General features: G+C 46.7%; 1 protein-coding gene across 1 annotated transcript; it reads right to left on the reverse strand.

The window, feature by feature from the left end:
- Positions 1–255: 255 nt before the first annotated feature.
- LOC115078110 (sodium/potassium-transporting ATPase subunit alpha-2) lies at positions 256–63,818 on the reverse strand. The gene is made up of 23 exons (XM_029580759.1): positions 63,619–63,818; positions 38,658–38,762; positions 36,458–36,517; positions 35,745–35,948; positions 34,561–34,674; positions 29,624–29,758; positions 28,770–28,887; positions 23,357–23,625; positions 22,407–22,605; positions 21,926–22,035; positions 21,572–21,706; positions 18,895–19,084; positions 18,254–18,429; positions 17,414–17,550; positions 11,681–11,831; positions 9,479–9,647; positions 9,002–9,156; positions 5,796–5,919; positions 4,413–4,558; positions 3,743–3,873; positions 3,218–3,319; positions 2,587–2,678; positions 256–716 (listed from the first exon to the last, which is right to left on the reverse strand). Exons 1-23 carry the CDS (start codon positions 63,628–63,630, stop codon positions 688–690), a joined length of 3,063 nt encoding a protein of 1,020 aa, XP_029436619.1. The 5' UTR covers positions 63,631–63,818; the 3' UTR covers positions 256–687.
- Positions 63,819–143,152: the final 79,334 nt, after the last annotated feature.

The raw sequence follows: 143,152 nt of genomic DNA on the forward strand, positions 1-143,152 counted from the left end.
GGTCAGTGACCTGGAAATCTCAGATTGCCCCCCCGATCTGAGATTTCATGAACCTGCCTTTCAAAACCGGCCCGGGGTTAATCAGGTGGTGCGGTGTTCTGCCGGCCTTGTCGGTCACGGAGAAGAGCGGATTCCTTTCAGGCTGTCATGCCCCGCCGGACGGAATCAGCCGAAGAATTAGCCCAGTCTTTTGGACTTAACCCCTACGATACAGGACAGAGTCCCTGAACTAAGACAGAGAGAGAGCAGATTTGATTTTTACAAGATAAAAGCTTCGTACTTTATTTGAAAACTGGTTAAAAATATACTCTACATTTTCACCTTACTTCTAAACATAAAAAGCCGCCACTGCTGGCTTCTCCAGTGAGTGTTTTGCGGGTGTGTTATTAAGGGACCGGGGCCCTACCCAGGCATTCTCGCCTTTTCTGCGGGTAAATCCTCACAGGATCTATCTTTACGAGGCCGGACCCTCCTGTAGGGCTATTCGGCAGAGGCGACCCAACATGGAAGTATACATAAAACTGGAGATTTTTAACACTTTTTTAAAAAAAAAACAAAACCCCTCTCCATCCGTCGAGGAGATCGTCACAAGTCTGATGTCACACCTGGCAGGAAATTCCTCGGTAGGCGCATCCAGCGAGCAACCTCGTTGGGCCAACTCCAAGCAGTGTCCTCCGGGCTCCCGGCTTAATAATAACTCTCTTTTTCGACCCAACCTACCAAGGGAGGGGGGAAACCAAAGAGAAAACAAGAAAGTTAAGTTGCGAACCGAACTTTTGGAAATCATAGCCCTGGAAAAACGAGAGAAGTGGAATGGAACGAGCACAGGTTTCCGTCAAATTTTTTAATTTTTGAAAGTAAAAAGCTCTTTTGAAAAAAAAAATCCCAGGTGCCTCGAACCTGCACGCGTTTTGCTTCTCTTAAAGTCAAAATTTGTCATGGGAATGCCGGGAAGGTTCAAACCGACCAAGCGCTCTGAGAGGGGGGAAAGAAAGCATTTGACGTATATTTCCTACCGACCCCCTCGCTCTCCACCCCCAGCCCCCTAAAAAAAATATCCTGACATTTCCGTTTTTTTTTTTTTCCTCCAACCTTTATCATGTACCCAACATTTTGAAATTGTTTTTCCACCCCTCTTCTGACCAGGCCCCAAAATTTATAAGTAAGGAAAAAAAAAAAAAGAGAGAACATTTTGGAAGCCAAATTTCCAGCCTTTGGCTAAAATATTTTTCCACACGAAATGTGAAGGGAAGCTCTGGGAAAACGGTTAATTCCGCACAGCTCCGGATCAGCAGCGTTCCTCAGCTGTGTAAATATCTGGGCCATGTACTTCCTGCGGCATTTGTTTCCCTGGCCTGTGTGAGACCCTCTTCTTCTAACCTAATGAGTGCAGGTCATTTAGCTCCCCTAAGTATCAGAAGGTCAGACGAGTATAGAGGGGGCTGGGAACGGGTGCACGGATAGATATGGGGGAGGGGTTGATATTGAAATAATAAATAGCTTTGTCAACGAGAATTTGAATTTGGCAAGTTTTATGAAAATTCGTTTGTGTGAAACAAAAAAAAAAAAAAAATCATTTGGAAAAAATCTCTCTTTTGGCTTTATGAGACTAATCACCAGGATGAGGTGAAGCATCAGCTGTTCCAGCCTATTTAGGGAAGAAACTCCAAGTCTGAACTGACGCGACAGCCACAAAATCTTATTCCTGCAACAAACTTGCTGAACGTCTCTTTCGCGTTGCTTTGGAAAGCTTATACACCTAGGCGGGACCACTCTCCCACGGATCAGGGGGTTTTACATGGGACAGTGAGTGCTAGGTTTGGAAGAAGAGTTATAAAAAACAAAAAGAGCTTCAAGCAAGGCTGGAGAAGCCAATGGTAAAAGGGACTGCCAAGTATTCACTGCATGCAAGACTGCACAAATAACCTGATGCTAAACCAGTCCCTTCCACACAATGTTTTTCAGGTGTCGGGTTTGGTTTTGTTTGCCGAGGGCTACCAACTGGCTCCATTCCACCTGAACAGACTGATTCAGTCCTGGGTTTTCTCTTGCGGACAGCCATGATCCAAGGGTGCAAGGGGGTAAGGTCAGGAGCGGCCCAGCCTGTCCAGCTGACTTGGAGCCACTCAGTCACTCTGACAGCGAGAGAGGGATAGCTCTTTTTAATGCAGTGATTATTGTGCTGTTTGCACAGAGTTGGCACCTGAGAGGCAGATCCAATCCTGGTTTTGCCTCAGATACTGATGATGTATTTTGTATTTTATTTATGGTATGCGTTTTTATTGATATAGTATTTTAGGATGATTTATTTATTGTATTGTTTGTCCATTTTATTTATGGTGTTGTTTTCTGATGTGAAGCACTGTGGGTTGAATTTTATTGAAGGAAAGCACTCTATACACATCACATTTATGAACTCGTAGATCCAGTTTACACAACGGGGTGCAAAAGCAGAAGCGGATCTGTCTCTCAGGATTGACCCGCATCAGATGGCAGCCCTTTACGGGCGACACAGGGCAAAGAATATCCCGGGTCCCCGAGCGGAAACCAGAAACGGAGCATTCCCCCCCCCCCCCCGTCTCTCACCTCCTGGATCGCGACGCAGTATCAGCTTGCGGACCTCGTCATAGACAAAGATCAAAAGGCTGTAGGGGAAGGCGCAGAACCACCAGGTGACCCTGAGGAAAGGACATGCAGAGATGATGCCACCACCATCCTCATCAGACAACAGACAAAGCATCGTACCCTCCAGCTAGTCAAAGGCTTTCAAAGCTGTTGTGATACCTCCCAGCCCCCTCCTTGGAAGATGGCTCGCACCCGCTGCTCACCTGTTCCTGAGCTAGTTAATGGCCTGATTTACATAAGGCTCTGGGTGCTGGCAGGGAGTAGGGACGTGCTAAAGCATTTCACCACCCGATTTGATGAACCAGTGGAAAACCGGAGGAGGTGGAAGGCTGTACCTGTAGCAAACTCTCTGCCGGATCCTCAGAAAACCCGGTCTGGATTCCTTACATTATTTATGTAGGACGCCCTGAGGTAGGACTGCATCAGGCTTGCACTGAGGCCACTCGAGTGTGGCGCCAAAGGAGCGCCCGCTGCCCTGACAGGGTGGCACGCCGCCCGCCATTCTCGGTGGAAGGCACGGGGACTCTTTCTCCGGGTTAGAGGTGACCGTCGAGTCCGTGCAGAAACTTTGTCTTTGCCAGTGAAAACTTACTTGAGGGGGTACATTCGAAGCGCCACGTCCATGCCGGGGCAGTAGGAGAGGAAGGCAGCCAAGGCGGTTTCCTCCAGGAGGCCGAAGATCAGGATCTTGTTCCTGAGAGAAAGGGCAGTAAAAGCAGCGGACGTCACTGCACAGCTGTGTCGGAAGGGTCTCGCTGGAAGAGCGTTGTTTGCCTTTCCTCCCACTAAGGGCTGTGAGGGCCGCTCCATCAGTGGTCCGAGTTCAAGGATTCAGGTAACGCACCACGGCTGCCAGATATCCTCAGGACCACCATGGGCGAGGCCGAGCCAGGCCTGGTTTCTCCCCACCTCCCCCATGCATCCCCCGGACTTAGTTCCTGCTTTGACCGCAAGCAAAGGGACTATGGGGCTCAGCCAGACCCACCCCCACCCCCCGCCTAGTTTCCTAGAGTTGTCCGGTAACCCCCCAAGCAGCAGCCGGCAGCGCAGGGCTGCCCCCCGCTGAGAAACGGCCCCCACCCGCGTTCCGGGGGGGGGACGGACGGGACGGACGTACTTCATGCCTTGCTGGAAGACGGAGTTCCTCCGGGTCTTGCAGATGATCAGATCCGCCCACTGCACCACCACGATGCTGGCGAAGAAAGCCGTGTGACAGGTGAACTCCACCACCTTGCGCTGCTCGTACGTCTGCAAAGGCAAAGCCGCGTGACGCTTACCGTAATTCCCAGATCAGACACCTCAGCTTTCATGGCAACCTTTATTTTTGTGCATGCGTGCGTGTGTGTATATATATATATATATATATAAATATCTAAATCCATGCCTATATTCACACATCTCATAGGATCGGCTTGGGCTACCTTGTCCTTTATTTTTACGGTCGATCCGGAAGTGGGTACGACATCAACCTGTCGCACTGTGCTTACACTGCAGAGCTCCCCCGCATTCGAGGAGAGATTTACTAAAGCTCTATTAATATACCAACAGGTACCCCCCCCCCCCCCCACCTAAGTCACCCGGGATCATGGCCTATGATCTCTTTTACCCCTCAGGAGCAAACCGGAGAAGCAATGGGAGTGCCTTCGCAGGCTAAGGAGAGGGGGATTTCAGCTCCTCCACTGCTGACGTTAGGGAGCACCTCAGGGGGGGAGGGGGGGTGGGGTGCCTTTCCAACAGGGCCCTTCCTCTCTGGCCCGCCCTCCGTCACGGAGCCGCCCGGCACTCACCCACTCTTGCCCGTAACTGTCTTCCAAGTCGTTCAGGTTCCGGTCGTCCCAGTCCAGGCGGATGCCCAGCAGCCGTGAGGGCAGGAACCCGTTCTCTGCCAGGATTACGAAGTAGGTGAAAAAGCCTCCCAGAGCCTGGATCATCCCTGGGGGGGGGGGAAGGAGAGCGAGAGACCTCGTTAGGGCCTGCATGGGGAGAGGGAGGGGTAGCGGGGCGTGACCCAGGTTTTACCTACTGCTGCAGACTGGTGGTTCCCAAACCCATCCTCAGAGACATCCCCCACAGCTGGCCAGGTCTTCAGGATCCCTACGATGAATACGCACGAGATCTATCTGCATAGAGCAGAGGCAGTGCGGGCAAATGTGCCTCACACATATTCCTTCTGGAGAGCCCGAAAACTCAGCTGGCTTCTTGAGCACCTAGGGGACTTTATGACCATCTCTATTTTTAATGGAACATCTCACAAAAGTACAAAAATCCATAATCGTTAAAGACAAAGACGACACGTGGACAAGCAATGCTATTTCAGCTTCCATTTCCACAGGTCAAGCAATGGGTCAGAGACCAAGGAGATCACAAGAAGCTCAAATGTGTCCGCGTGCCCTGGAGTTCCCACTGTAGTGCTGCCCGTGGAGGGGGGATGGGTCTTCTCTTACAGGTCACCTCTGGACGCCAGTAAAAGTCCAGACTCTCCCCCCCCTTCCCCTACAGTCCCCAATAATGACTTCAGCCAACACCGTTCATCCCCTTGACATCCTCAAAGTGCAACAACCTTCAGACAAGCACATCTTCCTGACTCCAGGCGTCAGTCACCCAGATCCACAGCACCCCCTCCTCCATTTCAAAGGGAATTAAACCCAGGGCAGCTTTGCTAACCACTCCCACCCCAGAAGGGTAAAAAAAAAAAAAGCTTTGACGTATTAGGCAGCAAGGCGGGGGCAGGGGGGGAATGGGAAATTTTCAAGGAAGGGACTACTGAGCAGTAACAACAAGAAGATGCGACCAAATCCAGAAGAAGCATAAGGGAGAGCAAATTAAAAAAAAAAATGATGGGGGGAAAGCAGCAGCAGGACAAAGACCCCCCCCCAAAATAAAACCACGAAGCCGGCTGCAGGAATCGCACCTACAGAGAAGGCAGCAGGCAAGGCTCCAAACGGGCCAAGCCAAGGCGAAGATCAGAACTCGCCGAGCTTGCAGGAAGGAAAAGTCCCTTCTGCAGTTGGGACACTGCCCCCCCCCCCCCCCCCATCAGAAGGTGCAGCCTAGTGAGGAATGAAGAGACTTCTGCATGGCTGGGCCTTTCTCTGTGCTGCATTATTGTTTTAAGAAGGCCTAGTTGAGGATCATTTCGGGGAGGGGGGAGGGAGAGGGAGGCTGCTCACCGATCTGGCCGTAGGCCATGCTGATCAGGCGCTCATTCACCAGCTTGTCCGTCTTGGGGTTCCGGGGCTGCCGTTTCATGATGTCGCTCTCCGCGGCTTCGTACGCCAGAGAGATGGCGGGAACCTGCAAGGGTTTGGGAAGCGAAGGCAAACAATGTCTAGAGAATGCCTCTCGTGCAAGCTGTGTCCTCAGAGCGCCAGGGGGAGGAAAGTACGGCCAGAGGGGAAGCTCATACAGAGAGACGTTAAGTAATATAATCTACCAGCCGTGACGCAAACCCTGCCACCCCAGCGCGAGCAGCACAGGAACGTACCAAACGACAGCAGAAAAAGATCAACTGGCCGAGGCTCAGTCTGGCCAGGGTTCTGGTCCACATTGCTCAGGATCTACTCCGGCTGCCAGCCATAGAAGCTTGGCTCCTTGTAGGATATCGCTCCCTGTCCTAAGAAACTGGATCCCTATCTCCTGAGAGGATGAGCGAACGAGGCCCCGCAGTTACGCCACGCGCCAAGTCCTCTGCCCCCAAGTCTTACCACCAAGCTTTGCGGTCATCTAAAGCATCCACCGAAACTGGTGAGACTGCCGCTCAAACATCTGGTCGCCTACGTCCCCGTGGGCTTTTTTCAGGTGACGCCCAGCCACTAGCAACCTGCCGGCAACACCCCGGTCAGTTTCCGAGGTGTTGTTGCCTGCTGGGTTTTCACTCCGCTGCCCTAGTGACCTGAAGCATCACTTATTTCTTCTATCACCTCGTCCCTTGCCTCTGCTATCGAGGGAGTGAGGGACGGGTTATTTGCAGCATTACAGCTGCTCAGCCTTGCTCCTATCGCTGCCTTCTGCAAGGCCGAGTCGATAAAAGGTACGGGAGAGCCGGCACTCCGAGTTGGGTGCCCGCTCTCCTGGGCGTGCAATTCTCTATTTAAATGAGGCCACGCGCTAATAAGGAGGCACTAGGGACACTAGCGCGTCCCTGGCGCCCCCTTATTAGCGGAAGAGGCGGCTGTCAGCGGGTCCGACAACCGAGGCTTAATTTTACCTGCATCGGTTTTCGAACCTGCTGACAGCTATGGGTTAGGAAAACGGATGCCGGCAAAATTGAGCATCTGTTTTCGAACCTGCCGACCGGCGGGCAGATTTAAAGAAATGGTTTTTTTGTATTATTTTTGGTGCCTCCAACTTAATAGCGCTGGGATATTAAGTCGGAGGGTGTACAGAAAAGCAGTATTTTCTGCTTTTCTGTACACTTTCCAGCCACATTGATAGTAAATTTTGCAATGGAAATGGATAAAGAATGGATTTTAAAGTTATACTTTAAATATCGTTTAGAAAAATTTATGGGTTTACAAATAAGGATGTTTCCTGATGTATCTAAATCAACGCAGAAGAGGAGGAAGCCGTTTTTACTGCTGAGGCCTCAGATATTACAGATGGGAGCAACCTTTACATTAAGATTTCCGTGCAAATGTTTAATTAAGTTTAAGGATAAGCCTTTTCTTTTTTTTTCTACCATCTCAATTAACACAGTTTTTGTGTGATAATTCTGGAAGTCGGTGTATGTGAGCACCAGTGATTCAGTTTCTTAGCCTTGAAAATGTTTGAGTCAGTTGTAGCTTATTATTGAATTAAAGCTCCTGCCGATGTTATAAAGATTAAGGATATTTTATGAAGATTAGAATGTGATGACCTCTTGGATCTATATTGTGGACTTGTAATGCTTACATATAATTTAAGAATTTTCTTAATTTAATATTGAAAGTTATGATGTAAACATATGATTTATTGTCAAGAAAATTTATCTTGATATGTTATTTAAAAAATTAATAAAGATTAAATTAAAAAAAAAAAAAAAAAAGAACTGAAGAGTAAAATGTTCGGCTTGGCCATACATTTTACTTTCTGTATTTCAGGCGACTAACTAATAGGCTCATCAACATGCATTTGCATGTGATGAGCGCTATTAGGTGGTTTTTTTTGGGGGGGGGGGGGGTTGGTCGCGTGTTTTCCACGTGCTATTACTCCTTACAGTATACGGGGTAATAACGGGGGCTAAACGGTGCACACCGCTCTGCACGGGCCTGTATGTCTGCTCCCAGCGGGCTGGAATTCTGCCGCTGCTTGGTCCCCCGACCCCAAGCTTTGCTGGTAGGGTTATTCCAGGCATTGACTGTCCTCTCGGTAAAGAAGGATTTCCTCTGACCCTAGTCTCCCTGCAATTTCAGTTCAGGGAGGAAGGTTCAGTTGTGGTCTTTGGAATTTCCTTCTTGTGGGTTTTTTTTATGTCCCCGCGCCTAGGACGAGTGCTGCAGAGAGCCCTTGTGAGTGAGAGAGAGCAGGTAGAGGCTGTGAGCCGGTATTGCAAAGTCTGCCTCTTGGTTTGGGTTCTTGCCCTTTTTAATCCAGCAAGGTCATGGGACACTTAGAGCCCCCCCCCCCCCGGGGTAGGGAAGGAGAGGGAAGTCTCTGGCATGGCTGCGCAGCAGCACACGTTCCCAGGGAGCCAGAGCCGGTGGTGTCTCACAGCAAGACGGAAGGTCCAGCTCCACTTGAGCTGATAACGGGTAGCGTGGGTGAATGAAAGGTAGTTTAGAAAACACCAGCTCTACAGTCACTCAGGTTCTGGGCACCATCCCCCTCCTCACCACCCGTGTCAATACTGGGTAGAGTGCAGACACGAAACGGCTTCAGGGGGACTCGAATGGCAGGAGGAAAGTTAACAGACTGAGGCGGAGAAGGCTCTTCTGCAGCTTAAGGCGTCCGCGTTAGACTCCATCTCAGGAAGGGACAGGCCAACCCAGTCCTGCTCTTACTCCACTGCATGCAGGGACAGGCATAGTCCCGCTCTTTTTAGGGCAATCAGACCTGCATCTCCGTGCATGGTACAGTATAAAATCAGGACTGGATTGACTTGTCCCTTTTGAAGTAGAGCTATACGGTCACCATGCCGTAGCTACCCATCATATCCTAGTTACCAACCGGTATCTGCCGGTGCTACGAACTTTCGCCTGGTTAACCAGGCCAAGGGGTAACAGCTAAACCCAGTGTCCCTCCTGGCGCTATCTACGATCTCCCACCAGATCAATGGAGTGGCCACACCGCCATCGTGTCCCCAGGACACTAAATGATAGGATGCGGCCTACAACCACGACAGCCAGCAGAGCCACCTTTTAAGGGACCCAAATCTTTTCCAGAAGTCTGCCACCCTTACCATGTCGGTGCCAAGGTCAATGCACAAGATGGTGACAGTGCCCAGGGGCAGAGGGATGTTAGCAATGATGAAGAGGAGGAATGGCGTGATCTCTGGGATGTTGCTGGTCAGCGTGTAGGCGATGGACTTTTTCAGGTTGTCAAAAATCAGTCGGCCTGCGGGAGAGGTCAGCAAATGCAAAATTCATCGCACATGTAATGCACTCACAATATGGCAATTTGTTTTGGTTGTCCAACCCTTTAAATCTGGCCCATAGAGTCAAGATGAACCTTATCCACCTACTTTCTGTTTGTCTTACACTTTCTTGCTTACCATCAAATATTTAGAAATGCGACATGCTTTATCTTGGACGGGAGGGGAAGAGCGGCCCTGAGGCACAATGGTTACTTAAGCCTTCGAGTACCGAGCACCCTCTATATATTAGCATTTCTCCGAAGCTTTCAGCAAGAATAACCTCTTTTCGAAAATCCTACTCACCTTCCTCCACTCCTGTCACGATGGAGGCGAAGTTGTCATCCAGGAGGATCATGTCCGCTGCCTGCTTGGAGACGTCGGAGCCGGCAATGCCCATGGCGATCCCGATGTCTGCTTTCTTCAGAGCCGGGGAGTCGTTCACCCCGTCGCCCGTCACTGCCACAATGGCACCCTGAGGCATGAGCAGAGGGAGGGGGGAATCAGGACAATGGAAGGTGCTTTATCCTAAATCCTCCTCTGTATTCATAACAACCACCGTAACCTGAAGGGGTTTTTTTTTTGGGGGGGGAGGGGGGGTTGTTACCTTTCACCCCAACAGGATGCCAGTACACTTCACAAGAGTGGCACATTGGAACAAGGGGTGTAGATACCACTGGCTGGCCACAGGGATTTCTTTTGCGGTGCTTCTAGACGGCGTGAGAGAGATTTGGGCATAGGAAGGAAGGGCGTCCGGAACATTACCGAGCTTCTGAAGGGACTCGGTCAACTGGGGGTCCTTTCCAGGTGGGAGACCCGAGGGTGCTGTCCTCCAGCGCAGCACCTGCTTGACGGGTCAGCGGAGGCCAGGCATGCTGTGGAAGAGGGAGCGGGGAGGGGGCGGGAGAAGGAACGTGCACCGGTCCTTGGACAATCGTGACACCTAGAGGGCCGGGATCCAGGGGTCTGGCGAGGAACCGCCGTGAGTGCTATTGCCCCCCTGCCCCCACACAGGCGGTGTCACAGCAGAGGGAGGAAGGGGAAGAATTAAAAACGGAGGAGAAGCTTCCAAGTCTCCTGGTGCTGAAACCCAACAGAGGCAGGGTTTTTCTTTTCTAGTTTATTCTTCTTCCAGTAGGGAGGTTGGATTAGAGTTCCTTAGTGTCTGGAGAATGGTGCAGTGATAAGGATGGACTGTTTTGGGTTGGAGATGGGCTCAACAGGGACCGGTATGGATAGTGCTGTGGTACAGAGAATGAGTCAGCAGGGACCGGTATGGATGGTGCTGTGGTACAGAGAATGAGTCAGCAGGGACCGGTATGGATGGTGCTGTAGTACAGAGAATGAGTCAGCAGGGACCAGTATGGATGGTCTGTGGTACAGAGAATGAGTCAGCAGGGACCGGTATGGATGGTGCTGTGGTACAGAGAATGAGTCAGCAGGGACCGGTATGGATGGTGCTGTGGTACAGAGAATGAGTCAGCAGGGACCAGTATGGATGGTGCTGTGGTACAGAGAATGAGTCAGCAGGGACCAGTATGGATGGTGCTATGGTACAGAGAATGAGTCAGCAGGGACCAGTATGGATGGTCTGTGGTACAGAGAATGAGTCAGCAGGGACCAGTATGGATGGTGCTGTGGTACAGAGAATGAGTCAGCAGGGACCAGTATGGATGGTGCTATGGTACAGAGAATGAGTCAGCAGGGACCAGTATGGATGGTCTGTGGTACAGAGAATGAGTCAGCAGGGACCAGTATGGATGGTGCTACGCTATAGAGAATGGGGCAATAGGGAGTTGTATGGATGATGCTCTGGGTTGGCAATCAGGGCAGCAAGGACTGGTACGGATGATGCTTTAGGTTGGAGATTGGGCTATCAGGGACCGAAATGGATGGTGCTGCGCTATAGAGAACGGGGCAGTAGGGAGTATGGATCGATGATGCTTTGGGAGAGAGCCTGGGGTACCAGAGATACAGATTGAGTTAATGATCTTGTGGGCTTTACACCTAGAGGGACTGATTTTCAAAAGCATTTATGTGCATAAACCCTGGTGGGGATGGGTAGAACACACAGAAGGGATTACATGCATCTTTTTATGTGCACTAGAAAGAGTTTTTTTTGGGGGGGGGGGGGGGGGGGGGGAGTGGAGATGTGATTATCCACATAATTTCAATTTTCAAAAGTTTGCACATGAATGCACGTATGTACATTTACACCCGCTCCCTAGCAGGTATAATTGTGCACATGTACATCCCGCTAGGTTCTGTGGACTCGTGCGTTCAATTCTATGTCTGCTTTGTACACGGAGACCTTAACCCTAAGCGCGCTGTTATAAAATTACCCTCCAAGTGAATATGCACAAAACCCTAGCAACTGATTCCCAGGAGGCGGTCTCCTCTTTGCGTGCCCCGGCCGGGGATATTCTTTAACCATGACGCTTCTCGGCGCATTCCCACACTCTGGACGGAGAGGGCCACATCGTGTGGGACGACGGTGGCAGTCCTGACCTGCCTCTGGCAGCCTTCCACGATGATCAGCTTTTGCTGCGGGGAGGTGCGAGCAAACACGATTTCCGTGTGGTTTTTGAGAAGGTCATCCAGCTGCTCGGAAGTCATGTCTTTCAGGTCAGAGCCATGGACTACACAGGCCTTGGCTTCCCTGGAGCGCCACAGGCAGAAAGAAGAGAGAGAGAGAGAGACCCAGAGTGCGTTAGTCGTGGAGAATCAGGAAATTATGCCACTAACTGACCTTAACCTAGTGCCAGTGCCCTCTTTCACTTCAACGTCCGGGAGCGCATCACTTAAATCTTTCAGCAATTAACCTCTCTCTGGCTCCGCATTCCTTTCTCCCATCCCTCTTTCCTGTGCTTTTTTGTTCCTTCACATACCCTCAAACGGCAGAAAACCTGAGTCTTAAGGCAGAACACCTCATGCCAGTAGTGATGGGGAAAAGGTTTAGTAGCTTAAGATAATATAATAACAGAAGGTATATATTAATTGTTCCCTAAAATAATTAATCCCAAAAACCTAAGGAAACACTTCAGACTAAACATTTCATACTAAGCAATAATATATACGTTATTTCACACTAGTATACTTATTATTACAAATTTTTACAAAAATCAAATTGTTCTTACAAAATGACTTCTTCACAACACTTAAAATCCATACAAAAGATATGTATTTAATACCCCATATTCCATCATTCACACAATCACTCAAACCATACATACTAAAATTATCATCAGGAAAATCCAAACCCAACACGACACTGACTTTCTATGATAAATAGCGCAATATAGGTACTGGGGGAGGGGGGAGGGTCAGGGGGGCTTATACTTGACAAAGGGATATTCAACAGTCTTTTCTTACATTCCTATTGTTATGTATTTCTCATGTTTAATACCAATAAAAATGTTAACACACAAAAAAAAAAAAATCCAAACTCAACAAAACAGGATCCTCTTTCTTTCGCCTGTATCAGGCTTCCTCAGGGGACCTTCTACAGCGATCAATTTACAACTCTATTAACAATAATATTTTCCAACTGAAGAGTTGCATGGTGTGATTCTTCCCACTCCAAAATCGCTAATATTTCTTCAACTTTAATATTAAGACTGTCAAATCTTCATTCATCAATCAGTCAGTTCTTAAGAGCAGGTTCCTTCAAATTCCACAGGTGTTACTATTGCTTAAATTATTTCTAGTGGATATCACCACTCAGACCATCAGCGCTGACCATCTCCATCAATATCACAGCAGAAAAAAAGACCAAATGGCCCGTCTGGTCTTCCCAGCTATTCCTGTCCGCACTGTAAGGATATATGTCTCTCATCTGCTAGCTGTGGAGTGTGGCCATTTGTAAGATGTCACTGCTCCAGGACAAGGTTATCTTCCTGCATGCCACTGCCTTGGGTAGGATGAGCATGTCTAGTTCAAACTCAGTGGCCCTTCCTTCTCACATCAAACCACTAAGTTGTTGCTCAAACATCTGGCCTTCTAGGAACCCAGAGGAGCTTGCCAGACAGACATGAGCACCTGCATTTCTACTAGGGCTACGGGTTATTGCTTGACTTGCAGCCTGCCAAACAAACCCAGCTGCTAGTTTAATTGTTCTCTCAGTCCATTTTCATGTCCCATGCTCTTCTCCCTAATCAAGTTTCGAGACCTCCCAATGTACTCATTTTCTTCTTGACTCCATCTCTTTCATGCCAGTTTCGTTTCTCCATACTGTCATTGGGATGTTATTCAACAGACAGTTGTAGCTTGTGGGAATAAAGCTGTTACTAAGTCTTTCCTATTCTCACTATGAACTTGACTCTCTTGCAGGCCACAAGATTGTTCCCTCCTAGGTGAATCAGAATGGAATGCGAAGGGAGTGTCGCTCTTCCCTTGTATATTAAAGCTGGTATCTATTGATACCATCTCATTCATCAGATTTCCATCCAGTGCATGTATACTGCTTTTGCTGCTAATTCTAAATGCTCTCACCATCCCCTCTCCACAGCTTTCTTCTTGGTCAAAAAAATGAAGGAGTTGCCATGGAACCACATTAACTTCCTCTGGCCCTTCTGCTCTCAAACAGTACCTCACCACCACCAACCCATTGCACAAACCCGGCTGATCTTTGTAGCCTGCTGGTACAAACCCAGTTATCCCCATGGTCTATGGTCACTAGGTTGTACTTCCGCTACCAGATCACTTTTTTGCAATCAAGGATCTGCCAACGCAGAGAAAAAAACAACTCTCCAACTCAATCAACCTTTCCCCTCTAAGGCGAACAGAGAACCCAGTGTTGGATCCCCCTGAACTGGAGCCCTTTCATTAACAAAGGAACTGAAAATGCTTAGCTCCATCGGTTCAACATATTTATATGTACAAAACTCTGAATTAGACCCTAACTGCAGCCACCATAGTATTTCGCAAACAAGAGGATGGGCCTCTATGGTATTCCAGGAACAAAAATTAGCAGATAAGAAACAATTTTCCTTTCCTGTTCATAACCCAGATCAGTCCAGACAAATGTTTCCAAGCTCCCCTACATTGGGCAGGAACCTGAAAGACCTGCTCGCAATACACTTTCACCAAACGTTGCATCCTCCTGCGCTCAAACATCCAATCGGTAGTGTCTGGTGAAGGTGTGACGTGAAGACCATGTAGCAGCCCTACAAATCTTCAGAGGTGATACCAACTGACATTCCGCCCAGGAGGCTGCTTGTGCCATAGTAGATTACGCTCACAACCCTTCTGGGGCCATTCTACCCTTATAGAGATAGGCCGAAAAAATAGCCAGTGAGAAATTGTGACTTTAGACGCCTTACATCCTTTCTTTGCTCCAATGAACAAAATAAAAAGATGATCCGATTGGCGAAAAGTGTTAGTGATCTTAAGATATCGCAACAGAATCTGACAAAATTCCAAAACGTGAAGTTCCCTTGCATGCAGTTTCTCCAGAGGCAAATTCAGAAAAGCCAGAAGCTCCACCGTCTGGTTTACATGAAAAGAGGAGACGACCTTTGGTAAGAAGGAGGGAACCGTATGTAGCATCACCCCATCGTACATGACAAAGCCTGAAGCTCCGAAATCAGCCTGGCTAAACAAATGGCCACCAGAAAAACCATCTTCAAGGACACTCCCCGCAAAGGCTCAAACGGAGGATCACAAAGAACAAGCAAAACCAAGTTAAGGTTCCACTCTAGGCACAACTTGCACACAGGAGGACATAAGTGCTTGACCCCCTATATCCGGATGGAAGGCCAAAGACCTCCCCCAAACATTGCCTCTAAAGTATCCCAAGGTTGCCACTTACACGCAAACTGAGTAATAGGCCAATCCCTTTGACAGACTCTGCTGCAAAAAGGCCAAAATGTGAGGGATGTCCACACATAATGGATCCAGACCCTCCTCTAAACATCCAGACTCAAACACCCTCCACAATCTGACATATGGCAAAGACGTGGAAGGCCTCCTAGCCTGGCGTAAAGTGGCAACAACTGGCTCAGAATAACCTTTCAGACGCAAGTGCTGTTTCTCAAAAGCCATGTTATGAGACAAAAGTGATCCACCCAATCTGAAAAGATGGGTCTCTGCTGAAGCAACCCCTGTAGATGGGCTAACTTAAGAGGCCTGACCACTGCGAGATACACTAGATCTGCAAACCACGGACAACGCGGCCACTCTGGAGCCACCAGAACCACCTTCCCCGGGTGGCCCTTCTATGCGCCGCATCACGCAGCCTAAGAGAGGCCAAGGAGGAAACACATACATCGGAATCCCTCTTGGCCACGGAAGAACGGGAGTATCTATCCTCTTGGAACCGACCTCCCATCTTCGACTGAAGAATCAGGCCGCCTTGGCATTGTTGCGCAACGCCATCAGGTCCAACTGGGGGCTGCCCCACCTGGCCAAATGAGCTCCCAGGTCTTGCAGAATAAGAGGTCGCAACTCCTCTTTCCTGAACAAATGGACAACCCTCGGGTCATCTCCTTTTGTAACTGGAATCTCCTCCAGATCAAGGAAATCCTTATCGGCCTCCGTATCCATCTCCGGATCACCAGTATCTGGATCGCCATCCATGGGACCCTTATCCATTGGATCCTCCTATAGCTCATCGAGTTGGCGACATCGCTAGAATCGCCTTTGTATTGAAGACTGTCTAAGGCCCAGGCGCCTGAGCAAACCCCCAGACCCCCTAGCTGGGGCTACCTTTACCCGTTCACGGCGAAGATTAAGGCCCGGGTGCGCCGATCGCAGCACATGGGGGCCTTCCGATTTCACCACGAACGGCGCGCTGGGCCTTCATCTTCGCCGCAAACGGAGCATGTGCCGTGGGACGGGCTCCGTTCGCGGCATGCCAGGGTCTCCTCTGCTATTTTTTGCCTGTCCCGCAATGGCCGCTGTCCTTCCGGTTTTGAATAGTCTTATGGCGAGGGAGGAAATCAGCGAGGTGAGGGAGGAAATCTGCGAGAAGGAGGAATTCTGTGCAAAATCTGCATTACGCAGTAGCACTGAATTCCCCCAGGAGTACCTCTTGTAGCTGGTGTTGTGACATGGCAGCTGTACGGCATGTTTGAGCCTCTAAGGCGGCCAGGGAACCGCATGCGCCATCTATTGGCGGGCTGGGGAACATGCGCAAGCACTGACGGACACACTACCAAGCCCGATATATTATAGCGCCATCTATCGGCGGGCTGGGGAACATGTGCGAGCACTCTCGGACACACTACCAAGCCCGATATATTATAGCGCCATCTATCGGCGGGCTGGGGAACATGCGCGAGCACTGACGGACACACAACCAAGCCCGATATATTATGGATTCCCCCTCACTCTGACAACCACCTATGTCCTGCACATTACCCCCATACTCTCATCCTCCCTATAACGATTACAAATGTATCCTATACATCTGTCTTTGAAGCAGACCCTTAGATTTGGAATGTTTACCTGTATGTATGCCTGCCTTTGTAACTCATCCTTTGTCTGTGAGTGTCCGACCTGTACACCGGTGTGATCTAGTGATTCTCACATGGAATGACGGTATATAAAACACTCAAATAAATTATCTGCCTCCATCTGCTGGTAGGGATGCAAAACCCATTTGTCTGGACTGATCTGGGATGTGAACAGGAACACCTCCTTTTTTCCCGCTGGTAATGCCTGGATCCCCCTACACCCCGACATCCCTCTGGTTCTGGCCACTACTTTTTCACTGTTTCACTACCTTCTGATTGTCAGTCACTTTGATGCCAAGGTTTCTCCTGGTTTGCGTACATCAGTTTCTTATCCCCTACTGTGCACGTCTCCCTTGGAAATCTGAACTTCAAATACATGATTCTATACTTTTTTTTTTTGCATTGAATCTTAACTGCCAGGCATTCAATCACTCCTTGCGCTTTTTCAGATCACTTCTCATTCTGCCTAGTTCCTCGGGGACATCCATTCTGTTGCAGATCTCAGTGTCATCTGCAAAAAAAAGATAAATCTTTCCTCTGTAACGTCACTCATAAAGATATTGAACAGAACCGGACCCCAGGACTGATCCCCGGGGCACTCTGCTGATCACCCTTTTTTTTTTTTCCCCCTCAAGGTGAATTCCATTTACCATCACTCTCTGTCGCCTGTCATCAACCTGTTTCTAATCCAGTCCACCACCTGGGGGCCTCCAAACACAGCCTATCTTAATTGTACAACACCAATCACAACCAGAAGATCTCCCTAGGCGCTTCATGAGCATCCTACCTCGGGTTAACCTGGTTGAGAGGAATATTCAGTCGGTCAGCTATGTCCTCCACTGTTTCGTTGCCTTCTGAAATGATCCCCACTCCTTTAGCTATGGCCTTGGCTGTGATGGGATGGTCACCGGTAACCATGATCACCTTGAAAGGAATCAGAAAAAAAAATACACATCAAGCTGCCAGCTGTTCCTGAACACCTAAATTTAAGAATATGGAGAACAATAATTCACCAGCGGAAGGAACCATTTCTAATCTTGCGGAGTTGACCTAATGTCATTGCCATGTTTTGGGTGTTCAGTAAAACTTGGAAATGAGTTAATGGCTGCAGTCCTTGGGACAGAAAGGTGTCATCAACAATACTAAATTCCATCCTCATCATTTACGTCAATTAACATCCCCCCTGACCTTGTCAACGGAGAAACTAAAGAGTGAGTGAGCATGCAAAGGGGAACCTTTCTCGCCCTTCTAGAGGTGGTTCCTTCAGAGTAGGGTTCCCGTACAGCAGACGAGGGCAATATGTACAGATAAGTGGAGGACTTTCGCTTTCAGATTGGAGAAAAAAATGAACATCCCTCTTTGTTTTTAAAGCGCTGCCAATATGATAGAGGGGAGAGATGAGAGTGTAAAGCATAATGTACACACTGATTCCTGGTGAGGAGGAGAGAAAACATGCGGGGAAGAAGGCAGGAATCAGACAAAGGACGGGAGAGATGGGCAAAGGCAAAGAACGGGTGAGGGGCAGAGAGAGAGAATGAAACACGCAGGCTAGGAAGGAGAGGAAGAGCCAGGGTAAAGGGGGGGGGGGGTGGCCAAATCGACCAGGATGGCTTTTTGAGGCTCGCACCTTGATCCCCGCACTCCTGCACTTCCCCACCGCATCTGGCACAGCTGCCCGAGGGGGGTCGATCATGGACATGAGGCCGATGAAGCACAGGCTATCGACAGGGAAGTTGAGGTCATCGGTGTCAAACTTAAACCCACGGGGAAACGTGTCGTGCGGCAAATAGCTGTGACAGAAACCTAGGTGAGAAAAGAACGAGAATCAGCGGGGGGGACACCCAGGCAGGCACGGACGTCTGCAACGGTACCCAGCTTGGGAAGGAGGCTCACATGAATGTCTAAGGATCTGTTGGCAGATCCAATGGTTCATTCTGGATAATAAAATAAATGTTAGGCAGATGCTTGGCCTGGGAAATAAAGAGGCTCGCCCTAAGGTCACACAGAGAGTCAGTGGCAGAGCCAGGATAAGAACTGATGCACATGTGGCTCACTGTAAGAGAATCAGTAGCAAAGCAGCATCATAAACTCACGTCTCAGGATTTGCTTTATTCTAATAATCGAGCGATCTAAATCATGACTGAAACACAGATCTCCCTCACTGACTCCTTTCTTTTTTTTTTGTTCTTAGGGATCACAGCACAGTCAAATTTGGCAGCTCTTACACCCAAGTCCCCCATCGCTGACTCTTTCCTTAAACGGACTCACCCAGGACTCTCTCCCCGAGTCCCCCCAGCTCAAAGTAGGCGTTCTGGAAGGCCTCCCGCAGCTCCTCGTCCAGCGGCTGCTCCTGGCCCTGCAGCAGGATGGTGGAGCAGCGGTCCAGGATCCGCTCCGGCGCCCCTTTCATCACCAGGATGTGCCCCTCGGGGTCGTCCGCCCGCTCGTGGATCGACAGCTGGAAAGAGGCAGAAACGTACATTTTAGCCGCCCGCCGCCGAGAATCAGGTCGAGGCACTCGGGCAATTGCTTCGCCAAAAAATTGGGAGTTGGCTCCCCCAGCCAGGATTTCAGACGGAAATAAAAAGAAACGCACGCCAGTAACTTATGAATGCCATCCCCGCGTTCCATTAAAACGCGTCAAGCCTGGTGGATAAACGCGAGGGCTGTCTTTAATTTGGTTTGACGAGTCTGCAGCAGGTTTTTAAATTAAGTTTTAATTTGCTTTATTGGCTTCCCCCCCCGTGAGATGTTTCCTGGACCCCCCGTGACTGCACAGAGTGTTCTGGCTCCCGGCCCCCTTGGGCTTCCCAGTCGCGGTCGGGACTTTGCGCTTCTCGTAAGGCGGAAATGGCAGTAACCCACGGGGCACGACGTTTGTGCCGGCGACGTTCCCAGCAACTTCCGGAAGCTCGTCCGTCAGCTCCGCGTCTCCGTGCCAAAGTCTCCGCCCCACTCAGGGGGGGGCAAAGGGAGAGGCTCAGGATCCTCGCACGCATCCTTAGAGCTGCCGCCCCCCCGGCCCTGCCGTCGCCCTCCTGTCGCACTGCAAGGGGTTTGCGGTTCTGACCCTTCGCTGGTTTGCAGGAAGCAGGTGAGAGGCGTGAGCTGGGAAAGGGGGGGGGGGGGGAATAAAAGGCAGGACAGAATGGAGTGGACGAGGTGAGACGGTGAAGAAAAAAAACAATCTGGGGGGAGGGTGCGGGAGGTAGGGGAGGAAGGGAGCTGGAAGGCGAGGGAAGGACGGGGACGTCTGAATGTAGAAGAGGTGAGGGAGAGGGGCTAGAAGTAGTGGAATGGGAGCAGTTGGGCAGTAGAATGGGTTAAGGGGGGGGTAGAATGGGGGAGTTTGCATGCAGAAGAGGTGAGGGAGGAAGAGACAGAGATGGCGGGATGGGAGGTGGGAGACAGAGGAGAGATGGGGGCTGTCTGATAGGAGAGGGAATTGGATAATGGAGAGGGTAGGATGGGGCACTGAATGCAGGAGAGCCGCGAAGGAAGGGGTGAGATGGTGGGAGTTGGAAGAGAGAAGGGGGGTGAGAGACAGGGAGAGGAAAGCATGGAGGTGACTGAAAGTCCAAGAGGCGAGATGGGGGGGAGATGCGGGCATTTGAAGGCACAAGGGGTGAGATGTGGAGGAGAAGGAAGCGGCGAGATGGAGGGAGAAGCGGGTGAGATGTGGAGGAGAAGGAAGCGGCGAGATGGAGGGAGAAGCGGGTGGGATGCACTAGGCCACAGCTGGTTCTGAGTTCTCTGGCCATTGCTGGCCTGCAGATTTACGAGCACTGATTATTAAGAGGATCCCGTTCCAGCAGGGTCCCTTGTAAATGAATAATGATATTTCTCCGCCTTCCCTGCACTCTCGTACCTCACGCTCACCTTCCTTGCTTCCCCGGGACTGACTCACACTCGGGCCAAATGATGGAAGTGCAGCAACCAAAATGGGTCCTTGCTTAGAGGGGTGGCTCGTTTGGTCAGTATAAAACACTGGTTGAAGGCGTTTATACCTGACACATACGTGGAGATCAGAGCAATGTGCCTGCAGGTTACTTTACAGCTTTGAAACAGCATTTCTGTGGTTTTTTGGGGATGAATTTTCAAAACCGCGCCTGTGCGTAAAGGGGCTTTTTGAAAATGACCCCGGGGACTGTGTGCGTGTGTGTAAACGTTTCTCACGCACGTTCTTTTTCGCTTTACTGCAAAGAGACATTCCCAGGGGGCGGAGAAATCAGCGCCGGACCTAACTTTCGTTTTTTCGTAAACGGTGGGGGCGTTTATACCAGGCTCCTTAGCGGCTGTAAACGCGCACACGTGGTACCCCCCTAATTTTCAAAGCAGACTTAACGTGCCTGGAAGTCCCCTTTGAGAATTTGGGCTGAAGTCCTCTTGTGCTTTGCACGCGCCCACCTCAGCCCTGCGCGCGCCTTTGGGAAGCTGGGCTCCCTATTTCCTGAAAGGTGTGCAAGGGAAAATATATTCCGCAGCAAAAAAATGTCTGTGCCAAACTTTGGGTTCATGATTCCACCCTCCGGCAGGTTCTGGTTTCCAGAACTCCACCCACAGGCTAAGTCATTGCTTTTGTGACTCCACTCCCAACGTGGGCTATTGCTTTTGTGACTCCATCCCAGAAAGTTTTGTGTTTTATTGTTTTATTGTTGTATGTTTTGATTTTATGTTTTATTGATCGATGTGTTTGTTTATTTTTAATATTGCATGTGAATTTTATTCATTTATATTTATTGAGTATGTTCAATTTATAACCCGCTGCAAACCATGGAGAGAAGGGGATATATATAGTTTTAGAAACATAAATAAATAAATATTCTTTCCAAGACTTCACCCACAAGCTAAGTTACTGCTTTCGTGACTCCGTCCCAATGTGCATTAGTGCAGCCGTGGTTCTGCCTTCCCTGCCTGGGGCAGGCTGCAAGGCGGCCGTCCATACCTGGTACTTGTTGGTGGAGTTGAAGGGGATCTCGGCCACTTTGGGATTCTTCTCCCTCATCTTCTTAACCGAGCCGCAGGAGAGCTCGATGCACTTCAGCAGCGCCGACTCTGAGGCGTCCCCCGCCGTGTCCCGCTAGGGAAGAGCAACAGAACCGAAGGCCACGTATGAAATGAAACCCAAAACAGGATCACCTCTGCTCAAGGGAGGCAGGCAGAGAAGATGGAGCAGTGCAAATGACAACTGATGGGACAGAGGACTGATGAGCCAGGTCTCAGTGAAGGGCTCTGATCTTCTAATGGCCCTGCTGAGATAATGATTCTGATTTTCCAGTAATCTACAAACTTTAGGTACCTTTGAGATAGCCACTTTATCTTGTCCAACCTTGAAGACCGCACGATTGCACAAGCCAGCGATACGGGCTAGAGCAGTCCACGTGGGGGAGCGCTTATCGAAAGTTGCACCTGAGAGCCAAAATATGAACTGAGATATGATTCCTCAAACACTTAAAACCAATACAAACCACCAAGAGGACAATTCAGGTCTCTTGGATTTTGAGTTCGCTCCAAGCTAGCCACCATCCTTTATAATGACCGCAGGAGCTGTGAGCATCCCCTCCTCATACAGCCAGGGCTCCCGTACCATGCCCTACAGCACCACCTGCTGGGAGAGGCAGAGACTGCAGGAGCTGCGAGCTCTCTGAAGGTAGAACCCGCTGCACAGAAACTACAGAGAGGGGCTGCATTCGGAGAATGAACGGCTTCTTCTCGGCCGACACCGTTTTCCCATCAGAAAAAGACGGCAGCCACAAGCAGTAATGCCCTTCGCCTCTCACCTGACTGATCCTCCGTGGTGTCAGCCTCGTGAATCTGGTTATCAAACCACATGTGTGCCACGGTCATGCGGTTCTGAGTCAGAGTCCCTGTCTTGTCCGAGCAGATGGTAGAGGTGGAACCCAGCGTCTCGACAGCTTCCAGGTTTTTCACCAGACAGTTCTTGCGAGCCATTCGCTTGGCGGTGAGAGTCAGACACACCTGTGGTATAAAGGAAACATCAAATGAAGGAGGCAGTATGAGAGAAAAGGGTGGGGGCCAGAAGAGAGAGAGGAGAAGAGAGGTAGAAGCGTAGGGTGACTGCTTATGTTGGTGGTGCACAACAACAAGGTTGCCCAAACCCTGTTTTCCCATCTTGCCCCAACAACACAATAACACGTCCATGACCTACCTGCCTCACCTTGCCTCTTCCCTCAACACATTAAGGCCATCTAGACACTGATTTCACTCTGCCCCCTCACCCAATAGAACAAGAAAGGCTGCCTAGACCCCCAAATAGGTCTGGATGGGTATCTAGGCAGCAGAGAGTGCCAGGATGCAGGGGGTGAGTGTCAGAGTCTGGGTGGGCCTGTTGTGTTGTAGGGGATTAGGGATGAGGAGGATGACAGTGAGGATGAAGGAGAAAGTGAAGGTGATGCATGACACACATTTTGTTTTTTAAGTTGGTGGTACATTACTGTGTACTATTGATGTTGTACATTACTGTGTACTATTGATGTTACAAACCTGAAGAGTGACCTGGGGCAGAGCAAAGAGAAAGAAAAGAGAAGGCATGGCCAGTGGATAGAGAAGCGTGCAGCCATGCACAAAGGATAGAAAGAGAAGAGGGTGCAGGGCCAGAGAATAAAAACAAAGAGGAGTCATGAATAAGAACAGAAAGAGTTGACCTTGGCAGCACCAAAATGGCCACCGTCTATTTTATGCACCTCCCCACTCCAGGTTAGTTACGTACTGTGACTGTTGCCAACAGACCCTCAGGAACATTGGCTACTATGATGCCGATGAGGAAGATGACCCCTTCCAGCCACGAGTAGCCCAGGATGAGGGACAGGATGAAGAAGGAGATACCCAGGAAGACGGCCACACCTGTGATGATGTGGATGAAGTGTTCTATCTCCATGGCGATGGGGGTGCGGCCCACCTCCAGCCCCGAGGCCAACGTGGCAATGCGCCCCATCACCGTACGGTCCCCTGTCGCAATGACGATGCCCCGGGCTGTTCCTGCAGTGGAGGGTGAAAGAAAACAAGGAAGATGGCTTGAGGTACAGAGACGGGCAACCAAAATGATAAAGGGGATGGAACAGCTCCCCTATGAAGAAAGACTAAAGAGGTTAGGGCTGTTCATCTTGGAGAAGAGACGGCTGAGAGGGGATATGATAGAGGTGTTTAAAAACATGAGAGGTCTAGAATGGGTAAATGTGAATCGGTTATTTACTCTTTCGGAGAATAGAAGGACTAGGGGGCAATCTATGAAGTTAGCAAGTAGCACATTTAAAACTAATCGGAGAAAATTCTTTTTCACTCAGCGCACAATTAAACTCTGGAATTTGTTGCCAGGGGATGTGGTTAGTGCAGTTAGTGTAGCTGGGTTTAAAAAAGGTTTGCATACGTTCTTGGACGAGAAGTCCATTACCTGCATCAGTAGCATGAGATAGACTTAGTTTTTGGGTACTTGCCAGGTACTTATAGCCTGAATTGGCCCTGTTGGAGACGGGATCCTGGGCTTGATGGGCCCTTGGTCTGATCTAGTATGGCATGTTCTTATGTTCTTAGGTAGTGAGGTGACAGAGGCCGAGCTGCCAAGGGACCCAGGTTCAAGGAGGGAGATTTTAGGCCAGCCCTGGATTTGGGCAGACCGAGTGAGTCAAGAGGTCCTTATCTGCCGATAACCTAACAATGCGATGTTAATTCAAACTTTGAAAGCAACATAATAATAAGCAAACTGATTCCCAGGGGCACTCTCAGCTCTCAGAATCTTCTGCAAATAAACAAGCTGGAGATTACTGCAGAGGTCTGCTGCCCTGTTCCACAGGTCGTGTCAACAAGCTCCAGGTCATCAGGGGGGGGGGGCAGACAGACCTAGCCCTGCTTTTAATCTGCTGGGACTTGTGATTCTGAACTCCCTAGGAGAAGCAGGAACCACAGTGCGAGGTCCATATTCAGCGGGTCGGTCCGGTTCAGTTTGGCACCTAGCTGGGCATACACTGGGATTTAAAACTCCTGCCCCTGACAGAACTTGTTATCCAACTAAAAACTGATCTGGCTATGTCAGGGGTAGTGCGGGGCATTATGGGGGTGCTGTTATCTGGCGAAGTTAGCCGGATAATGCCGGTTTTCAGCGTTATCCGGCTAACTAAGATAGCCGGGCACATTCAGCAGCTCACTCACGCCACTGAATGTGCTAAGGCCTAGATTTATCATTTCGCTATAATTATAGCAAAATCATCGCCCGTGGGGAAAAAAGAGGGGCCGGGGGGGGGGGGGTGGATAGTGAGCAGGCAGCTGCATTGCGGCGGTGCGTTTTCGCCCGTCGCGCCCGCACACTGTCACCCCCTTAGCGCCAGTGAAATAGCTGTAGCTATTTCCGGCGCTAAATAGGGCGATAATGTCCGATACATTATCACCCGCAGCGCTACAGGCCCCTAAATTTCCCTAACCCCGCCCAAACCCCTACCCTTTCCCTATTTTGAATTTCCAAATCGCGATAACGGCCCATCGCCATTTGAAAAATGACACACACACCCCCCCCCCCCCCCCCCTCAGTTAGCTAGCTAACTTTGCCAGCCACCCAGCGGCAGAAAATGGACCCCTACAAGTCCATGCACGCTGTAGGACAAAAGCAAGACTGGATCGTTCTTGGATGAAACACATAGAGCCAGTTGGTGGGGCTCTTATTCTAGAGGGAAGGCTGGGTCTCAGCTAGGTTTTGTCACTTCGCCCTGAATCAATGGCTTGAAGAGGCCGATCCGGTCCTGGTTTTGCCCCATCACAGAACTACAATTCCCTGTATGCACTGGGATGAAAACCAGGACCGGATCGGCCCGTTTTGGGTTATTGACCCAGGTGAGGTAGCAACCTTAAGCCTTCTCCTTGCCTTAACATTTCCAGGGGGGTGGGGGGAAAACCCCTCTCCAGAACAGCAGTGCAAACATGGTTGACTTACCAAAAAGGTTCTTTTACGTTACTATATGCTTTTTTTTTTTTCTTTACGCTTACAAGGTATTATTTTCTTCTACCAAAAACCCCAAGAAACTTTACTCATTTTGGATAGCTGCCTTTGTTATCCCCCAGGCTTCTGAAAACGAGAGCCTCACCGACCTCCCTCCCTAGATCCAAACTTGGACCCGTCACGCAGAAGCCTTGGAAACGGAGCATCTGGCTGCATTCCTGAGGACGGGGCTGGTGAGGGGGGTGAGGGGCTCGGGTAACTCTGGGCCTGTGCGGGGGGGGGGGAGGAAAGCGTTTTCCTCGGGACTGACTCTGAAAGGTTCGCTTCACTCTTTGTCCCCGTTCCTTGGCTCAGCCTGCCCTCTCGTGGCCAGCAGTCGGGTCTGGTGCCGACGTTTCCCCACTCCTCCTTGTACAGAGGGATTTCACCTGTTTAAATCGCCATTCGAAAAATCAATTTCAGGAAGGCGATGTTGGCACACACCTCGACGCGCACAGTACGGGCGTTCCCGGGGCAGCGCGGGGAAAGGATTTACGCCGCACACGTTCTATTTTCGGAAGGCGTGGGCTTCTGCGTGGACGGGACGAGGGATTCCGCATGCACCCATGTATTTTCAAAACAAATGTACGCGTGAATCTGCTTCGAAAGTTCAAGCTAGAATCTGCGGTAACGTCGCACCTGCAGCCTTTAGCCCTACGCGGGCCATGAAAATTATTATCTTCATAGAGCAAATTAAATGTTAGCAAATCCCCTTCCCTCCTCCAAAAAAAAAAGGAAATGCTTTTTTATTGGACTAACTTAACACATTTCTTGATTAGCTTTTGGGACTTAACGCTTCAGTCCTCAGCTCTAAACCGAATGAGCAGACCCTACAGAAAAGGTGTCACTTTATATTAATAAGTTTTTCTTTGTTGACCTTTACTTCTGTGCAGTCACGTGGACGAACGAAGAAATCTTGAAGAAATGCTTCCATTCCAGTTCTGCTTTTTTTTTTGCAGAGCTATTAAGCAGCTCTGGGGCATTGGGCAAAGGCTTAATCGGGCCTGGTTTTCTCCCCATTGCATGTAGGGACTTGCAGTTCTGATTTCTCTATTACAAATAAAAAAATATATATATGCCAGGAACACAAGGACGCGCGGGGGGGGGGGGTAAAACCAGGCCTCCCTCAGCCTATGCAGGAGGATCTAGAGCTGAAAAAAGGTCACCACATTCACCAGAATAAGAGAAGGATGTTAAAAGTGTGATTATGACTGATCTGCTTATTGCACCTTTGATACCATAAAAGTTTTAAGTCTGAAGGGGTTTTGTAGCGAAACACGTGAACTCTCGTACTTTATTCACACCCCCGGGAATTTCTGAATCTCTCCGTCAAAAGGCAGGATACGGATTGCAAAGCATTTGCTTACGTACCAGGTACACTCTAGTTACTCCAGACACCCCGTTACACAGCGAACAAGCAGCTCAGTACTGAGCCACTGAGTTCAGTTCTGCAAAACTCCAGACCACATGTCCATGGTGGTTTTATTCTCCTGTCAGCTTGTGGGGGGAGGGGAGGGAAGGGGAGAGGGAGCTGTGGATATCGGGCCCTTGCCTCTGGACACTCACTCTCCCCTGCACACACAACGCAGGCTCTGCCGCACCGAGGGTCCATCCCAGCTGCGGGGGGGTGCGTGTCCAGCAAGGCCGCCCTTCACTGAGTGTTGCAGCAGGTGGCTCTGACACTTTCAAGACGAGGGCAGCAGCCTGCGTTCCCGTTTAACCAGTTGCGGCTGCCCTGGGACGGGCGCGCCGTGGAATCTGTGCCCTGTAACCCTGCCCGGCGCACTGTATTCCCTCCCCAGCGCTCGGCCGTGTCTCAGATGACAGCCTGGCAGCGGGAGCTCCTCCAGGGGGAGGGGGGGGCCGGTTTCTACACTGCGGGGAAACAGAGCTGGCTCCTCCGAGCTGCAATAGGTGGCGTTTAAGACGAATCTTGGGGGAGGGAGGGGCAGTCATTTTGTAATACTGCGCAGAGAAGAGTCGGCAAACGCACGCATAAGTGACGCTAATTGCCGGTCCGCTTCGTAAATTATCCCGCCAAATCCACCTGCAGAAATGGCGCCTGCTGTCCCGCTGACATACATTTCTCATGCAAATTCACGCCAAAACGCGCGCTCGAGTCCAAATCCCACTCGCAGGAGCCGCGCCGCTCGGTCCTGGCAGCAACGCGACCCGCTTACTACCCGTGCTATCCACGCCAACGGTCTTCTTCACATACCTGCTACGCCGAGCTCATCCACCTGTCGGCGCCTGAGGCCTAAAAGCCCTCTCCCTCCCCATCACCATCCTTAGTCTTGTGCCCAGTGGCATCCTATATAATTGGTCAGTTGACCCCTGCCAGAGTTACTATTTACTCTCCTGTCGTACCATGCATGATCGAGGTGCCAGTACCTTATTAGCAGAAGGGAGCCGTATGCGTATCGCACTGACCCCTCTGCACACTGCCCTGGGTAAAAGTTTGCTTTCCCGAATAAAAAAAAAATATATTGGGCAGACAATTTTGTAAAAGGCCATTACAACTGGTAGACTGGTGCCTTACCCACAGGAGGGGGAGGGGGGAACGCTTTTGGAAATTACCCTCTTAATGGGTTTGGAGTCCTGGGGAAGGTGGGTCTGGTTTTGGGTTACCTTTTTCTGAAAGAGATCTCCAGGCACAAGGAAGGGCTGCAAAGCTAACGATGGGGACACGAGGGCTTAAGCATGTGCTGAACACGACTGACCAAACTAGGGTTATTTACATTAGAAAAAAAAAATACATTAGAGAGATTGCATCACTACCAGGGTAGCTTATCTAACTCAGCCCCTCCCCAGAGCCCGCCTGTCCTGCTAAGTGGCACTCAACAGTGCCCTCTTTTAGGTTTGCTTTTTCGTAGCCACTTCTGGGAGTTGACGGTTAGGCAATCACAGTGCCCGTGCCCTTGTTTTGGTAGAATAGGGCAGAGGTTTGCCGTTGCCTCCTGCAGAAGACCACAGAAGCACATCTTCCCTGGTCTTCTTCCTTCATAGTACTGGCCCGGTCTGACGCTGCTCGGTCTATGTTCATGTAAACCCCATTTTAGCCCTGGTTCGCTAAGTGCTTAATATGTACTGGTGCCACAGTACTCCATGCCAGGAGCTGGTGGCAGAGCGCACGGTGCCAGATGGTTTCCCCCCATACCTTCCACACAGTTGGTTGAGAAGAAGCAGATGTTTCTGGTCTCCAAAGGGTTTTCATGGGTGAATTCTGGCGATCGGGTCTGAGGCTCGGACTCTCCAGTGAGGGATGAGTTGTCTACCTGCCAAGGAGGGGGGGTCGTGTAAAGAGCTCAGTCAGGCATCATCTTACATTACCGAGCTATTCCGAGAAAGCAACTGGACAGAGACCGGGGCTGTGCAGGGGAACAGGGAAGGGAGAGTGGGACAGAGAAAGTGAGAGAGGGAAGGGAGTGGAGCAGGAGACAGAAACAGAGCTGTACAGTGAGGGAAAAGGAAGGCAGTGGGCACTTTACCCTAGCTGAATTCCTGATTATCACATTCGGTCCATAGCCTCTCGCAGTGAATTCCGGATGGCACACACCTGTTTGTCTGCCACCATGACTCCTCCACTGGAACATACAAGGGGCACTTCCGATACCTAAGCTTGGTCCGTCCGTCCGTCCCGCATCACCTCTTTTGCTCCCCTCCCCCAGCTCTGTTAAAACTAAGCCTGATGGCAGGCCCAGGTCTGCCCTGGGCCTGCCATCAACTGGCAGGCCCAGGGCAGACCTGGGTGTGTGTATATAGATAGATATAGATATATCTACAAATTTACCAACTGGCCAGTTTTTTCCAACGTTACCTTATTCAACGAACATGATTGTGTAACCACTTTACTCAACTGTTCACTGAAGCTATTATACACCCCCCAGCCCTGCTTCTTGTCCCCATGGCACACCCTCTCTCTTTCTCTGGGTCACAGAAGGATCCCCTCCCTGCCCTTTACCTCGTAGGCATCAGATAAGAACTCTTTCGCCTCCTCCGTTTTTTTGTTACCTTGCAGCCATGGGATGAGATGATCCTGATGTCAGCTGGGATCCGGTCTCCCCCTTTGATCTCCACCAGATCGCCACTCACCACGTCCTCTGCATTGATCTGTAGCTTCTCCCCTTCCCGGATCACCAGGGCTTGCTGCAAGGGATGCATCAAAGGCAAGAGAGATTTACAGACCACAGACCCGAAGGAGGCGCTCCCAAGGTGAAGCAAGGCCATTGCCATTGGAAGGCGCTCCCAAGGTGAGGTCATTGGAAGGCGCTCCCAAGGTGAGGTCATTGGAAGGCTCTCCCAAGGTGAGGTCATTGGGAGGCGCTCCCAAGGTGAGGCAAGGCCATTGCACTCCCAAGGTGTACCGGCCCCTGCAATGTGTGGGAAACCCGAATGCATGAGCCAGGTAGCTTGTGCCCTCTCCCTACGTACACCCCCCCATCCACCCACCCTCTTGCTGAATGAGGAGTTGGGAGGGGAGGAGGTGGCAGGTCGTCTCCTTGTTGTGTTTGTGTTTCCTTGTACCAGATATTGTACATAGGAAAGCAGCCTGTAGACAGGGGATTAGCGAGGTTCCCAAGCTGGTATCCATTGAGATGGGGGAGGGGGCATCAATAGACTGCAGTGCGCAATGTGTCAGGGACCTGGCGCTGCAGAGAAAGAAGATTGTCCGAAGGGGCCGCACCCACCGTCACTTGTCCGTAAGCGCAAGGCATGACGGGGAGGCTGCCGCATGGACAGGGTGAGGACCGTAATGATGGCCGCCCTAGGTCAAGCAGAGATCCATTGCTGTCCCCTTCCCTCTCGCCTTTCGAACCCTCTTCAACAGCGTGTGTGCGTGTGTGAGTGTGTGTGTATGTGTGTGTGTTTGTGTGTGTGTGTGTGTGTGTGGAGGGATGGGCTGGGAAAATTAAAGGGCAGGAAACACATAGTGGTCTACCAGTGATCTAATGCTGTCCCCTCCCCCAGTCCACATTTCACTTCTTTGCAAGGCAGTCGAAAGCAGTTTCAAACCCGTTTCGGATGCTTTCCAAGCTAATGGAAGGCAAGTCACTTTGCAGTTGGACTACTCGCCGGCGGTCGCTATATATTTCAGCAAGTGACTTTATAGCATCTCTTCCTGCTATTTATTTATAAAAATGAATAACCTGCCGATGCCAGGCCTCTGGGCGGCGTATAAAACACGACTCGCAACGAACCCTGTTTGCACTCATCTGCCATGCCAGGCGGAGGACGCCGCGCACTTCTTGATTTTCTGTGTCTCGAGGGGCTATTTTACTCTTTTTCAGGTCAATATAAGGGGCATGAATGGAAAAAAAATGTTTTGTTTCATTTTTTTGCTTCTTTTTCCATTTATTTCAGTTTCTCTTCCCATCCATAGCTTTTGTTTTCTTTGCAGCATGGACTTTTTTTCCCCCAACAAGTCTACTTTTGCGTATAGCACATGCTAAAACACTTTAGCAAGTATTAATGATGTCATAAATGATATTTTGTTAGCTTTTTGTGTCATTTCAGTGTATATGCTGCCCAAACAGCAAAAGCTATCAAAGTGGTTTACAAAGAAACATCCATAGTAAAATAACATAAAACATAATTATAAACATAAAAATAAAAACATAAAAATATCATCTTTACCATCATTGCTGTAACCAGCCAGCATCCCAGTGCCTTCTATAACATTTTAACAACCACCTCTTGAACAGATGTTACATAAAGAAGCAGAAAAAGCCTTGCTTCAACACTAACACCAAGACAGCAGGATCTTAATTTACTTTTGGAACTTCTCTTCTTCCTTCATTTCTTCTTCTTCTTCCTCCTCCTCCTCCTCCAAATGCTGCTGCCATTTCCTCCTCCTCATTGTAAGATAGGACCCCAGCAGTGGCCAAGCCCGCCCCACCCCCCTTGCAAATCCTGCTCACTTTAGGAGACCGAATTGTTTGATAGACAGGCTTCTCTAACCCTCCGTCATTCACCCCTAGCTCAATGGTTCAAATCCATCTTAGCTCAGTAAAAGGCAAAAGTTGTTACTGGCTGAAAGATGGTCTTGTATGCAATAACTTGCCAGTAAGTCCCGTTCCCAATCAGCAGGTGTCCATAGCAGCTCCCAACCCTTAGAAGTGATCCCTCCAGAGCAGGGATGAGGACTTCTGGCAGGGCAGAGATATGAAGCTGGTCCAGATCTCTGGATCAATGGAAGACTTTGGTGTCCTACACAATCGATTTGTCACCTTTCACCAGCATTTACTTCACAAGGCTGACTGAGTGCTGCACTGTAAGATATAGACCATGCCATTAGCCAATAGCCATGAGATTGCCCTAGATCTGTAAGGACATACTTCAGTTCCTGTGGCTCCTACCCGGTTAGCTCCAACGTTTAAATGTTTTAAAGTGTCAGCATATCCCTGCTCAATATTTGGGATTGTTCAGCTGCTTACTGATTATCATTCGTATATGATGAGAGAGCCTGGATTTATTTATTTATTTATTTAAAAACTTCTTGACCACCCATCATTGTTTCTAGGTGGTTTACAATAAAACATTAATAAAAGCAAAATATAAAAAAACAAGGCATAATACATTGACAGACCATAAAAGCAATATCAAACAATAAAATACTAATACAAAAAAATACAACTAAAGAGAAAGAGAGAGAAAAAACCTCTCATACTACCTTTGCTTGAATCTCATTAATCTTATCAGTTCTTCTCTATCTCTTCTGCCACAATTCCAATGATATTAGCTCATCAAATCACCTTGACAAAAGCCTGCTCATAAAGAAAAGCCTCAACTACCTTTCTAAATTTTAACAAGGAAGATCCAGTCTTGATCAAACCTGGAAGGCCCTTGAATTCCCTAAATTCATCTGCATTCGATTGTGCAGGAAGGACATGCGTGTAGCTGGCTGCCCACTTTCTTAAACACCTAATTCTGTAATTCTTAACCCCCTCTTGCTTTCAGAACACCTGATCCAGAGGCTACAGCAATGCCATCTTTGATCGTCTCCCCTGACTGGGCCCATTTCTCTCCAGGATCCAGCTTTTTATTTTTATTGTTGTTATCTTTTACAAAATTATGCCAAGAAAATAAAACTTGATGAGAAAATAAAACAGGGTGGTTGTTATGAAATACATCCAAGGAACACAAACAAATCTGATACAACATCGACACCACCTGCAGCTTCAGGTCTACAACATGAGCGAGGGGGGGAATAAGACTGGAACAAATACAAACAAGAAGGATCAGATATTATTGCCAGAACCCTATGAGAAAACTAAACACCGGGTATACTCATCCAATTTCAAGCCCCAAATTACCTTCATAAGTATAACAACATCTTCACATTTACTAAACGATCAAACAGAAATAGTCCAAACAACTCCAACTGGGCAATCTTTAAGGAATCTTTCCAACTGAGAAGGGTAAAAAAAAACCATGAAGCGTGTCCCCAGATATTTTACTGTACATTCTGCAAGAAATTTGAAAAAGAGATCTGCTCCAAGAAGAACAAGCTGTTGTCACTTCCCTGGAGAAACTTATGCTTGCTCTGGGTCTCTTTACATAGAGCAGTGCAAACTGCAGCTTTCTCGCCATAGAAGAAATGTTTGTGTGTGAAAAAAAAAAAGGGACTTTAATATTCAGGTACTTTTGGGCTCCAGGACAAACACAAGTCAGAGAGTCGTTCATGTCACCTCCTCCTGAGATCCCTCCAGTGCAGCTTTACCATCCAAACTGTCAATAGAGGTTAAACTGTCATGGGTTCATTTTATTCACCTTCCGCTTGATGGGAGACCAGTAATTAACCCATGACATGGGTGACACCACCTCTAAAAGTTCAAAATATCTATCAAATACGTTTTAAACACTATCAGGAGAAAAAAACGACAGATCTAGAAAAATTCACAAAATGCAAATTAATTATCTTGGCAATGTTATCAAGACTTTCCACCTTCTTATGTAAAACAAGACTCCCAGTCTGCTGTGTGTGTGTTTTTTTTCCACTGTATCTACTATTTAAGAGCTCAGCGCCCAGGATCAGAAGTTTGATGTATGAGCGAAGGATTAGAGGACCAGAACTGTAAGAAAAGCCTTGAGCACTGCTGCAGCCTCTGGACTAGATGTTTTGAATCCAAGAGAGGGTTACACAGAATTAGGCGTTTATGAACGTGGGCAACTTAGGAATGTATTATAATTTCCCAAAATATCCCTCAAAATAGCATTTCAGCGTTTATTTTATGTATTTATTTAAAACACTTTTATTCCACCTGTAATGGCAATGCCATGCTAAGCGAATTACAAGATACCCATACAAACATATGTGTACCTTGTAATCCATTTGTTGTCTTACATCTTGGCTTTCCCTCGTTGGTAACTTTGAGACTTCATCACAGAATTCTAACTTTCCTTTCCAGGCTGGGGTCTGAATTGGGATCCATCCTCTCCCTCTGTCTTCCAAGACATGAGATCTCCGGCTAGAGACAAGCTTTGTGTGCCATCACAAACAAGTTCATAACTGACGCCTGCTGCCACCAATTTTCGTTTCCCTACTGACAAATGTAATCGGAAAACCTTTACCAGGTGAGGTGTACACTAGCAAAAACTGGCCCTTTTACCTGTTCTTACATATTCCCCCCAACTCTTTTTTTAAATGTTGGAACTCCTACAGAACTAGCGAACTTTGCCCATTTCTATCTTCCACAGTTAAAATCTTGTGATGGACGGCTTGGTGAAATTTTCTGCATGTTATTCTTAAAAAAAAAAAAAGTGTTTGGCATCTGAGCTGTTTTTCCTTATTACTCTCAGTCTGTAGTTATCCCTCCGACCCTTTTGTTTTTGTTTAAATACTCAATAACACAAGTCATTTTTGCAGTGCTCAACTTTCTGTGTTACCTATGCCAACTTTATTAGGCAATTTTAAAGAAAGGAAGAGAAGGAGGAGGTGGCCATCTTACCTGCGGCACCATGTTCTTAAAGGAGTCCATAATCTTGGAACTTTTCGCTTCTTGATAATAGGAGAAGCAGCCAGTGACAATGACGACAGCCGCAAGCACGGTCCCCAGGTACAGCTGTTGGGAAAAGGGAAGTAGGATTGCTCAGGTGTATGATGGATGTTGTCTTTCTGTTCTGAAGGTGCCCAGAAATAGGAAAGTTTCCCTCACTCACACTCACACACTGCCTCACCACAAAACAGACACAATATCGACAGCAGAAGCAGCAATGCAAACTTCACACACACACATGTGCACTGCCCCACCGCAGAACAGGTATAGCAGGATTAGCGGTTCCAGTTTCAATGAGGTGACTGGCATTACAGGGGAGGTGTGACTCCAGGAGCTTTACTGCCACAGGGCCAAGTTATATTGTTCTGTGCTTGCTATATCCAGGTATGCCATTCTCTTCTGGATTTTGCTAGCCTGCACTAATCTTGGTGATATCTTTTGAGTTTTCTCATTCACTGAGAGGTAAATGTCTGCTGAAATAGTGCTTACAAGAGGTTTAAAAATGAGCGAGAGCCTGACAGTGAAACCACAGAGGGCTGTGCTTAATATGCCAAATGGACAGGACTAACGGGGCAAGTGGATAGACTTCTTACTGCTCTGGTAATGCTATCCTGAGCCACTAGAAATAGAGCGGGCCAATTACAATAGTACCTACCAAGATAGCAAGTTAAGCAACTTGGACATCCACTGATGGCTAGACCAACACCACCAACAAATTTTGAAGGAGTGGAGTGGAGGAGTAGCTTAGTTGTTAGAGCAGCAAGCTAAGACCAAGGGAAGCCAGTTTTCAAATCCTGCTTCTCCCATGGATACTCCTTGTGACCTAGGGCAAGTCATTTCACCCTCTTTTGCCTCAGGTATAGCTTAGATTGTAAGCGCTCTTGAGCAGGAAAATAACTATAGTGCCTGAATTTTAACTCACCGTGAGCTGAGATTTGAAAAAAGGCAAATAATTAAATCTAAAATCCAAGGCAGCCAAATGATAAACCCCCCCAAAAAAATTCAGACTGGCGACCTTCACCAAGAAGAGACAATGTGTCCTTTCTCCAATGCACTAAGACTACTTGTTCCCTAATGGCATGTTTGGTTTAATGGAATCATTCTTTGCTTTCCCCCGGCAGTGATGCCATACTTACATTATCATTTATCGGCTCGTCCTCCATCACCATCTGGATGGTGTAGGCCAGGAAGCAGAGAACGGCGCCAATCCACAGCAAAATAGAGAATCCACCAAAGAGCTGACGGCAAAACTTCACCCACTCAGGGGTGGTTGGGGGAGGCGTGAGGGCGTTGGGACCTTCTTGGGCGAGAATCTCTGCTGCACGGGTGTTAGTCAAACCCTGCCATGGTGACAAAAGTAGGAAGAGTGGTGGTGGGAATGACAAAGGAAAGACAAAAAAGATGAAAGAAGACGAATCAGAAAGAGTTAGATATAGTTTTTGTTGTTCATTATTTCCTTGTCCAACCTGGTATGCTCCGGATAATATGTTGTTTTCATGATGTTTTAGTATTTTGACATAAGTTGATCAGACTTTGTCAGCTGCACACTGGGTGATAACATGGTTTCCCCATGGGATGGTTAGCAAGGGATGAGGCACTGCTAGGTTGGTCTTGTGACCCAGGTCGTCCCTCAGAAGCTAGCTCAGTTCTGGGCTTTGCCCTCATTGCATCTCTGGATTTGTAGTGCCAATTTTTCTAGGAAAATCAGGGATTTACATCTACGGATACTACGGGGAGAAGAGCGGAACTGGATCAACCTCTCATGGTTGGCATTAGTCAGGCAGAAGGAAGGAGGGCAGAGAAGAGAGGCCCACGTTCAACACAGGACACTGAAAGGACTGTGACTTACTTTGGAGAGGTCAGTTCCGTATTTTCGTCCCATTTCATCAAGAGATAGTTTATGGTCATCCTGTCAGAAGGATCAAAGGTCAAAGGTTAGCAATATGACCAACTGAGAACAATAATAAATAGGTCATTATGGGGGGGGGGGGGGGGAGACTGCACCACTGGAATTTCCATCTCTCTCACTCTAAGGTCACTGCATGACTCCAGGTCATGAAGGTAAGCTCAACCCATCCTGATTTTACCCACATCGCATTGAGAACCCACAGTCCCAGTTTCTGTTCTAAAAGTAGGCCTAGGCTGGTCTTGTGGCTGGGTTGTGGCACTGCAGTGCAAAAGGCCCAAGTTAAGATGGGGCTTGACAGCGTCACAGAGTTGAGGCACCTGAGCTCCAGAGAAGGAGGGAAGGTGGCTGCCACTTGCAGTGAAATCCTGCAGGCAGGGCAACAGCATTGGGGAGGGGGGTGGGGGGCGTCGGTTTTGGAGGAGGCGCCCCATTCAGCCCTCGGCCAGGAAGGGGCCTGCCTTGCTCTGGCAGACCGTCTGGAGAGGGAAGGTGTCTAACATTGGAAAAAAAAATCAGTGAAAAAAATAGAATCAGGACTGCATCTTTTAATAGGACTGGCTGAGCCATCTGGTGACCCAACCCTGTGGGCCTTATTCAGTAATGGATGGGATAAAGTTGTTTTTTTTCTCCCCACAGATGCAAAATAGCACCAGTAGAGGTACCCTGAATGCAGCCAACGAGCCAGGAAATGCTATAAAGGGTTCATCATCTCACCCCTAACCACCAGAGTAATAGAGAATCTGCTGCTTCCTTTGGAATGCACCAGAAGTGCACTATGTGAAACTAATGCAGCCCGTACATATATTAAGTGATGTCAGAGCATCTGCTCCTCCCATTTACCCATCTTACCATTGCTTGATGCCATCTCCTTCACCCTGCCCCTCGGTCTCAGTCACAGTCTCCCTTAATCTCTAGCTGCAGTATCTCCAAATGGGTCTGTTCTGCGCATACCTTGACAGGAATAAGCCTCATTCGTAAGCCAGGGCATGTTGAAGATTATCTCACTCTCTCTCAACTTTGCTGCTAATGCCCTTCTTAATACTTGCGTTGTGCCAATGACAGCCTCCTTCTTAAATATGGGGTTTCTGGCATAAAAGTGGCAGTACATCATCTCCTTTTTATCTTCACCTAATCATAGGTAATCCTCTTATTTTTTTCATTCGATTCTGTGTTATGTCTATGGCTGCAGTGGGTCCATGAAGAAGTTCACCTTGGCCTATATCTTCACCTAAATATTCAGCACTATCACTACCACCTTCAATAGCCCTAATGCTTAGGCTAAGGGTGGGCATCTTTTTATCCTGGGTGCTTCCTATCATACTTCAGTAGTAGTAGTCGCCTGGCTGAGAGTTAGTTAAGATATTTTACAACAGGGTCACCACATGAAGGTACTCAGCAAGAGGGTTGTGGTTGGGGGTCTTCATATCAGCACTGGTGCTGCTATGTGTAGGATTCATTTCCATATATGCTCTCTAATTCAGGAGGCAGGCAGCTGTATTCTTGCGCAGGGTCCTACCCACTTTACGATGCAGCATCTCACGGACCCAGTCCCTTGAGATCGCATCAGTTTCTCAGAGAGAGACCCGGGTACCAGGTAGCTCATCAGTGTTCCTCTGCAGGGGATTCCCCACTCTTCCCACTGGGTCTGGGGTGAGTGTCCTGACCTAAGGCCATACTTCCCCATTCCCCTCTCCCCCCACGACTGAAAAAAAAAACACTTAATGAAGGGAAACCCCAGGACAGGGACGATAGTGACTCATGACCTGCAGTTACTTTACAGTGCTGCTGACCATGGCTACCAAATGGACAATCAGATTATATCCAGAAAAATCCTCCTAGGCAATCAAGCACTTGTGAACCGTCATACATCTCTGATCTGGATGGAACGCTGCCCTTAGAGATACATAAGGTTGGATTTGCCTCTCCCATACTTATCAGGCGGTCCAAGTCACATGGCTCTTACTCTACCTGCCACTGAACATTTTCACCTTCTGATAACTATAACTGTAAATACCAGATGTGAAAGTTTAGGCTTTATGAGGTGGGGTTCTTTTTGAAGCCCAGATACGAACCCTCTGCTTCCCTGATATCCTTCTACAGCACTGAAGCCTCTGAGGGGAACGTTAATTGCCGGGCTTACCATGGTCACCTCCTTCTTGAGTTCATCCAGCTCCTTCTCCTTCTGTTTCTTCTTTCCTCCGCCATTCTCCGAGTTGGTCGCCGCCGGCGAGTACTCTCGCCCTGCCTGTAGCAAGAAAGGTCATGGTCAAGGTCAGAGCATCTGCGCGAGGAACCATGGGCAGGAAGTGCAGCTTGGTGGTTTAGGATGTATTTAGAGATGTTTTGTTTTATTGTGTAAGTTGATGATCAAATTTTAATTGTATCCTGCCTCAATGTTTGTTTTTCAAACAGTGACAGGTAATCAAAAATTTAAAAGTAAATTCCTTCTCCCCTCCTCAAAAGACTTGAAGCGTTTTCAAGTTGGAATGCAATCATTCTCCATTGAGGAAGGGAGGGCCATATCTGCACCCGTAAAACCACCTCTACAACTAGCACTACTTGGCATCTTAGTTGGTAGCCTCAATAGAGTGGTCAAGGATGGAAAGGACACAGAGTCTGAATTTACCTCAAGCAATGATGCTTTTAGAACAGGATTGTAGACACTTCGGCAGGGCAATATGGGAGAAGCTCACACTGTCGCCATTCACATGTGCTCTGCCATCTGCTTAAAAGTAAGTCTTTGTTTACCCAGGACTATTAAAGAGGCACCATTTCCCAGAACTGAACTCTCCAGGACAAAAGAACCTTGCATGTTCAGCTCACAGGCTGCGAGTGAGCACCACTGGCCATATATACGAAGATTTTTCACTCACTGGACACAATACACCCCTCAGTACATCTGACCCCATACATTATAATACAGCTTTGGAGACCGGTTGTTTAAATCTTTGCCTGAGTAACCTCGAAATTTAGTTTCGGTGGTCATCAATTACCGAGTAAGCTCGAAATTTAGGGGTCATTTTTGATTAACTATGCACACCCATATTAAAACCATCATTAAATCTGCATTCTTTAAATTACATACATTGCGCAGATTGAAACCCCTTCTTCCGTCTATTGATTTTTGGACAACCCTTCAAGTTCTTCCCATCTTTAGATGAATGCAATTCATTACTTATATGCCTATCTACCACCATTCTCAGGGCCTTACACATAGTTCAGATTTCTGCTGCTCGTAGCCTGACAGGCGGCAGCATTCAAGAACATCTCACCCCTGTTTTATTTTCTTTGCATTGGCTGCTGATTCAATGGCGTATAAATTACAAGCTCGCAGTCATGGCGCATAGCTTGCTCTTCGACACTGCTTCACATTCAATCAATGCTTCTCTTCATTTATATAAACTGACTAAGGCATTAAGACCTGTGAACCACTGCCTGTTGGAAATGCCATCACCAAGATTGGCCCCCCATCTAGTAGAAACACGCGATCAGGCCTTTTCAGTGGCTCGTTCCATACTCTAGCTGCTCCCTCCCTAAGCAGTTGCAGATTATTGAAGATCATCCACGTGTTTGATTGATATAGAGCTCTCTCCCATCTTAAAATACTCTTGGATGCTGAAGTTCATGCTTCTTGGCAGGCTCTATATTTCTGTTTTGTAGGCTGTCAATATTATTTTATTTATTTTTGTCGTCATGCTTTCTAGTTTTTTTTGTATGTTTTCTTTTGACCGTTTGATGTATGTTAATTTGGTCCCTGCTTCGAATGTTTTGAAGAGTGCAGGCTATAAATATTTTAAATAGATAAAGAAAGAAAGACGCCTGTGACCACAGTCTCTCCCAGGGACACAGCACACTCTCTAATCCTCTTCTTGCTATGATAAAATGGAAGTCTCATCACAGTCTTAAAACCACACAATTATGTGACTGCAGCTGATCTGAGGTTCTTCCCGCTGATTCTGGGAAAAGAAGAACATTTTGTTTACGTGACCTTTTTTTTTTTTTTTTTTAATTTAATTCCTATCCCATCTGAGTTCTCTAATCTCATTTTCACAATGGGGAAAACATAACTACAGAACTCAGTGCGCTGTTGGATGGGGATCAACGGGATGAGCGTTGCTCAGGGAAACATCTGGTGACCTGCTTTTTCCTTGGCCCTTAGAAGCCCAGGTGCACGGATCCCAGGGTTTCCGAGGACTACAAACCAGCGGGGTCAGATCCAGCATCAATATATTCGTGGTTCTAGTTCCAGTGGCTCTCGTCTAAAATACAGAACTTCAAGACCACGGATGCAGTTGGGGGTAACACCAGGGCTCACTCAGCCTGTCCTTGATGACATGGTGTCAATTGGAGATCCTCATTGCGGGGGGGTGGGGGGGGAGGCAGGCAGTGTTCCCTGTAAGCTGCGCACATGCGTGGCCGCACACCGCGCCTCAGGCCGTGCAGGACCCAGCAGGAGAGCAGGAGCCTGTTCTGCAGCTGTCGCCGCTCTGTCCCAGCACCATAAGTATGTTCAAAACTCTCAGGCCTTCTCCCACGCTGCCCCCCCCCCCACAGTTTGCAACTTAAAGGGGCAGACCGCCAAATAAATAAATAAATAACTGGAGCCACTGGGTCACACAGGTACACCCAAGGGGAGGCGGGGGGAACATGCGGAGCAGATGCAGAGACAGGGTGGAGGGGGGGGGGGAAGATGCTGAGGGTGCAGGGAGGACGGGGGAGAGAGGAAGATAATAGGGGGGGGGGAATAAGAAGCAGGGGAGAGGATGCTGGGGGAGGTGGAGAAGAGGCAGGAGAGAGGATACTGGGGGGAAGAGGCAGGGGGGGGGCAGATGCAGAAGAAGTGGGGAACGAGGTAGGAGGCAGGAGGGTGGATGCTGGAGACAGGGAAGAAAGAGACAGGAGAGCAGATGCTGGAGAACAGAGAAATGGAGGCTTAAGAACATAAGAACTTGCCATACTGGGTCAGACCAAAGGTCCATCAAGCCCAGCATCCTGTTTCCAACAGTGGCCAATCCACTCTACAAGTACCCAGACTCTAAGCAGATCCCATGCTACCGCTGCCAGCAAAAGCAGTGGCTCTTCCCCAAGTCAGTCCGATCAATAGTAGTCAATGGAGCTCTCCAAGAACCTATCCAAACCTTTTTTAAACCCAGCTACACTAATTGCACTAACCACATCCTCTGGCAGCAAATTCCAGAGTTTAATTGTGCGTTGAGTAAAAAAGAACTTTCTCCGATTAGTTTTAAATGTGCCCCATGCTAACTTCATGGTGTGCCCCCTAGTCTTTCTATTATTCTAAAAAGAGTAAATAACTGATTCACATCTACCCGTTCTAGACCCCTCATGATTTTAAACACCTCTATCATATCCCCCCTCAGCCGTCTCTTCTCCAAGCTGAACAGGTCCTAGCCTCTTTAGCTTTATTGGTGACAAGGTGTTAGAACGGAAAAGGAGGAGGCATTAGAGTACATGGTGAGGGGTAATGTGGAGGCGGAGACATAAGGGAGGGAGGTGGAAGGGAAGAAAGACGAAGAAAAGGAACGGAAGGCTAGGAGAGAGGAAAAAGGAGTGGAGAGCTGAATGCTAGGGAGGAGTGAGAAGAGATAGTAATAAAGAGAAAAGAGAAGGAAGCTGTGAAGAGAAAGCTGGAGAGAATGAAGGGGAAAGGCAGAGCTTGAGTCCTAAGAACATAAGAACTGCCCTGCTGGATCAGACCAAGGTCCATGGAGCCCAGCCTCCCGTCTCCGACAGTGGCCAATCCAGGTCTCAAGCATCCGGCAGGTCCCATAAAGCAGATCTAATTCCTCCTACTCACTCCCAAGGAGAGCCATGGTTTTATGTAGTCTGCCTGGCTAATAATGTGTTCTGGACTTTTCCTCCAGGAACACGGTCCAATCTCTTTTAAACCCCGCTGTGCCCGTCTCCTTGATCACATCCTCTGCTGACAGTGCCCAGTGTGAAGTGGAAAAGTACTTTTCCTGAGTTGCTTTAAATCTGCCGGTGGTTAGTTTCACACAGTGTACCCTTGTTTTAGTACCATTTGAAAGGGTAAATAACAGTCCTTTATTTATTTACCCCTTCCTCTCCACTCGTGATTTTATAAACTCCTATCGTGTCCCCCTCTCAGCCGTCTCTTTTTGGAATGGAGGAGTCACTCCATCTTCCTTGTCACCGTCCTCTGCGCCTTCCCTAAGGCCACTGAACCTCCTCGTTGCCTGATTTTTGGGCTGGCACGAGGATGCCAGAGGCGCAGCGGCACTGCCTGATCAGCCGAATGTCGGACACAATGGAAGTCGGAAAATCCAATCCCCATCCCCCCCTTTCCCAACACACACACACACACACACACACACACATCCATGTACGCCTCTCTCCTTTGCTGGGCTCACAGGGGAAAGGAATGTGGATAAATCACTCCCCCCCCCCTCAGCGCTCCTGGGACTGCTCTTGACCCAGGCAGACGATTCCATGGGAAACAGGATGGCTCTGGGGAAGGAGAACATCTGTGAAATCCGGGTGGCTTGTGCCGTGAGACCACTTCCGGCACCTGCTTTGCAGATTAGCGATCAGCGAATGAAGGGGGGACACTAAGGTGAAGTATTTGGGGGGGGGGGGGGTGATCGGAGAAGACCGTGCAAAGTCTGCTCCATCAAAACCCCCCTCACCTGTCAAAACCTTCAGCCGCACTCAGTTCCCTGTGTTGCTGCCGATTGCCACCGTGGCTCTCTTTGCTTCTTCATAAAATTCTCTTTATGGCACTTTTTGTCATTGTGGGGAAGGGAGGGGGTGATTTGATAGCTCCCTGCACAGGGCTGCCTTGTCAATTTGCCAGAAAAGTGGCAAGAGTTATGCGCAACCTCCCTTGCTGTAAAACTGCACCCTCCTCGTACTTTTTAAAACTTGGCTCCTGACTCCGATCCCCAGAATGCCTCTGCAAGACCGGGTGACTTGCAGACTTTTACATAAACAGATTTTGTAGCAGCTATTACTTCTTCAATCTTCTGTTTCCACTATTTTATTTCGCTGTGATATGCAGCTTTATTTTTTATTTATTCTGGTTAGATTATTTTGACTTTTCGTCATTGATTTAAATTTCTTATTGTTGATGGTTTTATGTTCTTAATTTTTTGCTTTTTTTTACCTTTGTCATTAGAATCAAGCTCTGTTAGCCAATCCTTATTTTAAATGTATATCACTTTGATTTATAATAATAAGAGAATGCGATTAATTAAATAATTAAACAAAACTAAAATACAGGGATGCTGTCCTTTGTAGGCTGAATTTTTAAAGGCTTTTACATGCTTAAAACTAGCTTTTATGCACATTAAAATTACATTAAATATACTTAAAAACTGACTACCCTAGAAATGATACCATGGCTTTTCCAAGGACTATAACAGTAAAAAGGATAAGCATTTAAAAAGAGAAATGTCTTTACGGTTTTCCTAAATCTGAAGTAAACTTTCATTAAATATATAGCCAATGGAACATACTATTGAGGACCCTGCCAAGAATATTCTATTTTGTATTTTTATATTTTTATTGAATACACAAGAAGTTTTATGTACAATTTCCATTTACTGAACATAACATTAATTCTAATGATACAACAAAAAACTTGCAATTACAGAACTTGGGATACATAATAACCTACAGTTTCCAGGTTCCTGATATTTTATAAGACTGTTATGTTGTTTGTAACAGCTTCATATGTCTATATCAAACATACTATATTCCATCACATGTATTTCTAGGATTAAACTATTCTTTCAGTTATTAAGAATGAGTTTTAAAGGCAAGGATACTAAAACCTAAGGAGGTCCATATTAAGAAACAGTTTGGATCGGAAAGTTAGCCATATAAACGTATCCAGTTAACTTTGGAGGCATATTCAACAGCCGCAGTACTGAATATAGCCGGCTATCAAAGTTAACCAGCTAACTATAGCCACCTAAGTTTAGGACACCTCTTTGGCCCAAGCAGTCTTAGCTGGCTACGTCATCCGGCTAACTCGGAGTTAGCTGCTTAATTTATCTGGCTCACTCAACTCTTCCCAGTTACTCCCCCAGTCCGCCCCTAGCAGGGGCGGACTGGCCTATCGGGGGATTGGGCATCCCCCGGTGGGCCGATCGCTCCAGTCACGTGCGCGGCCGTGACAGAGCCGCGCTCGGCAGACCACGTGATATGTCCTGGGCCGGCCTGGGCGGCAAATACCCGGGCCGGTCCGACATCGTGAATCCGCCGCTGGCCCCTAGCCTAACTGGCTACATTCTAGACCCCTAACTTATTAGCCGGCTAAAAGTTAAGCTGGATAAGTGCCCGGATATTCATCAGTTTCTTACCACAGGCAGAAGGGATCATCATCTTTAATTGCAACTGATTTCCGAAAAACGAATTTGAAAATGTAGCAACTCCTTCTTTCCAGCACACGCTGTGGACTCTGCTGCCCCCCCAACTTAATTAAACAAATATTGACCGAGCTGAACAAAAAATGGATTTGCATGTGGCATAACTTCACCACACAGGGTTTAAAGCGCCACCCACCCCCCTATCCACTAACAGCATTAAACTGAATCTCCTTTCTCTTCTCACCCCTCGCTCCTGCCAGAGTTCTAGTTGGAAAAAGGTCACCGATGGCCTCTTTCCGTCATTGCTGCAATGCATTCATTCATGCTAACTAAAGTATATCAGCCTGGTATCAGTCATCAAAATGAGGACTGGCAGATTAAGGAGGAGGCTTTCCCCCCCTTGAAGTAAGATAATTAATGGGAAGGGGAGGGAAGACAAAAATTACTGAGGTATTTTGCATCATTTTATAATTTATATGAAAAAAAAACAAAACAAGAGAGAACGTCTTTCTATCATGGAAATATTTTCCGCTGGCCAAGAACAACTGCTGCTGGTCGAAGTGGGTCACATTACAAAGCAGCGGTGCTGGGGGGGAGCATATTAAAGGGAAAGGGGAGCGAGGGAGGACTGCAGCAGGGTGGAATACAAAAGAAGCAGTGTCGCAGAGTCTTAAAGAGCTTAATAAGAGGCAGGGGGAGACCCAAGCCAGCCAAGGGAAGTGCCAGCACCAGCCAAGAACGAGAGGCCCGAGAGGACAGAGAAAGCCCATTGGAGCCAGGGGTGGGGGAGGTTCAGCATTAGGAGGAAGGGCACAGAGAAGATGAGGGTGGGGACGCTCTGGCCTGTCTTGGGGAGGGCAGAAGCCAAGGCAGATGGGAACAAAAAAAAAAATCATGTTGTTAGGGGGAACTGAATGGAAGGCGAGGACCTGGTAAAATGAGAGCTGTGGGGGTTTTTTTTTCAGGATTCTTGGCCCGGCAGGTGCCTGCGTACACTTCCTGGTGGCACTCCAAGTCCCCGCAGAGCCTACTAATGTCCTGCACCCCCCCACCCCCCCCCCCCCCAGTGAAGTCCCCGATCGGCTCTGCAGACCTTCCGAGGGGATCGTGGCACCCAGGAGGGATCTCTTTTCCTTAGGGTACGTGGTGCTTATAGTACAAATGCCGTGCACCCTAGGGGGTGGAGCAAGTAAAAAGCCAGTGAGATGGAAGAGCTTCGGTAAAAGAACCCATAAAAGCATGCATTTGTGTACCAAGGACACTGCCCTAAGGCAGGTGGGGTGAGCAAACCGGTTGGAGGGGCTTGAACAGTCCTGAAGGGGGGGAGGACACGCTGGCGGCCTAACCAGGGAAGAAGAAAATGGCTACGCTGTTGAGTCTCGGTGCCCTGAAAGCACCGCAAAGTCAGGAGGGAGGGACCTGCCAGAAAGTAGTGACCCGACTGGAAGCAGGCCATGGGTTAGCCGTGCATCTCCTGCGGTGGGCCGGGAAGAGGAGCAGACACTGCCGTGGCAGGACGGGGCACAGGAGCAGACATTGCGGTGTTCCACGTCCCAGGACGAGGCTGCCCTCCTCGGCCCTCAGCCCAGGAGGAGCTCCTGCCGCCGGGTCCCTGCCCGGGGAAAGAGATCACAGCTGTTGCCTGCCGGGGGGGGGAAAGAAGTGGCGAGGCAAGGAAGGGGAGCAGGCAGAGAGGCCAGAGAGAATGTGGTAGGGACGAGAGAGTTGAAAAAAAGGGGCGTAAACAAAATTAAACAAGCAAATCAAACCACGAGAAAACAAAAAATATGAGCAACTAAGAAAAATGCTAAAATATACGGAAAAATGATTGAAATCGGTAAAAAAAGCAAAACAAAGAGTTGGGGTAGATCAGGATGGAGCTTTTCTCAGCTCCTAAAAAAAAAATGTGGCTAGGCCTAAGCTTTATGAAACATTTTCCAGCCCTTCTCACTGTGGCGCGCGCCTCTGCCTGCGGTGCTCTGGTCTGCGCGCGGCCTCTGTCTCTGTACATGACGCGGGTCTGTCTGCCCCTGTCTGTGTTTGGGTGCGCAGTGTCTAGCTGGCTGCGATAGTAAGCCGGAGGAGCTACAAAATTATAACGTCTCGAAAAACAAAATGGCGCTGGCAGTCCAGTTAGGGAAAAGGGAGGCCCTAAAACTGACAGCCACCTCTCCCAGGCGCCCACTGGCACCCAATTTCCCTTAGTCCCTCCTTTTTTGCTGCGGCAGCCAATTTGCATTTTGCATTGGGTGCCCCGGCGAGGTGGATCGGTGCGCGTTAAGGGGGCAGGCGATCAATCATGAGCGCCCCTTTAACGAGCGCCGATATTGCATTGAACTGTCTGTGAATGACTTTTGTCTGAGGGAGATGTGTCTGTCTGGGGTTTTCTGTGCCTCGATGCCTGTCTGGGTGTTGGGATGTCTGTCTCTCTGTGCCTCTTCTGGGTATTGGGTTTCTGTCTCTCTGTGACTGGGTTTGGGGTGTCTTTGTCTCTATGTGGCTCAAAATGTCTGCTTATCCCTACCCTAAGGAAAGAAAGATTAAAGAAAGTACAGAAAAATGGGAGGGGCCTGACTTGCATAGTGAAGGGTCACAGATGGGGCAATTCCCAGAGGAGGTCCCCACAGGGTTGGATTAATGGTAAGGTGTAAAGAATGAGGCCGATATTAAAAAAAAAAAAAAAAAGCTGAGCTCCTAAATTTAGCTGCCTACATTAGATCCCTACTTTCAACCAAATTTAGGAGTCTGTACGTTTTCAGCTGAAAATTCATATAGGGTCCTAAATTTAGGTTTGCTAGTCCTTGGCCTAGATTTAAGCTCCCAAATTAGATAATTAGTGTTGAAAACCCTGTGCTAAGCTCCTAATTTTAGTTTCCCCACCCAGCTCCTCTGCCCTGGCCGTCCACTTTTCAGGGGGCCTCGTGAAACCAGGAGCCAACATTTTAGGCACTCAGCCCTAGTAAATAACCAAAGGGGCCAATTATGGAGCCCAAGGAAGGAGCCTAAATCCTTTGAAAACGGGCCTGAATATTTGCATAAGTGACACAGCAAGAGCAGGGTGTCGGGGAGGCCCATGGGAGCAAACAGCAATGCACTGGCAGGCAAAGTCAGGGTCCCGAAATGGGTAACGAGCTCAGGAGGCTGAAGCAGGAAGCAAGTGGACGGTTCTGCAGCTCTGGGCCTGGAGTGCCACCAACGGGTCTCACGAGGGGCCTTGTCCAGCGTTCTGTGATTTTCACGCTCACCTTCACTAGTCTCTACCCCTGGGGTACAACGCAGTAGCTGGTGACAGATGGGGTACCTCATGGCAGCCCTGCTCTCCATTACCCCCTGCCTACTGCGACGGCTCCCACTCCTTCTCCCTCCTCCTCTTCTCCACAGTTTGGAAGTGCAATTGGAGCTCGCTGTAAGAGTAGCTGGGGCAGCCCTGATGCTTATGGGACGTTGGAGCACCAGAGGTCCACGCTGGCTGCGGGAGAGTCATTCAAAAGCCAGATTAAAAAAAAAAACCAAAAAACATTTAGATGGATAAATAAGTTATCTGGCTAGAATTCAGCCGGGTAAGTTAGGGGAGGAACTGGGAGGAACTGGGAGGATAAGTTCTCCGGCTAATTTTGGCATTCAATGGTGCGGTTTCCGTACTGAATATACCTCCAAGGTTAGCCGGGCAAGTTTATCCGGCTCAACCGAGCCAGCCGGACTGCGTCTGAATCTGGAGCTCGACGTGCTCGGCCTCAGGATAAACACCGAGAACTGGGATTGGAGTTGTCAGTGGTGCGTCAATGTGTTGCCCCGAGTGGGTGCGCGCTACTGGCTCAGAGACATCCCGTCGCTGCCACCCTATCTGCAGAGCTACGTTCTGTCTCCTTTAGGTGAACATGTTCCCTGCTGGCTACTATTAAAAGCAAGCCTGAAATCACAGCAACATCTGACTAAGCCCCTCACGAGAGACCCTGGGAACGAAAGAGTCACCGGATAGGAGGTCCAGGGGGCGACTTAACATTCCCGGCGGGTTGCAATAAAAATGGGTCGTTTCTAGAAACGAACAGCAAAATACACGTCAACACCATTTAGAGAGCTACGATCTTCCCCAAAACCCAGCGCTTTCCTACTGCGGGGCTGGCAGCGGGTTAAAAAGGTCGGAAACGGAGGGCAGGACTAAATGGTCAGTTTTCCCCAATGGAGAGAGGTGGACGGCGGAGCGCCCCGGGGCTCTGCGCTGGGCCCGCTGCAGCCGTTTAGCATTTCCGTAAACGATCTGGGAAAGGGGAGCGCCGAGCAAAGTCACCGGATCTGAAAAGGACCCCCCAAATTTTTCAAAGTTGCTAAAGCACAAGCAGCCTGGGAGGCCCTGCAGAGGGACTTTGCCTGTCTGGGGAACTGGGCATCAAAATGGCAGATGAAAAGGTTGGGGGTTGTTGTTTTTTTTCCTATAATTGCATTTATAAATGATAAATGATAGGTTCACTGCATGTTCCAGACAAAGTCCTTCATTGTTACAGGAGAAATAGGATAAAAAGGAAACCGGGAGATGTTAATCCCTGACTAAATCCTATGAGGCCAAAAGGGTTGAGTCTCTGAACCTCTGGGCGTTAGGCTCCTGAATTGGCCTTTCTGAAAATTTACTAGGGCGGAGCTCCTGAATTTAGGCTCCCAGTTTCATTAGGCCCCTAAATTTAAGAGGATTTTCAGCTGAAAACGGGCACTAATTTGGGGACCTAAATGTAGGGGAGCTCAACCCCTTTTTTTTTTTTTTTTAATATCGGCCTCTGTAAAGCCCAACGTCGTAAGAGGACCCAAGTCACGAACCTAAGAAATTTTAGCAAGAAACAAGAAACCTCGAGACGACAAAGCCCCCAAAGCGATTCTGCCCAGGATTCTCCCGGCCTCAAGCCAGTGCCGGGGAAACGAACCAAGCCCCATGCAGCCTGAGCGTCCGCGGCCTGGCTGCAGAGAAAAGCAGTCGATGCGTAGAGAGAGAGCCCGCTGAGCAGTCAGGGAGAAGGTTGAACTCTGGGGGGAACCTTCCGGGCCTCGTTCAGCCCTTCACCAAGTGTGGAACTGGGAAAGATCAAGGAAAATACATCCCGGTATCGAGTTTCATGAAACGCAAGCAAACATTTGCCAGGGGGCCTACGAAAATCCCCCCCGTCCTCCTAGCCCTAACATTCTCGGCGTCCGTGAAAAGAACGGTTTCCTTTTTCTTTTGCGTGGATTTAGAGACGCCTGGAAACATGAGGGCACAACAATTCAGGAAAAGAACATCCTTCGCCTTAAAATAAAAAAAAATTGCAATGTACATCCTCTGTGGTACCTCATAGCTGATATATATGAAAACCCGTCACTAGAGGTAATAGTGAATATTCTAAGGGAATCAATCAGTATGATTATATTGAATAAATGTTGTACTGACACAATTACGAATACTCTTTGATCTCGATATCAAACAAGGGACACCATGGCCTTTTAAGGTTCAAACTGACTATGTAGTCTCAAGCTCTTTTAACTGTACTAATCGCTCGATACACCTTGTGCTCAACGGCAGTGGAACTGATTAGAGGAAATGTCCCATAGCGAACATTACAGATGATGATGGTTGACATGAGCATGATGATGTGGGAAATGGGAAGGGAGGGGATAAGGGTTCTGGTTAGGGACTGCTCACTGTAATAGTTTACATTTGAAGATGGGGTAGCGCCCTTTTCAGGTCTTGTTAAAAATATTGTAAACTACACATGACTTTGTTATGTATTGATCTTGTTTGTTGTTTACATTTGAAAATCTTAATAAAATATATTTAAAAAAAAAATCATTTTTAACTTCCAGTTCCTAGCGGGATCCAATGCACACGTAACAATCAGTGCTCTGACTCACTCTGACCTCTCCGAGAACGATTGTTGCCTTTGTTTGTTGTTGTTGTTGTTTTTAATAAGGTAGCAGGTAAAAAGCCCTGGAGAGAGGTGGGATTGACTCAGGAGGCATTTTTCAAAACGGAAGCAACCTGCATTTTAAACGTTTCCAGAGCTGAAACAGTAGGCGCGCCAGGAAAGCACAGGGAGGGTCATTTCATGCAGTGGGCACGCCACGTTATGCTCCTATTTTATAGGCCCTGTAGCAGGAATTGAAGAGTTTATAGGTAGCTCCATCCTAAAAGTGCATGCGTAGGTTTCCGTTTGTGCAGTTTTTTTTTTAACGCAGGGAACTGCGTAGTTTCTCTACATATTTTAGAAAAGCACATGCACATAGCTTACATGCAAAATAATTGCAACACGTATGCACGCTTGCACGCCTGCTTGGGATCACCAGTTTGCAAACACCTCCACCAGTTCACTCGGACCTCCACCAGCTCACCCTGACCCATCCAAAAACTGCAGACAAAAAGAGAGCTGCAATTTCATTTCTGCAATTCAATCAGCAGCTGTAAAGCCATGCGAGTGCATTCGGTAATGCGTGCGCCGGTACCACCAGCAAAATATTAACCTCTGCACGGACTTCCAAATGCTGCCCTGGAACACCCTACCCTACCTCTTGTTTTTCATTTGCATACTACTTGCACCCGTGCACGCTACGTAAACGCCGAAACTTCCAATGTCACGAGCCGAAACCTCTTGAAAATTACCCCAAAAGCAAAGGTTGTGCCTTCTCAAATGTTTTTCCACAGTTCTCCACTTTATTATGATTTACCACAAACTCCTTTGCAAAGGTCTCTTTCCTAGCTTGAGCTGCGTTAACTTGCTCTTCCAACACGATCAACCGTTGTTTAACATTGAGAATGTCCCATTTTTATAGCAACTCTTCTAATTTCTGAGAAATCCCTTCATTTGGCCGGGTAACGACCCTCCCATAAAGTCTCAGGATTAAACTATCTGAGTTTCACCAATATGCCAGTCAAAGGAAAGGCCCCTTCATCTTCCACGAAGCCTTGAGTAGGCCCAAGATTGTGATCCTGTGCCACATGAGGGTGGGGGCACTGCTCCAGTCTCGTCAGTCCTCACTCCTTGTATCTCGCTTTGCTGCTGGACCCAAACACCCCAACTGCTTCCAAGCTGTGTCACCACCTGGCCCTCCAACTGTTGGGTCTGTCCGACATCCGCAAGTCACTATCGTCATCTGGAGGCACTGGCTTCGATCCGCTCCCAATCCCAGGGGCTCGCAAAGCAGTCTAGGGGGAAATCACTGCTCTGGGCTCAGACCATCAAATATGGAGTCACCAGACTTGTCTCCTTCCAACCCCAGCATCTCCAGTGTCGGCTGCACCGGAGAAGAAGCCATGACGCCAGGCCAAAAAACAAGAGAGCCTATCAGCCCCCAAGCTGCTCGAACAAAAGGTAGATGGTGCAGCTGTCTGGTGTCCTTTATGGTTCTTCCCCATTTCAGTAGCAACAAAACTTTTTAAAGGAGAAAAAAATAATCTTACAGCAGACAGCACCAGAGGCTCCTGCTCACACTCTACTAGCTTCGGCCATCTTGGGTCCCCCATGTCTTCGGCAGATGAAAATTAACATGGACAAGTGCCAAGTGATTCACATAGGGAAAAATAAATCTCAGGACACATCAACTTTTACACCACTATTCGACTGACAAGGAAGAATGATAGATCTTCAAATTGAAAAAATGGGGGTTTCTTCTGCAGAAAAACTCAGCAGTCTTTGAGGCCCCCTCAAGCAGGTTTAGCATACATTATAAAACTAATGAGTAGAGAGGCCAGACATGAGGTGCAGAAGGAGTGATTTAAGAACATTCAATGCACTTGAAAACCTGAAAGTCAGTAGACGAAAGGGAACAGAGTATTCAGAATTAAGTGATCTAGAGTTTCGTCAGCCCGTCCTGGTTTCACCCATGTTGCTTTTTTCAAACTTGTAGTTCCAATTTCCCTAAGGAAAAGCAGGAAACTTAAGTCGAAGGGGGTGGAGGAAGGGGGTCATCAACCTGTCCCTGATGACCGCCCTACTCTGCCATCAAGAGGGATTAAGAATGCCGAATCCCCCCAAACACCGCCCCATCCCTGAAACAAGGGAGACGGCCAGGCACAGCAGCAGACAAGACAGGCTAAGTCCACCAAGTCAGCTCTGGTTTTACTGCGCGAGAGTGAAGACAAATGCCAGGGTATCTCTTTGGCAAGCGGATGGGTTGCTCAGAGAATGGGGGGCCCCTTTCTTCAGTGCTGGGCTGAGCTGCTGAGGTTTGCTGGAGGCTGGCACTTTTAACAACCACCGTGTTTGTTCTCAGCCCTCTGGTCCTTGTGGGGGGGGGGGGGGGGGGGGGGAAAGAGTTTGCTGCTGAAATGTAAAAAATGCTAAATATGCCCATATAAAATGGCTGCTACCCTCAGCAGAGCGAGGACTTATTGCAGACTGGGGAAAACAAGATACGGAGAACCATGTTTCCACAGCTGTTTAATGACAAGACAGGTGAAGGGATGGGAACTCAGGGCATCGGAAGAAACTTTTCCAAGCCATGTGCAAAGACTTTTTAGTGGGAACTTCCACCGTTGCTCTCTCTCTCTCTCTCTCAAACGTAACAGAGAATTACGTGAAGCAAGCACTTTCACGTTTCCAGGCTTCGTGGCGATGATCTGCACTCCTTTCTGGCAACCCCTGTTGGCATGGCACTTGCAGCCAGCCGGGGGGGAGTGGGTTCTCCCCTCCCCCCCCCAAAACACACACTTCCAGCTCCCCATTTTCAGTTTAAATATTTTAATTGTGAAACTGAGCAATACAAGCAAACGGCTTCTGGTGCAGACTGGAACCTGGGATCCATATTTGCGATCACTCTCTCTCCCAGCGCAAGAACTCTGGTGCTTAATTATCCCTGATAGCAGGAATATTGAGGTTCCCTTCTTCCTTTTATTAGGACCGTTGCCCCGTTTTTAACTCCCTCTCCCCCTTCCCATCTAGCCCAGCCATGGAGTCGGCAATCCTCAGACCACAGATCCCGCCAGAACCCAGGCGCGGCCACCAGGAGGCGCTGCGGTGGCTGAGGCTCCCTCCCCGGGAGCTGTGAACGCTGCCTCTAGCACCATTCTGGGCTCAAGGAACAGAAAACAGATCCGACAGTAGCGGCAGAGACAGATGGATGGCGGGTCCGATGCAGCCCACTCCACAGTTTTCTTGGTCACATGGGGGTCACACTGAGTTAAAAGGTAGCCATTGTTCTCGAAGGCCTCAGCTTTGTAAAAATTCCTGAGCTGCACACACGGCCAACCTCTGGAACTATTTCTCCCATTTTTTCTTCTATTACCACAAAAAAAAAATGTTTTAACGAACAGCACAGGGGCGTATATATTTGGTTCTGCCTCGCAGCGACTTACTACTGCGTGCAATCTCAGCCACACCTCCGAAATTTGCAGACCACAGTAAGGCATGCTGAGTTTTGTGTGAAACTGAATTACGTCATAGCCAAACAGGCATGGAAAGCAGGACGAAAGTGGAGTGACCCCGTGTCGCTGCTGTGTTACTTGCCGATGGACTGTGCCACTCTTTCTCCCCTGCACAAACGATCCTCTTGGAATATTTTGAGTCCCATTCCAGAAGACTTAAACCTCTCCAGTTTCCACTTACACCGTTAGGGACACCATTTTTACCTGGGTAGGTTCCCAGATGTCCTGGTGCAGCTGAGGGAACTCATGAGCAAAGCCTGGAATGGCCACATCAGTCAGTGGTAGCTGAATCTGCATGCAAGAAGGCAAAGAGGTCACAGAGTTACTCTTCAGTGCTCGCAGAAAGAGACCAACGTACCCTTGACCTTCTTGGAAGAAAGATTTATCAGAATGCTATACTCACTTCCCACATACCATTCAGGAGTTAGTACATGTATGTCAATTCCGCAAAAGGTACAAGGCCTGTCAGAGTGAGATTCTCCCTTAGGACCAACGTGATGACCTTGAGATAAGGAATGTGGAAAACACTTGATCAGATCGCCCTATGGCATCTAGAGCTTCTGCCATGGGTACTGGTGCCCGCAGACTTTCATGGGTGCAATCTTCAGACCTCAGATCAGATGTGCGGATAAGCTTGCCGACGTGCCCTGCACAGGAGAAAATCTCTTTGGAGATAAAAGCAAGGAAGCAGTGGATCAAATAAAGGACCTCTGTTCCACACTTCAGATGCTCTCTGCGGCACTTCTCACCCACCCTTCACATCATCTGGGAGGTATCCGAGTGGGGCACTTCTATCCTCTGAAGAGGTGTGATCCTCTGCCCTCTCGTTCCTGACAACAACCACAGGGACCTCGCTCGTGCTAGACACTAGAGGACTCCTAAGCCACAGACAGCTCCCCAGTCAAAACATGGATCCGAGTTTTCCGTGGATCTATGGAAAGCATAGCCGGCATCTCTCTGTCTATTCCTGTGGGGAAGAAAGCTGAGGTTTTATGCAAACCTTTGGCCTGGCATAACCTTGGACAGATGAGTTTTAAATATAGTGCAAAATGGATACAGACTTCAACTACTGGAAATCCCACCAAATTTGCCCACTGAGGGGTTAGCGCTACAACTCTCAGCATCAGGATCTACTTCTTAGGGAACTCTTTTCCCTTTTAAAGAGCAAGGCAGTCAAGTCCATTCCACTAAGGATTTTATTCCAAGTACTTCCTGATCCCAAAGAAAACAGGAGGACTCCATCCCATCTTAGACTTAAGGACCTTGAGCAAATTCCTTGGAAGGGAAACGTTCAAGATGGTTTCCCTGGGCACTTTAATTCCCTTCCTTCAAAAAGGAGACTGGCTACGTTCCCTGGATTTAAAAGATGCGTACACCTGCATAGAGATGCATCCAAGCCACGGGAAATAGTCTCAAGTGAGTAATAGGAAAACACCACCTCCAGTACTATGTTCTGTCCTTCAGCACCATGAGCATTTACCAAATGTCTAGTAACGATTGCGATAAAGTTACATTTATTCTATTTATTATAGAAATTGGAGGGGGGCATGTATTTCTCTATATGGGCAACTGGCTGATCAAGAGCACTTCTTGGGAAGGTGTGAAATGATCACTGAGCAGAACCAGGTGTTGGAGAAGCTAGGGTTCGTCATAAATTATCCCAAATACTCACGACTCAGGCAAATACCTTTCTTCCATAAGAAAGCATAATCATTTTGACATCTGCAGTGGAAGATATAAAAAAAAGATATGAAGCTCCAAGGGACTATGTCAGGAACAATGTCAGGAAATATTTCATCACGGAAAGGGTAGTGGATACATGGAATGCCCTCCCGGAAGAGGTGGTGAAGACAATACCAGTCATGGAATTCAAAAAGGCATGGGATAAACACAGAGGATTCCTGGTGGCAAGAGGATCGAATTGAAGATATGGGGTAATGTGTGGTAACTTTAGGTGTAATATTTCTGCATGGGGGTAATCTGCATAGAATGGCAGTTATGACCCTAATCAACTTGCCGGGCAGACTGGACGAACCATATGGATCTTTATCTTCTAACTAAGTCATCATGGGGCATGTTGAGGATGCTGGGCCTCATGGCATCAACAGTACAAGTAATTCGCTTGGCATGTCTCCACACGAGACAAGATCAATGGACCCTATGAGCCCAGTGGCTGCAAGCTACTCAGAATCTGAGAGACAGTGTCAAGAGTCACCCAGCAGTTCAAGGACTCTCTGTCCTGGTAGCTGTATCAATCAAATCTGGCCAAGGGAGTGTCCTTTCAAATTCTTCCTACGCAAATTGTCCTAATCATGGATATGTCCAACCTGGGCTGTGGAACTAATATAAAAGTGCTCCATACCCAGGGCCTTTATTTTGCTCAGGAAAAGCTTCACTAGATAAATTTCCTGGAGATAACACTCTAAAGGCTTTCAGAGATCAGTTGGCCAACAAAATTGTTCTAATCCAGACTGACAATCACGTAGCCATGTTCTTGCTAACCTCCCATGTTGGAAAGCGGCCAGAATATTGGAACTGGGCCACCTTGCAGGCAATGATTCTCAGAGCCACATACTTGCCAGGTAAGGGTAATGTTCAAAAGGAGCCAATCCCCAGAACCACACAAGCGTTTCTTGGACAAACCAGATATTCCATGAGTGGGGTACACCTGTGGTGAATCCGTTTGCATCTCCTCTGAACAAAAAGGTTCCTCAGACGCCTTCTGCCTGAATTAGGGAAAGGGACTTCTGTAGGCATATTCTCCAGTTCCTCTAGTGGCAAAATCTCTCCTAAGAGACTAGGGAACTGGCATTCTCATAACCTCCTATCCTTGGGAGTTAGCCATCCAATTACTAATCTGCTTGGGAATTTAAATTCACTCACACTCATCACGCAGAACCAGGGAAGATTGCTCTAGCCCAATGTCAGGTTCCTAGGCCTCACACCTGGATGTTCAGAGGGAGACTCGGGTAATTTTAGGAAAGACTCCACTAGCGGGGCTTACAGTTTCAAGGGGTGTGAGGAAAAGGCCCTGGACCCTTTCTCCTGCTCCACACAAAAGCGGATTTGATACCTTCTACACCTCTCAGGTGCTTACCATATTCATGTAGAATGTAAACCCATCTCTGTACAGCCTTTAGTCATTAGATTGACTTATTTCTTTTGAAGCAACCCATCAGGTCTCCCACTGTGGCATGGGGACCGCCGTGTGGTGCTGACTCAGAGCTGAGGACAGCTCTCTTTGAGCCACTAATCTCCTGTGAGCTGAATTACCCGACCTGGAAGGTCCATATTTTTTGGTACACAGGGGTCAGTGAACTGCAGGTCCTAGTGACACAAAATTTTTCAGCACAATAGTTCTGCATCCCAAGTTCCTGCCTCAGGTAGTGCTGGACTTCCCCCCCCCTAACCAATCGACATTGTTCCTAAGGCCACAGGTCCACAAAAGCGAACAGGTCTTGCATTGTCTGGATTGCAAAAGAGCTTTGGCTTTTTACATGGAGTGAACTGAGACCCTCAGAAAAGTCCACCGAGCTTTTTTTTTTGTTTCTTTTGATCTCATCAGATCTGTTATTATCGTTGCTAAGTGTACACTGTCTACTTGAAGAGCAGATTGCATTTTTTTCCCCGTTATGCCCAGGCAGACTTGACTCTAGACAGGAAACGCAACAAGGCTCACCGTGTCAGAGCCATGGCAACATAGGCAGCCCACAGAGGAGATCTGCAATGCTGCGCCGTGGAGTTCAGTGGCATCACCTGCCCGTGAGGACCGATATCCTGACGTTCTCAGAGAACATCTGCTACAGATAAGCAATCTTTGATTTCCCATGCATGCAAACAATCAAAACCAGGATTCGGCCTCCTCTTCAGGTTGACCTGGGTGACCTTGTTTGTATTTCTTTTGGAGGGGGGCAGGGGACCCAATTTCCAGCAGGATTCAATGAGCGAAAGACACTTTGAAACGTGCCACGGGCGTCTCACACCTCTGCGCCTCCTTTTTTTGTGCAAGTAGATTTTCCACAAAAAAATAAAACGCACGGATACTCAAGAATACAGGCTCCCCCCCCCCCCCCCCCCCCCCAGAATACCCTGCCTCTTCCACCTGCGGCCAAAAAAAAAAAGGTGCACATGCTGCGGAAACCTCGCACGGCCTTTTGGCTGTGTCGAAGGAGGGCAGCCGTGACGTGGCCGATTTGCGCGTGCAAGGCGCGCTTTACTCGTGCGCGTGGCTTTGAAAGTGGCCCCACCCGGCTTGCGCTGGCGCTTCCGTGCACACGGAGCAGTGCGGGAGGAGAAAGATCGCAGCTTGCCTGCTTTCCACCAAGCTGGCTCTGCAGTGGCCAAGGCTGGCGAAAACAGCAACAGCAACAAACAACAACAACAACTAAAAAAGATATCCCTTGACCTAATAAGCTGAGTAAACAAGATGTGGAAGTCACAGAGGGGACGTGTTTGTCTAAGTCCCCAGGTCTTGTTTTCACAGCGTGACTCATTTTCTGGGATGGACACATAACCTTTAAAAAAAAAAAAAAAAAGTTTAGCTTAGTTTTGAGATACGTCAGTGCCCGCTGGACTGCCACGTGGAAAGTGCCTGGCGCGGTGATCCAGGACACGAAGATACAAAGAAGAAGGGAAATGTGATAGGGACACTCATTAATCAGTCAGTGCCACGTTAATTCCACAGAAAACCGCGGAGTGGTATCTATTAAAAAAAAAAAAAGTTAATAGTGGTTGGTGCCAGTGTTCCTCTCAGGGTATAAAAGTATCACCAGGAGCAGGTTTGGCCATGAGACCTGCTGGAAGGGCAGAGTGAGGCAATGAGCTCAACCTGCGCACAGTGACAGTCTGGTGCAATTAGACTTCTTATCTTAACAGGATTATATGTTTTGCCTTAGTAGAGGGTTTTTTTTGTTTCTCACTTTTAGAAAGGGGTGTTCTGCTTCTCTGCTGACAATGTCCCAGTGTTACAAATGGGAGGGGGGAGTGGGTCTGGCAGCCAATCGAGTCGTTTTATTGGTTGAACAATCCCCACCCCTTGGCACTTTATAATAGAATTAAAACTTTTAAGTGGCTTCTCATCAGGTGATCCGCCTACTCCTGGCCAATGAGAATTCTGGCACGGGGAAGCATTTCGCTTTGCTCTTAAATTACGTTTCGGAGCAGCGCTTCCTCCTGCTGGGTGGGAGATCCGAGATCCAGCCCCAGCCAGCAGGGTCAGGGGGTGCTGCAGAGGCAGCCTTCACAGCCATTCCTCCCACGGGGATGGCAACTTTCAAATCGGTGTGCAGGGGCACTGTGACACAGGTGCGTCGGCGTGCGCCCAGATACGCGGCCATTGTATAACTTGCACGCTCGTTATAAAGTAGCCTGGCCACCAACACATGCACTTAATTTTAAGTGGGCACGCAAATCCCGATTCTACTGCACGAGTCAGGGTATTTTATAACAGGTGCATTCCATGCCATTGCCAGTATCACCAGTTCACCCAGTTAACAGCTAGGTCCTCCAAACCCCCCTGGTTTGATAGCCTGCACTTCCTCCAGTTATCCCAGACCCCATTAAATCCAGAAGAAACGGCTAATTTCTTTTATTTTTTTAAGTTACACCTACACATGGCAGTGAACCTGGGCACATGCTGGGGCGTGTAAGTATTTACACACACATCTCTTGGCCATGCCCCAAATGTCCACGCCCCACCCAGACCATGTCTCTTATTTAAATCAAGTGAGATGGGCGCACAGCGGGAGATAAGTGCGATTCTGGGCAGCTTTTAAAATTCGGAGGGCACACACAAGCCTGACTTGTGCGCACACCTCCTGATTTGGGAGCGCACCGGACTTTTAAAATTCGCCTTTAAGAGTGTGCATGGAAAAAACATTTCGTTTTGATTCGTTTCAAAATGCATATTGTTTCGTTTCATTTTTGAGCACTTGCTATGTTTTATAATGTGCTTACCTTTGCGAATAGTGCGTGCTAAAATGAAATGATCAGCAAACAAAGCAACTTTTTTGTTGTTTCCCAAAACTGAATAGCAAATATTATTGATATTTTCTTGTTGTTTTAAAACAGCAGCACATCCCTTCCGTGCAGCCCCCAAGGAAGGGTGGGAGTCCCAGCCATCGCTTGACGAAGGCAGTGGGCGTCAGGATGCATGCAGGGGCCCACAGTCCATGGGCCTCCATGCAGAGGATTATTTCCATGATAGCTGGATTTCAGAGACAGGACAATAAGGGATTAAAGATGGAGGGGGGGACAGAAGGTAGAAAGGAAGGAGGTTAAAGAGAGCCCCTCCAGAGCTGCGAATAAGAACTGATTCCGTTTGGGTCATGAAGCCAGAGGAGCAGGAAGAAGCTGTTGATTCGGAAAGCACTTACTATGTACATTTAGACTGTTATATATTCCTGGTCTCAAACGTTTTCACAAATCCTGTCTGAGTAATTACCTTAAAAATAAAGCTGCCTCCCTGAGACGCAGGGCAGTCAAAAAAAAAAAGGCGGAGATGTGGGAACATGAAGCTTTTCGCCTTTACGGAGAAAAAAAATTTGTGAAAAGCATCTACTTCAGCCAAGCTGTTTTCCATGAAGAACTATAAAAGAAAAACTTCTGACGAAATGGGAGGGAAGAGAGGAAGAAAAGACAGAAATTCCACCACAGCCACCCCCCGACACACACACACACTGTTTATTTCTTTAACGTAAACTGACAGAATCGCAGCAGAATTAGTGAATTTCGCCGTTCTCTGCCTTGTGCCTGGGAATTCTTCTCACCGAGGACCACGGCAAATGCTTTCGCCCAACGTACAAGATTTCATGAGGACTCGCCCCCATTGCTATGACTTTTGCGCATTCATTCTGGGAGAAACTGCCATCTCGCCGGGTGACATCTAATCCAGCAAAAACCCCTCATCAGGTCATTGCTGTGACGGTGCCATTCGTTTCGAAATACCCTGTGTGTGTGTTGTGCTGTGACAGGAAGTTGATTCCCGGTGCCGTGTGCAGTATTTCAAAAATACGCATGGGCTATTAGTACCGCCCGTCTTGTATCGATTCCAAATGGCGCTGCTGCGGAAGACCCGGCTTGGATTCCCCACAGCTGGCTCCAGCAACTCGAGCTGGAATGCTGGAGAGGCATCGCTCACAGCCTTCTCACATCCTAGAGAGAGAGAGAGAATTCTAGCCACGGCCCCCGAGAGTCGGGGTGACCCATAGACATCCGCTGGCTAGTTGAAGGGTGCCCTTATGCCAGGGTCCAGAGGGAACCAGGATCACTCACGCATCTCCGCTAGCAGGACCGTCCCCTTCTACAATGGCTGGGGCCCAGAAGAGAGGGGCAAATGTCCCAGGTGGCTGCAAATGGAAAAACTCGTGGCACCAAAAGAGCCGGTTGGAGCAGATTCTACTTCAGCTGAAAGTCCACATCGTCGGGCAAGACATCTTATTTAATCATTGTTTGTACAAATCTTTAAGCTACTGCCCTGCATCTCTCCTAGATCCCTGGGAACAGCCATGCCTAGGTGCTGCCAAGTAGTATGTGGGGAAAGCCTGGGATCCGATTGGCTTGAGCTGCACGTGATGTCATCCGTGACCTCATCAAAACCAGCTCTGACAAAATCAATGCGCCACGCAGGGCCGATCGGTGCCACGCTCACTTAGTTTGGCAGCCTGGCGGCTTCCCTGGGGATTTGGTGGAATTTTTGCAAGATGCTGCTTAAAAGAACTTAAAAGGCTAAGACCTGGCTGGGTTGTTTTAAACCCATGTGAGTCCCGGCCTCTTACCACGTTACCATAGCTGAACGAGCTTTACTGAACGGTTAGGCCTGTAATATTAATACAGCTGCCTCCGAGTAGAAACACCTTTCTGACAGCATGCAGAGAAGAGGGTGGTAGAGGACACATTAATATCGTTACGAATCCGAATGGATTCTGCCAGGCGGAATGTAATAATCTCTACAGTGCTACATTTTACCTATGGGGCCAGAGTTAACTTAAAGGGTTTTCTTCCATTTTGTGCCTATGCAGGAAACGCTCAGGGCATCTGGGCCCATGGCGAGCACACGCCTGTCTATGCAGGAACTTCACGTTTGACAAGCGTTGGTTGGCACCGAGGTAATCTCTGAAGAGTCACTATATCCCTTCCACGGGCAGGGTATTATTATAAGGGAAGTTGGAGGAAGAGCGTTGACGGCCTGTATAAGCTCATTCTCAAGTGAGGCCGGGAAAAGATGTTCCACGATGTCATCGGCTAGAGACCTTTGCCTGCCCCCGTGACCTACTGCCCGTTTTCAATTGATCAGGCGGACCCCTGTGCGTTGAAGTCTTTTCAGGTTTCTTACAGAAATCTGGACAGGCACAGATATCTGATAAGACGTAGACCAGCAATTTGCTTAGTAAAATAACATTTGAAAAAGTTGCGGTGAATTTTGCTGGAGGCATCTTGTCACCTGTTCCCCCCCCCCCCCCCGCCTGTGCCTGTCCTCAATGGGGCACAGGGTTAGCGACGGGGGGGGGGGGGGCAGCGCGTCAAACTTGCACCCGTCCATGAACTGCGCGCCAATAAACCTTTTATATTTACTTGATCAAACTTCCCGAGTATCATGTTTACCAAGAAGATCCCAACAAGTGCCCTGCACGTTTATTTTACTGTTGATTGGGCAATAATTCTGCAGAAAAGATTTTAGAAATGTTTCAAGCGGCCCTAGGAAGCTGAGGAGGGCCCAGGTGGGCTCAGCCTTTCTTTGTCACTTTTAGGACGCACGGGGTCTGCTGTGTGGCAGCCCCCCGGAGGGTGTTGTTTACCTCCGCCGACCCAGAAATAGAAGTCCTATATTTACCCACACTCTCTAGCTCTATCCCCCTGTTGGTTTTAAGGAATGCGGGGTAGGGGGGGGTTTGCAAAGGGGGTGAATGCTGAGCCGAAGGCGCTGAAAGGCAGCCTTCACCTACTCGGCATGATTTACATTAAAAAAAATATATAATAATAATAATAGGAAAAATAAAGGTCTCAAAAAAAAATAATAATAAAGAGAAGCAAAAAGCGGAAACTGTCACATTGAATTCTGCACGAAATTTGAATCCATGGAAGAAGTCAGCTTGGACTTTTTCCAAGCATGGAATTATGGACATTTAGAAGTCTTGTCTTGCTTAAAAAGAAGTATTCAGAGATTTATTTCTCTCCCCCCCCCCCCCCCCAAACTAGTTACAAGCTGCAGACCCGCTCTCTCTTATCTTCTAACATAGTCTAGGTAGGGTGCATATATATTCCCACCCCCAGAGTTGCCAGAATTATTGGGAAGACAGACTTGACCTATTCCCACCCCCCTCCTCCGAAAACCAGAAATGCAAAGTCCAAATGAACGAGCGATCTTCAGGACTTACCCCTCTGCCCATCCTGAACTGACTGCAGGAGAGCCGAGGCTGCGCTGGAAGCGAGAAAGCGAAGCAGCAAACGCTCCTGGAAACCGCGAGAAAGGAGATGAATTGGTTCTGGGCAGAGATTTTCCCCCTGCCCCTCGCTGCTTCCCAGGAAAGAATCGCCGGTGGAAGGCAGCGGTGCCGTAGGGTAGGGCGACTCCTCCCTCCCACCACCTTCTCTCCTCCAATGCCGGCGCGAAAAGCTGGGACCGCGCTCCTACCCCCCACCCCCTTTACTGCTGCGCGCCCTCGGGCAAGCGTGGCCCAAGTTAGGGCACCGAGCGGAACACCCCGGGGGCACTGAAACAAACTGATCGGCTGCCAAAGGCACCCCCCCCCCCGAGGGTACAAGGGTGCTTTCCCCAGGGAAATGGGCTTCTTGAGGAAACGGCCTGCCCCTAGGGCGGGTGAACTGAGGTCCGGAGCGCGTGACCGGGGGGGGGGTCACTTTACGCACCCAGTTTTGAATTTTCAAAAGTAAGTGCGGATTTTTTTTTTTTTTTTTGCTTTCTCGAGGAAAACTTGTCCGCATACATTTGGCAGCTGTGAACGTGTGCGGGGGAAGGTGAGGGTGGGGGGGGGGGGGAAATGTTTTTTTCCTGGGATAATTTTCAAAGGGAAAGCAGGCGCCTAATTTCACTTTGCAAAAGCGGTGTAAAGTCTGTGAGTATTAAAAAAAAAAAAAAACAACCCTCACCACACACATTTTTTGCACTTTGCATCAGTGCAGGCATTTCTAAAATTACTCCTTAAGCGGTTAAAAGGAGAAAAGAGAACAAAAACGATAGTGCTAATAAACAGTTAAATCAAAGTATAACATCTAACAAAAAAGTTCTGGTGCTGGTTTGTATGGTCTCGGGTCAGATTTCATTTCTGACCTGCTGGCAGGACACAACATATTGTGCTGCCCGAGCTGCTGATATGCGCACCTTATGTAGCAACGAGCGCATGAATTTTATATCATCCGCGTAAGTGCGCACACACTATATAAAACACACCTAGGGGGTCATTTTCCAAGCGGATCGCACGCGAAAAGTCCCTTATCACGTGCGATACCAAGATCGGGGCGGCGTCAGCCCCGGAAGAGGAGGAGTCGGGGCGGCACCGGGGCTGACGCCGCGAAGACTTCGCCGACAGCGAAAGGTACGCTGCGTTTTCGCTGCCAGTTTTGCGCCGAAAAACTACACCGTTTATGGTGTAGTTATTTGGTGCGACGCCGGCAGCGATCACGTTTGCCTTAGCACTTGGCTTTTACAGGCGCAAGTCAGAACATTTTGTAACGTGTGCATGAAGGAAATTTACCAGTTTGCCCAATTAGTCCACCAGTTTGCCCACTCAACCTCTAGGTCATCCAGACCCTTCTGGTTTATTCTGTCTGCACTCCCCCTAGTTTACCCCTGACCCTTCAACCAGTCAGCATTTGGCTATTAGAGTTTTATTTTGATTTACACCTGATAAAAAAAAGCAGAAGTATGCGCAAGGAACAGCCATAGGTGCGCTGCGTGAGCAGGTTATATAATTGCAACTTGCATGCATAAATGTTGGCCGCGCACCGGAACACCGGCGCGCGGCCGTGTGCGCGAGGTTTATAAAATAGCACTAGCGAGAAAAGGGGCTATTTGCGCATTCATCTGCTATTTTGTGCACTCTTTTAAAATTCACCTTTAATTATTTTTTAGTGTGCACTAACTCGAAAACAAACTGAAAAAAAAAATTTACTGAATAATAAAAACAAAACAAAAATAAAAACGAATATTTTCCGGCTGCACAAGCCTAACAAAGTTTAGTGCCAGGCTGAAGCAGCCTTCGAGGCCAGAATCATTTCCCTGACAATGGCCAGTCTGGGTCACTTGAAAGAACCTGGCAAATCCCAACATGAAAGTCCTTTCCCTATTGCTCACTCCTGGAAGCATGAAGTAGTGACACACAACTCTATCTGGCTAATATTTTTTATGGACTTGTCCTCTAGATATTTGTCCAGACCTTTATAAAAGTCAGCTCCACTGCCAGCCTTGACCACATTCTCTGGTATCTCCAAATACAGAAAAATGGTGTTTTGAAATTCAAAATATTTTATTTTGTACAGTACACAAAACCCAATATCAAACTATACACACATAACATGAAACATACATTAACCCCCCCCCCCACCAAACAGAATGATCTCATAACCCAACTAGGACCTATTTATTTTATTTATTTATTTAAAGTTTTTTGTATGCCGACATTCGTTAAGAAAACATCACATCGGTTTCCATTGAACAAAAAGTAGCCAACAGGGCTTTACAATGAAACTGATAAAAGAACTAGTGGGGATAAGAGAGGGGGGGAGGGGAAGGGGGGTAGAAGGATAAGGGAAACGAAGGTTATGCTGTACAAATAGGTAATTTTGTTTCGACGAACCCACTCGTCTTCTTCAGGGGACACCCAATTAAAGACATGTCTTCCCCACATCTTTTATGACACGCTATTTTCACAATATCTGCAAAAAATATGAGACAACACACATGAGACATAAAATGTAAACATTACAAAATGTCACACATTCTCGTTCCATTTTATCTTTGCTGAGATGGGATTACCAAAGCTGTGCTACTGCTACTACTGGCATCAGTAGCCTGGGATCCTCTTAGTGTCTGGGTACTTGCCAGGTTCTTGTGGCCTGGATTGGCCACTGTTGGAAACAGGATGCTGGGCTTAATGGACCCTTGGTCTGACCCAGTATAGCATGTTCTTATGTACTCATTACTCAAGGTGCAGTCGCACCATGGATAGATACCTAGGCATTATTATATTCCCAGTTTTGCTTTCTATTCCTTTCCAAATTATTCCTAGCTTAATTATTCTATTAAGCATTTTTTCTCCCCCCTGGTATTGCACTGCATGGAAAACATGGCTTCTTGAATTTTTCTGCCTGCTTCTATTGCTAATCTGTGGTCCTTTATTCTGTATGGGCCGGTCTGTGTTCTGCATGTGTGACCAAGGTGAGGTGTTCTGCTAATGTGTAGATTCTATGAAGGGATTGATAGTTTGGCTGGTTCTCTCCCCCCCCCCCCCCCCAATAGGAGGTGTATTGGTGTTCTAGGGCCTCTAGTAATATTTTTAGTGCTAACTTTCCATTGGCAGGATCAGAGCCAATACTGCCTGTTTTGCTGTCCTATGCGAAAGCCCAGTGGATTTTATTGAATCCATTTATGGACTTCTCTTTTTTTTTTTTTTTTCCTAACAATAGTTTTTTGTATCCGAACACCATTTACAGGTGCAAGGTTAGAGTAAGGTGACCAGAAAGGTGGGCATATCTGGGACATTTCTTCCCCTAGTGCTAATGGTGGGAAAATATTTTTGCAGGGAAGCGGAGAGGGTAATCTAGTGGACTGCCCCCATGAAAAATGTTAGTAATCTACTCTCAAAATATACCTAAGAGCACATTCTTTGGATTTTAAAAGCACTAAATATTTACCCCAATACAAAGCTTCAGGGCTGGTGGGTATGTCCTACATAGAGGGAATTAATTATGCACCAGAAATATTCAGATCAACCAGCAAAACCCAGCTGTTATCAACATGTACATTCTCAAAAAATAACAAGAATATGTGACAAAAAAACCCTAAACAATGTAAATTCTGAGACACATACCAGGCAGACTTTGAACTGGGTCCAATAGCCTTAGGCGCCCTAGGTGAAGCTTGTAGCCTTGTGGCATCCTTCCCTCACCCTGCCATGCATAATTAAAAATGATATATTTATCATAGATTTTACTTGAACAAGGATAGTCAAAGTAGTCTTTTGAGGTAAAAATATCACTTACAACATGTACATTATGGGGTAGATTTTAAAAAGGTGCACACTACCCAGCGCGCGCAAGGGAGTGCACAGTTGTGCACCTTGTGCGTGCGGAGCCACGCTGCCTTCCCCCATTCCCTCCCCCCTAACCTGACCTTCCCACCCTTCCCCCTAACCTTTCCTCCCCCTAGCCCTACTCTAAAACCCCCCCCCCCCCAAATTTGTATTTTACCTTTTGTGTCTGCCTCTGGGCAGGCGCAAGTTGTGCACGCCAGCAGCCTGCCGGCACACGATCCTTCAACACAGTAGCAATGGCTGCTGTGTTGGAGGCCTCTGGCCCCGCCCCCATACTGCCCCACCCCGCCCTCGGACCGCCCCTATAGTAAAGCCCCGGGACTTACACGCGTCCAGGGGCTTTACGTGTGTCGGCGGGCCTTTTTAAAATAGACCCGGCGTGTATAACCCTTTTAAAATCCGGCCCTATATCTATATGCGCTGCAGTGCCAATCAGAAAATGCTGCAGAAAAGTAAAAAATACACTTGGAACCCTTATGGTATTAGGCCTATTATAACACATGTTGGGTGTGGGCTTGGTCCTCAGAAAGCCAAGAGTAAATTGGATTATAATATAATTATCCTCCCCCCCTACCAAAACAGCACAAGAGCAAATTGAATTATAATATAATTATCCTCCCCCCCCCCTACCAAAACAGCACTAACTGTCAGCACTCAAATAGTAAAAACAAAAAGGCAACACTACAAATATTACACCAGGCCCTAAAATACCAATACACCTCCTATTAAGAAACCAGAACAAGCCAAGCTGCTATAGATCTCTACACAGAAACTACACACTAGCATAATACCTCACCTCAGTGACAGTCACACGTGCAGAATATAGACAGACCCTCACCAAATACAGAATACGGAGACCATAAGGTATAAATAGAAACATGCAGATAACAATGAAATTGGAAACCGCAACAAGCCAGACTCTGTGTGCAGAGCAACAATGGAAAAACAGAAACATCAACATTCCTCATAAAACAAACCATAAAATGAAGAAACAGAAAAGATATGTTGCTACGTGAGTCCTGGCAGCTAGAAGTATTTTGTATGGAAGGTTTGCTACGTAGGTGTAGGGTGTAGTTTTTGAAGAGGTTGTGTGTTGTGTCAGAAAGTGCCAGCCTGGCAGTGGAGGGAGTTTTCCTGATTGTTACTGAGGTGGCACCAGGATCTGACATTGTTTTTGTACGGTTGGTCTGTAGCAAGGAGAAGCTCTCTGCTTTTCTGACTTGAGCAGGTCGGTAAAGCACAAGACAGCACTGAACCTCAGTGGCTCCAGCTGGACGGTATTTTCAAAATGTGCCCAATTAAGTACATCAGATATTTCTTTAAAAAAATATATATATTTTCTTTCCCTTCTTCCTCCTCTTCTGCATGCTCCCATTCTTGCTGTTTTTTTCCTTCAGTGTTTCTCCTCCTTTTCCTCTCTCCCCTTTTAATATTTAAGAGGTCGATCTTCAAAAGTCATTTAGATGGAAAACGGAAATGTTATCGCTGGCTAACGAGCGATATTAAACACCGTATTTTTTCTTTCTTTCTTTCTTTAAAAAGTACTTCTTAATTGCCTTCCCGATTACATCTCTCAAAGCGATTTACAACAATGTACAATAAAACAAATCACTCAACAGACCAATATTACCAGACAATCTGATTTTCCTTTTGCTTAATCACTCACCAAGCCATCGACATGAGGAGCCATGTTTTTAACTTCTTTCGAAACTTCAAAATGTCCTCTTCTTCCCTAAGGTCTTGCGATAGACTAATTCCACGTAACTGGAACCAAAAAATGAGAATGAACACTTTGCTATCCGCTGCTGCCGAAACCTTTTTACCTCAGAGAGTTGCAGCGAATGTTTATTCACTCACCTCAAATTTCTACCTGTTTCATGCCATTTTAATGTACCTCTCCAATGTGAAGGACACTAGCCGCGTGGCATCTTAAATGCCATCCACGGCATGTCATGTTGGCTAGAATTTAGTCAGGGGCGTCCCAGGGGGGAGGTGGGAGGCATTCTGGGGAGGAGCAGAGTTAGCTGCAACACATGTGGCCACCTCTGGTCACACCGTAGCCGGATCTACTTCTCCGGCTAATTTTTAAAAAGCTGGGTATGGTCAGCTGCCATGCCGCTAAGTTAGTCAGAAAGCTATATATGGGTAACTTAACCAGCTGCTCCGCAACTGAATATCGGCCCCCTAAGTATTTAGGGCCGGATTTTAAATGCCCTGCACGTGTAAATCCGGCCGGATTTACGCGCGCAGGGCCCTCGCTCGCCGGCGCACCTATTTTGCATAGGCCGCCGGCGCACGCAGAGCCCCGGGACGCGTGTAAATCCCAGGGCTTCGTAAAAGGGGCGGGGAGGGGGAGTTCCGAAAATGACGCGGCGTTTCGGGGGCGTGATGCGGCGTTTCGGGGGTGGGCCCGAGGGCGTGGCGCCGGCCTGGGGGCGTGGTCGAGGCCTCCGGACCAGCCCCCGGGTCGGGTGATGGCGCGCAGATTTACGCCTGCTTTCAGCAGGCGTAAATCTGCCAACAAAGGTAAGGGGGGGTTTTAGATAGGGCCGGGGGGGTGGGTTAGGTAGGGGAAGGGAGGGGAAGGGAGGGGAAGGTGGGGGGAGGGCGAGGGAACAGGCAACTCGCGCTGGGCTCGGCGTGCGCAGGTTGCACCAATGTGCACCCCCTTGCGCGCGCCGACCCCGGATTTTATAAGATACGTGCGTATCTTATAAAATCCAGCGTACTTTTATTCGCGCCTGGTGCGTGAACAAAAGTACGCGCTCGCACAAAATTATAAAATCTACCCCTTAGGTTTGATACTTATAGACCGCCAATGCTCATGGCTCAAGACGTTGTACAAAATCTCTTCTTCTTTATCTTTGCTTCTCCCCTTGAAGCAGGAAAACTGTTTGGTTAAAAGAAAAATTAGTATAAGATGAGGCTCGAGCAGGCCTTTTATTTTTTGGTTTAACGAAGCCCCAGATGAATTAGGTGAAGGGTGTGACCTCGACGTGGTTATCTTTGATTACACCAGGAGGAGGACAGAGAGGGGGGCACCGCCGTTTATTAAACAAAATCAGAATTCCAAAATGTTTGAGAAGAAGTCCCGGTGCGGGGTTTTGTGGATCGAAAATCCTCCAGCGCGCAAGTGAACGCATCATGCGATTCTCTTTAGGCGGCTTATATTTTTATCATGGTGTACATTGCTGCTAGCGCATATTTCAGCTTAGTAGAATATAAATCAATAGATTAGATCATGAGACGATGGCAGGGGCAGCTTCCTAAACCCTTGATGACATTTGCAGAGCCTGAGACAGATGAATAGTTTTATTAAAAAAAAAAAGAAAGAAAAAGTTGATTTTTTTTTACATTTTAAAAGCAAAAAGGCACTTTCTGAAATGACAGTTGAGGGAAGAAAGCTTTTTTTCACATTTGCAGTTCATTAAGTGACGGCGAGAATACATTTTTCTAAAGCTTAATTGGGACTTGTGCGTTTAAAATTAGGAGTCAGCCCGAAGCGCACAGTGTGGGGTTTCGGCATCCTAGAAATATGCACTAAGGCTGACGGTTTTAATCGCGATTTCTACAGCACGCGGCAGGTGTACGTGGCGCGGAGGCCGTAATGGGCGGTTCCTTATCTCGCACACGCGTACGATTACCCCCTCAGAACAAGCGGCGGTCTGGGAGGTGTTTCAGGGGGCCCCGGTCGAGGAATTGCACCTCTGCAAAATGAATTTTCTCAGAGCTATGCGTGCAAACGGCGTACTGTTTCCGCACATATAACTTTACATCCCCCCTCTGCAATGGAGAAAGTTCGCGTGCGTATATTTTAACCACATAGTGACCTCATTGTACGGGTCTGGCGTGGGAACTGCAGTTTATAAATGAAATCTCCCAAGTAAACTTGGGAGAGTGTCTTATCCTTGAAGGCTGGGGACACATTTAAGGAAGCATTCTTTCAGTCAGCACAGCCGAGCTGGTGGATGAAGCCATGGCTAACAGTCTAGCTGGGTCTTAAAAAAAAAAAAAAAAAAAAGTATTGGATGAGTTTCTGGAGGCCAGGTCCAATAACAGTTACTAACCAGGAAGTCCTGGGGATCGCCACCCCTTACGTCTGGGAGGGTGCAACAGGGAAGGGATCTTCTAGATACTTCTGTCAGAGACAGGATGCTGGGCTCGATGGACTATTGGCCTGACCCAGCTCGGCACTTCCTACATTCTTACATGTGCTTGAAATGAGGTACAAAATATAGTTCTGCAATTAAGTGTCTCTCCCCCTTCCCCCCCGGATTAGGTACCCCCAGAACGATCACTGCTTGCAATGGAGAGTGGAGTCAGATACCAAATCAAGATGCATATGTGTGACTAGACGTCCATGTCCAGCAAACCAAAGTTTGAGAGGAGGCAATGTCATAATTAATTATCAGCCTTGCGTTATGGGTCTGTAACACCTCTAATCTTATCACCAAAATACAGAAACTCAGAAGGCCAGGGCAAAAAATATACACACCCATATCACCTGACTCGTTTAAAAAAAAGATTCCGATGGCTGCTACCTCAATGAGGTTTAAAACAGCAGTGATATTTTACATTCCTGATAGCACAGAAACTAAGAAGGCCAAGAATTATTATTTTTTTTTTTTTACTATGCTACTTCCAATGCACGGCTGAAGCCTCTGGATAGCCTGACTTTGTGTTGTGCTGTTGCCGGGGTGACTGAAGAGCGGCAGGTCTGATAAGGCAGATGTTGCTTGCCCGCCAGTCGACAGCTGCAGATACGGACAGGTGCTCTCAGCTGGCGTACACCTGGTCAGTGTCTGGATGTAACATTACATGCTGGTTGGAATCTATCACACAATGGGGTGAATTCTCAAAGTCACGTGAGTAAAAATTAGCATATGTGAGCGTAAGTAACGCTATTTTATCATCATCAAACATATGCGCATAATTTTGCCCTTGCACGTGAAAAGAAGACACTCTAAGGGCATTCCGCAGTGGGGCCAACATTTACAAGCAGAAGTTGCTGTTTTAAAAGACACGCTCATAGATTTTCTCACGCAATTTTGCAGCTGCTTATTATCTTGTGTAAATGATTTCAAATGTGCTTACTGTGTACCACTGGCCCAGTGGGAGGTTTGGGTGAACTGGGGGAAGGTTCAGGCTGAAGAACCAGGAGGGTCTCAGTGACCTGGAGAAGGACCTGGTGAACTAATAAAACTGGTGGTTTCAATCATGCGTGCAGGTTCTAAAATACACAAATTTATGCATGAAAGCCCTACTTTATTTTTGCGCATGTGTGTGTGGCCTTCGGGCCTTCTGCCTTGTCTTGCCTTGCTGCGTGTGTGTGGCCTTCGGGCCTTCTGCCTTCCTTGCCTTGCTGTGTGTGTGTGGCCCTTGGGCCTTCTGCCTTGCCTTGCTGTGTGTGTGTGTGGCCTTCGGGTCTCCTGCCTTGCCTTGCTGTGTGTGTGTGGCCTTTGGGCCTTCTGCCTTGGCTTGCCTTGCTGTGTGTGTGTGGCCTTCGGGTCTCCTGCCTTGCTGTGGGTGTGTGGCCTTCGGGTCTCCTGCCTTACTGTGGGTGTGTGGCCTTCGGGTCTCCTGCCTTGCTGTGGGTGTGTGGCCTTCGGGTCTCCTGCCTTACTGTGGGTGTGTGGCCTTCGGGTCTCCTGCCTTGCTGTGGGTGTGTGGCCTTCGGGTCTCCTGCCTTGCTGTGGGTGTGTGGCCTTCGGGTCTCCTGCCTTGCCGTGTGGGTGTGTGGCCTTCGGGTCTCCTGCCTTGCCTTGCTGTGTGTGTGTGGCCTTTGGGCCTTCTGCCTTGGCTTGCCTTGCTGTGTGTGTGTGGCCTTCGGGTCTCCTGCCTTGCTGTGGGTGTGTGGCCTTTGGGTCTCCTGCCTTGCTGTGGGTGTGTGGCCTTCGGGTCTCCTGCCTTGCTGTGAGTGTGTGGCCTTCGGGTCTCCTGCCTTGCTGTGTGTGTGTGGCCTTCGGGTCTCCTGCCTTGCTGTGGGTGTGTGGCCTTCGGGTCTCCTGCCTTACTGTGGGTGTGTGTGGCCTTCGGGTCTCCTGCCTTGCTGTGGGTGTGTGTGGCCTTCGGGTCTCCTGCCTTACTGTGGGTGTGTGGCCTTCGGGTCTCCTGCCTTGCTGTGGGTGTGTGGCCTTCGGGTCTCCTGCCTTGCCGTGTGGGTGTGTGGCCTTCGGGTCTCCTGCCTTGCCTTGCTGTGTGTGTGTGGCCTTTGGGCCTTCTGCCTTGGCTTGCCTTGCTGTGTGTGTGTGGCCTTCGGGTCTCCTGCCTTGCTGTGGGTGTGTGGCCTTCGGGTCTCCTGCCTTGCTGTGTGTGTGTGGCCTTCGGGTCTGCTGCCTTGCTGTGGGTGTGTGGCCTTCGGGTCTCCTGCCTTACTGTGGGTGTGTGGCCTTCGGGTCTCCTGCCTTGCTGTGGGTGTGTGGCCTTCGGGTCTCCTGCCTTACTGTGGGTGTGTGGCCTTCGGGTCTCCTGCCTTGCTGTGGGTGTGTGGCCTTCGGGTCTCCTGCCTTGCTGTGGGTGTGTGTGGCCTTCGGGTCTCCTGCCTTGCTGTGGGTGTGTGGCCTTCGGGTCTCCTGCCTTACTGTGGGTGTGTGGCCTTCGGGTCTCCTGCCTTGCTGTGGGTGTGTGGCCTTCGGGTCTCCTGCCTTACTGTGGGTGTGTGGCCTTCGGGTCTCCTGCCTTGCTGTGGGTGTGTGGCCTTCGGGTCTCCTGCCTTACTGTGGGTGTGTGGCCTCTGGGCCTTCTGCCTTGCTGTGTGTGTGTGGCCTTCAGGTCTCCTGCCTTACTGTAGGTGTGTGGCCTTTGGGTCTCCTGCCTTGCTGTGGGTGTGTGTGGCCTCTGGGTCTCCTGCCTTGCTGTGGGTGTGTGGCCTTTGGGTCTCCTGCCTTGCTGTGGGTGTGTGTGGCCTCTGGGTCTCCTGCCTTGCTGTGGGTGTGTGGCCTTCGGGTCTCCTGCCTTGCTGTGGGTGTGTGTGGCCTCTGGGCCTTCTGCCTTGCTGTGTGTGTGTGGCCTTTGGGTCTCCTGCCTTGCTGTGGGTGTGTGGCCTTCGGGTCTCCTGCCTTGCTGTGTGTGTGTGGCCTTCGGGTCTCCTGCCTTACTGTGGGTGTGTGGCCTTCGGGTCTCCTGCCTTGCTGTGTGTGTGTGGCCTGCCTTGCTGTGGGTGTGTGGCCTTTGGGTCTCCTGCCTTGCTGTGGGTGGGTGTGGCCTCTGGGTCTCCTGCCTTGCTGTGGGTGTGTGGCCTTCGGGTCTCCTGCCTTGCTGTGGGTGTGTGGCCTCTGGGCCTTCTGCCTTGCTGTGTGTGTGTGGCCTTCAGGTCTCCTGCCTTACTGTAGGTGTGTGGCCTTTGGGTCTCCTGCCTTACTGTAGGTGTGTGGCCTTTGGGTCTCCTGCCTTGCTGTGGGTGTGTGGCCTTCGGGTCTCCTGCCTTGCTGTGGGTGTGTGGCCTTTGGGTCTCCTGCCTTGCTGTGGGTGTGTGTGGCCTCTGGGTCTCCTGCCTTGCTGTGGGTGTGTGGCCTTCGGGTCTCCTGCCTTGCTGTGGGTGTGTGGCCTCTGGGCCTTCTGCCTTGCTGTGTGTGTGTGGCCTTCAGGTCTCCTGCCTTACTGTAGGTGTGTGGCCTTTGGGTCTCCTGCCTTGCTGTGGGTGTGTGGCCTTCGGGTCTCCTGCCTTGCTGTGGGTGTGTGTGGCCTCTGGGCCTTCTGCCTTGCTGTGTGTGTGTGGCCTTCGGGTCTCCTGCCTTGCTGTGGGTGTGTGGCCTTCAGGTCTCCTGCCTTGCTGTGGGTGTGTGGCCTTCGGGTCTCCTGCCTTGCCGTGTGGGTGTGGCCTTTGGGCCCTCTGCCTTGTTGTGTGTGTGTGTGTGTGTGTGTGGCCTTCCGGCTCTCTGTCTTGCTATAAGGTTCTTGACCCTGCCTGGACCTTGACTCTGTTGCCTGCCACCTGCCTTGACCCTGCCTGGACCTTGACTCTGTTGCCTCCCGCCTGCCTTGACTTTGACTCTGTTCCCAGCCAGTACTCTGCTCCATATTTCACAGCCATCACCCAGCTCCATACACTCCTGCCGCATCACATTCCTTCCCAGCCATCATCAGAGACCTTCCAGCTATCCCTGTCTCTCTCCACCTGGAGTCACTCCTGAAGGTGGTGTTCACTACACCGGATCACTGCCCAAACGTAACACTAAGTGGTTTACAATAAAATATTCATAATTAACACAATAAAGACAATGCACTCATTTACAAACATATACAATAAAAACAAAAAAACTAAAATAAAACTGCATTGCTGCATTGATACCCATAACTACTAGAAGTTTGCTTTCTAAAAAAAATAGTATAAAAAATTACTACAATTATACCCATGGGTGCAGAAGCTCCCTTTCTAAAATATAGCCCGTCCATTTAATAATTTATACTATTACATCTAAGGCTACAAGAAGTTAACTTCTTAAGATTTCCCGCTTGCAAGTCCCTCGGTCATAATCTAGGAAAGTTTACATGGTAAACATATATTACTATAAAATATTATAAGCCTGACTAAAATAATAGGTTTTCATCGATTTTCCAAACGTTACAAGTGAGATTTCTTTTTAAATCTGTAACGGTAATAAATTCGATAATGAGGTACCCTGGATCATAAAAAGCCACTTACACGATTCATTGAGTTGTATTAACCTACAAGAAGGAATTTCCAAAAGTAATTGAGTTACAGACCATGAGGATCTCATGGGCCGATATAATTTTAAATCTGCATTAAACACCAGAGAGACAAGCCAATTTATCCCCTTAAAAAAAAGTTACACCCGAAACGTATGGATAATGCACATTAAACAAGTCAAGACGAATGTCCATTTGGTTAAATTAGCCAGTTTATGGGCAGCGGATTCTGGGTCTACATCTTGATGAGAAGGATATTCTTGTAGCTACAGTGTGTTCAGCAGGCAAACTTGAGAGAGAAATACAGTTTAAAGTTCTTCACCGTTTATATGTCACCCCTACCTTGGGAACGAAAATGCAATTGTGCAACTCAGATCTCTGTTCAACATGTAATTGCTGTAGTGGTGACCTCTGTCATATGTTTACAGAAACAGACCCATGATGTATTTGATAGGAAGAACAATAATCTGGAATGGTAAAATGATATATTTGCATTTGTTTGATAATTCACTAGTACTTTCAGCTGGGAGTGTGCAACTACTCCATATTTCATTGACTATAACTAAGAAGGTCATCCTTTCCTGTTAGCATAATGATGACATACCGAATATTAAGTTATGGAAATCAGAAATGCAGTATAATACGCTAATATAGAGAAACTGCAACAACAAGATCTTTGTGGTCATAAGTCTTTATTGAAACAAAAACTATATTTTCACATCTGCAAAGATTGCTTTAAATGTACTCAGTGAATATCTTGGGATCTGAACTCCAAATGAAAGGAGATGCCGGGTGAATGGATGGACATGGATGAGATGTGAGGGATTGAGAGTGGTTGAGATACAGACATGAACAATAAGTTGTTTATTGTAAATGTTGTGATATACAGCCAAAGATGTTTTTTATTAAATTAAAAAATGTACAGAAGTTCTTTTCGTTTCAGTAAAAACAACATTATAAAATAAAAATTAAAAAACTTAGAAGCCTGTATATGAAAGATTTTTTTCATGACTACCCTCCTCTTAGCACAGTCCCAGAGCAGATTAGGCCCAGGTGGTGCGAAGCAATTCTTTCTCTTTTGAAATCTGTTTTTAATTAATTTGTGTTTATATTTGAATACCTAACAGTATTAGGCAAGACCAGGGGGCAGTAGCTCTCTGCTGGTCCCCGCAGCCTCTGCTGTCCAGTTCATTACAGCCTCTTAAGCTCACTCTAGCAGCGATGAAAGCAAAGTCCTGAAGAAACAACAGATAACAGCAGAAATTGGATTAACAGCCCAAGAAAATGAAGTCCTGCATTTAAGTCATTTGGCACAAGAACTGCACGGGCAGCTGGGCTGCAAACTTCAAACAACACACACACATACACATACACACACTCATACACACATACACATACACACACACACATACACACACACACACACATATACACACATACACACACACACACACACACATACACACACACACACACAACAGGAAGAAGACGAATGGCAGCAGCGCAAGCTTCCCATGCGCTCACACACTTTCCCAGCGATGTAACTCAGCTCCGAAAATCACCCTCTCTCTCCATTCCCATGTCTGGCATCCTAGCGGTCAGCGCTTTCCATGTCTGCTAACGGAGAGTAAGCAGGGAAAGAAATGAGCTTACCGTTTGCTCTGCAGCTATCGGCACAAAACGAGGACGCGAGAACGCAATGATGGATTCCAGCGACTCCCAAAATATGACTGAATAATAAAGGTCTAATGGATGCCTTTACTTACCAACATTTTGGCTGTATTCAAACCTTCAACGCCAAGAGAATGACCAAATAACGATCACCCAGTGTTTGTAACAATAATAGCAAATACATCTTACTTATCCACCTCGGGCCACTTGGGGAAAGGGGGTTTAGTAAAAATGAGAATAAATATGTCCTGGCCACGATGCCCACCACTAAGATTGGGAGATGTCACCTGTCACCTTGGAGCACAGAATCGGCCACCAACCAATTAACATGAAGAAGATGATTAAACGTTCAGTACGGGCCAGCAGAGATGTGTGCAGCTATGTGGAGATTCCCTGGTTTGATTCCTAGGACAATTTGGTTCCCTGTTTTGGTTGGGGCTGGTGATATTGCACAGGGAGTGGGAGATAAGTGAGTCCTAATCATTCATAAGGGGGGGACCCTGATGGCCGGACTTGGATCCCATAATACAAGGTGTGTGACTCCCGGCCTCTGGACCACTGTTGCAATAATTAAACGAGGAACAGTGGGGAAGTCTATTAAAAATAGGGGACAAAACCCCAGGCAGTTGTGAAATGAAGGCTTGTGGTACCAGAATCTCAGCCCTGGTTCTGATTGAGCTGGAAGAGAAAGGAGGAACTACCAGGCAAAGAAATTCAAAATGCCATACAGTTCGAGGAAGTTATTTTAACTTCCTGTTGGGTTTTTCACAAGGACCACATGTGACCACGCTCCATCTAAGAACATAGGAAGTTGCCATACTGGGTCAGACTAAGGGTCCATCAAACCCAGCATCCTGTTTCCAACAGTGGTCAATCCAGGATTCAAGCACCTGGCATGTACCCAAACATTAATAAATTCCATGCTACTAATGCCAGTAATAAGCGATGGCTATTCTCTAAGTCAACTTGATTAATATGTTTATGGACTTCTCCTCCAGGAACTTATTGAAATCTTTTTTAAACCCAGCTATGCTAACTGCCTTAATCACATCCTCTAGCAATGCATTCCAGAGCTTAACTGTGTGTTGAGTGAAAAATAATGTTTTGATTTGTTTTAAATGTGCTACTTGCTAACTTCATGCAGGACCCTCTAGTCCTTGTATTATGTGAAAGATTAAATAACTGATTCACATTTACCCATTCTAATCCCCTCATGATTTTATAGACCTCTATAATATCCCCCTTTAGTTGTCTTCTCCAAGCTGAAGAACCCTAACCTCTTAAGACTTTCCTTATAGGGGAGCATTTCATTTCCTTTATCATTTTGGTCACTCTTCTCTGCACTTTCTCCAGTGCAGCTATATCTTTTTTGAGATGCGGTGCCCAGAACTTCACACGGTACTCAAGGTGCGGTCTCACCATGGAGCGATACAGAGGCATTATGACATTTTCCGTTTTATTAACCATTCCCTTCCTAATAATTCCTATCATTCTGTTTTCTTTTTTGACTGCCGCAGCACACTGGACAAGTGCAAGGTGTTGCATATTTGGAAAAATAACCCATGCTGTAGTTACACAATGTTAGGTTCCATATTATCTAGGAGGAGGACTCCTGCCAATGGCAGATGTCACCAGGCCTGGCAGTGACAAGCAGCAGGGATAGATCTTTGACTTCAGGACACTCTTAAACCAGGGTGACTTATAGGCTAAGACACGAGATGGCACATGCTACACATGTTCCATTTCTGCAAGCACCTGCTATTTGTTATGGTCAGAGGCTGGATTCTGCACTGGATGGACCTTTTGACCTAGCCCAGTATTGAAATTCTTCTCGTAACAGAGCTGTGAACTGTGTAGGCCCAGAACTCACTCACCTCCCACCAACCTATTATGTAAACCTCATTCTGTACAGGCGGGGAAACTTTTCATGAGAGCAAAGTAACAATTATCCAAAGATGATATCCAAAGCTATATCCAGCAAAGTGGCTATTTAGCTGCCAGAAAACTTGCATGTACTTTCATTATGCACAAAACAGAGGCGTTCCAGGTGAAGGCAGTTAGTGGAGCTGGGTTTAAAAAAGGGTTGGATAAGTTCCTGTAGGAGAAGTCAATAAACTGCTATTAATCAAGTTGACTTAGAGAATAGCCACTGCTATTACCGGCATTAATAGCACGGGATTTATTTACTGTTTGGGTAATTGCCAGGTGCTTTTATCCTGCATTTGCCACTGTTGGACACAGGATGCTGGGATTGATGGACCCTCGGCCTGACCCAGTATGGCAACATGTTCTTAAGAGGGGGGAGAACAGGTACAACTGGTGTTTTGGAGGCGTGCTTGGGAAAGTACACACGCACATTTCAGTTTCAGAAGTGCGTGCACATGTAGCAGGGAAGGCCGCTGACACGCAGACCTCGAGCTGTTAAGAGCACACAAGCGCACGTGCATACCATCAGTTGTGCAAGAAACTGCCACTCAGCGGCGTTGCACGCAGGTACCTGGTATTTGACAACAGGCTGGGTTTGTGTAGCCTGAAAAGTTCGCGTGGGCTTTGCAGGGCCAGATTTAAGATTTTGACACCCACAGGAAGGATCAAAGGGTGAGGGCAGGGGTTCCCCCCTCGGGGATCGGAAAGCAGGAGGATTCAGCCCCGGAGATTTTTGAAAATGGGTGAGGGGGGGTGTTGGATCAGAACGGCACATGGCCCTATAGGACATGGGAGAAGGCCCTTTTTGTTGTGCTCGGGGGTGGACCCTTGTCCTGGAGCAGTGGAGAACAGCTCCCTGGTAGGGACCAGGAAGCACCTGCCCCCAGGGGGCGGAGCACTGGAGGAGACAGAGGCTAGGATGAGCTTCACCATTGGAAGCCCGCGGGCCCCCCGGGTGGAGCCCATAGGTGACCCGGGCTGCTTGGACTTAGGTGAGCCTCTCAGGGTCTCCTGGAAGGATGGAAGTCCGGCGTGCCCACAGACAGAAGGGGAGTGTGGTCAGGTTCGAGACTGGAGGTCAGGTGGAACAAGGAGGGCCAGAATAGCGTAGGTGATGACAAGGCGAGGAACAGAGCCAGAATCTAGAGACGTGGTCAAGCAGGCAGAGGTCAGAGTCCGGGGGTCAGTCCGAGAAGTAGCAAAGCAGAGGTCAGGTTCTGGAGGTCAGACGAGGTCACAGGCAGGCCAAAGTCAGAAGGCAGGCGGCAGGCAGATGAGTCTAGGAACAAGCGGAGGTCAGGAGGCAGGCAGCAGGCAGGCAGGTCGAGGAGCAGACTGGAGTCAGAAGGCAGGCAGTAGACAAGGAGGTCAAGGAACAAGCCGAGGTCAGTACCAGTAAGACAGTCCAGAGGTACTACCTGGGGAGACAGACAGACGAACAGGAACAGAAGGACACTGGAGTACTAGTATGCAGGAACAAGGCACATTTAAAACTAATCGGAGAAAGTTCTTTTTTACTCAACGCACAATTAAACTCTGGAATTTGTTGCCAGAGGATGTGGTTAGTGCAGTTAGTGTAGCTGGGTTCAAAAAAGGTTTGGATAAGTTCTTGGAGGAGAAGTCCATTACCTGCTATTAAGTTCACTTAGAGAATAGCCACTGCCATTAGCAATGGTTACATGGAATAGACTTAGTTTTTGGGTACTTGCCAGGTTCTTATGGCCTGGATTGGCCACTGTTGGAAACAGGATGCTGGGCTTGATGGGACCCTTGGTCTGACCCAGTATGGCAAGTTCTTATGTTCTTAAGGCAGGAACAGAACTGGAACAGAAGGATCCTGGAACGAAACTTGGAACAAGACTGGAGCAAGATACAAATGCAGTGACAATCTAGCATAAGCCGACCCGATTGCCAAGGCAAGGAAGTACAAGTGGGGACTTCCTTATACCAAGGAATAAATCAGGGCGCGCCGCGGAGCTAGGACCCGCCCTTGGCCCTACAAGAGGCCGGGCGGTCGGCACGCGCATAGGGGCATGGCCAACACAGCCGAGGGCGCCGAGCTCCAGCGTGAGGCCTGGTGCGCAGTGGAAGACCCAGCGACTGCCGCTGTGGGACACCAAGGCATGGAAGCGCTTGCAGCTGCTGCTAGGCAGGCCGACCCGGGACCTGCCGTGGAACCATGGCGATGAGCAGGCCCCTGCGCGGGCCGGGCATGGAAGGGGTGCGTAACAATTTTGTGGCCGGGAATTCGATGCCTTCAAAATTTGGCGTCTTTGTCAGTTGCCTATCCCTAAATCTGGGCCTGGTACTTTGCCAATTTAACGTCCTACTGGAAATGTACCTGGAAGAGAAGCCCCGTAAACACCAGGGGGCGATCTTTATTCCACGTAGCGTGGCACAGGTAGGAGGTCACTGTCTCTCAAGAGGACTAACCTCTTGCTGTTATCGAACAACACTATCTCCTGGAAAGCAGGAGTTTGCCGTAGGAATAGTCCTCTAGGACATCATCGGGGTAGTAGACATGGAGATTCAAATTGGCTGCCCATGGCTGTAGCTTCTGTAATTGCTGCTATGCCTCGCAGTGTCACAGCAGTGCTCTACGGAGAAGAGATGACCTTCAACTCAAGGGAAGGCACAGTCTGCAGAGTCCACCTGTCCATAGCATCTAGAATTTGTTGATGGAAGGTTTTATGTTTTTCAGGGTACAGCAATCTTTTAGTCTTCCTCTTTTCTTTCCCAATACACATGATCGGTGTTTCTGACTGCTAGGGCAGTGGCGTGGCCTTGCTGTGGCAGTATGGACATCTGAACGACACCTGGCACATGAATTTCCACTTATGCTCTAACACTGGCTGTTGATGTGAACTTGAGGACAAATCCCGTCATCTCCTAAAGTCTGACTTCCCATCCAGATTTAGCCACCATCACTGACACAATCAGGAGGAAATCACTTTATTGCCTGTAATTTAATGTTCCCAGCTGTATCTTGCTAACTCAGGTATTTAAATGTAAATAATTACAAAAACCTTTATTCTTCTCAGGATGTAGTACCTTTTATTGAATCAACTTGGGAATCGTACCAGTGATTTTGTTGCACATGACGGAGAACACACGGGATCCTCTACAAAGAATCTAGTTTTCTCCGGGGCCAATCCCATTCCACGTCCTAGAACGCTGCACTGCTGTATTATTGCAATTATTATTATTATTACCTAAAGCCTAAGAAGTGTGCTGATGAGCAGTCTTGGAATGGTGAAGATTTCATGGCGGTTAATGACAGTCTGGAGGCACTGACTCAGTTCCAGCTCATGCAGGGGGAAGCAGATGGGAAAGCACAGGCAGGAGGTGGGAGTCAGCAGGAGACCATGGGGGCAAACAATGGCTGTTCAGAATTGACTGGGCTTTTATCACAGCTGTGCTTTAACTTCCCCCACCATGGTTCTTGGTTACGTTTGCTATTTTGTTTACATTTCTCTGTTTTCATTTGACATCTGTGCCGTGAGAGCCGAGTGGGTGTGTTTTGTTCTCCCGTTCAGTATCCTGCACCTGTCTTATTGATCAGAGATGGTATGCCAGCTTCACCACACTCACCTTCCAAGGTCACATCTGGAGAAGAGACCTATGTGGTCACAGCATCTTTAATTAATGCTCATATGTGCACCAATAAGAGCTATCACGGTCTGAAGAACCCAGCATTGACAAAGAGGCTGATTTATTGAAGAAGCTGAGAACCAATTTATGTAAAGAACCCATTTCTCTCCAGGATCAACATGGCTACCAAGGCAAGGGGAAGAGAAGTAACCATGCCAACATGGCTGGGGCTTTTTCTGCTACGTACAAACGAATGCTGGTGAGAGATGATTAAAACACTCGGTGTCAACTGAGGAAAGTAGTGGTGGGCAGTAGATGTGAAAGATGTCAGTGATGGTGGTACTGGCTGTAGTGCCAGAGGAATTGGTGATGATAAAAGGCTGATAATGGGGGTGATCGTATATGATTTCTTTAAGATGGTCAAACAGGCGAATCAGGTAACCGCAAAAGCCAGGCTTGGGTTCATAGGGCAAGGAATGGTCAGCAGAAAAAGGGAGGTGATATTGCCCCTGTATAAGTCTCTGATGAGACCTCATTTGGAATATTGTATACAGTTCTGGAGACCCGCACCTTCAAAAGGATCTAAACTGGATGGAGTCGGTCCAGAGGGCGGCTACTAAAATGATCAATGTTCTTTGTACACAGCATATGGGGACAGACTTAAAGATCTAAACATGTACACCCTAGAGGAAAGGAGGAATAGGGGAGATATGACGGAGACATTCAGATATCTCCAGGCTTCTTTCAATGGAAAGGAGGCACTGGAAAGAGGAGTCATGGGATGAGGGTGAAAGTGACTTGATTCAGGAGTAATCTACGGAAATATTTCTTTACAGAAAAGGTGATAAATGCATGGAACAACATCCCAATGCAAGCATAGAGACGGAAAGTATTTGCATGGAACAACATCCCAATGCAAGCATAGAGACGGAAAGTATTGCATGGAACAACATCCCAATGCAAGCATAGAGACGGAAAGTATTTGAATTCATGAATGCATGGGACAAGCACAGGGGATCCCTGAGGGAGTGGCAGGGATTGTACAGCTGAACAGTTAGTGTGGATGGCAGACTGTAAAGGCCGTATGGTCTTTTTCTGCCATCACATTTCTGTTTCTATAATGGAGGTGATTGTGATGCAAGTCGTGCCAGTGGTAAGAGATGTTGGTGCAGGTAGTGACAAAGAAGGTGGTGGCGAAAGAGGTAGAGTTAGCAGTTGTATAAATACCCTTACGGGTTGAGACTGATGATGTCTCTTCTCTACTTGCAGTAAAGGATTGGGACTAGACAGGGCATTCAACCTGGAATATCACATTATTATGTTATGCCATTTTGAAACTGAGATCCATAAGCAGGCTTTGTCATTTCTCAATCTTAAGGCTTTTAAGACGGTAATTCATGCTCTCATAGTCTCACAACTGGACTTCTGTAATGGCCTACTTGTTATGGCCACCGGTGGCGGCAAGCTGCAACCGGGGCCAAGCACTTACCGGCGCGGCAGACCGCCCCGCTCTCGATGACTCTCCAGCGTCGACGGGCTTGTCCCGCAGCGTTCCTGCTGCTTCCAACATGGCCGCGGCGTCAGCCATTCTCCTGCTCCATTGGCTCCGCCCTCGCTGACTTCCTTAGGGCTGCGTGCGCAGCAGAAGCTGATTCTTAAAGGGGCCACGACAGGAAGTGACTGGACACCTTCCTGTGGACTCCAATGGGGTTTAGACTATTTAAGGCAAGGTCTGGAGCCCCAGACCTTGCCTTGGCTTCTTGGCTCTCGTGGTTTGTTCCTGAGTTCTGTTCCTGCGTTTGATCCTCCGTGCTTGACTCCTGGACTGGCTGCGTTGTATTCTCTGGCTCTCGATCCCTGGACTGGCTGCATTGTATTCTCCTGGCTCTCGACCCCTGGACTGGCTGCGGTGTATTCTTCTGGCTCTCGACCCCTGGACCGGCTGTGGAGTATCCTTGGTTCTCAATCCCTGGACCGGCTGCGGAATATTCTTTGGTACTGGACTTCTGGACCGGCTGCAGAGTTTTCCCTTGGCACTGATTTCTGGACTGTGCATACCGATCCCTCGACCTGCTGGAGGCACCAGCTTCTGATCCTTCAACCTGCTGGAGGCGCCAGCTCAGCTTCTGATTCCACGACCTGCTGGAGGCACCAGCTTCTGATCCTTCAACCTGCTGGAGGCGCCAGCTCAGCTTCTGATTCCACGACCTGCTGGAGGTGCCAGCTTCTGATCCCTCGACCTGCTGGAGGCGCCAGCTATCTGGACCACATGACCTGCAGGAGGCGCCTGCATCCAGATTTCCATCTTCCACCTCTCGTGAACCTTGGAATTGGCCTCGCCTTCCGGCGGCTGGGCGCACGCTCATCGCCGGACCAAGGATCCACCTCCCAAGTCATAACACTACACATGGGCCTTCCAGAGTAGCTCGCGTACAGGCTACAAATAGTTCAAAATGCTGCAGCCAGGGTGTGCTGGTGTTCAAGACAGCCTGCAACGACACCCCTACGGTACACTTTGCACTGATTATCAGTTAGTGCTCATGCAAAATTTAAGATGAAGATTGCAGATGGTGGGATGGCTTGGGAAGTTTCCTCTGTTAAACTGGTGGTGGGAATTGGTATGGTGGAGAAGGATGATGACTGATAGTGCTGGACAAGATCTGTTTTTTTTGTTTTAGTATGATTTTTATATATTGATCATGCTATTTGTTTGTATTTAGTTGGTTGGTTTATTATGGCTTTAATGTTTTTTGTACATCACTTTGAGTGGTTTTTCAAATGTTTTTATACACTGTTCTGGGTGGAAAAGTGGTTTATAAGCACTGCAGATAAAGCATTTATTTTGCAGAATTACGTAATATAATACAATTCTCTTATGCTATTATGGGGGAGCATTCAGTTTCAACATTTGACAACTCAATCTGTTACTTTTCTGTGGATGCTTTTCATGTCCCAGGGTGAAATGCCAAAAAGTTACTTTGACTCTGGTCCATGAGCAGGGCTGGTTTTGTGATTACAGTGTCCATAGGTGCCCCAGTTTCCCACTTAGAGATTGAAGAGCGGATTCATCCCTCAGAGGCTGGAGAGCGGGTTCCTAGTTTTTGGACGTCTTCAAAATTAGGCTCGTGGCTATGTTACCTGAGTCTAAATCCAGCCCTTTCCTTGAGAACCATAAATCAAGTGTTTTTCAGTATATCCATTATCCAAAGTGCAGAAAATCAATGTGAGGCTGAGATGATGGTGAAAGGAGAAGGACTTTAAATTCATTAGGAAATAGGGATCTTTTGGGGGAAGGGGGAGCTATTCTAATGGGATAGGCTCCAACTTAACCAGAATGTAACATGGCTGCTGGAACTAATAATGAAAAAGGAGAAGGAATACTTTTAAACGAGATCATGCGAGAAAGTCAAGCAAAAGGCAAGGTTCAGAGTGAGAAATCTTCTAAGCATGCTTTTAAAACAGGGAAATAGAAATATCTTGAGAGAGATCAGGTGAAAATAGCTGAGGCTGCCGGTTGAGAAGCAGACAGATACCATAGCATTTATCTCTAACAAGTTGAAAAGCCTATGCACACAGAGGGCATACAGATGAAAGTGATGTTCTGTTTTCCTGTGTTACCTACATTGCCTTTGACCAATCATGAGCTCCGGAGCTCCAGATGCTGGCACCAGTTGTGTCCTGCTATAGCACCCTTTGGTGCTTGCTCTCACCTGTGTGCACTCAACAGTTCCAGGGCTCTGGTTGCCGGCATTCATTCGCACCGCTGCAGCATCCTCCAAGGCCCTGACTACCTTTGCTCACAGCCTGGAATGCTGCACCCAAGGAGGTCACAGACAGACACGGCCAGGCCATAAGGTGTAGGCCTAAGGAATGAATGCCTGAGAAAAGGAGCACATGATAAGAGGAAATTAGAAGGAAACTAAGACAAACTGTATTCCACATTTAATTTAAATAATTTTCACCACCTTTTAGGATTAATTTAACCGATCCAAAGCAGTGTACAAACAGATAAAAACTGCAACATATATTGCATGATTATATTACAAAGTACATAAAAATGCAGCAATTCACCAAAACTCATAAAATCCATATATAAAATTAAAATTATAGTCCTCCAATCTTATATCTTCAAACCCACCCAACCACTCACTAGTTGACCACCTAAACCCAAAGAAATCCTGTCTCTGGCCTTGATGCTCTCATATTGATCACTCTGTTATTGGTACAACCAATTGGATATCATCTGCGTAAACGTGTCTTACGATTCCATATTTTCCTAATAATTCTGCCTAAGGGGCACAATGAACAACAGAAGGGAAAGGGAAGAGCCTTGTGGTACTCCACACCAAAGCTGTCTACTTTTGACTGACTTCATTTTCTCACTCAGAAAAGATTTTATCCTGCTGGCCACTGACCTCCGGTCCCTAACCGAGCACATCTGTACAACAAGTCGTAAGCCACTGGGTCGAAAGCAGACAATAAATCAAGCAAGACTAACACCACTGGTTCTTTCTCATCTAGATGACAAATAATATTATCAAAGACAGAAACCAAAACAGACCCTGTGCGCCCTCCAGCAAAGGTCAAATCCCTACTCTGCTCCGAAGAACGTTGTTAACTGTAACCTTGCGGATCTCTCTGCCAACTTTGCAATAAAGAGGACTTTATGTTGAAATGCATTTATTGTATCAATCAGAAAAGTACATAAAAGATATTATTGGTCATACATCGCATCAACAAACAAACAGTTGGAAAGTAACATTGAAATTGTCGATACAATATTTTTGCTTTTAAATCAGCCCCGTATCATTTCAAGTCGATGACAATGCCTTAATTATGGAAGAAAAAAACTGTTACCATGAGAACAACACAGTGGGAGGGTTTCTGCCACCAACTAAAAAGAGGACTTTATAATTTGAACGAGACTCCAAATTCGAGGTTGTTGTTTTTTTTCTAAATCAAGTGGATAATAGGGACAACCCCCTCCTGTAGAAAAGAATTTATAACATTACAAAGGCGGCGTCGTAAGGCCTCATCCAGCAGCTGTTGTAATACATACGTTTTAAACTTTTTATTTATTTATTTATTTATTTATTTATTAACTTTTATCTACCGACATTCGTGAAGCACATCATGCCGGTTTACAATGAACTCAGGTGGGAGATACAGTATAACAAAATGACAATAAAACAGTATGAAAAAACTAACGCAAGAGCAAAAACAAACCCAAAACCAAATACAACAAAATAAACAATAAATGGAACCAAGGAATAGAGATTTGAGGGGGGTAGGGGGGGGAGAAAGGGAAGGGGTAGGAGGTGGGTGGGAAAGGGGGATAAGGGGGGAAGGGGGGAGAGGTATAGATAACAGAGGTAAAAGGGAGGGAATAAAGCGGAAAAGAGGAATGCTATGTACAGATGCCTAATGTACAGGAAACATTTGATTAAATAGGAATAAGGAACAATTGAAACAGGAGGTAATTACTGGGAAGGGTTTCTTCAAGGGTATGTAGGGGGTGTGGAGGGCAGGGGAAAAAGGGGAAAAAAAGGGGGGGTAGGGTGGTGGCTGGGTGTCGAGGATAAAGGGAGGTGGCCAGGGGAGGAGGGGAGGGGATCAGGCGGGCTGAGAGAGAGGGTGAAAGGCCGGGTGGGGGGGACCTGGGGGGGGGGGGCGCAGGGTGTCAGGTCGTGCAGAGGGGGGGCTAAGGTGCGGAGATATTAAGTTTGGTTTGTGTCAGGGTAGGCCTGTCGGAATAGCCATGTTTTGACTCCTTTCTTAAAGTTGTGAAAGGATGTCTTGGCGTAGGAAGGTGGGGAGGGAGTTCCAGAGGGTGGGGCCAGCGACGGAGAAGGCTCTCCCTCTGGTGTGGGTTGAGTGTGCTGTTTTGAGGGATGGGATGTGGAGAGTGCCTGTGTGGGTTGTTCTTGTGGGGCGGTTGGAGGAGCGGTAGCGAGGCATTTCATCGAGCCAGTTGTGGTTGTGTTTATGTAGGGTGTTGTGAAGGATGGTGAGGGTTTTGTATTGTGAGCGGAAGGAGATGGGCAACCAATGTAGGTCTTTTAGTATGGGGGTGATGTGGTCCCTTTTACGCGTACCGGTTATGATTCTAGCCATGGAGTTTTGTAGAATCTGGAGGGGTTTGATGGTGGTGTTGGGGAGTCCTAGTAGCAGGGAGTTACAATAGTCTAATTTCGCGAGCATGGTGGTCTGTACGACTGTGCGGAAATCATGGGTGTGGAGGAGGGGTTTGAGTTTTTTTAGGATGTTAAGTTTATAGAAACCCCCCTTAAGAAGGGTTTTGATGTGGGGTTTAAAACTTAGGTGCTGATCTATAAAGACGCCCAGGTCTCTTACAAACTGGGCCTGAGGGAGGGTTGTGGTTGTCTTTTGAGGAGTGTTCTGTCGCATGGGGAGAGTGAAGCGTTCTGGTTGATTGGAGATGATGAGTAGTTCTGTTTTTGAGGTATTTAGAGCTAGATGGAGATCAGATAAAAATGTGCTTATGGTGGCGAGGCTAGATTCCCAGCGTTGCAAGGGTTCGCTAGTGGACCCTTGAAACGGGATGAGAATCTGCACGTCATCTGCATAAAGGAAGAACTTCAGGCCTAGGTCGGAGAGGAGGTGGCATAGGGGTAGGAGGTAAATATTAAAGAGGGTGGAGGATAGGGATGAACCTTGGGGTACACCTTGTGTGATAGGTTTTATTTATGAAGTTTCATGTATATACAACAAAGCAGTATACTTTGCCTAACAAAACACATGGAGTTCTGTATAAGGGGGAAAAAAATTAAAAATAAAGTCATATTAGACTAAAGAAATAACAAATATTACAGAAATCCATAAAACAAGACTTTCAATTCACGATGAGGGAAGGAAAAACAAGAGAGAGCATAAGAAGTCGTACTGACATTGCATAAAGAGAATGCAAATATCATGACGAAAAAAATAGATGTCTTCTGGAGTCCAAAAACACTTTTAAACTGTTCAGGAGAGAAAAAAATGAAGCAATCTTTATTATGCTTAATAATACATTTGCATGGATATCGAAGGATGAAGGATGATGGCTTCTTGATGAAAGAAAAGAAAGCCTGTTCTTCTCTCCTGAGTCACACGGGCTAAATCAGGAAAAATACGCACAGCCTGACCAAGGAATAAAGAAGAAAAATTCCTTAAATACCTTTTCATTACATTACCCAAATCTAAAGGAGCTCCAAAGGAACCAGCAAATTTCTATGTTCAATAACCTCGGAAGGAGAACTCTCAAAATCAGTCAGGTTCGGCAATGATTGGACATTAAAAGGTAGATTTTTAAAAGGCCGCACACGCAAAATCCGGCCTTTACGCATGTGCCGAGCCTATTTTCAAAAAGGCCCAGCCACGCGCTTTAAGGCCGGTACGTACATAAGTGCGGGCCTTCCTGAAAGGGGCGGGCCAGGTCAGCGCCATTGTTCGCTGTTCTGAAGACCTGGCTCCCAGCGCGTGCAAGTCACTTTAGCTCGGGCTTGAGGAAACTTCATCCATAGATGACCGAGACGCTCCCTCATCTCGGGGCACATGGGAGTCCTCGGTTCCTTGTGTTACAGTCGACCGGGATGCGTAGGATGTTATAAGCTGTTGGCATGAAGGGTAAGGAGTTTGAGGAAGAAAAACCTGAACCCTGCCCTTGCATTTGTAAGGCATAGCAAACAGGAAACAGGCCCAGCCGGTAGACATGTCCTCTAGCATGCGGCCATCTTGCCATTGTTGAAATATTTTGGGGGAACATTTACTTATTTATCTACCTATTTATTTATTTATAGACATTTGATATTCTGTCTTTTCCTAAGATAGTCTCAAGGTGGATTATAATCGAGTCAGAGTTTGCAAACAGGCAGGAGCATTGATAGCTGATCTGAGTAACAATGTGAGGTAGAACTTGGTTGTCTAGAAAGAAGCCGAGCAATGGGTTAAATCTCTGATCTGCCTGACAGAAAAGGAGTAAGGGCAGAAACGGAGATGGGCACCGATGCAATGCAAAAGGCCAATAGCAAGAAAGAGAAGAGTTTTAAATAAGAAGTCCTTGGCTCCGAGCTACTAGACGTTTTGCTTAATCACCTTTTAAATTCTAACAAGGCCAGAGAATGAAATCCCACTAACCGCTGAAAACCTCTCTCCGAAAATATTTCTTCGCAATTAGCATCTTACCATTTCCCTCTATCTCCTTCTGTCCCTTTTATCTTATTTAAAAATAAAAATAGCAAAAACGTTTGCTCTCTGGCATAAGAAAGGGATCTTTATTCCTTGTCCATGATTTCCCCACTATGAAATTTAGCACAGAAAAACGTTCTCTAGCACTATTATTTGCTTTTGCAATGGCTTTTGAATAGTATAGACTTTTTTTTTTTGCCTTCGCAATCATTTTTGGGTCTTTTTCAGTTGTTTTCCACTTGTTCCTGTCCCCCAGGGTACAGAACTTCCTCTAACACCACTCTCATCGGTGAACTACCCTCTTCCGTGAAGCTAAATCTGCAGTGGCTCAGATGAATAGCATTTGTGGGAGAAACAGTATTTAGGGCCTTCTGTCAAATCCCTATGGGGATCTGCCCATCACTATCTGTCAACTGTTCTCATATTTGCCAGGATCTCACAATAGATTCACATAATCTTCCTCAGAGAATAGGATGGTGCCTTCTCATCCCTCCTGTTCTCTAACTAGAACACCTTTTACTCCCACCTCTCTAATTTCCTGTGAGCAAACGATACAATCCAGCCTGCGACCTGACTGGTGAGTGGGGCTCCTTACTTGTATTTATTCTTTTCCATTCACCTCCAACCCTAAAACAAGATTATCTGCCTGAACACGTGAAGCATCACTAACCCGGTGGCCGAAGCCACACGACGGAAACGTTCAAACCCAATTCTGCAATCAGTTCTAGGAAATTATTAGCTCCTTGAGGCAATCAAGGCAAGTCAAAAACTATCAGAGTAACTGTGTGAGGTGGGCATGTGTCCCACCCATTCTGCTAGACCCTCCCTTCCCACTGGTTGTGCCATCTGCAACTTATTTATAAACACAAATTCTTGAAAAATTACCATTCCTCCCACCTCACCCTATTTTGATGTACAGCTGAATATCAGGGAGGATGTAGCACCAACCCGCCCCTCCTCTAGTAACGATGTCTCTGTTACAGCCACCGTATCCAGATCCTCATCTGTCATCGGGTAACGGATAATAATCCTTTTTATTCACAACCAACCTAGCATTAAGCAGGAGAACTCTTAGCTCACTTCCTTCAGTTCTTTTCATAGCTGAGCCACAAATTACTGGGCATCAGGGAGGGAACACTGTGCACCTTTGAAAAACAGGAAACGGTGAACTACTCTTCTCTCCAGGATTATATCTACTGTACCATACCCACCTATCACTTCAATAATTTGTTGGGATGCCAGCAAGCGATCCCTTTTAAAACACGTGGTAAACTCCGGGAACCGCAGGAAGATTACAAATTCTAATGAAGGCGATCCAGAGAAGGGCGACCAATATGGTGTGGGGGTCTGTTATCGGAAGACTTATGAGGAGAGGCTGAAGGATATGAATATGTACACCCCGGAAGAAAGGCGAGATATGATACAGACCTTCAGATACCTGCAAGGTTTTAGTGATGCACGAACGTCAAACCTTTTCCATTGGAAAGAAATTAATAGAACTAGGGGTCATGTAATGAAACTCCAGGGGAGGACTCAGAACCAACGTCAGGAAATATTTCTTCGCTGAGAGGGGGGTGGATGCCTGGAATGCCCTTCCGGAGGAGGTGCCGAATACAAAAACAGTCAAAGAATTCAAAGGGGCCTGGGATAAACACTGTGGATCCCTAAAGACTGAATGACGGAAATGAAGAAAAGATGCATGGGGGTAGCTTGCTGGTGCTGCAGTTACTACCCTTAGCAAAGGCATGGAGATTACTACCCTGAACCAATAAGTCTTGATGTTTCTAATGCAACTGCAACATTCCTCTCCACTTCGATGGCAGGGGGAAAAGGGGATTTGGATTCAGACAACACCCAAAGAGGGCCCCGACTTTTATGGTCTGAGATACCTATAAGCATGGGGGTAACCTGTGCGGAGCAGCAATTACTACTCTTAACAGAAGGGTTTACTACCCTTAACCAATAAGCCTTGAAGCTTTGACGCAATGGCAACATCACTATCTGCTTTGACGGCAGGTGGGGGGGGGGGGGGGGGGGGGGGAGGGGAATTGGATTCAGATGACAACCATCATGGGCCCTGATTTTTACAGTCTGGGCTACTGATACGCACAGGACGGCTTCTACGGCCAAGTCCATAAGCAAAGCACGTCAAGCAGCACTGTCTGAATTTTCAAGAAGGCTCCTCACCCAGTAAAAATGTTGCCAGCAGTAATTTTTTATGGGTTATAATAAGGCTTGGGGAATAAGTGCACGGAGCGGCAGTTGCTACCTTTAATATAAAGTTTGGGGGTAACCTGCATGGAGCAGCAGTTACTATCATAAGAAGCTTGCTAGGCAGACTGGATGGACCATTCGATCCTTTTCTACTGTCATTACTATGTCACTGTGTTAATGATAGTTACTACGAAAATCTCTAAAGAACTCTAATGATATTATTTCAAAGCTCAGTACTCCAACTAAATGAATCTCCATTACATGGTACAGGATGACTACGTAAAACCTAATGCAAGGGTAGAAACTTCATCTGAGATATTTTTATCCTCCTCTGGTCCTCCTAGGAGGCAACCTCCTTTGGCTACCCCCTTAGGTGAGCTACCTGGCAGCAGCTGGGCCATTTTAAAGGGTCCCCTTCTGTTGACTTGGGGGCAGAGGTCCAATATCCACAGCCAGGAACAGCAGCATCAGGGGCAGGGCTTCAGCCTTCAGATGAAGATCGATCCCCCCAGGTCTTAGGCTGTCTCTGCAGGCAATAAAGTGTGGTCGAGTGATGGTGAAAGTCGCACTCCTGCTCTTCCCTTACCCCATCTGGAAAGTCAAAAGTTCAGGTGGTAACTGGGCTATTTTTCAAGGACCCCCATTGACGATGTTGGGGGTGAGATCCATATCCCACAGCTAGGAAAAGTTTTTGTCAAGGGAAGGTGTTAGGGCTGGCCTTGGGCTGGGATCTGCTAGGTCCAGCCACAGAATAGTTCTAGGGAAGCCAGGCTCAAACTCCGGTCCCACCCCTGAGGAGCCGGATTGGCTCCTCAGGGGTGGGACACTTGGAAAGTATTCTAGGACACTTGGAAAGTATTCTTGGACAGCCAGGAGGCCAAGGGACTGTTTGGGATCCTGGAGGAAGACCCGTGAGATCTTCTCCTTATGTTATACGATGAGAAGCTCTGTGATTAAGTTGAAGTTGTGTCTCAAACATTACCAGGGTTTGTCTATGAAGAGGAATTACTGTGAACTGACTTGGATTGGATAAGTGGACTGAATTTTAAGACTTATCCTAAACACGAGTGTTATCCATTTTATTTGTACTGCATAAGTCAGGGAATGTTTACGTTATCACCTTATCTAACAGTAAAGCTGCACTGAGATACCAATCCCAGCGTGTTTGCTCCGTAGGGGCTTCCAGCCTGACTCAGGGTTTCAGCTGTCGAATGAGGATCAACCCCCCCCAGGGCTTTCTGAGGTTGTTGTTGCAGGCAGCAAAGCTGACCAAAGGCCTGTTCCTACTGTCATCCCAGGAGTTACCAATCAGGAAAAGGCCTTTGGAGTCACTCCGGACACTGCATCGAAATCCCCAGCTCAGTGTGCAGCGGTGGTGAGAAAGCAAGTAGAATGTTGGTAATTATTTGGAAAGGAATAGAGAACAAAACTAAGAATACTATAATGCCTCCGAAGAGATCCATAGCGGGACCACACCTTGTGTGCAGTTGTGCTCGCCCCATCTCAAAATAGGCATAACGGACCTAGAAGGGCGACAAGAATAATAAAAGGGGATGGAAAAGCTCCCTTATGGAGAAAGGATAAAGAACTCTGCAGCTGGAAGAGATGACAGAGAAAAATCGATAAAGGGTCTATAAAATCAGGAGAATGATTCAAACAGCATCAGGACAGGGTCACTGGCTAGTAGCAGATTTACAATGAATTTAAGAAAAGCATTTCTTCAGTCAACGCACAATGAAGCTGCGGAATTTGTTGCCAGAGGATGAGGTCACGCCCTAGAATCATAGGACCATGTTCTTGGCAGACAGATCCATTAACAGTTATTAAGCAGGGAGACTTTGGGATCACCACACCTCTTATTTCTGGGAGTGAGTGGCAGGGAAGGGACCATCCCATTAGGATTGGCCGGGTACTTCCAAGTGATCCAGATAGGCCACTGCCGGAGACAGGAGGCCGGGCTCAATGGACCATTGGTCTGACCCCGCATACTACGTCTTATGCTTAATGAATATGCATGAGGTAGGTTTGCATATGTTTGATCTAAGAACCAGGTCAGTTTCCCCGAATTTGGTTATTCAGGAAATCAGAACCTGGGAACCACTGACTTAATCGAAATCATCGAAAAAGTCCAAGATCTGAAGGCAGCTGATCAATTTTATTCAAATCATAGATGCCTTTATTTTAGTAAAAGCTAAGATTGAACCCTTTATAGACCTCGCATTCCTACTAAGAGGAGATTGCCTCAATTTAACGTTAGGAGTTTTGAAAATAAATGTTGTAAGCCACCTTGTGCATCATTTGGAAAGGTGGGCTTTTTAAACAATAAAAGGATTTTGATGTTGGAAAGCCAATATTTGTTATTGGGACAATGTCAGGTCCTAGATGATGCCCAGTAAGGGGGCAAGTGGAGAATCCTGCCCTGGATGGACACATTCAACATTACAGGTTGATTTGCCATACGTATTAATGAATGTGCACCAGCTGCAGCTGGAGTAAATCCAGGACAAATCCACATTTCTCCCACGTATTTAGAAAAGGAACTGCCAGCCCGGGTCATCTGTCACTAGGAAACTGGAGGCAGGATCCAAAGTTGTGTGATGGTCAGCCCCTCCCATCCCTAGATCCCACAAGCTTTCTTTAGAAGAGTGTGTCACGATTATAAATCACCAGAGAAGAAGGTTTCATTCTTAATGATAAGGTTTTAGAGTTATTCAGTAAACCGAGGAGACACCGGGATTAGGTCATTAAAGAGCAAGGCTAAATTTGGACAATGCTGATAAAGGCAGACACAAGGTCCAGGGAAGCCAACTGGCACGAGTTCAGGAAGAACAGATGGAGCAGTTTCTCTCTCTTCCTGTCTGCCAAAGTCTTAACGGTCAAATAAAAGAGAGAGATGGGAATTATTTTTCAAAACCACAACAGAAAATTGGAAGGAGCAAAAAAAAAAAAAAATATTATGAATGAAAAGAATGAAAAACTCCACTGATGTGAATTAGCTGCAGGAGGGTCATAGTGAGTGACTCTGGAAACAGAAGCAGGTCTTAATCACAGCACAAGGAGGGGTGCAGGCTCTTGAATGTTGACCGCAGCGTGGGCCTGGCCTTCCCTGAAACACGCCGAGGCCTCAGAAAGAGAGAGGCAGGGCAAATCATTTAAGCCATTCGTTTGCCGGGGTGGAGAGTCGGTGCGGTTCGTAAGGGGGCTGCTGACAAACTGGCAAAGCTTCCCACCAGGCAGTCCCCCGCAAACTGAGCCCTGCTCCCGTCCAGCTTTTCCAGGTGATTGTCTCCCTCTCCTCTGAAGACCAGCAGGGCAGTGTGTCTACAAGGAGAATAGAGGCTGAGGTCTCAGTCTGATACTTGTCAGTTTGGGAACCGGGAGTAATGTTTAAATGCAGGTTCATTCACATATTGGCTGAATATAGGTATAACCTGGCTTACAACTACTTCAGGCACAAAGGAATATACAATGTGGTTCAGAATGCAAACTGTTTGGGTGTAGTCCCAATCCAGTGCATTAATCCAGGCCAGTAAGTCTTCCTCATGCCAGACGGTATTTTTAAACAAGATGTACACGAAACAGACTATGGCTTCAGACTATTTCAACACCAATGTATAACATCCTCGCAAACTCAGTATCACAACTCAGGGGTCTCCGCGGGGATCCACACAGCGGTTTGGCCTCCTAGCCGTTGAAATGTTGGACCTGCCTTCCTGGCATCCCAGCACCCCCTTGAGTCCATAAGGACCAGTCCGGATCCTCTGCACCAGGCTATCAGCAGTGCGAGCTGGGATTCCTCAGAATCATTCCCTGGCTCTGCACATAACACACCCACCCTTGATTCAAGGTTGGCCAAGGTATTTTATGCCCCAACAATATGGGCATTTGCTAAAGTACCATAGGTTTGGTGTTTTATGTGATTTTTTTTAAGGTATATAACAATATTTTAAAACATTTTTAATTTGCTTATGCCTAGTTTGTTATCTCCTTGTCTTAGGTTTAGGCCTCCCTGGATACTACTCTGGTTGCTGGCTTGCATTTACCAACTTAGCCAACAGAAACTTAAATGGTGCATGTCCTATAATCCCAGTTTGAAGACTTCTGACGGTCTCTTGTGCTTTTGTCAGTGCTTGGCTTTCTGACTCTCCTGGCCTGGTGCATTCTGGAACTTGTAGTGGTCAATTTCAAATGGGAAAAAAAAGAGGAATTACAATTCCCAGCATTCATTGGGATGCAAGTTTAACACCCACGTTCCCTAGCCCCACCTTAGGGCTAAAAGTCTCCCATCGGAAAAATCCGTGTCGCTTGTCAATTCTGAATGCTGTGTTCCAGAACCTCTGGAAGCGCTACCCTCACGAGGCCACGGTGTCTCTCCTATTGGCCATTTCAATTCCAGGGGACCTGTCTAAAGAATCCCAAAAACAACTTAACAGAACAGAAAAAAAAAAAAAAAGAACGCAGGCCAAAAGATTTGTCAACGTCAATGGGTACAATTATTTTTAACTCTCTTTTCAGTGGTTCTCGGGCGTGTTACCAAAAAGGAAAAAAGATATTCATTGAAATATTTGGTGGTTTTCTTTTTTTTTTGCTCTGTTTTCTCTTCTCACACTTTCTCAGGGCAAGTGGCTCCTCCTCACCCCCTTGAATTAATTCAGATCCCTTAAGCTAGCTGAGAACTGGAACGGAGACCTCCTCTGTGGCAGAGCCTCACTGAGGGATTCAACCATCGGCTGAAATCCTTCTGTAGCGACACAAGGACATCAGCTCAACCGCAGGCCCTAGCACTGTGGGTGCTGGAGCACTGCAAAATATTGGCTCCTGCGGGTCCGAAGGCGAGAGCTCCGCGGTGCAGGGTCCTAGTGGCGGGCAGGAAGGAAGTTGCTTCTGTCTCTCTGCTATTGCTCCCACCTCCTCCTGAAGCCTATTGGCCAGCTGTGGAACATCTGACCAATGAGCTGCAAGGGGGACCCAGAAAGCGGCGGCAGTGGGCGCAGGACAGCCTTCCTGCCTTTAGTGTGTCCTGGGGTGCAGAGGAGATGGGGGGACGGCCACTGATAGAGGGGACAGAGGAGCTAAGAGAACTGCTGGGAGATGGCTAGACCAGTTATAAAAAGGGGCTACTGGCTGGGAAAGGAACTGAGAAAGAAGGGATCCTGACTGGCAGAGGAGCCGAGGCACTGTGAGGGGAAGAGGGGCTGGGAGTGGAGCTGTGAGAGAGGGGGAGGAGTAGATATAGGCTGCAAGGGTTAATCTGTTTTACTGGTGGGGTGTTTTTTTTTCTGTGCAAGTTGTGAACCATCTTGCCCATAGCTTTGTCTTGTTGTGCTGCAATTATCAATCTGTCACATTTAAATTCTTATTTATTTTTATTTACAAAAATGTATAGTCCGCCCCTCATCAGATGTACTGTTCAAAGCAGATTACAAGATAATAAAAAACCCAATTCTGCATACTCAATAAAACACAATAGTATTAACAATAAAGTAACATAAAATTCACTTCTCCTTGGCCATTCCTATGTCAGGATTTGATCCACGTTGCGTTTATGCTTTTGCCAATTGTTTTGCTTTGTTTGCTGTAATCATCCTTGTTTAATTCTGATTGCTGCTGGTATCCCTAGAAAAGTAAATACAATTAGATAAGTTGGAACCAGAAAGTCATTGTCTGAGACTCCCTTTGTTGAACCTCAAGGTGGGAGGTTTAATGAGTCAGAGGCAACTGAAGGACTGTGGAGATTTGGAGGTGGGGGGAGATGGTCACAGAAGGAAAACGAATTTTTGTTCTCTTTCCCCTATCTAGCAAGGGATCGCCACTCCCTAAACTCCTGAGCCTAATGCAACACACGTTACCCGACCAATTTATTTTAACTCCCAGATTTAATGCAAGGCTCCCGAATGCCCATTTAGCACCTGGTCTTTATTTAATGTGGCCCTAGCCGGGGTTACACAAGTGTAGGGTCTAACTCATGGGGGGGTGTTTTGTTTTTTTTACTGAGATTGAAAAGCCGTGCAATATGGGGGTGAAACTGGGGGGGGGGGGGGGGGGGGGGTTAGGGGAGGTTAATGCCCTTCCAACCAACCAACCAACCTCATTGGGCACATGGTGATGTTATGACCATAGCCAAAGGTGCAAAGATCAATGTGTGGAGAGAGAAGAAGAAATGGCAAAAATATTAAACAAATACTTCAGTCGCTGGTTGACAAGACCGTAGTTGCGGGTGGGGGAGATGAAACTCCTTTTATGGAAGAGAATGTATGGGAAGAGCTAGGAAAACTGAAAGTCAACAAGGCCATGGGACCGGATGAGGTTCATCCCAAGATGCTGAGGGAGCTCAGAGATGCGCTGGCGGGTCCGCTGAAGGACCTGTTCAATAGATCCCTGGAAACGGGACTGGTGCTGAGTGACTGGAGGAGAGTGGTGATGGTCCTGCTTCACAAGAGTGGGAGCAGAGAGGAGGCGGGAAATTACAGACCGCTGAGCCTCACCTCGGTGGTGAGAAAATTAATGGAGACTCTGCTGAAGGAAAGGAGAGTGAACTATCTACCTTCCCATGGGTTACTGGACCTGAGGCAGCATGGATGCACCAGGGGAAGGTCCTGTCAGACAAATCTGATTGACATTTTTGATTGGGTGACTAGAGAACTGAATCAGGGAAGAGCGCTCAATGTGATTTACTTGGATTTCAGTAAAAGCTTTTGATACGGTCCCACATAAGAGACTCGTGAACAAATGAGAAGCTTGGAAGTGGGTGTCAAGGTAGTGGTGTGCATTGCAAACTGGTTGATGACAGGAGACAGCGTGTAAAGGTAAATGGAACCTACTCTGAAGAAAGAGCGGTGTTAAGTGGAGGCCACAAGGATCGGTGTTGGGACCGGTTCTATTCAATACCTTTGTAAGTGACATTGCGGAAGGGATAGAAGGTAAAGTTTGTCCATTTTTGGTTGATACTAAGATCTGCAACAAAGTGGACTCGCCTGAAGGAGTAGAGAAAATGAAAAGAGATTTAAGAAAACTTGAAGATTGGTCAAGGATTTGGCAGCTGGGATTCAATGCCAAGAAGTGCAGAGTCCTGCATTGGGGTGTGGTAATCCAAAAGAGCTGTATGTGATGGGGGGTGAAAGACTGATGTGCACAGACTGGGAGAGGGACCTTGGGGTGATAGTGTCTGTGATCTGAAGACAGCAAAGCAATGTGACAAAGCGATAGCTAAAGCCAGAAGAATGCTGGGCTGCATAGAGAGAGGAATAACCAGTAAGAAAAAGGAGGTGATAATCCCCTTGTGCAGGTCCTTGGTGAGGCCTCACCTGGAGTACTGTGATCATTTCTGGAGCCCGTATCTCAAAAGGAGCAGAGACAGGATGGAGGCGGTCCAGAGAAGGGCAACCAAAATGGTGTGGGGTCTGTTATCAGAAGACTTACGAGGAGAGGCTGAAGGATCTGAATATGTACAGCCTGGAAGAGAGGAGGTATAGTGGAAATATGAATCAGATCTTCAAATACATCAAATAATGATGCACAAACTTTGAACCTTTTCCATTGGAAAGGAAACAATAGAACTAGGGGTCACAAAATGAAACTCCGGGGATAACTCAGAATCAATGTCAGGAAATATTTTTTTCACGGAAAGTGTGGTGGAAGCCTGGAATGCACTGCCGGAGGAGGTGGTGAAGATAAAAACAGTTTAAAGAATTCAAAGGGGCCTGGGATAAACCCTGTGGATCCCTAAAGGCTGAAGATCAGAAATGAAGAAAAGGGAGCCTGGAAATAACCTGCTCGGTGGCAGTTACTAACCTTTAACAATGTGCATAGGGATTACTACCCCTAACCAGTAAGCCTTGGTGCTTTGACGAAAATGCTCTCTGCTTTGAAATCGCTCTCTTTGACGGCAAGGGGGGAAAGGGGAAATTGGATTCAAAGGACAACCAACTTGGGCCCTGACTTTTACGGTGTGGGGTACTGATATGCAGTCATAATGGAAAAAGCACAGGACATCTTCTATAGCCAAATTCAAAAGCAAAGCTCATCAAGCAGCTGTGTCTGAATTTTCAAGCAGGCTCCTCTTTGTTGCTTTGTTAATATCTAAGGCTTGTGAGTAACCTGCATGGCGCGGCGGTTACTACCCTTAACAGAAACATGGGGGTAACCTGCACGGAGCGACGGTTACTACCCTTAACCGCACCATGGGGGTAACCTGCATGGAGCGGCAGTCACTACCCTTAACAGAAATATGGGGGTAACCTGCACGGTGCGGCAGTTACTACCCTTAACGGAAACATGGGGGTAACCTGCACGGAGTGGCAGTTACTACCCTTAAGAACATAAGAAATTGCCATGCTGGGTCAGACCAAGGGTCCATCAAGCCCAGCATCCTGTTTCCAACAGAGGCCAAACCAGGCCACAAGAACCTGGCAAGAACCCAAACACCAAGAAGATTGCATGCTACTGATGCCAGTAACAGCAGAGGCCATTCCCTAAATCAACTTGATTAATAGCAGTTAATGGACTTCTCCTCCAAGAACTTATCCAAACCTTTTTTGAACCCAGTTACACTAAGTGCCATAACCACATCTTTTGGCAACAAATTCCAGAGCTTAATTGTGCATTGAGTGAAAAATAACTTTCTCCGATTAGTCTTAAATGTGCTACTTGCTAACCTCATGGAATTCCCCCCGGTCCTTCTATTATCCGAAAGAATAAATAACTGATTCACATCTACTTGTTCAAGACCTCTCATGATCTTGAAGACCTCTATCATATCCCCCCTCAGCCGTCTCTTCTCCAACCTGAACAGCCCTAACCTCTTCAGCCTTTCCTCATAGGGGAGCTGTTCCATCCCCTTTATGATTTTGTTTGCCCTTCTCTGTACTTTCTCCATCACAACTATATCTTTTTTGAGATGCGGTGACCAGAATTGTACACAGTATTCACAGAAACATGGGGGTAACCTGCATAGAGTGGCAGTTACTACTATAAGAAACTTGCTGAGCAAACTGGATAGACCTTTGGTCTTTTTCTGCCATCAGTTAAATAGTGGTGGAGTGTTTACTTAATAGACCAATCTGGTGTTAACTCATCATACTCATGTAGTCAGCTTAATAAGCGATGATTTACTGAATCCAACTAAATGATTCAAAAAATGTGTTTTTGACCAATACCGGGTCCATAACATTAAATAAAGTAAACATAATGGAAAATCCTGACACTTCAATCAATATGAACCACCATTTGTGGGTCACAAAAAGACCTATGAGCAGAAAATAACTAATATACAGACTAATGGATTAACATCAGATTCCCATGCTTCTGGAATTAAGAGCGGCATTAAAAATCTGACCTACCCCTTTCTCTATTTAATTTAACATGTTCATTTTTGATAAGATTGGTTTCTTATTGCAAGGCAATGTAAGTATTCCGTTCCTTTAAAAATTGCAAGATTCTTTTGTATTTGGTGAGTAAACCAATACATCTTACTTTTAGGGACCTAGGAAACAAAATCTGTGCTAAAAAAAAAAAAAAAAAAAAGAAGTTAACAGTGCACTTGCAAAAAAACTTCAACATGCATGCAACAATGCCATTTAACAAATGATGCAAAAAGTTTAGCAAAGGCACTCTCCAAAAAAAAGCATTATCAAGCACTTAGACTCAAAAGTGCATTGGCTAAAAAGCTTGAGCCTGCCACTTACCAAGAGGAAACTAAATAGCATGATCATGCTAAACTGAGTATGTACAGCTCTCTAGCTCTTAGCTTCTCCTGCTTGCTTCTAAAGGGTGTGCAAATAAGCCTGGCGTATGGAGGTTGTTTGTTAGTGCAGAGTGAAGAAGTGGGAGAGTTGCTGCACTACAGGAAAGGAGATGAAAAGACAGCAGAAAAACAACCCGAGGGAGGGTTTAGAACCATTTGTCTTCCGTCATTAAGGGTCTTCAAAGAGCAGTGAGAGAGGACATAGTTGGGGGACAGAAGGGAGCATGGAAGGAGGTAATCCATGGAGGAATCGGTGTCGCTGACTTAGAAGAGCACTGGCATCTGACCATTCCTCCCTCTACAACTATCCCTGTAGTGTAGACACCCACCATGGCTGCATCCCACAATCTGCTGATGCCTCAAAGCACACAGAAATGAGCTCTGCACCAAACAAAAAGAATTGGTCAGCTTATAGAAGCATTTGAGTATCAGGCAGCAGTTCAGTCTCAAAGCTCTGAACACCTAGAGTGGTCTTTCTCCACACTAACAATGTCAAAAATGACAGCAAAAATCTTTGACAACCTATTGCTTGGAAATACATTTCCCTGTGTAAATAAAGGCAAATTATTTTTGAAGTGCTCAAGAATGTATCAGTGTGTCTCTTCTGTCACCTCCTTATCTTTCTATGTCTCCCCTGTCATGTTGTTGCCCTGTAAAAGCTTTCTTTGTATATTTGGTGGGGGGGGGGGGCGGAGAGGAAGGGTGAAAGATTGGGGAGGGGGAGACACACCTAGGGCTTTTGTGATTAGCCAGTGTTATGGCTAAGCGGTGGATTCTTGGGTAGTGTGGCAGATGATCATGCCCACGGGGAGGAGCCCCGTGAGGCGCCACAGTACTGGGCTAAACGCAGGATGCACAAACACAGAGTTAGTTCTTTATTTATACAGCTTGAGTGTACCACCAGAGGTGGCAGTAGTGAGGTAGTCTGGATGTAGCAGTCTCAGGACCCTCGGCAGAGGGAACCCTTCTCACCCCGTTGGTATAGGGGAATTCCGGTGTAGGTTTCCCAGCAAGGCAGTACTGTGGATGAGATAGACTGAGATTACTCACTAGATGGTTGCTGTAGGTATGCGATTCCACCAGGTTGAAGAAGATAGTGCAGGCACTGAGGCAGGGAGAACAGGCCCTCGAGGAGCGAATACCTGATCCCTGTAAGGCACCTGAAATAAAGCAGAGGGCCCCCGAGGAGCGGGTACCCAGGTTAGCAATACCCTGAAGGGCAGAGAGAGAGAGAGCTTCCAGCAGCAGTACGGAAGCGACAGAGTAGCTTAGACCGGTCGAGACCAATCCTTTGCTAACTCAACGAGCTAGCAACTTAGTACAGGCTATATACCCGGATGGCGTGACGTCAGTAGAGGGGAATGCCCCCGAGGTTCACGCCAATGCTGGAATAAAGATGTGGGTGGTGTGCGCATGTGCACCCTAGTAGGTCCTTGGGAGGAGCATGGTGGGAGGCAGCACCATAGCCATTCCGGGGACGCTGGAGAGGTCGGCTTATAGATGTGGTGGCAGCCATTTTCCCAAGGGAAGCAGAAGGAGCCGTGAACAAGGTGAGGCAAACGGGCCGAAGCCGTCTAGCACCGACGGATGCAACAGCCAGGGAGTGAACCTCAGAATGCCTGTGGTGCTCCTTGGACTGAACACCCACAGCAAGGACAGTAATGATCCTGACAATCATGCCAGTATTTTGGAGACTATCCATTTACACACTGTGTACAATTCTGGTCGCCGCATCTCAAAAAAGATATAGTTGTGATGGAGAAGGTACAGAGAAGGGCAACCAAAATGATAAAGGGGATGGAACAGCTCCCCTATGAGGAAAGGCTGAAGAGGTTAGGGCTGTTCAGCTTGGAGAAGAGACGGCTGAGGGGGGATATGATAGAGGTCTTTAAGATCATGAGAGGTCTTGAACGAGTAGATGTGACTCGGTTATTTACACTTTCGAATAATAGAAGGACTAGGGGGCATTCCATGAAGTTAGCAAGTAGCACATTTAAGACTAATCGGAGAAAATTCTTTTTCACTCAACGCACAATAAAGCTCTGGAATTTGTTGCCAGAGAAGGTAGTTAGTGCAGTTAGTGTAGCTGGGTTCAAAAAAGGTTTGGATAAGTTCTTGGAGGAGAAGTCCATTAATGGCTATTAATCAATTATACTTAGGGAATAGCCACTGCTATTAATTGCATCAGTAGCATGGGTTCTTCTTAGTGTTTGGGTAATTGCCAGGTTCTTGTGGCCTGGTTTTTGGCCTCTGTTGGAAACAGGATGCTGGGCTTGATGGACCCTTGGTCTGTCCCAGCATGGCAATTTCTTATGTTCTTATATGAATTCTCTGCCTTATACACTGTGAGATGTGGAGCAGTGCTTGAAGACATCTGTGATGTGTAACAGTTTTCTTTAAGACATATTTGTGGTGTGAATATGTGTATCTGTGTAAGAATTTACTCAAAATGTGTGTGTTCACTGTGTTTTGTTTTGGAAAAGAGAAGTGTGGTCAAATGTATTAATTTCACAAGGGCTTATGGATTCAGTTTTACAGTGTCATCTTCTATATAGTCATAGAGCCGGAGGTGGACGTGTGGAATTCTAATGCCACTAGGATGATATAACTGACCATAGAGTTTCTGGACAGCTGGATCTAGTCCTGGCATTTCTTCAGGGAAATCAGAACTACAATGAGGATAAAATCAGGACTGGGTCAGTGTATCCTGGAAAAACCCAGACCCGCTTGGTAAGAGTCAGAAATAAATTAATTTGTTAAGCAAGGTAATGGGAAACAAAATCACTTTTACTTTCATGCCTATTAACAGATAAACTGAATAGTCACTGGCCCTCTTAGTTAGGGATACTTGGTTAGTTTTTGATATTCAACAATGATTAATTGAACTGAATTCAAGTAGAATATCCTTGTTTCCTCCATCTCTTGTCCTGGTGCTTATCTCTGTATTTACCCATTCGTAAGGATCTTTTTCTTTGGTCACTTTCTCTTCTTACCTCCTCTCTTTAGCGATATTGTGCCTCCATCTTTAGCTCTCTCCCCTCTCTCTCTCTCTCAGCCAGTCTCTCCCACCTCTCTCTCTGTCTCCACATCCCTCTATTTCAAACTCTTTATCCCTTCTCTAAGACATGATCTCCCCTCTTCCCAGTCCCTTCTTTCCTTTTATGCCTTTCAGCCCGCTCATCAGTTCCATGCAATATCTGATGTGCATTTGCTTTGCTGTTTGCTTTCCAGTTGTGCCCTATTTGTGTACTGTCCCCATCTCCCCGCCCTGCACGCTGGCAAGGCAGAAGAGAAAAGCTGGCAGGAGTGTTCTTGACTCTGAATGGCTGCTGCCTAGAAGAACAAGAGTCCTTTGGACTCTGAGCTCCTGGTGGGCTGGAGGCCCCATGTCCTGCATTCTAATTGGCCTTGGCGTTTAGTTGGAGAGAAGCTATCAGGAATGTTAATGAAGCAACGGAGGAAGCTAGGATGCCAGTCATTGCAAACTGGAGAGATGAATGCATTGCCATGAACTGGCATCTAAAATGTTGGTGATAAATTCATTTAGGGGAAAAAAAAAAAAAAAAGCTGCTTCTCATTCCCCAATGGAATTTTTCGCAGCAGAATCCAACCGCTAAGTAGTCAGAACACAAAAGTTGCTAGGTCAAGCTAAAGGTTGCTTGTATTATTCATTCCGGACCCACATGTAAATGAGTTATGCCGCCCCCCTCAGACTGGATGTACTCTGCATAAAAATCCAGCAGTAGATCTCAAGAATGTCAGGACATCAAACAAAATGTACACAGGGAAACCAACAAAACCAGCATTCACAGACTCTTCGGGGATTTTAGGAAGTCTGTGGAAAATTAAGAAAACTTTATAAGAAATGTAAACTTGTGTGAAATGTTGCACTTCTCGCATTAACTTGAGAGCAAGACTGAGCCCACACAGGAAGAAAGTATAGTAACCACCATATGATTCACCTCATTTAAGGGGAAAGTCTTTAAGTTTTCTCCACATCAGTGGCTTCAGTCTCTCACAATCATTCCCTGCCACAGACTTTGGATAACGACTATTACTCATCAGTTCTATAGCACTAGTTGGCATACATGCTGTATAAATATACACAAGAAATAGTCCCTCCCTAGTGAAGCTTACAAATCAAGTCAATCATAGGCTTAGCTGTGATAAGGCGATAATGCATGATAAACAGCATTAAATGCAAGCTTTGCATGCATAAAATTAACTAATGCATACAAAATAGCTAATTACTAGGCAATTTAATACATATAAAATGATGTGGCTGACTTAGAAAAAATTCAACCCCATTATTTTATCACATTTTAGGGAGATATCGTTATTTTTTTCCCGGGGCTATCAGGATGCTAACATGCACATCCCAATGGTCCCGGGATAAGCCTTAAAGGGCCACATTGCCCGAAACTAACAAACTCTGAAAGTGATACAACCCCCCCCCCATGGGCCTTACGAGACTCCCATCCACCCCCATGCTGCCGCTAGAAATGGCTCCCACCCCAAAAGTTGTACAAAACTAGAATAAGACTTGCGTGATGTCCCTACCCTAACTCCTCCCCTTTGATGAAAAAATTATACCCCCTCGGCCAAGCAAAGCCACGCTGTTTATAAAATACTAGCATTAAATCTCCATGCATCCACTTCCATGTATAAATGCTGCACCGTGGATAGGTTTGAAAGCTGGAGCTGGGCTCCCTGGGTGTGTGTGAGACCCTGAGCAAGTCACTTAGGACCTGATTTACTAAGGCTTCCCCCCTCCTCTCCATTGTGTCTAGGGGGGCTGAGAGGAAGCTTATTAAATTAGGTTCTTTATTTTATCTCCCCTCTGACCCAGTTGTAATCCCCGGCTCTGCCGCTGGCTCATCGCGTTCACGCTGTCTCACTCTTTGCCTCCAGGACCCAACTGAAAACAAGATGCATTTTTCTTTTAAGACAGCACTCCCAGTCAGCAAAATAAATATATTCTTGCCAATCTGTGAATCCTTTTGCGGGAAGTAATTGAGAACAAAAATCCCTGAAGTAGTTTCAGCAACTTAGCATATACTCATCGGTCCTTATCTAAACATATTGCCTAAACTTTTGCTTCATTTGGTGTTTTTGCTCCTTCAGGCTTCCAGCTCAAAGGAAAGTAGCTTCTGTTGGACTGTAGCACGAGTCTTTATTTGCAACTACCCAGGGATTTTTCCCTTTATTTTATAAATCCTCTCCCAACTTACTTAGCTCAGTCATTGAGGCGACATTCTTCAGCTGGGGGCCACAATCCCCCGGCTCTTTCCAGAACCTGGAATGTGTGCGCTCCGAGTCTGCCCACAAGATGTCACTGTTGCACAAGGACTGTGATTCCCCTTCCTCTCAGGGGGCTAGGAGCACTGCCTCTGTGGCATCGGCCAGTCCAAGGAGCAAAGAGTCCAGACCCAAGAATTGAACCCTAGTTCTCAGACCCACCCAGCTGGCCCTTAAAATGAGGTTTATAACATAGAAACGTAGAAGTGCCGGCAGAAAAGGACCTTATGGGCCATCCAGCCTGCTCAGCAAGCTCCCATAGTTATCAGTTTCTCAGACTGCCAAGCTCAGGGCTCTTTTTTGGTTAATGTTTGAGCCCAATTTCCCCCGCCACTGAAGCAGAGAGCAAAGATTTTAACATTTGATAGGGATGTGCATTTGTTGCTTTATTCATTTCATTTGTTTTGGCATTAGGCGCGTATCTCACGAGTGCACATATGTATTCGGCGTGCACATACATGCGCACCATTTGTTTTGGCGCGCCTCCTACCCATTCGTGAGATACGCACGTACTGCCAAAACGAATGAAACGAATGGAGCAATGAATGTACATTCCTAACATTAAAGGCAATAATAGATACCTGACTCCCTTTACATAATCTTTACCTAAATGCAAAAAAAAAAAGACATTGAAAATACAGTTGCCGACTCCGTTAGTTTTTCCATCTGCACTCACAGTTAAATATTCTTAAAACGTAAGGATAATTTGCATAAATTACACTCCCTTAATGCCCTCCACAATGCTGTACTTTACGCCACATTGCGAGGAGGCGTTCCCAGGGGTTACATTTGAGGGGTGGGCATTTTCCTTGAATAAGAAAAGTAACGACGGCAAAAGCAGGCACAATTGACCCGTGGTACTTTGTAGTCATGGGACATTTCCAAGCCAAACTACATATGTATCTTTGCTTTGAAAATTAGGGGAAAGTTTGTGGGTACAAAACATCTGAAAGTTCCCCTCCCCCCCCCCCCCAAATGAGGACAATTTGAAGAAGTTACCCTGTTATCTTTTACGAGCGAGGTCAATCAGTCTTTCTGCTAACTTTGCTGGGGAAAGGGAGAGGATTTTTTCTGCTCCTCACCACCAATGCTGGTTAAGAACTTGTTTTTAAAGGCCAGCCGAGCTGCGCCCCGGTTGGAAAAGCTGAAATTCCAGCCCCCAGCAAAGGGGGGTGGGCGAAAGCTGCTGTCAACTCCAGCATCACAATTACGCCGGGCTCGCCTTCTGATGCTCAGGGAGACACTGACCTCTGCTGGTCACTTTGAAGTCCTGCATGGCTTTTCTCCCCTTAAGCTGCTTTTTTTTTTTTTTCCAGATCATTGAAATTCCTGTTACTAGATGCAACCCTTCCATCTAGGGTTGGCCAACTGATTCCATTTTGTCAGGGCAGGGCGATCCAGTCCTGATTTTACCTCCAGAGAAAGGGAGTTGGCCTACTCATGTACATATTGCCCTTTGGTAGTGGGTTGTTTGTGTAAGAACATAAGAAATTGCCATGCTGGGTCAGACCAAGGGTCCATCAAGCCCAGCATCCTGTTTCCAACAGAGGCCAAACCAGGCCACAAGAACCTGGCAATTACCCAAACACTAAGAAGATCCCATGCTACTGATGCAATTAATAGCAGTGGCTATTCCCTAAGTAAACTTGATTAATAGCAGTTAATGGACTTTTCCTCCAAGAACTTATCCAAACCTTTTTTGAACCCAGCTACACTAACTGAATTAACCACATCCTCTGGCAGCAAATTCCAGAGCTTTATTGTGCATTGAGTGGAAAAAGAATTTTCTCCGCTTAGTTTTAAATAAGTAATACACTCTCATCATGAACAACTACACTGCGACGATCCCTCTCTCTTTGACACACCATACCCGCCCCCCTCCACTCCTCTCTCCTCCTACCCCCCTAGACCCACTTTCCATCCGCCCCCTTCCATTCCACCCAGAGACCTGTCCTGCCTCTCCCTACATGCTACGACCCCCTCTTCAGACCTCTTTCGCTGTTCAATTAAGACTCCTGTTGAACAATTTCGTTGTTAATCGTGGTTTACTTGCTCTTCTATGACATGAGTTAGCAGTTCTATTAATGTCTATCGTGTTCATATATAATCCCGATTAGAATGTTACTTAAGGTCTTAGTTAAATGTATGTATTATGTTGTTATCATGTAAACCAGAGTGAAGGCAGTTTGCTATACTTCGGTATATAAAAAAATCCAAATAAATAAAAAATAAATAAAATAAATAAATGTGCCACATGTAATGGCATGATTCCTTTCAAGCCAGTGACTGACAATGGGGCTTACGTTTTCAATGTTCAAATATACGTGTCTTGAACATACGGGAAGTTTTTTGCCGTTGTACATAAGAAAGCACAGACAACTGATAATGTAAATGACACCCTTGGAATGACAGTACGAGGTGTGAGTGAGGGATATTAAGTGCATGCTAGAAACATACCATATTCCCAGTAGGCGCTCCCGTTTTGGAGACTTCACACAAATTATATGATTTCTCAGAGACCGGCAGCTAGTAGGTGCGATGTTTGCAGAGACCTGGAGAAAAGTTAGTCCGCCTGATATTGAACCATTGATTGTCAGTGCTTGGAATGTGCACACAAGGATAAACTCTTTTCGGTCTAAACGGAAGCCATTTAGAAAGTTATGTTTTATGTAATACTTTTAACATTAAGTGGGAGGATGTTAGGGTGAATATTATAAATGTGATTGATCACCTTTGAGAGATATTGATCTTTGAATAGGAATAAGGTGGGGTGATATGTTGCTCTGTCAGAAATGTTTCTGTATAATCAATGCTGATGGTCAATAAAAATAATAAAAGTGATGACAGGGAAGAAGTAGGAAGTTATCGGGTAGTCAGCGTCCCGTCAGCGGTGAGTAAATTAAGGGAGACTCTGCTGAGGAAAGAATACCGGTGCATATTGAATCTAACAGGACCCAAAGCACCATGGGTTTACCGACGACAGATCATGTCAGACAAATCTGATTCATTTCTCTGATTAGGTGACCAATGGTATTAGATCACGGGTAGGCCCTCCAGGCGGGGCACTTGGGTTTCAGCAAAGCTTTTGATGCTGTCCTGTACAGGAGGCTCCTAAATGAATTGAGCGGCCTGGGAGAAGGTGGTGGTGGTGAATAGCTTTCATGTCGAGAAAAGAAGGGTGATCAGTTGTGTGCCTCAGAGACTGGTTCTGCGGCAGGTTCTGTTCCATATCCTTTTTGAATGGCATTTCAGGGGAATTATTTATTTCTTTAATTTCTTTAGATTTTTATATTCCGCTTTTCGGCACTTCACAGTGTGCATTCAAAGCAGATTACATTCTCAGGTGCTGTAGGTATTTCCCTCTCCCCACAGGTTTTACAATCTAATTTTGTACCTGAGGCAACGGAGGGTAAAGTGACCTGCCAGAGGTCACGAGGAGCGACAGCAGGATGTGAACCCTTATCATTGTCAGCATTTACTTCTTACATATCTTACCACCAAATGTTCTTCAAAAACATGGCATAGCATAACATGTAACTAATTAGAACAATAAAAGAAATGCCGACCCTAATCCTGCCTGAACAGACCTCCCACTCCTCATCCACATGCACACCCATTTTCCAAGACCAAATACAGCCTCATAAGTAGCCCAAAATAGTCATAATCAGATGTAGCATCACAGCCAACCTTCTGGAAATGCCTGGACAAAAAGCCAAAATCTCAGATAGGATGCAGCTCCTTAGGCAATCTTGGGTTAGAAGGAAAAGTTCAGCTCTTTGCAGATGACGCAAAGATCTGCAACACAGTGGGCAGGCCTGAAAGGGTAGACCAAATGAGATGTGCTCTAAGAAAGCTTTATGAGTGGTCAAGTGGCTAGCAGTTAAGATCTGATGCACACAAAAATGCATAATCCTAAATTTGGGGGAGGAAATGCAAGCAGGCGGTACTGATGCGCAGTAACCTAGAGAAAGACCTCAAGGTGGCGAAACAGTGATAAGGTGGTGGCCAGAGCCAGAGAGATGCTAGGGTGCAGAAAAAAAAGTGATCATGCCTCTGAATAGGTAAGCCCTCATCTGGAATACCGTGTCCCAAACGGACAGAGGTAAAATATTCCAGAGAACAGTGGTCTGCACCAAAAAGCTCTATGAGATTTACGGACTTGCGTATGTATAACCACAGAGGAAATGAGAGACAGCAGGGATACATTTAAACACCTCAAAGGTACAAATAATGCACAAGACAAAACTTTTCCTTAAGAAAGCATACTCTAGAGCAGGGGTCGGGAACCCATGGCTCGCGAGCCAGATATGGCTATTTTGAGGGCTGCATCTGGCTCGCAGACACGTGTCGCCATACTTCGCGGTTCCCCGCTGACCCAGCTGCTCCCCGGTCCTCCGCCGCCCGGGCTTAAAATGCTGTCAGCCCGGGCGGAACGCGGCAGGACAGCTGGAGTCAGCGGCACCGGCGTGCTCTCTTCTCCTCCCCCCCACCCGCGGCCCGGAAGAGGAAGTGGAGAGCATCGGGTGCCTGCGCGGGAAGAAGAGACCACACTAGCGTGGTCTCTTCTTCCGCGCAGGCACCCGATGCTCACCACTTCCTCTTCCGGGCCGAGGGGGGGAGGAGAAGAGAGCACGCCGACTGGAGTCATCCGGGTGCCTGCGCGGGAGTCATCGGGTGTCAGCCGGGTGCCAGCGCTGGAGTCATCGGGTGCCTGCGCGGGTCTTCCCGCGCAGGCACCCGATGCTCTCCACTTCCTCTTCCGGGCCGCGGGAAGAAGAGAGCACGCCGGTGCTCTCTTCTTCCCGCGGCCCGGAAGAGGAAGTGGAGAGCATCGGGTGCCTGAGCGGGAAGAAGACTGCAGCGCGGCTCGGAGGAAAATGAAAATCTTCAACCGCGGCCGATGGGACTCCGCCTTCGCCTCCGCGAGGGCTGAAAATGAAGGAGGTTAGCGTTGGGAGGTGGCTGCTGCTGCCGCGAGTTCCCGGGGGGAGAGAGAGAGTGAATGAATGAGCGAGCAAGCATGTGTGTTTGAGATCCTGTGTGTGTGAGTGAGAGATTGCATGTATGTGAATGATTGAGAGCCTGTATATGTGAAAGAGAGTATGTCTGTGATTGAGATCCTGCCTGTGAGAGAGAGAGCATGAATGTAAGTTTACCATTGGGAACCTGTATGTGTAAGTTTGTAATTGAAAACCTGTTTGTGTGAAAGAGTATGTGTGTATGATTGAGATCCTTTGTGTGTGAGAGAGATCATGTGTATGTATGATTAAGAGCCTGTGTGTATAAGTAAGAGAGAGATCATGTGTGTCTGTGTCTGATTGACAGCTGGTTTAGGTGATGGAGCATGTGAGTATGTGATTGAGAGCCTGTGTTTAAATGAGAGAGAGAGAGCATGTGTGTCTGTGTGTGATTGAGAGCTGATTTAGGTGAGGGAGCATGTGAGTATGTGATTGAGAGCCTGTGTGTAAATGAGAGAAAGAGAGGACATGTTTGTAAGCATGTGAATGAGAGTCTGTGTGTGAGAGAAAAAGACAGCATGTATTTATGTGATTGAAAGCCTGTGTGTGTGTAAGCGTGAAAAGATAGACAGCATGTGTGTAAATGTGTAATTAAGAGCCTATATAAGTGAGAGAGAAAAAACATTTGTATATGTGAGTGACTGAGAGCATGTGTGTATAGGTGTGTCATTGAGAGCCAGTGTGAGAGAGAGCGCTGGTATGTGACCGAGAGAGGAGAAAGTTCCAAGCAAACCACCCCACCTCCTGCTAATTCAGAACAATCTCAGGACACCTGGATATCAAACGTTCCCAGGTATGCAGAGCAAAAAAATTTTTGTATCCTTATTATTTTTCATTACTGGATCTTTGTGTCTGCTATTTTGAAATATTTTGTTGGTATCTGGAAATGTTTTATATGAGTTTTTAATTATTGGATATTCCACTCATCAGCTGTTTCGAAATATGTTCTTTTTGTTAGTACAGTTTTACTGCTGATTTTATATTTCTTGATTTGTTTTATAAGGATGTGTGATGTTTCTTTTTTCCTTTGTTACACTGCATACAGAGACTCTGGCTTGTTGCAGTTTCCAATTCAGTTTTTGTCTGCATGCTTCTTGTTATGCGTTTTGGTCTCTTTATTCTATGTTAGGTGAGGGACAGCACGTGATTCAGGTGAGGTTTTCTGCTGGCGTGTAGTTTCTGTGTAGGACTCTATAGCAGCCTGACTTGGTCCGTTTTCCTAATAGGAGATGTATTGGTGTCTTAAGGCCTGGTGTAATATTTTCAGAGACTTATTGTACTTTAAAAGTGTGATCTTACATAAAATGCACACATTTACTTGTATTTAGTTTTAAACATATTGTATGGCTCTCATGGAATTACATTTTTAAATATGTGGCGTTTATGGCTCTCTCAGCCAAAAAGGTTCCTGACCCCTGCTCTAGAGCAAGACGTCATTGTATGAAGCTCCAAGAGGGTAGACTAATGCGTGGCATTGCAAGCTATTTCTTCACAGAAAGGATGTTCCATGTATGAAGTGGCCTACCCGTAGCAGAGCTGGCGAGCTCCAGTTCCGGCATCCTGCCACCGTTAATCCCTCTCTCAGCCAGGGCTGGTGCAAGGTTTCTGGCTGCCTTGTGCAACTTCCAAATTTGTTGCACTGTCCCCACACCACCATTGTCGATAATGCCTCCCGCTAGGCCCTCCACTGCTGCTGACACACTCTGCCCCCTCACCAAGAGAACCTCCCCCACTACTCTCAAACGTACATTGGGCAATTGCCAGATGCTCGAATGCAGGGACTGTGAGCTGCCATCACTCTGCTGATTCTCTTTTCTTCAGAATGTCCTGCAAACACAGACTCAGGCATGAGCAAAGCTCGCTGAAATGCTTTCCTCCCAAGAGAAAGTCCAATGTGCAGGAGTCCTTCCTCGGGGGGCACAGAGGAATGGGTCATGGACATTTTAGTGCTCTTGAGAGGATTTGACCACCACAGACTGGTGGGGTAGCTGTTGCTTTTCTAATCCTGTAGCCTTCTGAACCTGCTTTTTTTTTTGTTGACAGCAGCTACATTCTCATCTGTGCCTCCTGAAGGACATTGTTAACTGGGACTGCCTCCATATCCTTAGGAGGCTCCATGAATTGGAGGAGGTCCAGCATCGTTTCTGGACTCACATTCCCTCTGCAAAGGAATAGACTCCGCCAATCTCTGAACGAAAGCAGCAAAGGAAAGGTCCTCAGGCAGAGGCCATCTTGTCTCCTGTGGATGAGATAGCTTGGAGGGAAGATCTGTCAATGTCTCCAGATCCATAACTATACTCATAGGAATACTTAGACTCTGAGCCTGACTGGTTAAGTCAGAGGCATGGACCTGGCTCTCACCCAGCTAATAGTCAAGGACTCAGAGAGAAGTGTGTTTGTCTCTTGGGCCTCCTGACAAACTCCTGCATCTCAGGGGAAATGCCCACCCTCCCCATGGTGTGCAGAATATCCCCACTGGTGTGGCAGACACCAATGTCAATTCCGCCGCTGGGAACGACATTGGTACCGAGTCACCGCTAAGGACTCCAGTATCAGCTAGACATCGATCTGCATTGATACTACTGCTTTCGATATTGATGCACTGATGTTCCAAATTGCTCTGTCCAGTGCCTGGTGGATCTTCCAGTCCAGCTGCTTCTCAAAAATTGCCAATGCCAACTTATGTTTGGAGGTAGAAGGGGAGGCCAAGTGTTCCTAAGATACCAGAGTTCTAGGCATCATAGTGGACAATACTTTGAAATCGTCGGCTCAGTGTGCTGCAGCAGTCAAAAAAGCAAATAGAATGTTGGGAATTATTAGGAAGCGAATGGTTAATAAAACGGAAAATGTCATAATGCCTCTGTATCGCTCCATGGTGAGACCGCACCTTGAATACTGTGTACAATTCTGGTCGCCGCATCTCAAAAAAGATATAGTTGCGATGGAGAAGGTACAGAGAAGGGCAACCAAAATGATAAAGGGGATGGAACAGCTCCCCTATGAGGAAAGGCTGAAGAGGTTAGGGCTGTTCAGCTTGGAGAAGAGACGGCTGAGGGGGGATATGATAGAGGTCTTTAAGATCATAAGAGGTCTTGAACGAGTAGATGCAAATCGGTTATTTATTATTGGGGAACCAAATGAAAAAAACAGAAAAGTGAAATTACAATGACTTGATGACACCAACCTGCGATCAAAGGCACTGTGGTGCACCACATGGATGCAAGATCCAAGCAAAAATCTTATCCTAGAGACTATACTTTTGAGGAAAGGCGTGATAGGGCAGATATGACAGAAACATTTAAATACTTCCAAGGTTTCTATGCACATGAGCAGGCCTCTTTCAAAGGAAAAGAGGCTCCAGAATGAGGTAGTCTTGGGATGAGAATGAAAGGCGGTAGGCTCAGGAGAAGGCTAAGGAAATATTTCTTTACAGAGAGTGTGGTGGATGCATGGATCGGCCTCCCATGGAGGTGGTGGAGACAAGGACAGTATCTGAATTCAAGAGAGCTTGGGATAAACACTGCAAACCTCTGGGGGAGACCCCGGTATGGATTATAAAGCTGAATTAGTTGGTGTGGATGAGCAGACTAGATAGACTGTATGGCCTTTTTCTGAGATCACATTTCAATGTTACTAAAGGGGGGAAAAACAAGACCACACGACCCTGTGACAAACAATTCCTGCCATGTCTGAAATTCCCATAAGAGGCAAAAATGTGCCTTTCAACTGTTTCGATGAAAATATCGATGCAATTTTGGTCAAAAAGAACAAAAATCACTGAAGCACTAGCATCTTCACCAGTCACGAGCCCCATGTTGGGCGCCATTTGTAACCCCCTGTCCACGGGGGGTCATCTTCTCTGCTTCGGGGAGCCTGGGGTAACTCACTCAAAGTGAGGAAAATAATCTCAGCTGGGTTGTGGGCTGGGGTCAGATTCTGGGCCCTGCACGGTACTCTCCTTGAACGGCTCAAGTACCATAGCTGAGAACCGAGTTGCAGTTAAAGTTTTTCAGCAATGAGTAACTGTTACCAGTTGGAGTTCAAGTAATGAGAGACCACATTAAAGGACATTTCTCTGTGTGGCTCCGTGTTTGTCTGTTTGCCGTGTGTCCTCTTGTAGGTGCAGTGGAAGTAACCTGCACTTGGATGGCAGCTTTAGTGCTGTGAACTGAGCAGACAGTCACGGACATTGTTGGAATTATGGGGAACCAGATGGCTGAAATGATGGCCTGCCTGATTAAGAAGGCTCGAAGATCAGAAGGGTCCCCTCTGTCGCTCCTTGTGACCTTGGGCAAGTCACTTTCCCCTCCATTGCCTCGGGTACAAACTTAGATTGTAAGCCCCTTCTGGGGATAGGGAAATACCTTACAGTACCCGAATGTAATCCACTTTGAAGCGCTGGAAAAAAAAAGTGTGAAAAGCGGAATATAAAATAAATAAAAAATAAAATAACTAAATAAACAAGAAGAGGCCTTCAAACTGATGGACGCTAAATACGCTTAAAGTGGCTAAGATACCTTTACATAATTTGTTTTACTGTTGATTATTCTACTGTTTACTACTGCATTGTTCTGAATGAAATTAAGGTTATAGGACATATACATGTGCAAAATGTTTTGGAAAAAAAAATGTGATAAACGTTATGAAAAAAACCAAAGAAAAAGCTTCACGTTCCTGTCCCTGTCTAGCCCTTTACTTGTTTTGTTAATTTAAATCTTTTGAGGCAATAATGGTTTACAGGTCAAAGACTTGGCTAACCTGAATTCTTTTCCTACGGGTTAGATGGAGAGGATCGGTAATGATAATTTCTCCCCAAGGTAAAAGACCGTAATGAGAGTGGGTTCACTCTAGCCCCGAGTGTTCAGTTCTTTCAGCGGCTCCCTCTAATTTTGGAAGACTCTTTAGCACAGCCATGCTCTGAACACGACTGCTCCCTAATACCCTGGAGCACTGAACTGCTTACAGGAACGTAAACAATTCACTGAGGCAAGCAAACCCTGGCTAAAATGTTACCTGAATTATTGCAGTCAGATTTTCACTTCGTGCTCAGTCTTTGGAGCTGCAATCAGAAGTCTTCTTACTAGTATACGATTTCTTAAAAATGTGGCCCCTGTGTGCCACAGAGAAGGTTGCAGAGCGTATAATGCCCGAGATATTGGTGTTTCCTCTTAAAGGAAACCGGCAAGACTATTATGAAAGGGGAAAGGTTCCAGAAAGTATGAGGTCATCCAATGATCAGAGGGAGGGCACCCAAACTCTCTGATAGCCTGCTCCAGTCCCTAAGGGCTGGGCTTCGGAAAGGCTATATTACCCTGGTTAGAGCATGGGCGGGGGGGTCCCCCAGAGTCACCAAGTCAAGAGAAGCTAGCAGCGGGGACCCTCTCCCGGGATATCAGGGAACAGAGAAGAAAGCTGGCAGAGATGCTCCAATAGGGTCTCAGGGAGCCTGAGTGAAGTAACTGGAAATTGGATTTAAGAGTTAGGACATAAAAGGACAGGAACTGTGAAGGGGCCATTCAGGACCAGAAAATAATCCTCTGCCTGGTTGAATCCTGGAAACAGGGCTGAGAGTCTCCTGTTTCCTCCTACAACAAGGGAAGTGAGTAGCTTGAATCCATCCAAGAGTTAGAGTGAGTACCTAGAGATCTACTGGGTTTAACAAGAGGCTACAGACAGTGTGGCCTAGTACAGGTGTGGCCTAGTTCAGGCTTTGAGGCTTTCTAGAAGACTGAGTGCAAAGACTTGCTAGATTTTCTGCGAAGTTGTGGTTTATATACTTGTTCTATGCTGACTGAAGATACCTCTAATACACTATCTTTCATCTGGAGCACAATCTTGGATGTGGACAGTGGCTTTCTGGAACTGCCTGTGTGTGAGTCCTACGCCCAGTTTGGCCCTGCAAAATACCTGCCCACAGCCCACGACCCAGCTGAGATAAGTTTTCTCACTCTGGGTGAGTCACCCCAGACTCTCCGAAGCAGAGAAGGTAACCCACAGTGTTCAGGGGGTTACAAAAATGTGCTATGAAAGATTTTATGCTATTTATTTACGTAAAGAAATGCAACACAAGATACACCTCAACATTCCTGAGGTCTCTCCTACTGATGACAATTGCTGGATTCTCTGGACTTTCAGATCAATCCTGTCCCTTTTTCTGAGTGTAGAACTGGTAGAAAATGGCACAAGTACAAGGTCTCCACTAGTCAGAGAAATAACCAGTGCTGTAACCTTGAAAACTGGAGACATGGGAAGCAACAGGAGAGTGTTTTGCTTTACAATTAGGACATCTGAGCTACAGATTTCTCTCGTTATAGGCTCGCTGTAACACTGTATACTGGGCTATGAAGATAATTTTACCTGTGAATGTGTGCATATTTTACTTTCCATGCAATGAATTTTGCATGTAAAAGTGTGCACACAAATTAATACTCCTCAATTTAAATCCCATGTTATTGAGAGCATTAGCTATTACTCCCCAGTGCAGAGAGGCACATAGGCTTGATGTATGGTTTATGCGCAGAAGACATTATTTGCACACACAAGCAAATTCTGCACAGATCCAAAAATTATTCCAGTATTTTTCCTGGCAATTTGCCAATATCTACTCTAACGCAGCAAAAGTTTTATAGTTTGTTACATTTGTATATCTGTGTGTATAGCCCTTTGTTTTCACTCCCATGTTCACGTAGAGGCTGATACATTAGACTGTGCATTTAAACTGTGCGCTGAAATTCAGCACACATTTTCTTAATTCACTCACAAAAAAAAAAAAAAAGTAACGCCCGTTGCAGTAAGCTAATGGTATACTAATGTATCGGGAGTTAAATATATAAAAGAAAGCAAGCTAATCCGACAATGTGTGCTGAAGATATGCTAAGCGTGCATAAAATATTATTTACACACGTAGGGCCTGATTTTAAAAGGCATTTATACACGTAAAACTGGGTTTTACTTGCGTACGTGCTCTTTGCACACGAAATTGGCGTTTGAAAATTGCTGCCACAGAAGTTACATTGACATGTGTAATTCCTTTTTAAAATTCACCTGATAACATTTTATCTGCAGATAAAATAAACATAGATGGCACCGTAGACTAATTCTGACAGGATTATACCAAGTTTCCAACAATAACTAATCAATATGTAAGGGACCTTTGCTTTCCCCTTACTGAAGGAGTGTACCATTAAACTGGGGAGGCGCCGGCCATACCGTGTATGGCCGGCGCCATTTTGTACGGCAAAACGATTCGAGTGCAAGGAGGTCGTTCCCGGGCCCCCGCTGGACTTTTGGCAAGTCTTGTGGGAGTCAGGAGGCCCCCCCAAGCTGGCCAAAAGTCCCTGGGGGTCCAGCGGGGGTCCGGGCGCGATCTCCTATGCTCCTGACGTCGGGGGACAAAAAACAAAATGGCGCCGGCGCTACCTTTGCCCTACAGGGCAAAGGTAGCGCCGGCGCCATTTCCACAACGCACCGGAGGCCCGAGAGTAAAAGATCACACCGGGACCCCCCCTCTGGACCCCAGGTAATTTAAGGCATTTTGGGGGGGTTCGGGAGGGTGGGGGATTTATTTTAAAGGGTCGGGGTGGGTTTTAGGGATGTTTTAGTGTGCCGGTTTTCCCGCCCTCCCCCGATTTACACGATATTTAAAGAAACAAAACCGCGACGATCCGATTCCCTCCCCCCCCCCCCCAGCCGAAATCGATCGTTAAGACGATCGATCACACGATTCACATCTCTAATGCCCATGTAAAAATGGTACTGGACTTTTGAAGAAAAGCATTTTTAAGGGCAGCTATAGTTTGATTACTCGGAATAAGGAGACATTGCTTTATGGATAAGATGACGTCTTCTGATATGAGTATTACTCACTGATTCAGAATGGACTGCTTGGTCATATAGGTGATTGTGATAGAAAAGCTAGGATTAGCACTTACAACACAACACAACACAACACAGGAGTCTGATTTAAAATTATCATTCAGGTTCCTTACTTCAGGTCACTGTTTCCTGAATTTTTAAATATACAGGTTTCACCTAACATAAGACTTGCCATACTGGGTCAGGCCAAGGGTCCATCAAGCCCAATATCCTATTTCCAACAGTAGCCAATCCAAATCACAAATACCTGGCAGGATCCCAAGGGGTAGTTGCATTCCATGCTGCTTATCCCAGGGATAAGCAATGGATTTCTGCAACTGCACCTTAATAATGGTTAATGGACTTTTCCTCCTTGAACTTGTCCAAACTTTAAAAAATGCAGCTAAACTAATAGCTTTCGCCACATCCTCTGGCAACGAATTCCAGACCTTAATTCTGCACTGAGTAAAAAAAAATGTTCTCCATGGACGTGCGCACAAAACAGCCTCGCATACTGGATGACGTTATCAACAGCGCCAATCAACTCTTCTATAGCTTCAAAGAATCCATAAAATGTTGACGAGTGCTCAGTGCTGGTGTAGAGCCATTACCACCTAAACATCACCTCAGTCTACTTTTTCCACTGAAGAAGTTGAAAGCTTGATGAACTCTTCTTCTCATTACTGCAGCTCTTTCTAAAACTGGATCAGATTTATTATCAAGACCAGCAAAGGTGACCCCTTTTAAAAAGTGCCACAAATGCACCAAGACAATAGAAGTTTTAGATTTTCATGAATTATGCATACACTGTTTAGGGCCAGACTATGACCCTACAAACTGCGGCCCTTGTGGCTGGATGTCCCCAAGGGCTTTGAAATATCGTTTTTACAAATTACAAATGGAAGACAATAAATATGTACCTCAGAAACGGAAGCACTCTCCTTCCAAATCTGACCACTCTAAAATTGAGACAAAAAGGTCAAAGCATCATGCGTCTGAGTAGTATACTTCAGGGGATTGCAAGAAATCACCTTGTTCACCAACTAAATCTTCATCAGTCGAATGCTTGTCACTGTGCCATGCCTTGATATGCGATTGGAGCCATGATGGATCCTTTTCCCCATACTGTCCGAATTCTCGGTCTCCATGCAAGAAAGATGATAAAGCATGGTGCAAAGAAAAGACACCAGCGAGTCACTCAAAATTGCGCTATAAAGTGGTACTATCACCACACAACTTAGTTCCAGCATCACCACAAGAGTCTTTGCGCCATGCATCTCGCTATCATATAGTGCCATCACGAGATCCTCACATGGCTCCATCATCATGCCAATCCAGGAAGCCATCTCTGCACCATTCCATGCGGCCATCTTCATGCCATTCCATGGATCCATCTCCATGCCATCCCATGGAGTGATCTCTAAGTCATGCCATGGACCCATCTCCACCCCATTCCATGGACACATCTCCATGCCATTCCATGGAGCCATATCCATGCCACTCTATGGAGCTATCTCTGTGCATTCTATGGAGACATCTTTGAGATATTCAGTGCGTTTAAGAAATTGCCATGCTGGGTCAGACCAAGGGTCCATCAAGCCCAGCATCCTGTTTCCAACAGAGGCCAAACCAGGCCACAAGAACCTGGCAATTACCCAAACACCAAGAAGATAACATGCTACTGATGCAATTAATAGCAGTGGCTATTCCCTAAGTAAACTTGATTAATAACAGTTAATGGACTTCTCCTCCAAGAACTTATCCAAACATTTTTTGAACCCAGCTACACTAACGGCATTAACCACATCCTCTGGCAACAAATTCCAGAGCTTAATTCTGCGTTGAGTGAAAAAGAATTTTCTCCGATTAGTCTTAAATGTGCTACTTGCTAACTTCATGGAATGCCCCCTAGTCCTCCTATTAACCAAAAATGTAAATAACCAATTCACATCTACTCATTCAAGACCTCTTATGATCTTAAAGACCTCTATCATATCCCCTCTCAGCTATCTCTTCTCCAAGCTGAACAGCCCTAACCTCTTCAGCCTTTCCTCATAGGGGAGCTGTTCCATCCCCTTTATCATTTTGGTTGCCCTTCTCTGTACTTTCTCCATCGCAACTATATCTTGTTTGAGATGTAGCGACCAGAATTATACACAGTAAAAGATGTCATGAAAAGAAGGGGCATGTTTCGTACTATTCAAAGCATCATGACCACCATCAGAAGAAACATTTAAATCGGCATAGAGGGTGGTAGATGTCTTCAGATTCCCCTGCAGTAAAATATTCATTGCCCAATCGCCTTAAAGGAAGACCACTAGGTCTTACAGTAGGGAGTTAATGCAGAGTTCAGATGATGCACATTCTCACTAAGGGGAAAATCTAACAAATGTCTCTTTTTCCTCTATTTTATCAGTTGTCAGCATACACGATTCTCCAGTATCAAAGAAAAGAAAAATAACTCACTCTACCTCTCTGGCTAGAAGGCCAATTGAAGACTAAAGTAAAGATCTTCCTAAGGATGCCTCTCCATTGCCTAAGGAGATTGTGCAAAAAATGTGGCACGCATTCATATGTAATTACATGTGTGACATAGAATTGGATAAGAGGGACACTCTTAGATGTTTGCAATCAAAGAAACCCATACTACCCCTAGGGATGATAAATCGGTAGATGACCAAGTGAAGAAAGTCCATTTAGATAATATTCATACTGACTCCGATCCAATGTACTCAGATATTGATGTATCACCGGACGATTCAATGTCCAAAAAGCCAGATTCACCTGCACAAGATATGACTTACCCTAACTTTATAGAGAAAATGTTGCATAAAGTACCATTCTCACTTCAGGATGCAGACAAAGTGGAGAAGAATCTCTCAGGTATACTGAAATGCATACAGCCTAAGTCAATAGGGCAGACTCAATATATGACATTAGAGAATGTGCAGTCTAAAATGTGGACTACTCCATTTACCACCTTGCCAATGTCGAAAGCAGCTGACTTCAAATATAAGGTTCAGATAAGTCCAGGGTTTGACAGAACTCATCTGCCTCATGACTCCATAGTGGTGGAGTCTGCTTTAAAGAAACATTGTAAAACCAAAGCTTTTACTGCTATACCCTCTTCTAAGGATATGGGATTGTTGGATGGTATGGTAAGAAGAATGTTCAATCAGCAATGTTGATGGCTAGGATAACAGCCCACCAAATTCAAATGGTTCAATACCTATTTAACATAATGCAGGATGTAAAGGAAGATTTTAAGCACTTGTTGAAGAAGAATGCATAAACGCTCCTTAACCACATTATTCTTTTAGAAGAGGCTACAGTTCATTTGACTCACTCAGCTTACGATAATTTTGAATTGGTGGCCAGGATTTCAGCAACCACGATTGCGGCCAGAAGACTGGCATGGCTAAAATCCTCAAACATCAGAGAGGATTTGTTTGAAAGAATTGCAGATGCGCCCTGCTTGAAGGATAAATTGTTTGGTAAGAAAGTACAAGAAGCCACTATGGCTATGAAGGATAATTGCACAGCACTACAATCTTAACCTCAGTGTCCTTCGACCCTTTTCAACAAAAGAAGTACACATCGCTTAATAAAAGACCATTTAATTATTAAAAAAAGAAAAGGTACTCCTTGAATCAAGCTTATCGTCAAAGATATTAACCCCAAACCTCTTATCAATATCCGTCCAACCAAACTTCCAACAGAAGAAGGGGTCAAGGTAGACCATCTAATAAAGTATCTTTGTAGTCTCTCAACAAAGTTGCTTAGAGTTTTTGGCAATCTCAGACCAGACTTGAGGTTGGGGGAGAATAGGAGAGATCACTCAGGACTCTTGGGTATTGTCCATAATTCAACTTCCACACCTATCCTCCCAGGGATCATTCCACAAAGAACTCTGTGCCTCCCCATCATATGGGGAGGCACAGAGTTGCTTGCTTGCTGGACTAGACCTCAACTTCAAAATTTACGCAGACGATATACAATTCATCATACCTTTCACTGATTCCTGGTCAAAAACTTTCTCTCTGTTACATTTATATCTATCCACAATAAAAACATGGCTTTCCCACAACAGACTTAAATTAAACACAAGTAAAACAGAATTAATCTACCTATCTACTGTACCCGATTCAGCTCACCGACCTCCACCAACATTCACTTTTCAGAACCAACTCATCAATATAAAATCTCATGCAAAAAATTTAGGTGTAATGATAGATTCAAAACTAACAATGACTGATCATATATCCGAACTCGTAAAAAAATCTTTCTACAAAATATATATGATAAAGAAACTCAAACCACTCCTTCATCCGAACGACTTTCGACTGATTACACAAGCATTAATTTTATCTTCACTAGACTACTGTAACGCTCTCTATCTTGGTTTACCACAAACAACTATACGCCCTTTACAACTGATACAAAATGCAGCCGCTCGCATGTTATACAACACACCCCGGACAGAACACATTACCCCTGTACTGCAACATCTGCACTGGCTACCAATTTCATATCGTATTACTTACAAAATTCTGTCTACTATACACAATCTACTCTACAATACCAACTCCATTTGGCTATGCTCATTACTACGAATTTACAGACCCTCCAGACAGCTCCGTTCACTTGATAAATGTATTCTTGAAGTTCCTACAGTAAAATTCGTAAGTTTAGCATTAACCCGTAAACAAGCATTTTCTGTTGCCAGTCCACTATTGTGGAATTCATTGCCTGAACATATCCGTCTGACAGCTAGCTGCATAGAATTTAAGAAACTGTTAAAAACTCACCTTTTCACTCATGCATACAATATATATTAAGTCTATTACATTACATGACCTGGTAATTATTTGACTATTTTATGAATTTTAATGTGTTTGTATATGATTTTATGATCTGTTTGTTAACGTGTAATATTACCTGTGTATGTACTAATATGTAAACCGCCTAGACGGATAGTCCCCTACCCATTGTGCGGTATATAAGAATTGTAAATAAATAAAATAAATAAATAAATATGGAATTACTAAAAGTAGAGATCCAGTCATTATTGGACAAACAAGTGATTCAGCTGGTCTATCTATCATTGGGAGTTTTACATCAGCTACTTCCTGATTCTGAAAAAAAATAGAGAAATGAGACCAATATTGGATCTTCGACAACTCAACAAGAGCTTAAAGAAAGAGAACCCTAGGCACAGTATTGCCCTTCATTCAGGAAGGGGTTTGGCTAATGTTGTTAGTCTTAAAGGATGTTTATTTACATACTCCCATTCATAAGATTCACAGGAGATAGTTAAGATTCAGTTTTCAAGGAAATCACTATCAATACAGAGTTCTTCCTTTTGGCCTATCGACTGCTCCGTTTTCACAAAGTGTTTAGTTATAGCTGTTGGTCACATGGCAGCAGCCGTATATTCCATACAGTGGGTGAAGCTACACATGAGGATTGTTCAGTGGTCGCTTCAGGTTCAGTAGTTTCAGAACATTCAACCATTGCATCACAAGATCTGAGTGACTATCTTTTTGAAAAAGGCTCTGCAGTGGTGGTTCCATCACCCCAACCTTTCTCAAGAAAAACCATAGAGATCCCATTCTGACTCACAACAGATGAGTCTCTCTTGGGTTGGGGAACTCATTTCCAACATCTATCCACACAGGGACTCTGGTTCAACACGGAGCCTCGCCTATTAGGCTTTAGATTAATAGCGCAGTCATAAGATCTGTGAGGCGGAAGCACATCTGCAGCTTCTTTTGAAAAAACATCTTGGAAAGATGCATATTGAGACGGCAACCCCGGCATCATTGGGGTAGTAGGCATACAGGGTAATGGAGTTACCTCCATCAGGCATTTATCATGGCAGTCTGGGCCCCATCTAGACAGTTCCAGTGTAGCCCAATTGAACTGAGGCATATGCTGCTGCAGCCAAGGTAATCCCAGTACTATAGGGTGCATGGCCTTCTCTAAAACAAAGAAGGAGATTGTCTCAGAATGGAGGGCACCGGTTCGTAGACACACTGGTTCGGTGCGTAGTGTTACTTCACCCGGTAAGGGCTCTCCATGGATGGATGAAAGAAGTAGTGGAGGCTTTATAGTGGAGGTTGTGATCCGTAGGTGCTCCACTAATTGTTGTAGAATGAAATTGCCTCCTGCCCCAGAGTCCACTAGGGCAAGAGTCTGGTACTCTAAAGGTCCGCAGATCAAGGATATAGGAAGAGAGAGCGGAGGAGAAGGAGTGGTAAGACCTAAGAAGAGACCTCCCGCAGGACTTAGGTCTGCCAGTTTCCCGGACATATAGGGCAATTTTGGACAGCATGACCGGCTTGTCCACAGTACATACACAGCCCTAATTTCTTCCGCGTTCTTCTCTCTTTTGACATCAGATGGCTGCGGCCTAACTGCACAGGTTCTTCTTCACCGGCTGCTGGGACCGGAGGAGCAGGCCTGGGTGTGGACTTAATTCGAACTTTGCTCAGAAAGGGTCTCCTGGGAGTTTTGGGTTCTTGAACCTTGTTGTGAAGTCGGCGATCGAACCTTGTTGCCAATTTCACTAGTTCAGCCAAGGTCTCAGACATCTCGCGAGCGGCGAGTTCGTCTTTCAGATGAGAGTTCAGTTCTTCAAAGAAGAGGGTCTTCAGGCATCTCGGGTCCCAGGATAATTCAGACGCCAGTGTCTTGAATTCGATAGCGAAGTCAGCTAGTGGTTTGTTCCCCTGCTTCAGGTGAACCAAAGAGGATCCTGCAATGGAATACCGGGCATGAAGGATTGGATCCTCGTGCTCCCACAGCGAAGAGGACCAAGACAATACTCGTCCATCTAGGTACGACAGAATGTAGGTAGTCTTGGCATAGGCCGTGGGAAAGTGGCCAGGTTGTAATGCAAAGTGCATGCAGCTCTGGTTAATGAAGTCTCTGCATTTCCATACTTCTCCCGAGAAGTGGGTGGGAGCTGCTAGAGGCACAGTAGTCTTGACCTTCACCTCAGACGGTTTAGCTTCTTTACCTGAGGTGGAAGGCGAGTTCATCTGTGTGTGAAAAAAAGATATAATTGCGATGGAGAAGGTACAGAGAAAGGCTACTAAAATGATAAGGGGAATGGAACAGTTCCCCTATGAGGAAAGACTAAAGAGGTTAGGACTTTTCAGCTTGGAGAAGAGACAGCTGAGGGGGGATATGATAGAGATGTTTAAAATTATGAGAGGTCGGAGGTAGATAGGGAAGAACTGCTTGTCCTACCTGAAGTTTGCGCTTTTCCTTTGCTTTTTTTTTCCTCTGAGTGTGACCAGCGGAACCCGGGGGTGATCAGATTGGCCCCAACGGTATGACACCTTAAGACGCTGATTTCCTATTGGCTAATGTGGAGAGGCGGAACCAGGAAGTGACTTTAAAAGCTTTGGCGTCTGCCTCTAAATTTGAGGTAGATAGGGAAGAACTGCTTGTCCTACCTGAAGTTTGCGCTTTTCCTTTGCTTTTTTTTTTCCTCTGAGTGTGACCAGCGGAACCCGGGGGTGATCGGATTGGCCCCAATGGTATGACACCTTAAGACGCTGATTTCCTATTGGCTAATGTGGAGAGGCGGAACCAGGAAGTGACTTTAAAAGCTTTGGCGTCTGCCTCTAAATTTGAGGTAGATAGGGAAAAACTGCTTGTCCTACCTGAAGTTTGCGCTTTTCCTTTGCTTTTTTTTTCCTCTGAGTGTGACCAGCGGAACCCGGGGGTGATCGGATTGGCCCCAACGGTATGACACCTTAAGACGCTGATTTCCTATTGGCTAATGTGGAGAGGCGGAACCAGGAAGTGACTTTAAAAGCTTTAGCATCTGCGGCGCGCAGTCGACACCGGCGCGCTGCTTAAGCCGCGTGCGCTCAAGGGGCACGCATCAAAGCAGGGCTTTGACGGGCTTCGACGGGATTTCGCCGGGATTTCGCCAATACACTAAGGACAGAAGTTAAGCTGATCGCCGATTTTGTAAATTTGTTCAGGTAGGAATTATCAGTTTTCTTCCTGTTGCCTCCATTAGCGAAATCCTTATTTACTTGTTTTACATTGAACCACCTGACACAGTCTGAGTCCTTAGATAAATTTTCTTTTGTTTGATTTGCCTTAATGCCGCACACAAAGAGGAAGGCCAGGCTCCGGCCTCCGGGTGAGGTGGCTATACAGGAAAGTGGACAAAAACTGTGTTAGAATGGTTGGACCCTAAAAATAACCCGAATGAGCAGGCCGCTGAAGGAGAAACATTAGAACGGAGTGTTTCTCCTCTGGTCATAGAAACATCTCTAAGCCCGGGTGCACCGGATACACCATCACCACCTGGTAAAGGGGAGTTATCCCCGGTAACACCAGGAGGCTTATGAGGAGGTCGTGACCCATTTGAACCTACAAGGAAATCCTGAAAGATTGGAAAGGATTGTGGATTCATCCGAACGGATCAAGCATGTAGAGGGAAAATTCCAGGATCTAGTGGGAAAACCTACTGCTTTGCCAAAAGAGACTAGTACACTGAAGAGTATAGAGATGGAAAAAGGAGAGCAGGAAGATATTACTGTAATTATTAAAAGAGACGCTTTACCAAAGAAACCCGCAAATATTACCTTGAGTACTTTGTGGGACTACTTGGTTAAATTGGACTTTTCAATAAATAATTTAACAGAGGTTGTACTTAAAACTTCTAATTCGCTTGTACAAAACACCATTGAAATAGGAAAGCAAAGAGAAACTATCAATAAAATAGAAAATCGTGTCCTCCACGTTGAAAAAATCCAAACCCACCAAATAAAAATAGAGGAAGAAGTGGGTAAAAGAATAGAGAACTTAGAAAATACTGTAAGGTCATTGAACCTGAGGGTTAATAATTTTCCAATTATTAAGAAAATGGACCCATTGGAGTTATTTAGGAATTATCTAATGCAAGTGTTAAAAATCCCAGAGAAAATATTACCAGTGATTGTAAAAGCTTTTTACCTGGGAGATAAAAAGATAGAGTTTGGTGTGGGTAATAAATCAGAAGATTCTAAAGGGAAAGACAATGGGGATGACACAATTGATATATCTGATTTGCTGCAAAAGTCACAGGAAGAATTAGTAATAAAATTAAGGGGAACACTCTTGGTACAATTTGCCTTTTCCACCGATAGGGAAAATACTATGAGATCATTTTTCCGGAATAGATTGGGGAATTATTATGGTCAAAGAGTATGGATCTTCCCCGATCTTACTCGACCTACACAGATCCGTAGGAAGAATTTTCTACAATATAGGAAGGAGATAGTGGATAAAGGGGGATATTTTAGTTTAAAATATCCATGTAAATGTATTGTGAAGTTAGAGGGTAAGACATATTCCTTTGTAGATCCAATGGGTCTAAAAGATCTCCTTGAAGGCAAATAGACCGGTATTAAATAAGTTTGGGTCCTATTAAAATGTAAAAATACCTAGAAGTTATTTTTTCCTTAGCACCGTTCAATATTGTAAGGATTTCGCTTGTATTTTCCTTGTAAAATCATTAGTGACAGAAGTTTATCAAGATAAAGGTATTCTTATGGAGAAATAATGATTGTTCTAGGCTGCCACTATGATTTGTTTCTGGTATAAATGTTTATTGTTATTAATAATGAGAAAGCAATAAATAAAGAATTGAAAAAAAAAATTATGAGAGGTCTAGAACGGGTAGATGTGAATCGGTTATTTACTCTTTCGGATAGTAGAAAGACTAGGGGTCACTCCATGAAGTTAGCATGGGGCACATTTAAAACTAATCGGAGAAAGTTCTTTTTTACTCAATGCACAATTAAACTCTGGAATTTGTTGCCAGAGGATGTGGTTAGTGCAGTTAGTATAGCAGTGTTTAAAAAAAAAGGATTGGATAAGTTCTTGGAGGAGAAGTCCATTACCTGCTATTAAGTTCACTTAGAGAATAGCCACTGCCATTAGCAATGGTAACATGGAATAGACTTAGTTTTTGGGTACTTGCCAGGTTCTTATGGCCTGGATGGGCCACTGTTGGAAACAGGATGCTGGGCTTGATGGACCCTTGGTCTGACCCAGTATGGCATTTTCTTATGTTCTTATGTGTAGTAGATTAAATGCAGTGGTCAGTCCTTCCAGTGCAGTCTGCTGTTCGGTGATCCGCTGAGCCAGGCCTGGAATGGCCTGCAACGCAGTGAGCTGAGCCGGATCCATAGAGTTAGCATGGCATGACGTCAGCATGAGGGAACGCCTCAAGGTTCGCACCAAGGGTGGTACAAAGACATGGGTTGCGCGCGCATCCTAGTAGGTACCTGGGAGGAGCAAAGGCAGAAGGCTGCACCATAGCCGTTCTGGGGACACCAGAGAGGTCGATTTGACGACGCTGCGGTAGCCATCTTGCCCAGGTAAGCAGGAAGACCTGTGAATAAGGTGAGGCAAACGGGGCGAAGCCGTCGAGGACCGACGGACGCAACAATATTCTGTGAAACATCGGGCTTCAGTCTCCTTAATTTTGGAGTACTTGCTATTTCTTTGAAATTCGAATCTCAAAATGAACTTGGTGAAAAGTCACTTAAGCGCCATAGCTGCCTTTCTCAACGGTTACAATGATAAATCTATCACGTTATGAAGGGTCTACATAAGTTAAAGCCATGATTGCGGGAGCCTCCACCACAATGGGACCTCAGCTTAGTACTAAAATGACTACTAAGACCTCCTTTTAAACCTATTCAAGATTTATCTCTGCAATTCTTGACATAGAAGACACTACTTTTAACAGCAGTTACATACCAGCCTTATACTCAATTTTTTTCCAGACAAGTTTATTCTAAGGACTTGGCCTTCCGGACAAAGGTTTCATCACTTTTTCATCTCAATCAGAATCTTCAGTTGCTGGCTTGAATTCCTTAGACTGTCACCGAGTGCTTTTGTTCTATTTATCTTGTACTAAATCCCTCTGAAAGTCAACTCATTTGTTTGTCTCATATGCCCCAGCTACCTTGGAAAAACTTGTAGCAAAGCAAACTCTATCGCGACAGATAGCGGCGTGTATTTCCTTCTGTTATAGACAAGAGTCAAAATCCTTAAATTAAAAAATTTCAGCCCAAGCATTATGAGCAAAAGCTACCTCGTTAGCCTTTTTAAATGGTGTGCCGCCCCCCCTTTGAAATTTGTAGGGCTGCTACATGGTTTTCTATGTCTACCTTTCTAAGGCACAACTGTATCATGATTCAGTGGAATTCAAAAGAAAACTTTGGGTCAGTAGTGTTAAACAGTTCCTTTGCGTAAATTTCAGCTATCCTAGCTGTGGGCTGAGCTTTTCAGTCCCAGCATGTGGGGCTATTTTGTGTGCACATCTATGTTGAAATCAAAGTTGCATACCTGTGATGGGAGTTCTCTATGGACAGAAGTGTAACCGTCTCTTTTTAGTCAGTAAGGAGGCCCAGACAACTGATCCGTAAAGATAGACTTTTATTGCCAGCAAGATGCAGCTATGACAAAGGCTTAGTACAACTGCATGCCACGCCCCCTTAGGAGCAAACTTTTATGCACTTTACAACTCTTATCTTTCACACATGCGTTCTGATTTTTGCTGAACAAACATTTTACAAACTGCTGAACAAGCATTAGCTAGCGTGGTCCTCTAGTAGGTGTAGCTTATGATCAGACTATTGTTTCGTCATTTAATTGACGTGTTAGACATTTTACAGCGGCGTTCATATTAATACAATACAAATTATTATTCCAAAATGGAGTCACGTCACACTAAATGTTAGTGCGTAACTGCGTCACTACGCATTACGTGCCTTTTGCGTTGCAAATGTTAGTACATTAAAAATGGCTGTGCGTTTCACTGCTGGCATGGTTAGACGAGAGGCTTTTCAGTTGTTCAGGCTTCAGAGGTTCACGAAATTGAACTCCTTCATTCCCCCCTTTGATACTTCAACTTCGGCGGAAGGCAGAAGTATCACTCTCACCTGAGAAGTAACTGAAACGACAGACAAGAATTAATAACGGTAACAGTCAAGGTGGCCCTAAGATGCAGCCAGGTGGTTGGTTTCTTCACGGGGTTTGAGACGGGTGGACCCTATTGGTGTCACCCCCCTTTGTAGCCCGGCTTAACCTAGCTAACAAGGTGGCCCAATTGGTCAGTTAATTAAAAGAGCATTAGAGGTGAGTATCAAGGTATTCATCATCAGAATCGACATCAGAATCAGAAGAATCAGCGAATGAGGAAACTGACACATACTTATTCATCATCATAACATGAGCAGCCGCTCTTCGATCAGCGATGTTTTCAATCAAGGAACGCAAATTTCTGAAAAGAAGAGGTAGACAGAATGGACACAGAATACAGGTTAAGATAAGAAACATCAGAGGAATGAAGAGCTCTCTCAGCCCTGGAATCGAAGTTAGCCAATTAGGTAACGATGCTGTCCAGTCAAGAACTCCAGTCCATGTCTGCACAGGAACATGGGCTAAGCGTACCATTCGATCAGTGATCTCTTCGATGACCTTACTTTTGTCATCCACCTGTAAACAACAATTAGAGAGATTAAATTTCCCACACACACCTCCTTCCTGAGCTAGGAGGTAGTCCAGGGCTAAACGATTTTGGTAAACAGCTGTGATAATTTTTGTGTTTTGTTTGGCAAGGATGTTGAGAGCCAAGGCAGAATCATTGGTTAGGAGTTCCAATACTGCTTGTAGTCGGATAATACGATTGAGCATGTAAATAGGGGTTCTATATCCATAAGAACCATCTTCAGCCCAAGTGGCAGGGCCATAATATTGTACAATTCTTTCTGGAGGCCATTCCTGGTCCTTCCAGTCTCCAATAGAAACTTTGCTATTTCTGCGACGTTTGTTCGGTTTCATTGGACTGTATACCGGGACTCCTAACGTTTCTCCAGCAGTGATTGGTAAGAGAAAGAAGCTTGGCCAGATTGTAGCCAAGAAGCAGGTGCCATACCAGTGTGTGGGTAACTGTTCATAAGCCCTTCGCCCGCAAACAAAATAATATCCATCTGGAGCGGCGAAGGTGGTAGTGGGCATTCCTGCAGGAGCCCATGTTTTGTTTAAAGTCAATTCAGTCCAAAAGGGAGTGGGTATGGTAGAATTTTCAGTTTGCCACCATGTGTGGTTGGTGAGGTTTGCAGTGAGAACCCCAGTACAAGGGGAATTTCCAACAGATATAGTATATATACGTGAATGCTGTCGAGATATACATTGTCTGCCAATCACATCAGTCTGGAGAGCCCACTCATATGGATGTGTTTTCCGTTTATAAGTTACAGTTGTATTCAGGCTATTGAGGTCAGATTGGAATATTTCTTTGGCTTCCCAGGGCCATTGCTCCCCTGTCTTTGTACCTCCACATACAAAGCAATTTTTGACTTCGAGAGAGAGAGCTATGTTTTCAGCTAAATTTACGAACATATTCTTTGCTTGATGTGAAATCGTGTGCTTTTTCAATTCTTCGGTCACATGAGATATTTCATCAAAGAAGGATTGATAACCAACCACAGTGGTCTGGTGGATGATTGGACGGGGTTTGTCTCTCCGCTGTGTGATAGTAATGTAAGTCATTGGGTCCTTTCCAGTTCCGTCGATACCAAATCCCCAAGTATCTTGCCAGGGGAATCCTTCACTTCTTATTGGCCATTGCAATGACATAATGTTACCAGTTACTTCAGTTAATCTGCCTATTCCGTGGCAGCCATGGCAACCTCCTCCGGTGTAGTCGCAGACCAGAGCCCAACCGGACAGAGTCATGTCCCCTCCACACGGTAACCAGCTGGATGGGTTGGCTGCTCGATTGTAGGGACAGAGGTATTTATGGTTGTGAACGTATGAAGCTTTCCAGGATTGAGATCCACAATGGAGTGCGTTTGGATGTTTATCAATTGCATCACATGCATCGAAGGTAATTGTAACGACAGATCCGCCTCCCATAAGGATCTTAGTTGAGTTGATATAGTACAAGATCCCTTTTCCTTCTGGGATAATGCTGGAAGTATAGCTTTTTGGCAATCCGGCAGTGAGGGTGATGTTATAGTACTTGGGAGTAGTTGGTGTATGACAAATGACTTTGTCACCCTCTAGACATCTATGAAACGACTGATATCCTTGAGTTGTATTCAGTGCACAAGCAGGTTGTGTTGCACACGAAGTAGGAGGCTGAGATTGGTGTATGATTGTAGAGACAATTTGAAATCCATCTTGAGTTGTGGTACGTATTAGTTTGATACATTCGGTACAATTCTTGCTCAGCGGCAGAATAAGAGACGTTGTTGATGTGCAGGAGATCAGTAGTAGTAAAATCTGTAAAAGTCTTGCCCGATGAAAGTACCAGCTGGAGGCTGTGTAAATCTGGAAGGGTGGACTGAGGCGACTTCCCATATTCAGAATTTTTTTTTTTGAAGTAGGACAGTTGATGTTGTAAGGTATCGAGTCTGAAAGGAAGGAAAGAAGAAATGTACACATTAATATTCTTTAGTAAATTACTGAACTCTTCTACCCAGGACTAACACTGTGCCTGCCTTGAGTAAACTTCAATTTGTGGTCTCCAATCCTGGAGACTTGCCAATTAGAGGCGGCTGGTTTTAGTCGAGTCCAATGAATCCATGAAGGGCAGCCAGAGACTTTCACAGCTGTGGGAGAGGTTAATAACACGGTATATGGCCCCTTCCATCGAGGTTTGAGGAAGTCTGATTCATCCCAGTCCTTTACCCACACAGAGTTTCCGATTTGGAATGGATGAGTCGGTGTTAGCAAGACTAGTGGTTCAATGTCGCATGTATAGTTCTGGATGGCGATAACTGTGTTATGTAGTCCTTTTAGTTGGGTACTAAGAGACAGCTCTCCTTGTATCTGCAGCGACTCAGGAAAAGATGGAAGAGGTGGAGGTCTTGCATACATCATTTCATAAGGTGTTAGACCAGACTTTCTTGGACTGCATCGGATATGTAGTAAAGCTAAAGGTAGGATGTCTGGCCATTTAGTCTTTGTTTCTTGGCATAGCTTAGCCATTTGATTTTTCAGAGTTCTATTAGCTCGTTCAACAGCTCCGCTGCTCTGGGGTCTCCATGCACAGTGTAGATGCCAACTTACACCCAGAATTCTGCTTAATTGTTGTGTAACTTCGCTGGTGAAAGCTGGTCCGTTGTCTGAATTGATTTGCCTTGGTAATCCGTATCGTGGTAAGATTTGATGAAGAATCAAAGCCACTACCTCTTTGGCAGTTTCAGTTCGTGTAGGTATGGCTTTGATCCATCCAGTATAAGTACAGACGGCTACCAGCATTGCTTTGTATCCTTTTGAGGGAGTCATGTGGGTGAAATCGATTTGACAAACTTGAAATGGTGTAGTTCCTCGTAGGATATGTCCGGGGGCAGGACCAGGTCCATTTCTGGGATTGTTTCTTGCACACGTGACACATTGATTGATTGCATGTTTAGTCAACTGAGTAATTCTGTTGATGTAATACGTTTTTCCCAATAGCTTCGTTAAGGCATCTCGACCAAGATGAGTTTTGTTGTGGGCTTCCTTGACAATAGTCCAAGCTAATGCTTCAGGTATCCATACTCGATCATCTTGCAGAAGCCACCAACCATTCTGCTGGCGAAACTGCTCAGTTTGTGCCCAATCATTTTCTTCCGTAGAGTAGGCTGGGATTTCAGTTGGGAATTGTAGAAGTGGACACGTTGTAGCCGGGATGCGTGATAAATGTGCACGTGCTGCTTCTTTTGCTGTTTTGTCTGCCCATTGGTTTCCTTTTGCAATGGGATCTGATTTCCCTGTGTGGGCTTTACAATGCATAACAGCTACCTTTTTCGGTGCCCATACGGCATTTAACAGCTGGTGTATTTCGGATGCATTAGTTAGCTGCTTCCCTTCAGCAGTTAGAAATCCTCGTTCCTTGTATAAGGCTCCATGTACTTGGATGGTAAGGAAAGCATATTTAGAATCAGTATAGATGTTTACAGTTTCTCCTTTTGCCAACTGCAGAGCTCGAGTAAGAGCGATGAGCTCAGCCTTTTGCGCTGATGTCCCTGGGGGTAGGGGCTCAGCTTCGATGATGTCATCTTCAGAAACCACGGCATAGCCGGCTACCCGAAGTCCATTTATAACCTGGCTACTCCCATCAGTAAATAAAGTCCATGCTCCTTGCCAGGGCTGGTCGCGCAAATCAGGTCGGCTGGAATGTACTGTAGCCATGATTTCTTCACATTTATGAGTGACTGGATTGGGAATGGGGAGTAAAGTTGCAGGATTCAAATTCTTACTGTCTTGTATTTGAATTTCGGGAGTTTCACATAACAGAGCTTGATACTTCACAAGACGTGAATTAGTCATCCATTTTGGTCCATGGGTTTCTAGCAGTCCTTGAATAGTATGAGGAGTTGTTACTTGTAAAGTTTGACCAAAAGTTAATTTGACTGCTTCTGGAATTAGTAAGCATGCAGCCGCAATGCTTCGAAGACAACCTGGCCATCCTTTTGCAACATTGTCCATTCCTTTTGACAGATATGCAACAGGTCGTTCCCACGAGCCTAGAGTTTGAGTCAATACCCCAATGGCCATTCCTTTCTTTTCATCGACGTATAGATGAAATGGTTTCATTTCATCTGGCAACCCTAGAGCAGGGGGTTCAACCAAGGCGTCTTTCAGTTGATGTAAACTTGTTAGCTCGTGCTTTTCCCATTGAAAAGTTTGAGACTCTGATTCTTTTCCCCGCAATTTGTCATACAGGGGTTGGGCAATAACTGCATAGTTAGCTATCCATAGTCTACAGTATCCTGCAGCTCCAAGGAACGCTTGGAGCTCTTTCTTGCAAGTGGGTACAGGTTGACCTCGTATTGAACTAGTACGAGAGATTCCAAGACAACGAGTGCCTTCACGGATTTGGAAGCCTAAGTATTCCACTTCCAATTCACAAATTTGCGCCTTCTTTTTACTTGCACGGTATCCTTTGCAGTACAACGTCTTTAGCAAGTGGAGGGTGGTTACTGCACATTCAAGATACGTTTCTCGAAACAACAGAAGGTCGTCCACATACTGTATTACTGGCCCATACATGACTTGGTACATCTTCAAGTCTTTTGCCAGTTGCTCACCAAACAACGTAGGAGAGTGCTTGAACCCTTGAGGCAAGCGAGTCCATGTGTACTGCTGCTTTATTCCAGTGTGCGCATTTTCCCATGTGAAGGCAAAAATCTTCTGACATTCCTCCGCTACCGGAACGGAGAAGAAAGCATCTTTGAGATCAATGACACTGTACCACTTTGATGCAGGAGAGACTTGAGCCAAGATTGAATATGGATTTGGTACGAGGGCTACTAGATCTGCTACTTGATTATTCACTTTCCGTAGATCCTGTACTGGTCGGTAATCAGTAGAACCAGGTTTCTTTACGGGCAACAAAGGGGTGTTCCATGCAGATCGGATTCGCCTGAGAATGCCCAAATCATACAGTCTCTGCAGATGTATCTGGATTCCTTGCCTGGCCATATATGGAATGGGGTATTGAGGATGATTGATCACCTGTGCATTCTGTTTCATCTCGATCCAAACAGGGGTGGCATTGACGGCTATTCCCCCCGGGTTCTGTTCGGACCACACTTTAGGCACGCTATCCATTAGCTGTCTTCGTTTTTCATTGAGAAGAGTGTTATCTTCATATCGATGTTCAATGGTTTGCTCAACTATGGGGAGATGTAATCTCCATTCCTCCTGGAGTGGACAAATGAGAGAGACTGGATTATCAGCGAAAGATGCCTTGATTTCACCAGTGGACTCGAATTGTAGGTTAGCTCTTAATTTACAAAGAAGGTCTCTCCCTATGAGTGGTACTGGGCATCCCGGGACATAAAGGAATTGGTGGGACACTAATTGTCCTCCTACTTGAACCTGTCGTTTCTGGAGAAAGGGAGCAATTAGTGGCTTTCCAGAGGCCCCAACTATAGAGATGTGCTTTGAAGTGGGCGTGGTGATGGCAGTGGTCATTACAGATCTTTGTGCCCCCGTGTCTAGCAATCCTTTGAATGTTTCAGTCCCTACTTTTATTTCCACCAAAGGATCAAGGGGAAGGTTTCCCTTGTCTAGTCATGCTTCACTGTCTTCGCCGGAAGTTTCACCTACGGCCATCTGCCATTCCGCTTCCTTAGTTTTGGACGGAGTGTATCCTTCCTGTTTCGCTTGCAGGGACTCCGGGCACTCAGACTTCCAGTGTCCTTCTTGTCTACAGAATGCACATTGATTAGTTCCTAACGGCATTCTTCCACCTCTAAACGATCCTCCTCTATTTGCTCGTCCTCTTGGCGGCCCTCTAGAGGACGACCTGCCTCTTCCTCGGGGTCCAGGATATCCTTGATAGTGCCTGGACGGATTCCCGAAATTAGTTTCTTCCAACGCTGCGGCTAACAGACTAACACTTTCTCTTAACTTTCTACTTTCTTTCTTTTCCTTCTTATCTCCGTCCGGTTCTCGGTTTACATAGACTTTATCGGCCATGGCTTTTAATTGGCTGATAGTCATTCCCTCAAATCCTTCCGATTTCTGTAACTTCCGGCGAATATCTGGACAGGATTGTCCGACGAAGCTCATCACTATGATGGATTGATTTTTGGCGTCCTCTGGATCAAATGGACTGTACTGTCGGTATGCGTCCATCAACCGCTCCAAAAAGATTCCGGGGGTCTCATCTCTCTTTTGCACCACGTCTTGGATTTTTCCCATGTTCACAACTTTCTTCTTCCCTTTCTTCAATGCTTCAAGAAACGCGGTTTGATAAGCAGCGATGCGCTCGCGCCCTGCTGTAGTCTGGAAATCCCAGTTGGGATCGGCAACCGGGGCTTGTGTTTTCACTGCTTCATCAGGATTACCATCTGCCCCAGCTCCTAATCGAGCTGCCTCTTCCAGAATTAATTGTATTTGTCGACGTTCTTCAGTGGTGAAAAGAATGGAGGCTAAATGCCGAATATCAGCCCAGTTGGGGTTATGGGCCGCAAAAACTCCTCGTAAAAAATCTATCACCTGATCTGGTTTATCAGCGTAAGAAGGGCCAAGTTGTTTCCAGTTAAAAAGATCACTGGATGTAAATAACTTTATTGTTTGCGTAGTGCGATATTCGTTTTCTTCAGTCGGAACCACGGGAACTACAGTGGATGTTTCCCTGATTGGTAGTTGCAAACTTGCGGCTTGGGTTTTACTGCGAGTGCTGTCTGCCACGGACGACTCGCCGCCGTCTTCAACTTTTGCTGCCGCCGCTTCAAGCCATACTTCGGGAGTCGGTGCTATTCTAGGATCAGCTTGTGCATTGGCGGGGGCTGAGGGACCAGGTGGCGCAGGATACAATTGAGGACAACTAGGGGCATATGGTGGCGGCAAGAGATGTTCGGCATCGGACAGTGCTGCGGGCGGCAGGGGTTTAATTTTTTTTTCTTGAGTCTGTGAATTTTCTTGCACTACAAATATGGCCGCCGCAGATGGCGCCTGCTCTTTGCTTCCCAATATGGCCGCCTGTCCCTTTCTCTTCCGGTTTGGGGACTTCCGGTCACCCATTTTGTGCACTTGAGCTACCATTACGAGGGCGGCTTCCTCCACTAACTTCTTTGCCCATGACGGAGGATTCTCAATGACTGCAAGCCAAGCAGTTATATACGGTAAATCCTCAGGGCAACCCGTATCCCCCTGTTTCAGGGCTATATTCAGGACCCTTGTGGCCGTTTGGAAACTGAAAGTTCCTGCCGGAGGCCAATTTACACACAAACTAGGCCACCTATGGGTACACCGCTGAATCATTCCGGGTTTCGTACATTTTCGTCTGTCGAACACTTCACTATAGTGCTTCGTCATGACTTTTAGTGGAGTTGAATAGCCCCCTCCCATTAGGATAGAATCACAGACAAAGGAGGGAAGGGAAGACGGATAGGTAAGGGGTCCGTATCCGTCAGACACAAAAGGGTCACAATCGCCCCGACTAGGACGCGGTCAGCCCGGCCTAGAACTGCGAGGCCATTCACTCTCTTTCACACAACAAGAAACCTATTCCCGCTGTTATATACTTCACTTATAATTTTTTTTCTCTTATGCGCGTGGTCTTCGGAACAAAATTCCTACTAAAACACTGCGCGGGGTGTGATCAAAGCCCCCTCGGTCCGTTCGGGGATGGACCGGTTATTTCCTTATCTATTCTTCACTCCTTCCACTGTTCCCATAATACTCGCCTGCAGGGGTCTTCCGATCGTCACGAAAGCCTTCTTCCCAGATCACCAGCCCAGAGGTCTCAGAAGAATTTCTGTGGAACGGTCCCCTCAGAAACCTGATCGCTGAACTCAGCGGTGGCCACTCACCTGGTACATCTGGGGGATCGCTCCGCCACCAAACTACCGGACCCACTGGGGGGCTAAAATAGCGTCCCCGGTACCTCCTGGCTGGCTCGCCAAATGTAACCGTCTCTTTTTAGTCAGTAAGGAGGCCCAGACAACTGATCCGTAAAGATAGACTTTTATTGCCAGCAAGATGCAGCTAAGACAAAGGCTTAGTACAACTGCATGCCACGCCCCCTTAGGAGCAAACTTTTATGCACTTTACAACTCTTATCTTTCACACATACATTCTGATTTTTGCTGAACAAACATTTTACAAACTGCTGAACAAGCATTAGCTAGCGTGGTCCTCTTGAAGGAGTTCAATTTTATGGACTACCGATGAACGAGATAACTGAAGATCTCTGATTAACCACGCCAGCAGTGAAACGCACAGCCATCTTTAATGTATTAACATTTGCAACGCAAACGGCACGTAATACGTAGTGACGTAGTTACGCACTAACATTTAGTGGAACGTGACTCCATTTTGGAATAATAATAATTTGTATTGTATTAATACGAACGCCGCTGTAAAATGTCTAACACGTCAATTAAATGACGAAACAATAGCCTGATCATAAGCTACACCTACTAGAGGACCACGCTAGTAAATGCTTGTTCAGCAGTTTGTAAATTGTTTGTTCAGCAGAAAGTAAAACGCATGTGCGACCGATAAGAACTGTAAAGTGCATAAAAGTTTGCTCCTGAGGGGGCGTGGCATGCAGTTGTACTAAGCCTTTGTCTTAGCTGCATCTTGCTGGCAATAAAAGTCTATCTTTACGGATCAGTTGTCTGGGCCTCCTTTCTGAGATTAGAGACGGTTACATTTGGCGAGCCTCAGCCAGGAGGTACCGGGGACGCTATTTTAGCCCCCCAGTTGGTCCGGTGGTTTGGTAGCGGAGCGATCCCCCAGACTTACCTGGTGAGTGGCCACCGCTGAGTTCAGCGATCAGGTTTCTGAGGAGACCATTCCGCAGGAAACCTCTTGAGACCTCTGGGCAGGTGATTCTGGAAGAAGGCTTTCTTCGCGATCGAGAGAACGTTTCAGGCAAGTATAATTTTATTCTCACATGAATGAGAATTAGTGGGAACTTGAATTAGAGACAAGATAAAGCTAAATTACTAGCCGA

Source organism: Rhinatrema bivittatum, chromosome 16 (assembly GCF_901001135.1).
Source record: "Rhinatrema bivittatum chromosome 16, aRhiBiv1.1, whole genome shotgun sequence".
Taxonomy (NCBI): domain Eukaryota; kingdom Metazoa; phylum Chordata; class Amphibia; order Gymnophiona; family Rhinatrematidae; genus Rhinatrema; species Rhinatrema bivittatum.

Excerpts from the sequence above, each read along its gene's own strand:
- LOC115078110 (XM_029580759.1), bottom strand. Across the intron at positions 18,430-18,894 it reads ACTCGGGGAGAGAGTCCTGG|GTTTCTGTCACAGCTATTTG; the intron begins GTGAGTCCGTTT and ends TTTCTCACCTAG. Across the intron at positions 4,559-5,795 it reads CATGGCCTACGGCCAGATCG|GGATGATCCAGGCTCTGGGA; the intron begins GTGAGCAGCCTC and ends CCCCCCCCCCAG.